Below are 139,550 nucleotides of genomic sequence, written 5' to 3'. Positions count from 1 at the left end.
GCCTGGACTGGCTGGCCAATCAGCTCAAAAACAAGAAGTGAGAGCCAGACAGCCCTATCCGACCACCCCACCTACCCCCACTGTCTCCCTGCCCCAGCCCTGCCCTTTCCTTCCTGTTGCCAGTGTGGCCAGGGCCCTGGGTATCATGTCCGCATGCCCAACAAGAGCCTTGCCTCCCCTTCCCTCCCCTCCCCCATCCATGACCAGTCCCCAGTTGCTGTCCTAATGATGAATCATTCCAATTTACCGGATTTAAAACAAAAACAAGGTTGTTATGGTTTCATGGGGTGCCCCCCCCCAAGCTCTGGGGTTGGGAGGTGAGATGGGGTATTCTCTCCAGTTTGCTTCGTTTGGCTCCGGTTGGTGTGCTCTTGGCATCTCTCTCCCCATAGGCCCCTCTCCTGCTCCCCGTCTTCCTTTCCTTTGCCGCTCTCCCCCTGTTCTACATGGAAATTGCACGGGCCTCTCTTCGTGTGCGTGCATGTGTGCGCGTGTATATACCTGTATAGAGAGATATATATGGGGGCCAAGGAGCGGGTGGAGGGTGGAGTGCAGCTCAGGGCTTGGAGCCAGGACACTGCCCACTCTCGCCTATCATCTTCCCCTCCCATGTTGGTGAGATAAAGGGAAGGAGGGGGAGGGAAGGCTGCCCCAGTCCTGCACTGGTTCCTCTCCTCTGCAGGTAGGTGTTTTCCTGGATGATAGGACAGATGATGGACTTTCTGCCACCATCTTCCTTTATCCCTCTCTCCACCCCACTTAGGGCAGGAGGGTGGCATTTATCTCTAGATGACTGTTCCCAAGGAGATGCCATTCTGCCCTGCCTTTTAGTGGGAAGGAGAGAGGAACCCACTCACTCTTACCAGCTCAGAGTGTTCAACTGATCCTCCCCCTCATCCTTAAATCTGTTCCTCAGGAGCTTTAGGTGGGAGGTGGGGATAGGTAGCAAGACCATGGGGTGTATTTGGGACCCAGGGCACTGGGGAGAGGGGCTCAGGTTTTCCATCTTCATCCTCTTTTGTTATTAGGAGAAGGTGATACACAGATCAATCCTATTCCTGCCTTCCTATCCCCCCATCTTCTGATCTTGGGGCTGGGTGGTTCACCTGTCCTTTGTCAGAAGCTTCCTCACCCTGGTAGTTCTGCTGGTCTGACCAGAGCTGGCTGGCTGGTTTAATGAGGAGTGGGGAGTGGGGGTGACACAGCAGACCTCAGTATCAATCCCCCTGTTCTCCAGTTCTCTCTAGCCCAGGATGTGCTGAAGGGTGAAAATTTTGTTTCCAGACCCTCAGACCATCCTGCGGTCCCCCCTCTCCATCCCAACAGCTTTTCCTGCCCTCTTCACCCACTTCCCATAAATGGGTCTGGGCGTTGGAATGGAGGGAATAGGACTCTGAAGTGGTTGTTGGTGCTGGTGGGATGCGGCGGTCTTCAGAGTCCTCCCTTCATTATTATGTAGTTGTTCAGAAGCTGCTGCTACTATGTCTCTGTCTACAGGAGGCGCTTGTCCCTGAGATCCTGGCCTGGGTCCTGACTTCCGCGGTTTCTGTGAAGCCGTGGCTTTTCTGTGGGCTCCTGTGTGTGCTGGCTGCGCCCTGAGCTCCAAGACAGCCGCCCGTAACCTTTCTGCTAACATCAGGGCCCAGGGCCTCCACAGCGTGGCTGGGGGACCCCTTCCCAGAAGGGCTGTCCCAAGCCCCACCCCATGGGACTAGGCTTCCTGTCACCTTTGTCTACAGCAGGAGGATCAATACCCCCCACCCCACCCCAGACTGAACTGTGAAAGAGAGGTTCCAGGGGTGTCTTCCTCAGTGCCAGCTCCTTCGCGATGTGTTACTTACCCAAGGTGCAGCGGGTGTATGCAGGTCTCTTGCTCTCTAGGCCTTTGTGTGTATGTGTGTATGCGAGTGTATGTGTGTTTGGTGGGGGGAGGGGGGTGCTGGAGCTTCTGTCTCCTTTTAACATGCGCTCATTCCCCTGACCCCACAGATGCTTCCCTCCACACTTTTTCTTTGCCTCTGTCTCTATTTTGTCAGATTTTTTTGCTCCTGCTCCTGTTGCCTCTCCCTCCCTGAACCCTCTCCTTTGCCTTCTCAACTTAGTCACTGCTGTCGCCTATTTGTCTCCCCTTTCCTTGGTTCTTTCCTACTCTGGATTCTTCGCTCTGTCCCTTTGTGGTTGGTGAGGACTTTGCCTCTTCTCCTGCCTCACGCCCTCTCTGACCCTGCCTAGGTAGATGCCAGTCCCAAATGGGTTTTTCTCATTTTAGACCCACCCCCACCTTGGTTTGGGGTGCTTCAGGGACTAGTGGGGCTGAGGGTGTTAGGAAGCAGCCTTAGAGGTTACGTAAGTGCTGCTTGAGGATCTGTCCAGCAGGGGGCAGTAAGTGATCTTGGTAGTATCCCAGGCTGCTAGGCCTTTCTTTGGCAGGGGTGGCCCTTTCTACGTTCCCATTCACCTAAAAGCCCTTTTGGGATTGGGTGTTTCATTCCATTTCTGCCCACTCCCTCCCCCACTCTCCTCCAGTAGGTTTAATTTTTTGCTTTCCTTTGTTCCAGCCTTTCTTCTCCCTGGGGATTTCCCCTAAATTTCCGCCCTAAAAGTTTGTGGTGTTACAGTGGTAACTGCAGTTCTGAACTGGTTTTTCTCTTCTTTTTTCCTCCTCTGGAATGTAGACTGTATATGTTTAATAACTCACCTTCTCTCTCCTTGCTCAAAATGTGGGATACGCGATGACTGTGACCCTGGTTGGAAATTAAACTTGTTTTATGCAGCTCTGGAGCAGACCTTCATCCTTGATGTGCAGCAGCCATGGGACAGTGTTTAATGGTGAGGGTAGTTCTGCTTCTGGTCCCGCTCTCCAGACTGCTCTTTCTCTCAGCAGCGGGATAAAGCGTACCCTTGACTGGGGAGAGTGAGGTTATAGAGGAACTTAGGTTCATCTCCACACTGCTTACTATTTCCTGTCATACCCCAAAAGGGAGCTTAAATGAATTGGGCCCCAGAGTGTGAGGGCTTCGTGACTTTGCCTTTCTAGTTGTAAAGGGTTTAACCCTGAACTTAGCCATATTTATCACCTTTTAGTAGACATTAGGGACTTCATTAGCTAGAGGGCCCTGAATTCGGAGTGCCCCACACTGCCTCCACTCTCAGATCTCCTCAGGCCTGCACATCAGGTGCTTCTAGTTGGAACAGGGTCCCCTCATCCGTAGATTGGAGTCTGCTCACCCGTCTAGTTCTGGATTTTGGCAGTGAGTAAGCGTGAAGGGTAGAGGTCTGGGTAGTGTAATGAACTTGATCCTCCTTACAGCCGATGGCCCTGCGTCACCTCTGCTTTAGGTGTGTGGTTCCCCATTGTCAGGAAGCCAAGCCTCATCCAGAGATAATGTTTTGAGGCAAAAGACAAGCCTCTATCCTCCCATCCCACTCCCACCACTACTGTGTTCCTCTCCTGCTATTACTCAGGCAAAGAAAGGGGTGGTGCTACCCTTTCTTGGGGTGGGGGGTTGAGGTCTGGATGAACCCGGCAGGCCTTCCCGACTCTTACCACTTTCTTAAGCTTTGAGGACAGGGGTCTTCCCAACCTGATGATATGGGAAAGGAATAGGATTTAGGCATATAATAGGTCTGAGAGCCCCAAGTACCAGTGTGAAGTATATCATTTGTATTCAGTTACCTCCCTGCTGCCTCCCCTGGTAATTCTCCTTTTCAGCCCCTCTCTTGCTATTAAAATAAGTCATCACCCTCAAGGACCAGTGCTTCTTCCCTTACGAAACCCTTCAACTGCTCCAACCAGACATCACTTTATTAACCTCTTAAGCTTTGAACAGTACCCACTTACCGCTCAAAATCAGATGATGCTTTCCTGCTTCTAGGCTCCTCAAAAGTCCTGCTTGGTGACTGAGGTGACTGATAAGTTAGGAGCACTTTCCCAAGCATGTTATTTGTATACTAATAAATGGATAACTTCTAGAGCTACAACCTCGCATAAGATAATGATAATGGAGATGACTTTAGCTGGATGGCAGGCCAGTGGGGGTCTTTTGACCCCTGACAACTTGGGGAAGAGGATGACCTAGTCCCTCCTGTCCCTCAGTAGGCGGTCTAGGATGCCAGGAAGGAGGTGGAGGGAGCTCTCTTGTGGCTTTTGCTTAAACCTTCCATCTTTTGGGGTTGGGGGGGACATGGGGAGATGAAAGGGGGACTTAACCTGGAAGGTAAATGTTTAGCATCCAGCTCTTAGGACAAACAGTGACCTTGTCTTCCCAGAAAACGAATAGCTCTTCATTCATGGCTTGGCAGAGGATCTGGGCCTAGGATCCACTTCAGGATAATCTGGGCAAGGGGGCTTCTAAAATGAGCCTGGAGATAGCCATTGGAAGTACTTGGATTGGTCCAGGTGGGATGGAGGCAGTGACAGGGAGAATGAGTGTGAGTATGTATGACTTTTTCAGACTAGAGGTATAAGGTCTGAAGGTTTCGGGGAGTCACCACATCATTTCCAGTTTCAAGTACCTAGACTGGTCAAAGCAGAAAACTGACAGGTATTTATTTTGTACCTTCTGTGTTTCCAGACATGTGCTAAGGATGGAGTCAAACCACAGTACTGAGGGAGAGACCAGGGAATCTATTTCTGAGATACTCTGGAATCCTTGGGATAAGCGTAGAGTACCATGTGGGTAGTGAGAGTCGGGGAGTAAGTGTGTAGGGGGGATATCCCCTTGCTGCTTGCAGCAGGGAGTGGTGTCTTTGTGCAGGCAGTTATACTACCGAGAATAGTCTCTTTCCCAGTTCAGGAGGGTGTGGAGGTACAAGGGTCAAAGTCCAGTTTTCTACTTTCTAGCCTGGTAACTGGAGGTTAGAGTATCAGGCTGGTCACTGGGGAGTCATAGGATCCAGGTGCCTTTTTGCCTCTGCAGGTTTTTCATTCAAATTAGGTTTCCTGGCCCTGATTACTGATTACTGGGATGGGTAAGGATGACCCTGAGTTCCTGAGCAAAGGGAAGAAAGGGTTAGGCCTGAGGAAATCTGAGCCTTGACTGTGGTAAAGGGCGCAATGCTGCTGAAGGCAGTGGTTGGGGGTCTGGAAGTGAGGAACCTGGGCCAAGACTGTTCACCATCAAGCCTTGAAGGTAAGTGTCTCCTTGTTTGTGTCATTATGGCCATGAGCTGCAGAAGAGAGTATCTGGGCTCTCTCTAGCTTAGGAGCAAAGCTGGCTTCTGAGCTGAATGTGGTGGAGTAGAGAGGGTGCCTCGCAAGCCAGAACTCTGGCTCTCTGTTCCCAGAGCTGACCAGTTCTGCCCATGCACCCTTCCTGCCCCGACCCTTCCTCCAAACCAGGTGCATTGAGAGCTGTCTCTGAGGAGGTCTGGACAGTGAGTCTGGGCCAGGCAGGAGGTTTGAGAATGAACTTGGCCACCTGGCACTCCCGCCCACGCCTTGTTGAGAGCTGTCCTAAGACAGACTCGAGTACAAGGCCTTTTAAGGGTTGGAGGGCTTAGCTTGGGGCAGTGAATCACAGGGATTTGGATGCTAGCTTTTTTCTGAGTTCTGAATATAGGAATACTGCCTTTAGGTAATAAACAGGAGATGGAGAATCTGTTCTTGCCTATGCCAGATCTTGCATTGATGGGATGAGACATCCCTGGCTAGAACAGCCAAAGGGCAGGGTGGGCGAGGGAGGTAATGCTTCACTCCTGGTTATGAGTGCATAACCATACCTAAAAAGAAAAGATCTAGTCAACCAGGGTATGTGCATGCTCCTGAAAATAATGCCGTTCGATTTTGAACCCAGATTTGTATATGCTGACTCACAAGCTTTTTATTTATTAACAATCTGTCAAACATATTAAAACCATTTAAAAAGCAGTGCCTTGCTTACTATCTGGCACATGATAGTCACTCAACCTTGATGAATGAATAAACGTCATTGCCCTTGATCAAGCTGGACATGATGGGTGCCCCATGAGTCTTGGAAGCCAGGGGTCTGTGGTAGTTTCTCCTACTTGCTGACAGATACCTTTGAGGGTGGAAACCTCTCCAGGAATGGCCCTTTGATTAACTTGGGCCTTGAGTCAGGGTTGGGCCCGCTCCCCTGCCTTTCCCAGGACCATCTCACTTTTCTCTGTCCTTCAGGTTCCTCCTAACTTGATCCAAGGAGAAAGCTCCTTCCTCCATGGTCCCTTCCAGGTCCAAGAGGGCTTTGCTGCCCTCTGTGGGTGACGTTGTCTTAGTTTTGCCCTTTTCTGCTACCTTCCTCTCTCACCCCTTCCCATTCAGATTACCTACCAAACAAAGCCTCAGAGCTGGACAAGACAGTAGCCGTCCACCTCAGTGGCACCATTCCAGTCAGCCGATGCCTCAGTGCAGTGTGTGTGGTCACCCCTTTGCTCAGAAACTTTCAGTGGGTTCCCACTGCCATTCAAGGCTCTCCACAACCAGCTCTCTCTTCTCTCTCCAATTACCTCTGTCTGGTCTTTTGGCTAAATCCCTTACTTTAGCCAAACTGGTCAGTTCATTTTCCCCAAATATCTGGCCCTCTGCCGTTATAGCCTTTCTCCCTTGTTTAGAAACACTACTTTCCTTTAAGGTATGCAAAGCTGCCATGGCCTCTCTAGTCACAAGGACGTTTTTCTCCTGGCCTGGCTCCTTTAGCTCCGCTAGCACAACTCCCTCAACACCTCCCACACATTGCCTTGGATTGCTGTGTATCATGTTCATTCATGCAATATCTTAATTTCAGAATTTATCTTTGTAACCAAAATAATTTTTATTGCAAAAGATCCAAACAGTACAGAAGTGTTCAGAGCAGCATGTAGGACTTGTTCCCCTCTGCTCACTCTGTCCTCAAAGGTTACCACCCTCAACTATTTGGTGTGCATCCTCTAGTTCCTTTTCTAAATATATGTATCTACACACATTTGGGGAGGGGTTAAAATATAAAGGGGCTCATCACATCTATTATTCTACCTTTTTGTTTTAAACTTAAAGGTATATATGTTTGTCTTAGAGGTTTTCTATATTAGTGTAGTTAGGTTTTCCTTTTTAATGGTTTCTCAGTACTGCATAGTATATAATATTTACTCAAAATGAAACATATTTGTCTGGAATCTGTTATATGGAGGGTATTGTGCAGCTAGCACCTAAGGGACTCCAGATACCTTGTCCTTGCCATCAGTGAGCTCGCTCTTTAGAGGAGAGGGGGAGGGAGGAGTGGGAATACACAAATAACCACAACACGAGGGAAAACACATTAAAGTCCCCAAGTGTGCCTGAAGTTCAGAAATAAGAGAAGTCATATCTAGCTAAGGGGATCAGGACTTAACAGCGGAGGTGATCTTCAAACTTGGCCTGGAAGGAGCTTGACAGGTGAAGGAACAGCATGAACTGCACACAGAGGTGAAAACACACAACGCAGGTTCATCTGATGCCCTGAGCATGAAGGGGATTTGATTCAACTTATAAACATTTATCAAGCATCAAATGTGTCAGACATCATACTAGGCAATGAGAGTACAGAAATGAGAAATGTGAGGTTCCTGTCTTTAAATGGCTTTCATTTTCACGGAATCAAAGCCAGGTTTGGAAAGGCAGGTTAAGACCAGATGATGCAAGCTTTCAATTGGCATATCAGGTAGTCTGAATTTAATTCACTGGGCAATGTGGAGCCATGCAGGCTTTTTAGTGGGTAGGTAGGTAACATGACTGAAGCTGAACAGATAGCAACAGTGAACAGAATGGGCTAGAGTAGGGAGAGGCTGAGGCTGAGGGGCTTATTACTCTTTTGTTGTTTCTTGTTTTAACAAGATAGAAGTTCATTTCTTTTTAATTTTCTGGCCACACCGTGCAGCCTGTGGGATCTTAGTTCCCCAACCAGGGGTCGAACCCATGCCCTCTGCAGTGGAAGCACGGAGTCTTAACCACTAGACTGCCAGGGAAGTCCCTAGAAGTTCATTTCTACCTCAGTTAAAAGGTGTCTGGTGGTAGGCAATCAGGACTGGTATGGTGGCTCTACAGTTATCAGTCTCTGATGACTTCTTTTTGTTCACTGTCCTACTTACATCTTCATGGTCGCCTCATGGTCTAATATGGCTGCTAGAGTGTAATTCATCTCATCTATATTCCAGGCAGCAGAAAGAAGGAAGGGAAGGAGACTGGGGGGGGAGGAGGTGGAGCACTGCGACACACTGCTTAAATTAACTTCCTTTAAGCAGCCTCCCTGGAAGTCCAGGACAATATTTCAAACACTTTGGTTTATGTCTTATAGGCCAGAACTTAGTCACGTGGCCTTATCCAACTTTAAGGGAGACGTGGAAATACAGTTCTGTTTGTGTTTGATTTTTTCCTTTTAAAAAAATTTGAGGAATAATTTGCATAAAGTGCAATGCACAGATCTTATACAGTTTGATAAGTTCTGACAGGCATACACCCATGTAACCCACATCCCTATCAAGATATAGAGCATTCCATCACCCCCAGAAATTTCCTCCTGCTGAGGGGGCTTTTTAAAAAAAAAGAAAACCCAAAAGAGAAATAATGAAGGTTTAATTAGGGTGGTAGCTGTGGGAATAGAAAGAAAGAGCCGGAGAAGCTGTGGAGGGAAAATCCAACAAAGCAGACTGGTTGGATGTGGGGGTGAGAGGAGAATCAAAGAGAGTGCTGATAGCAGAACCAGGAACAGAAACAGGAGGTTGGGAGTGAAGTCTAGATTGTTGCAGGTGGGATGGAAGGAGAAAGAGGAATGAGTATGGTATTGTGTGTGTTGATTTGAGGTGCTGGTCAAACATCCAGGTGGAGATCCCCAGTACACAGTGGTGTCTAGAGCTTGGGAGGGCAGTCAGAGCTCAATGGCATCATGGACCAGAGAGATGCTTAAGAGGACAAGGCCTAAGAAGTGATCCAAAATATGGTGACTGTGAGCTCACTGATGACTTTTGAGGGAGGAAAATCCAGAGATACCCAAGGCCTGAGTAGGCAGTGAGGGCTTAAATCATGCGGAAGGGGATTGGTAGGGTCACCTGAAATAACTTAAAAAGTCTTTTAAAAACTGAAGTCCTGGGACTTCCTTGGTGGCACAGTGGTTAAGAATCCACCTGTCAATGCAGGGGACACGGGTTCGAGCCCTGGCCCGGGAAGATCCCATATGCTGTGGAGCAACTAAGCCCACGCACCACAACTACTGAGCCTGCGTGCCACAGCTACTGAGCCCATGTGCCACAACTACTGAAGCCCACAAGAGAAGCCACCTCAATGAAGAGCAGCCCCTGCTGGGCGCAGCTAGAGAAAGTCCGTGCGCAGCAACGAAGACCCAATGCAGCCAAAAAAAAAAAAAAAAAAAAAAAAAATTTCTAAAAACAAACAAACGGAAGTCCTTGCACAAACATAAAATGGGTGTATGTAGCTGACCTTTTGACAAGTTTGTTGATGAAAGGAGAAAGGAAATGGTAATGTCAGAGGAAAAGATCAGGGATTCACCCCATCCTTACAGTGAAATAGCCTGTGCTCTTTTCAGTTACCTTAAGGACAGGGTGATGGGACAACACCCTTCCTCCTTTTGGGTATATGACCTCCAGAAAATCAAGCTGAAGGGCTGGATATGGGAGAGGGATGCGACCTTTGGCAGCTGCTGGGTTGTGGTGGGCCAGCCAGACACTGCCAGGATAGGTGTGGAGACACATCTTTTTTTTTGTGTGTGTGTGGTACGCGGGCCTCTCCCGTTGCTGAGCACAGTCTCCGGACGCGCAGGCTCAGCGGCCATGGCTCACGGGCCCAGCCGCTCCGCGGCATGTGAGATCTTCCCGGACCAGGGCACGAACCCGTGTCCCCTGCATCGGCAGGCGGACTCTCAACCACTGCACCACCAGGGAAGCCCGGACACATGCATCTTTAAGAGGAAAGACCAGAGCGCAAACTGGCTGGACTCAGGTAGTCCTGGGTTTGAATCTTGTCTCTGTCACCACCTAGCTAGATGACCTTGAGCAACTTACTTAACCTGAACACCCAGTTCCTCATCTGTAAAATGGAAACAATTATGCCTACCTTTCAAGGTGGTTTTGAGGATTACAGACAAGTGTCTGGAACACAGTAGGTAATCGTAAATGGGTGCCATTATGTGCCCAGCCCCTCGCTATGAGACCGAACGGCTAACGGACAGGTCAGAATCTCAAAGGGCAGGGAGAGCTCCCGCGGCCTCCTCCCTCCAGGAGGTGGGGACAAGGTGGAGGAAGGGCTGCGGGAGGAGGAGCTGGCGCGCGTCGCGACCCGCCCCGTCCCGTCCAGTCTGGCCTGGGCGCTGAAGGAACTGCGGTCCTAGCCGCTGCCGCCCAACAGCCTGTCCTGGGTGTCCCGTGCCCTGCCCCCATCCAGTCATGACCCTGCGCCCCTCACTTCTCCCGCTCCGTCTGCTGCTGCTGCTGCTGCTCAGTGGGGCGGTGTGCCGGGCTGAGGCTGGGCTCGAAACCGAAAGTCCCGTCCGGACCCTCCAAGTAGAGACCCTGGTGAGGAGGAGATAGTCCCGGGCGGGCTCTGTGGAGGTCGGGCCTCGTGAGGAGAATGCCGGGGTCTCAAGGAACCTGGGAGCGGGGAGGAGAGGCAGTGCGGGGACTGAATTGGGGGTGCTGAGTCTAAGGGCAAGAACGGGATCTTCGGAGGAGCCTCCGTGACTCCTGTAGCGCGATCATAGGTGGAGCCCCCGGAACCGTGTGATGAGCCTGCTGCCTTTGGAGACACGCTTCACATACACTACTCGGTGAGGGGCCTGGGGGGCCGGGGCGGGGCCTGGGTGGGCGGCGCCCTGCAGCAACACGTCAGCTTTAGCTCGGACACGTGGCAAGCGGTTCGCGAGTCACTCCGGCTCTGGGGGTCCTCCAGCACGTGGCCGGGGGAGGGGCGCTCCTCTTCCCTACCCTTTTTACCTCCCTGCTTTTCCGCCAGTTCCTCCCGGGCCCTGAGAAGTGAAGGGTGGAGGGATCTCCGAGAAGCGCCAGCCCTTTCTGCCCCGAGGGGAATGCTAGGCAGCAGTCGCAAGGGGGTTGCCGACCGAGGCCCAGGTGTGTGCGCGCCCTGCTGGGAGGCAGAGGTACTAGGTGTGTGCTCTAGAAGCTCTTTCCACACCCCCCACCCCCCAGGGCAGCTTGGTAGATGGACGCATCTTTGACACTTCTCTGACCAGAGATCCTCTGGTTATAGAACTTGGCCAAAAGCAGGTGATACCAGGTATGTGAGCCGTACCTCCCATTCCACTTCTTCCCAACCTAAGCCCTTGCTTAGCTTCTTCAACTCCTAAGCTACAGTGGAAATGTCCCCTGGAATAAGACCCCAGGGCTCTACCAGCCACCTCCTGAGGTTCAAGCCCCGCTTCTAGAACTCCTCTTGCCCCATACCACATTGGAAGCCAGAGATTCCAGCAGTGGGGAGCTCAACTGAGGGTCCATGGGGAGCCTTTGAGCCTCCTCTCCTGGGATTTGGGGAATGTAGGTAGTTTCCTATTCAGTTGTGTCTTCTTCCTCAAGGTCTGGAGCAGAGCCTTCTAGACATGTGTGTGGGGTGAGTATCTGGGCAGGTGGGCTTGGGTACCCCCTCTGCATGGCTCTGCTATCCCTGCTCCTAGAGGAGGCAGGAGAATGGGCCTTGGCTTCACACTGGGCAGGTCAAGGTCACTGGGCACTGAGGCTTTGGATGAAGTCTCAGGCTTTCTGGCTGTGGATTTTGTTGGTGGAGTTGAGACATGTGGGGGGATGGACGCCTTGGCTGGTCAACCTGTTTGGTGCTCAGGTGGGAAAGTTCACGTTTTGAGTGTGAATATCCAGAGGGTTTTGTTGGTGGGGCTTCAGATGGTCTGAGGTGGCTGGTCCACCTCTTCCCACCTCTGGCTATGACTAACATTCCTTCCCTCAGAGAGAAGCGAAGGGTAATCATTCCTTCTCACTTGGCCTATGGAAAACGGGGATTTCCGCCATCTATCCCAGGTAATCTGACTAGGCCTCTCTCTGTGGCTATCAAAATACCCAGGCCCGGGGACTTCCCTGGCAGTCCAGTGGTTAAGACTCTATGCTTCCAATGCAGGGGGCGCAGGTTGGATCCATGATTTGGGAACTAAGATCCCACATGCTGTACTGTGTAGCAAAAACAAACAAAAAAACCCAGTCTTTAAGAGCTACATACAAGGAGCTATGCACTTTGTCTGGAGATTGAGAAAGTCTAAATCCAGTTGGCTGAAAGGTACAGGAGTGGCTGAGGCTTCCTTCTGCAGGGCCACCTTCTTCCTCCTCAGATCACCAGCAGGGACTAGGAACGTATAACCTGTTAAAGCCACTGGCTTGTCCTCTGGCAGACAGCAACTTTTTAGGGAGGAGACACCTGCTTGAGCCACATGAGTCTGCTGCCTGTGCCACCTCTCCGAGAACTCTGGACTTCTTTCCTGCCCTTTTCCTACAACTCCAAACTGTTGGTTGTGCAGTTGGCATGGCTTCTCACCACATCTCCACCATTCTTTTCAGCCTCCACCAGGAAAGAGATAGTAAAAATGATCACAGTCAAGTAATTCAAAACAAAATAAAACAAAAAACAACTTTTAAAACCCAAGCCTGGGACTTCCCTGGTGGTGCAGTGGTTAAGAATCCTCTCTCCAATGCAGGGGACTCGGGTTTGATCCCTGGTCAGGGAACTAGATCCCACATGCATGCTGCAACTAAGACCTGGTGCAACCAAGATAAATTAAATAAATAAAAATTAAAAATAAATAAGTTAAAAAAAAAAAGCCAAACCTACCCCCTAACTTTAAAAGCCCTCACAGGTCACTGCTGATACCTATTTTTGAAGGCCTGAGACTGGACAGATTTCCCAAGATGCATATCTCTTGCTTTTGGTTATAAGAAATGTTCTATTAGCGAAAATGACTTGTACTTCAGAGTATTGGGATAAAAGTTCTTATCTGAGTTCCAGCTTAGACAGAGACCCATAGAGAGGGTCAGGGGACTAAAGAGAAATTATTTTACCCAAAGTTCTGTTACCTCCTCATTTCCAGTGCTGCTTGTTTGCATTTCTCCCCCAACTCATTCCTGTCCATTCCTCCACTCCGCGGGCCTCTCACTGTTGTGGCCTCTCCCGTTGCGGAGCACAGGCTCTGGACATGCAGGCTCAGCGGCCATGGCTCACGGGCCCAGCCGCTCCGCAGCATGTGGGATCTTCCCAGACCGGGGCACGAACCCGTGTCCCCTGCATCGGCAGGTGGACTCTCAACCACTGCGCCACCAGGGAAGCCCCACTCCTTACTTCTTAAACCACATCCTTCTTCCTCTCTAGCCCTTATGTTGAAACACCTATTTTTTTTTTTTTAACAATCACATTGAGGTGTGCTTATTGGTTGGTGAAATTTTAAAAAGTCTAGTTTAAATCCAATTAATTTCAGTCCTGCAAAGATATATGGCTGTTTAGAAATGGAATACAGTTAGTACAGAGGTCTCTAACTTACAAATGGACTTTACAAGTACTTTTCACAGAAAGTTTTCCTATCCTGGCAAAGACCTGTCAGTGAATACAAGCCACACTTGTATATTTGAGGTAAACGTGACTATAACTAGATAGCTCATAACCCTCCTCTGCTTCTGCCTTTGTAAGAGAACTCAGCCCCACATTTAAATCTTGCCAGCTTTACAGTTGGTGCTGTGGTTGTGGTCTGCCCTCCCCCCTTTCATTCAGATTTGAGTCCTGGGTAACGTGCACAGGGATTCTAACCTTCACCTCCTCTCTGCCTCCAGCGGATGCAGAGCTGCATTTTGACGTGGAGCTCATTGCACTGATCCGAGCCAACTACTGGCAAAAGCTGGTGAAGGGCATTTTGCCTCTGGTAGGCATGGCCATGGTGCCAACCCTCCTGGGCCTCATTGGGTATCACCTATACAAAAAGGCCAGCAGACCTAAAGTCTCCAAAAAGAAGCTCAAGGAAGAGAAACGAAACAAGAGCAAAAAGAAATAAACAATAATTTTTTTAAATCTTTGCATTTTTCACCCGATACTTTCTGCTGCTACCTTTGTAAGTGGGAAAAAGGTAAAGGGCTGGGGAGAAAGGGCATTCTTAGTTGGGTCTTGCCTGGCATGGGGGAGGTTGGAGGCTTTGGATCTCTTCTCCTGGCCCTCCTCTTCCTGTCCTAACTTACCCCAAGGACCATAGGATCTCTGGGTCCCGAAGGTATGTGTTTTGGCTCCCATGGTGTCCTGACTGAGGAGCAATCCATCACTGAGAAGTAAGCCTCTGGGTAGTTGCCTAGCTATTCTCTTTACCCCCTAGGGCCGCTGTATTCCTAGTGTCCTCCAAGTAGACTGTTCTATCCAACATGGCAAAGATACAAGGAGCTCATAAACTCCATGGAGATTTTTAATAGCAAAGTCCTCAGGTCTCTCAAAACATTCTCTGGGGGTTGAAAAGAGATTTTCTCCTTGTATCACAGGATGTGGGAGATCACATGGGCTGCTTCAATGACGTTGTAAGTGGCTGGAGGTTTTTGGTCACCTGGCTGGGCTGTAGGCGTGGATGGGGGCTGGGGTAAGTTGCTGCGATGATTGACGATGAAGCGTGGGCTGAGCTGGCTCAGCACTTCATCACTCACTGAGATGCCATCCAAGTACTGCTTGAGCATCTCCCGCAGCTTCTCATTGATTTCTAACAACTGGGCACGTCTGTGTTGAAGGCTCAGTTGCTCCAGTTTCACTTTGTTGTACCTTTTCCAGAAATTCTCCATCCCTATGTAGTCCATTATCACCTGGGAATTGAATTAAAGGGAGAAGGGGTGTGGTAGCACCCGTTAGCAAGTGCAGCCCCAGCCTTGGGCGGTGGCCTCCGGGCCGTAGGAAGCTTACCTTTCCAAGCTCCTCATTAAACCCCTCTGGGTCAATCTTCTCTATGTCCTCCTGCTCCTCAGGAGTCAATACCGACGAATAAAAAGGCAGCACTTTTTCTTCCTCTGTTTCAAATTTCCTACATATTTCAGCAAGTTTAAGGACCTTTTCACCCTATTGGAAGCAAGAAGAGACCTTTCATTAGGAAAGGGGGTGGGGAGGGGAAATAGTGGATTTGGTTCCCCTGCTTCAATCCAGGGGAGCTACTCATCCAAATGGGAGACAAAAGTAATAAATACATCCAACAGAGAGAGCTATGTGCCAAGCACTATTCCAAGGATTTTATACTCTTCTAAAATTCATTCATCATGAACTAATTTCACTTAAAATGTGAGAGGAGAGGGAACATGGAATACAATAGGCATTCCAAGTGTGCACTCAGGCAGGAAGCAGGGGGAAGCCCTCTATGTCTCCCCAGCCCCTTTCGCTTCGCAGGGAGCCGTGTTCCTTGGTTTTGTTCTGGCTGCCCTCTCCCCTTTGTTACCTTGTCGACAATCTTCCTCAGGGCCTTGAGGGTGGCATTACTTTCCAGGGTGAGTTTGACTAAGTTCTCCTGTGATATCCCCCGGGCCTGAGTCCTTTGGGCCTTAAGTTTTCGCAGTTGTACAAGGACCAACTCCTTGTCATCACGAATGTCCTGGTTCTGTTCTTCACTCTCGCGGCCGTGCACCACGATCTTGCCTTTTAAAATAATTATGGAATCCTAGAGGAACAGGGTAAGTCAGAGGAAACACTTGACTAGGTGAGGGTCTTCAGTGAGCAGGTAAAAGGACTGTCTGGGGACTGATACCAGAGCATACCATCTTTCCCCAGCCAGTGATGAGGCCCAGTAGAAACTGGGGAAAGAAGAACAGGGGATAATGGAACAGTTAAAGCAGTGAGTCTTTCAGTTGGGCTGCACTAACCTGTAGTCTCCGTATTTTTTTCATCTGTGCTTCAATCTCTTTGGAGCTCTTCTCGTCCTTTACCTTTAGAGTCTCGAAGGCGATCTTTCGATCCTCTGTGGCATCAGTGTAATTCTTGAGTGCATCCTGGAACCTTCTCCACAGATCTTCTACTATATGCTCATGTTGCAGTCTTAGAAAGTGCTTCTCTTCTAAATTCTGGGAAGTGGCCCCAAAATAGCCAGTGCTTGGAATTACCCTATTAGCACCCTTTCACTTCCACCAGCAACCTCCTCCTCTTGAACTGTTTGTAGCACAGCATGGTGCAGAGGTTGCCAGTGAAAATGCCTACAAACCAGGCAGATGATATAAATAAGCGCTGTGGGCTAGATGGGGCCTGTGGCGAACCAGAGAGGAAATGCTCCATTGATGTGTGTTTGGGGGGGTGGGAGCACAGCTGCTCAGCTTCACATGAATGTCTCCATTTGGAATGTGGCCCAGTGTTACCAAATCTTTACATTTTTCAAGGGAAGCTGAAAAATTTGATTTTTATGTGAAATCTTCCAATTTTTAAATGTAGAAAGCTTATAAAAATTTTTAATGAAACATTATGAAGCAAAATAAAAACAAAGCGGGGGCTTCCCTGGTGGTGCAGTGGTTAAGACTCCACCTGCCAATGCAGGGGACACGGGTTCGAGCCCTGGTCCGGGAGGATCCCACATGCCGTGGAGCAACTACGCCCGTGCGCCACAACTACTGAGCCTGCGCTCTAGAGCCCACAAGCCACAACTACTGAGCCCGCATGCCACAACTACTGAAGCCCGCATGCCTAGAGCCCATGCTCCACAACCAGAGAAGCCAACGTGATGAGAAGCCCACGCACCACAACGAAGAGTAGCCCCTGCTCACCGCAACTAGAGAAAGCCTGCGCACAGCAATGAAGACCCAACGCAGCCAAAAAGAAGCAAAGGGCCCCACCCCCCAAATCCAGGTCTGCAGGTTGGCTAAGTCTGCAGCCTCCAGGGTGGTGGAAGCTCTTGGGGCCAAGGGACAGGAGAACTAGACTCTCCCCCTGGCTCTACCACAGACCAGCAGCATGACTTTGGCAGGTCATTTCACTTCTTTGGGCCTTAATTTCTTCATCTACAAATCACAGGGGTGAAGCCAGAGGATCTCCTTGGTGTGCGTTAGCTCTAAAATGCACTTCCTTGACATTTCAGAATGGTTCTCCCTCCCCACCAATTTTCACAAAATTACAAAAAGCAGTAGGGGTACCTACAGCGGCAACAGGCATTTTATTGGCTATGTTGGTTAAAGGGATCTCTTCTAGCTCTAATAGCCTTGGGCGATTTTCTCTCACTTTCTCCCAGTTCCTGCCCTTCTGCTCTCCCTCTGTACCTTGTTTTTGAGATCGTCCCACATGCTCTGGAACTCCAGCTTGCTTTCGTACTCAGAATCTATGCAGTTCTGCTCCATGGCCATGAAGACATCTTGTAGGTAGTGAATCTCTTTTTCATGTTGGTCAATAATTGTCTTCCTATAGGAGATAAGATACTGTCTCTGCTCTGAGGCATAAAGCATAGGGATCAATAATGACAATGCAAAGCAGTATATAATACAACTATATGAATGGTACAAACTCTTAGGTACTGAAGAAGAACAGAGGGAAGGCGGGTTCTATTCTTTTCAGGGTCAGAAAGAATGAATAAAATTATTTTGATTTGTGAATAGGTAATACATTCATATGATACAAAAATCAAAAGGTACAAAAGGTTGCAGTGAAAAGTCTCCTTCCCATCCCTGTCCCCCAGAGAGGTAGATGGGTAGGATTTTGATAGTTGAAAGTGGGTGGCTGCTTACAGCCAGCATCTTGACATAGGCTCTGGATACTCCCCTAGGCTCAACCCCCCCATATCTCCTCTTAGGTCCCCATACCTTTCTGTCTCAAACTCCTTGGTTAGGGCCTCCAGCTCCACGTTGTAACTTTCCTCTAGGAGGCTGAGCCGGCATCTCTGCAGGGCCAAGAGCCGGTCGATGTTGTGCAAGTGGCTGCGCAGTGCGTGGGCGTACTGCTCCTCAGCTTCTGACAGGTCCTTCACTAACGACTGGGTAGGAAACACAGAGTTACCATTTTGGCTGAGTGGCATCTATGTGAGAAAATAAAAATGTATTCGGCTAGCTAGTTCCTATTTCCCCTAGTCCCTAAATCCACTTCTTTGGCTCTGGGAGCTCTGGCTCTGCCACTTCTGAATGTGAGAAGCCAGTGCTGGTGAAGGGGCCATGTGGAAGCATTCATTCCAGTCGACAGCCCAGCTGAGCTCCCAGCGGATAGTCAGAATCAACTGCCAGTCCTCTTACACATCCAGCTCGGTCAAGCCTTCAGATGACTGCAGCCCCAAATGACATCTGACTGAAAACCGTATGAGAGATGTCAGGCAAGAACCTACCTCCCTGGTAAGCTAAGTCAACCTGCAGAACCACGAGAGAGAGTGAAATAAATTGTTGTCGTAGTCGCTAATTTAGGGTGGTTTGTGATGTAGCAATAAAAAACGAGAACATGTCCACTAGAAAAAAAAGGGACCGTGTGAGCATCAGTATGGATAAGAACTGCAATGGATCAAAACATATCAAATATGTTTGATTATGAGCTTATCAGGATACTTAAAAAAAATCAGTTACCATTAGAGGATGCCAGACAACCGATTCTTTTTTTTTTTAAACTGGTTTATAAAGGGAAGAGAAAGAGCATTTCTTATATAAACTATAGTGTATATAAGCATCTCTTATATAAAGTATACCTCTGGGTAACTGAATGGTAAATGATAGTATCTCTTTATAGAAGTATTCAAACTAATAAATGAAAAAATAATACTATTAGAAAATCAGCATTTTGCAACCCCCAATGAATTAATGGATAATCAACAGCGGCTAACATCACAAATGTGCCTCCTAATAGAAGAACACAACACCTGCAAGCTTCTAGATCGAATTACCAAGACACAGGAAATACCGAGGACAAAGTAACATGTTAAACTACAATACAGTATACTATGCAGTTGTTAAAGAAAAATGAGAAGCTCTTTATGGGCTAATGTTGAATAATCCCCAGGATATATTATTAAGTGAAAAAGGCAAGGGGCAGAACACTATGTAATACTACCATTTGTGTAAAAAAAAAAGGTTTACTCATGAAACTAAAATTATTGGGAGGGGCATTGGGTGGCTGAAAGGCACCAGTGGGAGGGAACTTTTCTCTATATAACTTTTTTATCTTTTGAATTTTGTGAGTGAACTACCTATTCAAAAAAGTAAAACAAATTAAGTGAATAAAGCAAAAAAGCATTTACCAAATGCCCACATGATCCACTCACTGTAAACTACCACATTGCTAGCTTTTACCTTATATGTTTGGTATGAAAAAGATCTGAAATAGGTGCTGATAATGGAAGACTATTCAGTCACTCAAGAAATGTTTACTAAACCTGCTATGTACCAGCACTGTGCTGGATGCCGAAGATTCGGAGATGAAAAGACATTCTCACTGCCCCCAAAGGAGCTTGAAGTCTTGCAGTAGGAAAAGTTATATAAGTAGAAAATTACAATAAATTCTGAAAAAACAAACAAACAAAAAACAGGTATAAAGTTCAGATTAAATTCCGATTTCGTAAATTCTGAAAAGAAATTACAGCATGGAAAATGCTATGAGGTTGATGATTTCCCAGTGACAATGGGATATAAAGGACTTACTGCCTACATCTGACTAAGAGCACTGAGGAGGGCTTCGTAGCAGAGATGTCATTTGTATCACTCTTGAAGGAGGAGTGAGAGTTTGCCAGGAAAACTGGGGAGATAGGGAATGGCATGTGCAAAGGCACAGGAAAGAGGGCTGGCTATGTGAAAGGTACAGGTAGAGGCCAGATCATAAAGGGCTTTGATGTTTGATGTTCCTTCCAAGGAGTTTTGATTTTTTCTGTAGAAGAGGGGAGCCACTGAGGAGATTTACACAGTGGAGTAACAGGATCAGATATTTGCTTTAGAAAGATAATCCTGGTGAGGACTTCCCTGGTGGCGCAGTGGTTAGGAATACACCTGGCAGTGCAGGGGACACGGGTTTGAGCCCTGGTCCGGGAAGATCCCACATGCCGCGGAGCAACTAAGCCTGTGCGCCACACCTACTGAGCCTGCGCTCTAAAGCCTGTGAGCCACAACTACTGAGCCCGTGTGCTACAACTACCGAAGCCCTCGCGCTACAACTACCAAAGCCCTCGTGCCCAGAGTCCGTGCTGCGCAACAAGAGAAGCCACCACAGTGAGAAGCCCGCGCACCGCAACAAAGAGTAGCCCCCGCTCGCCACAACTAGAGAAAGCCCACACACAGCAATGAAGACCCAACACAGCCCCAAATAAATAAATAAAATTTAATTTAAGAATAAAAAGATGATTGCAGTAGATAATGCCCGTCTCACCTACAGCAGGACAGTGGGGAAGAAGAGCAGGGTGTGACTTTGAAAAATATTTAAGCAGAAGATTTATACAAGACTTAGTAACAGAAGTTAGGAATGGAAGCAAAAGCTGGGATGATTCCCAGATTCCTGGGTTGGGTGATCTGGTGAATGGTACCAGCCACCCAAATAGAGAGTATGAGGAAGATCAGATGGTGGAGGATGGGAAATGGGTCTGGCTAGAGAAGGAGGAGCTCATGAGTTCAGTTTTGAGGACAGTGACACAGCCAGGAACAGATATCGAGGGATCCTGAATAAGGGATTTGGAACTCAAGAGAAAAAATCCCTTAGAAGAAAAGATGGTATATACTCAACTCAAGAACTTCCCAAAAATATAAGGTTGGCTGATTGAATTGCTTAGAGACACAGAACTGCTCTTACTGATGGAGATCTTCTCAACCTCATCCAGGGCCACTGAAGTTGAATCAAAGAGGCCAAACAGAATTTGGTTGAATAAAGCACTGGAGTGGGGATCAAGAAATCCGTGTGTAGTCACAGCTCTCTCACTGACTAGCTGTGTGACCTTGAGCAAACTGGTTCCTGCCTCTGGAACTGAGTCTTCTTATATTGAAATGAAGGTATAGGACTAAGTTCAAGTCATTGGGTGATGTCTACTGTGCCTTACAACTCTAATATAGTACTGGTTTGAGGCAGTAGATGACCAAGGAGAATGGCTCCTCTAACAGAGGGAGAAGGATGACGGCTCAATATTCTAGTTTTCATTTCATGTGTCTTGGGAGGGCTTTAAGATTAATTACTTCACTAGGCCCATTCTATTAAGAGATCAAGACAGTCATATTCAAGTGTTTCTTTGGGAAGAGAGCTTGCCTTGATGACACTGTCCTTGCAGTCCACCACTCGTTCAAACGTTTGGCTGAGGATCTCAATGTCCTTATGAAGCTCTCTGGTCTTGACTTCCCGAAGGACCGTCCTCCACTGTGTGTTAATCTTATTAAGGTTCAGAGCACTGTTGTGCTCCTCCTTGGCCAGCTTGTCCTGTGTGAAGGAATAAATAACCACCCCCTCCCAGAGGTCAGGGTTCAAAGCCCTGATACAGTACAACAAACAAGATCACACTTTTTCTTTTCTGAGGGACCAAAGCTCCTGATGGCTAACATTCAGGAGTTCCTGTGCTTGTTTTGGGAGGGTCTGAAGTAAGACAGGAGCAGCCCAATGGCATTTTAGGGAGGGCTAGGGTGAATTTCCTTCTGGCTGGAAGCATCAGAGCAGGATATTGTTTGTAATGACCCACCTCGAGGGAGAATATCACAATTTCAGACAGCTCAGACAGCTGATAGCACCTACTGTCCCAGTTCTGGGGCTCAGGAGTGATTGTCAAGCTCTACACCACCTTCCTCCCTCCATGCTTCACAGAGAACTGCCCCTTCCCCCAGAAAATATTGCTTGAGATCTAAGTATATCTGGGTCTTAAGATTTCCAGAGGAGCGGAGGCTAGCATGAAAATGAGGCTACCACAATGACAGGGTCAAGGCAACAGGACAAATGCAGGGGGTGTGTGGGGTTGGGCAGAGAGTTAATGCAAAAATCCATCACCTGCAAGAACTGGTTCAGGAGCCTCTCTTTCTTCTTGGCCATCTCCTCCTCTGCCAGCAACTTCTGCTGAAACAGAAGCAGCTGCTCCTCATCGGACAGGGGCATCTTGGCCTTTTTCCCTTTCTTAGACATAGCTGGATCTGGGCGAGGATCCTCCGTCTGCCAGGGCCAGCGCTAGAGGGGGTAGGAGGAAAATGTCCCCAGAAAGGTGACTTCTGGAACTGCCCCTGGAGGGTAGTTGGACCTTAGATCTCAGACCTCAGGCAAGAGATAGCCTGGGATAGCGGTGAGGCAAGGCTCCCAAACCAAAAGACGCATCTCCGTCTCCTAGCAACGGGGATCTCGCTAAGATGGCGCTGTAACGGATAGGAGAAGAGGTCTTGGCTCGGAGCGCCCTCTGCCCGTTGGAGGACCGCAGTCAGTTTTTTTTTTTTGTTTGTTTGTTTCTTTTCTTTTTTTTTTTTTTTTGCGGTACGCGGGCCTCTCACTGTTGTGGCCTCTCCCGTTGCGGAGCACAGGCTCTGGACATGCAGGCTCAGCGGCCATGGCTCACGGGCCCAGCCGCTCCGCAGCACGTGGGATCTTCCCGGACCGGAGCACGAACCCGTGTCCCCTGCATCGGCAGGTAGACTCTCAACCACTGCACCACCAGGGAAACCCTGCAGTCAGTTTTTGAGAGAGGGTCTTTTACTTCTCAAAATCCCTAGCTTCCTCAATGACCATTTAAAACTCTTTTTTGGATTATTTTTCACATAATGCATATTTTAAAATACAAGTAATAACAAATTTTGGAGATATATGGAGAAACAGGAACCCTCATACACTGGTGGTGGGGATGCAAAATGGTACAGCCACTTTGGAAAACAGTTTGGCAGTTTCTTAAAATGTTAAACATAAATTTACAGTGTGAACCAGCAATTTCACTTTCAGACATCAATCTAAGAGAAATGAGAGTGTATCCACATAAAGACTTGCACAGGAATATTCTTAGCAGCATTATTCATAATAGCCCAATTGGAAACAACCGAAATGTCCCAAAACAAGTGAGTGGTAAACAAAATATGCTCTTTCCACACAGTGGAATACTATTCAACAATAAAAAAGGAACAGACTATGCATGCATGCTACAATGTGGATAAACTGCAGAAACATGCTCAAAGTAGGTGGATGCAAGAGGCCACATATTGTAAGTTTCCATTTATGTGAACTACCCAGAAAAGGCAAAGCTATAAAGATGCAAAGTAAACTACAAATTGCTTGGAGGGGGGGACGGAGATTAACATTAAATGCACATGAGAGATCATATTGGGTTGATGAAAATGTTCTGAAACTGATTTATTTTGGACAACTTGATGAATTTGGGTTAAAAAAATCATTGCATTATATACTTGAAAAGGGCAAATTATGATATGCAAAATGTGCCTCAATAAAGTTGTTTTATTTTTTTTTATTTTTATTTATTTATTTATGGCTGTGTTGGGTCTTCGTTTCTGTGTAAGGGCTTTCTCCAGTTGTGGCAAGTGGGGGCCACTCCTCATCGCGGTGCGTGGGCCTCTCACTATCGCGGCCTCCCTTTTTGCTGAGCGCAGGCTCCAGATGCACAGGCTCAGTAACTCACGGGGCCAGCTGCTCCCTGGCATGTGGGATCTTCCCAGACCAGGGCTTGAACCCATGTGTCCTGCATTGGCAGGCGGATTCTCAACCACTGCACCACCAGGGAAGCCCCAATAAAGTTGTTTTAAATGTGAGATATAATGCCTGTATCAGAGTCCTCCAGAGAAACAGAACCAATATTTTAAATATATAATATTTAAAATATAAATATCAAATATAAATAGTTACAACATAAAAATATATATTTCCATCCATCTGATGTTTCAGTCTGAGTCCAAAGGCTAGAAACGACCAATGTCCCAACTCAAGCAGTCAGGCAGGAGGAGTTCCATCTTACTCAGCCCTTTTATTCTGTTCAGGCCTTCAGCTGATTGGATAAGACCCACCCACATAAGGGAGAGCAATCTGCTTTACTCAGTCTACTGATTAAAATGCTAATCTCATCAAGAAATACCCTCACAGACATACCCAGAATAATGTTTGACCAAATATCTGGACATGCTGTGGCTCAGTCAAGCTGGCACATAAAATTTACCATCACAAGTCCACCGCTCATCAATACACATCTTCTTAAACCATACCTAATCTCCAAATAAAGACAATAACCAGGTCATAGTACTTAAATATTATAAAATAAAGTCAATACATTTTATGTTACATGATAAGGAATAAAGAGGGGAAAAACAAAGATATTTTACTTTTATACACACACAAACATATTCATAACAAGACAAGAAGGAAATATAACTATTACAGTCCTGTAATTACAGAAATTACATTTCTGTAACTGGTCATCTTGCTGTACTGGAAATTTATAACTACCTTCTTCTACTATTCATTCTGCATTCTTTTTGCCTTCAGCAAGCACCTCAGCTGGTCATGGTTCTTTACCTGGTGGGGTGACCCAAACTCTCATTCCTGAAAGGTCTGGGCCATTAGTAGTCCTGCCTGGATTGCCACTATTGCTGGTACTGTAACCAAGTCTTCAAAAGGCCATTCCACCATTCTATCAAACCAGCTGCTTCAGGATGGCAGAAAACATGGTAAGACCAGTGAATTCCATGAGCCTGGGCCCATTGCCACACTTCATTTGCTGAGAACTAATTTCCACGATCAGAAGCCATGCTCTGTGGAATACCATGATAGTGGATAAGGCATTCGTAAATCCACAGATGGTAATTTGGGCAGAAGACTTGCATTCAGAGAAGACAAATGTGTATCCAGAGTAAATATCTATTCCATTAAGAACAAGACATTGCCCTTTCCAGGATGGAAGTGGTCCAGTATAATCAACTTGTTCACCCAGGGGGATGGTACCATGCAGGGGGCCCAGTGTCGGTCTCTGCTGCTGCCAGATTGAGCCCTCAGTGATTGCCTTAGCCAGGTTGGCCTTGGTGAGTGAACGCTCACGTAGCTGAGTCCATGCATAACCTCTGTCCTGGCCAAATGGCTGCTTTGTTCATGGGCCCATTGTGCAATGACAAGGGTGGCTGGGAAAAAAGATTGACGGTATTCACATAACAGGTCATCCTATCCACTTGATTATTAAGATCCTCCTCTGCTGAGGTCACTCTTTGTGAGTTTTTTCTCGGAACACAAATATCTTCACGTTTTTTGCCCATTCAGAGAGTTTTATCACATACCTCTTCCCCAAATTTCCGTGTCACAAATTTTCCAATCATGTTCCTTCCAAATCCCTGACAATTCAGCCAAGCCATTGGCCACAGCCCAGGGGCTAATATATCAATATAATCACATGTCTGGTCATTTCTTCTTTCAAACAAAGTGAACAACCAGGTGCACTGCTCGATGTTCTGCCCCCTGGGACCATTCCCCTTCACAATGTCCTTCAGGATGTCCCCAAAAGGGTCAGTAGTATTGCAGCTGTTCCCTTGTGGGTGGTGCCTGTGTATTGTGCAGAACCAACTGCAAACCAGGCCTGAGTCTTCTCTTCTTCCATTACCTGATCATAGGGAACTTCCTCTGAGGCCATGGCTGCAGGCTGGAAGAGAAGTTTGTGGGAGGCCATGAGAATTTGAACCATTTCTTTATGTAACTTACTTGTGCCTTCAGGGACTAGTTAGGCCTGATCTCTTATATACCACTTTAATTTGATGATGGAGTGCAGCTTTGCACACCCAACTTTATGGCTTGACGGGCAGCTCAGGTCACATAGTAATTTGGTGGTCCATTCGGAGCATTCGGTCTCTGCTAAGACCCAGTAGCAGGCCAAGAGCTGTTTCTCAAAAGAGGAGTAGTTATCTGTGGAGGACTGCAGGACTTTGCTCCAAAGCCCTTAGGGCCTGTGCAGCGATTCACCTATTGGCGTTCCCAAAGGCTCCAAACAGCATCCCTGTATGCCACTGCCACTTCAAGCACCATTGGATCTACTGGATTGTGTGGCCCCCGCGGCAGAGCAGCTTGCACAGCAGCTTGACCTGTTGCAGAGCCTTCTTTTGTTCTGGCCCCCCTCAAAGTTGGCAGCTTTTCAGGTCATTTGGTGAATGGGCCAGAGTAACACACCCAAATGAGGAATATGTTGCCTCCAAAATCCAAAGAGGCCCGATAAGGTGTTGTGCCTCTCTTTTGGTTGTGGAAGGGGCCAGATGCCACAACTGATCCTTCACTATAGAAGGGATATCTTGATGTGCCCCACACCATTGGACCCTTGAAATTTCCCTGAGCTGGGAAGGCCTCGAACTTTAGCCAGATTTATTTCCCATCCTCTGACACACATGTGTTTCACCAATAAAAACCAATGTCTGCAGTAGTTGCTATTTCTTGCTCACTAGGTCCAATCTACATAATGTCACCAATGTAATGGGCAAGTTTGACATCTTGTGGATCAGAAGGGTGTCAAGCAGAACATCATATGTTGATGACCAGTGTCAGGGGAGGACTCCAACTACATGGAGGAAGAGCTAAGGTCATCAGAGTGCTGTCTGGCCACCAGGAATAGAAGTCTAAACACTTCTGCCCACTGCAGCTTGGTATCAGAGTTGCCAAGGAAAACAATGTAGTCAAGCACTGGATGGAAGAGTGCTTTACTCACATAGAGAAGAGACAGAGCAAGATCAACTTCAATAGTGGGTGTTGGTCCCTGAAGGCCAGTGGGTCCCTCCTGGAAGCAGATGCTGGGCGATTGGCCTACATGCACCCTCTCTGGTGCCAACTAAAAGGATCCCTCCCCCTCCCCCATAGAATATGAAATAGCTGGGGGCATGCCTGAGGACCACTGATGCATTTGCTCTATGCAATGTTCTATGCATTGCATAGAACAAAGGAGTACACATTGAGCATGAAAGAGAGAGAGAGATTCCCACACAATGGGCACAGGCTGTGTAGGCACTTTACCTCTTGGTAAGAAAGTGTTCCAACCCCAAGGTCCATTCTTATGTTGCTGAGTGGGGGATGAAATATTGTGAGCATGAGACTGGCTTTTTCAACAAAAGGTGATCGAGATCCCTGTGAACTAAATGATGACATAGGGCTGCAGAGGTGATATACCCCTGAGGTACAACCGTGAAGGTGCATTGCTGGCCTTGCCAGCTAAAAGCAAACTGCTTCTGGTGGTCCTTATTGGCAAGGATGGAGAAAAAGGCACTTCCCAGATCAATCGCTGCATATCAGGTAGCAAGGGGTGTGTTAATTTGGTCAAGCAATGAAACCACATCTGGCAATTGGAGTCACCACCTGGTTAAGCTTACGATAATCCACTCTCATCCTCCAAGATCCATCTGTCTTCTGCACAGGCCAGATGGGTGAGTTGAATTGTGATGTGGTGGAAATCATCACTGCTGCATCTTTCAAGAACTTAAGGATGGTAGTAATCTGTGTAATCCCTTAAGGAATGTGACATTGCTTTTGCTTTACTATCTTCCTAGGTAGAGGCAGTTCTAGTGGCTTCCACTTGGCCTTTCTCACCATAATAGCCCTCACTCCACAAGTCAGGGAACTAATGTCGGTATTCTGGCAGCTGCTGAGTATATTTCAATAATGCATTGCAGAACTGGGAAAATACCCCTCGGGTGGGTTCAGGGACTCACTAGCCCACTGTGAGATAGACCTGATTGATCATCTGATGATCTCCGGAAGCCCCTACTCTGATTGGTGGACCAGAGTGACATTTTGGGTCTCCTGGAATTAGTGTCAGTTCAGAGACAGTGTTCCTGAAAAGTCTGATTATTTCCTTTTCCCCAATGCACAGTAACCCTGGTAAAAGACCTTTTGGGGAAGGCTAGGATAAAGATTAACAGTGTCCTGGCAGTGTACTGGGGTCCTTCCTCAAGAAGACCCAATCTCTTCTTCATTCAAAGGGCTCTGGGTATGTAAAGTGACTCAAGTCTGGGAATTGACTGAGGGGTTAGGACTCTGTTTTTATGATTCTGGTTAGAATTTTGTTCCCTTGACCTAGAACTTTTCTGCTTATACGGATCAAGTAAGAATTTAGTAGGCTTCCTGTTTAGGTCACTTCTAGGAACACCATGACCAACGTCAATCACTGTTATAGGTCTTTGTGAGTCAGATGTTCTGATTTCTTAGTTTATTTTGTTTTATTTTATTTATTCATTTATTTATTTATGGCTGTGTTGGGTCTTCATTGCTATGCGCGGGCTTTCTCTACTTGAGGCAAGTGGGGACAACTCTTCATTGTGGTGTGCAGGCTTCTCATTGTGGTGGCTTCTCTTGTTGTGGAGCGTGGGCTCTAGGTGCACAGGCTTCAGTAGTTGTGGCATGTGGGCTCAGTAGTTGTGGCGCACAGGCTTAGTTGCTCCGCGGCATATGGGATCTTCCCAGACCAGGGCTCGAACCCGTGTCCCCTGCATTGGCAGGTGGATTCCTAACCACTGTGCCACCAGAGAAGTCCCGATATTCTGATTTCTGCTTTGAATCTGCTCTCCACTGAGGTAGCCACTCTCACCTGGCCTTTGGTGGTTGAGTGCTGCTACTTGGCCCTTGCAACCCTGGGATCTTATCACTCCCTTGCATTCATACCTTCCAGTTCAGTGGTTTACCTTTCCACTTTCTTTACTTTTTAAAAAAATTTAATTTATATACCATAATATTTTTCCTTTTTCTTTTCATCTCTTTAATTTTTGCTTGTTTTTAACCAACACAATATTTTAAAAATTTAACATAGTCAGGGGCTTCCCTGGTGGCACAGTGGTTAAGAATCCGCCTGCCAATGCAGGGGACACTGGTTCGAGCCCTGGTCCGGGAGGATCCTACATGCCGCGGAGCAACTAAGCCCGCACGCCACAACTACTGAGCCTGTGCTCTAGAGCCCATGAGCCACAACTACTGAAGCCCTCACGCCTAGAGCCCATGCTCTGCAACAAGAGAAGCCACCGCAGTAAGAAGCCCGTGCATCGCGACGAAGAGTAGCCCCTGCTCGCTGCAACTAGAGAAAGCCCGCATGCAGCAGTGAAGACCCAACACAACCAAAAATAAATAAATTAAAATAAATAAAGAAAAAAATTTTAGAACACTTTCAAAACTCCAAAAAGAAACCCCAAACCATGAGCAGTCACTCCCCTTTTGTGGCAATGTTTTTAATTATAGATTCAATTAAGGGTTTTATGCTTCCTTCATGGTCAAACCCAAGGCCCACACTTCAGGACTAGCTTTTCCTGGAGACTCCTGCTCCAGGATCAGTGTCAGCAAACAATGAGGCACTGACCATCTGTGTCACTGTGCTGGGATGCAGAAAGGATATGAGTGAACAGGGCAACGAACCCAGGCTCTATAGAACCCTGAGTTTTAGCACCAGGTTAGAGCTGAGCTTTTGAACAAGCTTAAATTCTGAATCTGCATGTTTGCCTACCAAGTGGGGAGAGTAATCTCTCTATTTTTCAGGATTGGGGTGGGACAAATGAGAGAAATGTGTGCAAAAGCACTTTAAAAATTGTGAATTATTCAAGTATTATTGAAGGGCTGGCAATTTAGCTAAGGAGACACAAATAATAACTATAGAGGGACTTCCCTGGTGGCTCAGTGGGTAAGACTCCATGCTCCCAATGCAAGGGGCCCGGGTTCGATCCCTGGTCAGGGAACTAGATCCCACATGCATGCTGCAACTAAGAGTTCACGTGCCACAACTAAGGAGCCCATGTACCACAACTAAGACCCGGTGCAACCAAATTATAAATAAATAAGTTATTTATTTATTTATTTATTTTTTGCGGTACGCGGGCCTCTCACCGTCGCGGCCCCTCCCGTTGGGGAGCACAGGCTCCGGACACTCAGGCTCAGCGGCCATGGCTCACGGGCCCCGCCTCTCCGCGGCATGTGGGATCCTCCCAGACGGGGGCACGAACCCGCGTCCCCTGCATCGGCAGGTGGACTCTCAACCACTGCGCCACCAGGGAAGCCCAATAAGTAAATATTTTTAAAAATATAGAATAGGGAGGGTGGGAGGGACACGCAAGAGGGAGGGGATATGGGGATATATGTATATGTATAGCTGATTCACTTTGTTATAAAGCAGAAACTAACACACCATTGTCAAGCAGTTATACTCCAATAAAGATGTTTAAAAATATATAAATATATAGAAACATAAGCATGTGCAACAATACATTTTTGAGCACTCACTGTGTGCTAAGCACTATATTAAGTGCTGTGTATGCATTACCTCATTGGATTCTTACAATAATCCTGTGAAGTAAGCACTGCTATTTATTTTTATTTTACAGATGAGAAAAGTGATGTTTAGAGGGTTTAAGGAACTCACTCAAGATTATACAGCTACAAAGGACAGCCTGTGGAGGGGTTGGTTAGTTTGAGCTGACCAGTAGCCCATGAGAGGACTGCCTTTATGGTCTGTCAAGGAAGCTGCTTCTCTTCACAGGGTACAAGTTATTCCAGTAACCCTTATAAAGCAGTCCCTCCACCACCCTGATGTCTCTCTCCCTCTCCCCACAATTTCTGTGAACGTTTTCTCTTTGCCCTTCCTATGCACCCCACCCTGAAATTCAGATTCTTCTCTTAGCTTCACAAATCAGTTCTGGGATGGATGCAGAGGCTCCTGTTTCCATGGTGATGTGGGGAGGCTGGTACACCACACGCCAAGTGTAGGCGATGCAGAGAATTGGCTCCAGAGCCCAAGGTGTCGGCAGTAGCCAGGCTCCAGGAAAAGAGATCGATGAGAAAGCCAAGTCTGAGTGACTGGACCTCCCTTTGAGCTCCAGAAGGACTTCCACCCCCACGGCAGCCCCTGCCCTCCCCAAGCTCCTAATTTGGGAGTAGACTGTAGGAGCCCTGAGAGGGGAAGTGGTGGGCGTTTCAAAGCAGAAGCTACCACCCCTGACTTGTTTGAAGACAGAGCCTAATATTGATGGGAGAGACTGCCCGGTTGGGGGGCCGCCCCCTCCCCTGGCCCCTCTGCCTCACCTCGCTCCCCTCTTCCCTGCTCTGACCTCATTCTTTGGAGCCCTGGCCGGGCGGCTGAAGGGGAGCAGGGCAGCCAGCAGGGGGCAGAGTCTCCCTCCGTCGAACCTTCTGTAGGACTCTGCTCCTGCCACCCCTGTTCTCACCAGGATTATTTTCAGCTGACAGGCTGCAAAGGCGCAGTAGGTGGATTTCAGGACAGGAGATGAGTTCTGGCAGGGGCTGTGAGCCTCTGAAGCTTTAGTCTTAGGCTGTGCGCCCGGGTAGGGAGAGGGGGTATTTAGGGCCACCGAGTCAGGGGCTGGAGCAAGGGCACTTGAACTTTTACTGGCAAAGGTTTCTTCTGAGGTTTTTCTTGATCCGTTGAAAACATTAAAAGCACCCTAACCCTGAAGAGGAGGCTTAATCATCCATTCAATAACTGTTTATTGAGTATCAATGATTATATTCACAGATGAACGCATCCAATCAAAAACAAGCCTTTATGGAATGCCTACACAGTGGTTCTTAACCTTTTGGGGGGTGAGAGGATGGCGTTATATATCCTTTGAGGTTATGATAAAAAATACAGACTCTCTCCCAGAAAGAATCCACTACAAATCTACAAAAACTGTTACATGATTTTGGGAGCCTCATGAACTCCTGGGAGCTCATCCATGGGCCCCAGGGCTTAAACTCCTGGCTTATTATGAGCCCTGCCCTGGGCACTAAGGGTACAGTACAAATTAGGTAAACATGATCCCCACCCTGCCTGAGCTTGACAGGCTAGTGGGAGACACAGATGACAAAAGAAATTTTCACATGTTGAGGTATGGGGAAGTCATTCTGGCTTATGCATGAGTTAACTTGAACTTGATGCTAACCAGAACAGTGTGTTTGTGGCCTATCAAACATACATTGTACATCTGCTCTAATTATTAAGGAAAAGGGCACATTGACCAGAAGTAAAGAATGTCCATGTTAAAAATAAAGATGAGGGCTTCCCTGGCGGCGCAGTGGTTGAGAGTCCGCCTGCCAATGCAGGGGACACGGGTTCGTGCCCCGGTCCGGGAAGATCCCACATGCCGTGGAGCGACTAGGCCCGTGAGCCATGGCCGCTGAGCCTGCGCGTCCGGAAACTGTGCTCCGCAGCGGGAGAGGCCGCAAGAGTGAGATGCCCACGTACAGCAAAAAAATAAATAAAAAAATAAAAATAAAAATAAAGATGGAATACCTCCCTTCCCAGAAAGCCAATGCTGGTACTCCTTCGATGATAAAGACTCCCTTCCCACGTGCCAAGGCCATACTGACTCACTGTGTATGTGCTGGTCTGGTTTTTTTTTTTGAAACCTTCAAGGAATGTATCCCTGACTTGTTTGATGTTCTTTGTTCTGTGTCGAAAACTGTGCTTTTCTAGAACAGTTCCCCAGAGTTACCTGAGAGGCTGTCTTCCTGGCTCTAGTCCTCAGTTTGGCTCAAGTAAAACTTTATTCCTATTATAGATTGTTTATTGATTATTTTCGTGGACACAGATAAGTAAGGAGATGCTTAAAATACAATGGGGAAATGCAGGAGCTGGGAGACCCACCAGGACCTAGACCAGGGCCCTGATGAAAAGCTTCCTGGAGAAAGTGACAGGTAAGCTGAGACCTGAAGAAGGAACAGGAGCTGGTCAAGAAAAGGCCTGAGAAAGAACATGTCAGGCAGGGAGAAAAGCAGATGGAAAGGCCCTGAGGAGAGAGAACAGCAAACCTGAGAAGCCAACAGCAGGCCTGTGTGGCTGGCTCAGAGATGCCAGGTGGAGAACTCATGAGAAATGGGGCTAGAGGATAAGTGCCATATGTAGCCCCTGGAATGCAACAGAAAACAGAAAACAGGGAGACAGCTGCCACCCTCAAGGACACCGGCAGGAAAGCCAGTGGTTATGCTGTAGAAGTGTAAGTTCAACCCTGAGAGTGAGCCTAGGGCAGTGTGGGAGCACGTGGGAGTAGTTTTATGCTCAGCCTTGGGGGTCAGGCCTAGGGCCCAGGACATGAGGCTCAGGGATACATTCGGTGTATCCACAATACCCTCAGCCTCTGAAAACAGCTGGAGGATGAACGCTGAGGGAGCAATCACGAGTGCACCTTGGTTTGACTGCAGCTTACCTCTAGGAACATCTTTTATTCTGGGGGTGAGAACAGCTGGGCTCGAGTGAGCTGAGCTTTGCCTAGTTTTTTTTTTTTCTTTTTCTTTTTTTTTGCGGTACGCGGGCCTCTCACTGCTGTGGCCTCTCCCGCTGCGGAGCACAGGCTCCGGACGCGCAGGCTCAGCGGCCATGGCTCACGGGACCAGACGCTCCGCGGCATGTGGGATCTTCCCAGACCGGGGCACGAACCCGCGTCCCCTGGATCGGCAGGCGGACTCTCAACCACTGCGCCACCAGGGAAGCCCAATGTCATCTCTTGCCATTGTCTCCTCACTCACGATGTTTTAGTCACACTGTTCTTTCCTTCCCCAGGCTACTTGCTGTGGTCTCTGCCGGGAACGACCCCACCACCTGCACACAGACACACACCCCCTCCCCCTTCCCCAGGCTGACCCCCACTCATCCTTCAGATCTCAGCCTCACTGTGGGTACTTCAGAGAGGCCCTCTTGGATCCCATCTCTGAATTAGATCCCTTCTGTTATTCTCTCATAGTAGTAACCGATTATTTCCCCCTTATAACCTATATTATAGGTTATAGATCCACTTGTGCTTAATGCTTGACTCTCCTATTAGACCACAAGCTCCCTGAGGGCAAGAGCCCCACCCTATTCTCACTATAAATCTTGCTCCTAGCATAGTGCTAGGCACATATAGACACTCCATAACATTTTGCTAAACGAGTATACGAATTTAGAGGCCTTTCAGAGACCTACTGGTCCAACGCTTCCTTCCCTCTACCATGTGCCGAGTAGGCAGTCATCTACTTTCTCCCTGAATATTCTTAGTGTCAGAGAACGCACCACTTCACCAAGATGCCCATTCCATTTGTGAAGAGATTTAATAGTTAGAAAGATCTTCCTTTTTAAAAAAAATCTGACTCCCTGTTACAACTTGGTCCTAGTTTGGCCCTCTGGAGCTATATGCAATCAGGACAGTCCTTTAAGCAGTTGTAGAAGCCATCCTGCTCGCCCCTCCACCCTCAAGCCTTCTCTGTGCCACTCCAACAGTTCTTTCAGCTTTGCGAGGCTTGGTTTCTTAACCCTCTCCACCCTGGGCCGTTTTCTCAAGAAACACCCACTTTGATCAGCACTCAGAATGTAGCCTGATTTATGAATTGTCACCCCCCAGCCTCAGCCACTCCATCAACTGGGATACAGGTACAGCAGGATGATGGAGAGGGTGGACAAAGTGAGAACAGAAAGCTGTTTCTTTCTCTCCAGTGAACTGGGGACGTGTTTCTCCAGGAAACAATAACATTTAACGATGGTTGGGGCCCCGGGCTAGTCCTGAACCAGATGTACTTGTCAGCTGCATTCTAGGTCAAGTGGCCTTTCTGGACCCATTTAATACCTTTTCTCTGGGAAAAAATATGTTTGGGTTCCAAACAACCAAGTTATATATAGACCCTTTAGATAACCAGCTTACAAATTGGGAATTGCTTCTGGAGAAGTATTTAGGTAACACCGAGTGGGAGAGTGAAGGGACGAGAACAGAGTGGGCTTGTTCAGAGAAGTTTCCAAGAGGTTTTTGAAGCAAAGGCGGGGCAAGTGGGAAGGCATACGGGCTTTAGAGCCAGACAAACCTGGGTTCAAGTCCCAGCTTTGCCACTTCCTGACTGCTGTGAGGCCTGCTTTACTTAACTTCCCCTCAGGTTCCTTTCTCTAGGAAAGGAAGACAGTCGTTGCAGAGCTGCTTGACACATAAGTGCCGATTAATGGTAGGTATTGTACTGTTTTCAGAATGGGGGTCTTTTCCCTTGACGTGTGGTAACAAGATCCACGACCCACTGAAGACCCTGACCCCAATATGCTGCTGCCCCACGTGCGGGAGGCCGGGCTGTTTACAGAGGGCTGTCCACTGCCTTCCCTATAGAGACGCTCCAAAGGCCGGGGGTGAAGAAAGGGCTCCAGAGGGGAGCTGGGGGAACAAAGGCATTGGGGGTCTGAGTGTCCCCAAAGATAGGTGCTTCAGTGCACACTGTTCCTGTAGAGGTGTGTGTCTGCACGGGTCCCGTGTGGCTCTAGTGACTGTGTATGTCCAGATGACAATATATGCCAATATATGCCGACGTTCTGCCTGTCAGTGGGACTCGGGAACTTCCCCTCTGTCTCTCAGGCTCCGTTACTCAGCCCAGCCTTATCGCTTAGCTGTCTGCCCTCTGGCCTCTTCCCTTTGTTTACCAACTTGGCTGGCCTTCTCCTCTGGGAACAAAGGAGGTGTTCAGTTCTGGGCAGTGCCTGGCTCCAGCTAGCTGCCCCCATTCTCTTCCCCTCTCCCGGAGCCATGCCCCACGCACCCCCGCCACTTCCTCCATCTCAGGCAGACCCCTCGGGTCAGAGAGGCCCCCTCCCACAGTTCCACGGAGAGGGGAGGCTGAACTCCTTGGCTGGCACCCCCTTTTTCTCACCCTCTGGCCCCCATTCCTGTCCCCGACAAGGTCCCTGAAGCTTCACTTGTCTAGGCTGGAGGCAGCTCCTCTCCCCATTGTCTGACCAGGATTTGGAAGCTCTGGTTTCCATAGCAACCCCTGGGCATTTAATTAAGGGAGGAGGCCTTCATCTCTTCTAGTCTGGGCAGTTCCAAATCTCTACCCGAAAAGGATACCCTGAGGGGGTGAGGGAAGAGCATTGTCCTCCAATATAGCACAATTCTGGCTTCTCCACAGAGCCCATTATAGCATTCCCAACCCCCCGGCCCTACCAGCCCTCTCCCCACCTCACACCAGAGCAGGCTGGGGAGACCTCTCAAAACAGCCAGGGCAAACCCCAGGTCCCAGAAGAGCAGGGGTTGGTGGGGGCAGGCAGTAGCTGTAAGCCACCCCTTCCCCTGGCTTTGTTTACTGGACTAGTGGATTGGAGATGGGATGGAGTGGAGCGGGAGCTGATTCAACACTGGCCCCTGTGACCCAACTGCTCTTCGAAGCCCCTGAAATGGAATATAAAATGTTGTATATAAGTTCATTATAGGCTTTTTCCCTGGGTACTGGGTACTTAGCTTTCCTCAGATCCACAAAAGAGATCTGTGATTTCCAACTCCCTAGATCTGCCATTTGCTAGCTGTGAGACCTTAGGCAAATTACTTAACCTCTCTGTGCCTCTGAGTCCTCACCTGTGAAGTAGGGATCATAATTCTTACTTCCTCTGCAAGACAGTTGATATCTGGTGAGCACTTGGTAAGGGGTTATTCTTGTCATAGTTATTATGACAATGAGAGGGGGCTAAATGGAGGACCCCACCCCTCATTCATTCCACACCCACAGCCCCTCAAAGTGACAGGTCTGCCCTCTCAGTAGGAGGCATTCACCTCCTCCCTCCTCCTTCCTTCTCTGCCCCGCCCCAGGCTGCTGGAAAGTGCTCCAGACTCTGATCGGAAGCTGGCAGCTTTCAAGAGCTTCATCATGAGGTGGAATTTCCAAGCTCAGGTCACCAAGTTATCCCAGTTCCTGAAATTCCTGACTTCGATTTCTCAGCTGTTGCCATGACCACTTTTTCCCGTTTCTGGTTAGGTTAGTCTGTGTGTGTGTGTTTCCTTTTCACTGTATTTTTAGACTTCGGAAAAAATAAACACAGTTCACACACTAGCACCTTCCTGATCTTTCGGTTCTTCACAGGCATGGGGGTTGGGGCACTTCTTTCCATGACCATTCTTCAACCCTGCCCCACCCCATCCATTCTTACCTTCTGTTGAAAATTTCCAGACTTATCCCACCCACCTTCCATCACTGCCTCTCCCATCCCCTCAGCACAGATAAATGTCGATTGTAACATGATTCTGAACTGTATGTGTCTCTGGGTCTTTCATCCTTTCTATACTTTTGTCTTGTTTCCCTCCTGGAAACTTCTCCCACTCTGGTGTTTTTTCCCTCCCTTCAGAAGAGGCAGCTCTATTTCTGCAGTTCTATTTCTGCAGTTCTTGGCTTGTCCCACTGTGACAGCACCCTGATTCAAAGGAGGAGCTGGGGAGCCAGATGAACCGAGGAACCTGCACCCCACCAATTAGGTTTAGGCTTCGTCATCAATAAAACAGCATTTACCTAATAGAGTTGTAGAGAACTTTAAGTGAAATAATGCAAGGGAAGTACTGAGCACAGTGTCTTGTAGGTGGCAAAGGCCTTGATAATGGAGCTGTCATTCAATGAACCTGAGGGTCCTCCAGGACGCGGGGCTATTTCTCAGCCCTCTTTCATTCAACTCCGTCCACATGTCAGTCAGAGTCCTGGAGCTGGACTTGGTGCCGCCAGTGTCTGAAGACACAGGTGATATCAAGAGGTGGCAGAGGAGAGGTGTGAGAAGGGCTGAGAATTAGATTTGCGAAGCAAGAGAAAAGGATTTGGATTATTCAGTCTGGAGAAAACCGGAAGGAGGAAGGCAAGGCTCTTAATAATAACGGACTTCAGGGCTCTCTGTGTCAAATTCTGTTTTCTCTCCCTCAGGGAAGAGGAAGTGTTGGGGTGGAGAGACTAAGGCTGGTGAGCAGAAGAATGTTGCAGCTGTGGATGAAACCCTGGCTCAGGAAATCCAAAATCCCTGCCAAGGAAACCAAGGCTCACAGAGGTTGCCTAAGGTCACAAGGTAGTAAATGCTTGAGGTCTTGGACACAGACCTCAGCCCACTGAACACAGAGCCAAGGCTTTCAACCGGCATGCTGTAGCCAGAGGCCAGGAGCCCCAGGGGGTCAGATGGGAGGCCAAGCCCAACAGAGACTCCTAGTTTTCTTAAGCTTCCCAATCTCCAGGAAGTGCTGGAAAGAATGGGAAGTAATGCAATTACTGGAGACATGAGAACTCTCAGTGAAAGACTGAGTAATTCACCCAGTTCACATAACTAGGAACTGCTGGGAACAGGATTCAAACCTGGGCCACGTGGCTTGAGCCTGGGATCTCCACCTGTGCTGCCTCTGGAAGCGTTGAGTCAGGTTTTGAATCTGGTGGGGCTGACTCCTGAGCGGAGGTGCTAATGAAGTCCTGTACCACCTCTTGGACCCTCAGAGGACTGAGGATTGAGTGAGACAATGCAGACAGGGCACAGCACACAGGAAGTACCAACATGCTTGTTCTCGTTATGTCTGGCTGGCTCCGGTTCTGCCTTTCCATTAGTTGCTCTGTGCCTGGGTTTATACCTTTGGCCTTCACTAACCTAGAAGCAAGTTTCTGTCCTTCTTCAGTATCTGTCCTCAACAAACAGGATTGTGGGCTAACAGGCCTGACCCTCTCCATCCCACCCACTGCCAGACTCTGGTTATCTGGAGCACATCCTTGGTGTGCCCTGGAAGACTGGACTGTAGGTAAGCCGGAAGGCATCCAGAGAGTAAGTCCAGCCTCGCATTTTGTAGATGAGGATGCTGGGGCCCAAAGAGAGAGAGAGTCTGGATCAGGGTCATTCCTTCGTTCTATTAACATTCACCGAGCACTGCTGTGCTCCAGGCACCATTCTAGACACTGGAGATATGGCAGGAAACAGTAGCGAAAAGACCCCACCAAGTCCACTTTATCAGAGTGGAGGAGAAAGACAATCAACAAAAAAATAGACAAAAACATAAGCCAGAAAAATATCATAGTGACAAGTGCCAGAGAACATGAAAGGGAATGGTCAAGTGGCTACTTCAGTTGAGTTGACCTCTCTGGGCAGATGACACTAAACCCAAGAACTAAGGGATAAAATGGTACCAGTGGGGATAATCAAAGAGCAGGGCACTCCAGGCAGAGGGAATGCAGCGAAAGGGCCCCAAGTACAAGTAGAGTACACTGTACCTGGTAAAGGTGAATGTTTTGGGGAACTTTAATTTCAGCATGAATGTGTGTGTATGTGCTGTAAATATGTATTTATATGTAAATGTATATGTACATAAATTGTGAGTGTGTATATGTTTTAGGCTGTGATGTAACATGTATTTCTGACTATGACTTGGGACAGAAAAGTCTGAGAGCCATGATTGGAGGAAGCAAAAGTTCAGCATGGCTGGAGCATAGTAGGAGAGGGGAAAGATGCCAGGGGGCAAGGCAGGTCATGTATGGCTCTAAGAGAAACTGGACTTTATTCAAAGTGAACCTGACCACATAGGAAGACTTAAGCAGAGGATGGACATGACCTGCGTAGTTTCTTGGTTTTGTTTTAATCTTGCCATTTAGAAATAGAGAAACTGAGTCTCCTTACTTACAGTCATTTTCCCACCAAAACAGGTTTGCCTTGCTTTTGCAGGCGAGAAATTTGAGGGCAGGCAGAGGAAAGTTATACTTCTGTCCATCTTTGCCTGATCAAGGACCTCCTGGAGGAGCCTGGGAGAGTGGACACACAAAGATTCCCAGGAAGGGACTTCCCTGGTGGCACAGTGGTTAAGAATCTGCCTACCAGCTCAGGGGACACAGGTTCGAGCCTTGGTCCGGGAAGATCCCACATGCCGTGGAGCAACTAAGTCCGTGCGCCACGACTACTGAGCCCACACGCTGCAACTGCTGAAGCCCGTGTGCTCTAGCGTCCGTGTGCCACAACTACTGAAGCCCGTGCAGCTAGAGCCTGTGCTCTGCAACAAGAGAAGCCACCGCAATGAGAAGCCTGTGCACCTCAAGGAAGAGTAGCCCACACTCGTCACAACTAGAGAAAGCCCGCGCGCAGCAATGAAGACCTAATGCAGCCAAAAACAAAAAAAAAGGAAAAAACAAAAACCCCAAAACAGAGGTCCCCAGGGAGGCTGTAAATGAAGGTGGAGCAGAAGGAACTGAGAGAGTGGAGGAGGGTGAGGGATTTGCCACACTGGAGGATGAGGAAGTGGCTGGACATGGGAAACTGGACAGGGAGTATGTCTGGCTCAGGGTTCACATCATTTCCCAGCTGACTCCCATGTTCCTAAGGTCCTCTCCCCCCATAGAATTCCCCCTAGCATGAGGGCTCCCTACCACTCACTCAGCAAGCAGCCACCTTGGTCCTGACCAAGCCCTGGTGGTGGCAAGAGAAGGCAGGAAGCCCTACGTGCTGTGGTCTCGCCACTGTCCTGTGCTCCGAGAGCCTATTCCATGTACGGCAGCTGCACTCACTTTGGCCACATTCTGCCCCTCTGTTCCCCACTCCCACCCCCCAACTCAGCCCAAACCAGACAGAACGAGGCTTCTTCAGGACCACTCTCTTTACCGCCTCCCCGTTTCCCCTCCTGCCCCATCCTCAGCCGTCGTTTTCCTGCTAATTCTTAGTCTAGTTCAGGTAGCTTTTTTTTTCTTTCTTTCTCCTCCTATATAAGCCTTTAAACACACACACACACACACACACACACACACACACACACACACACACACAACCACGCATGCATTCACTGGTCGTCTTCCTCCATTTCTTGCTTCCATGCCATCCCATTCCCCTAGAACATTGTCTATATCCTGGCCCACCCCTCAGCATTTTATTCTTGTTTTACATCATAGCTCAATGCTACTTCCTCCAGGAAGTTTTCCTAGAAAATTCTCTTTCCTTTTGTTCTTCCTTCTGATCTCTCACCAGATTCATATAACACCACCCAGCTCCCAGAAAGAGGAGCACAAGAGCACAAGAAAGAGAAAAGCCCCAGGAATAGGCCTGGCCTTCATAGCTAGACTTTGGCTTTCTCCTATAGAACATAACACTTTCACAGAATACCAACATCAAACGAGGCCAGCCAATGGCAGCTGCACTCACTTTGGCCACATTCCTCCTTCCAGAGGAAGACCTCTGGGCTTCCCTGGTGGCGCAGTGGTTGGGAGTCCGCCTGCCGACGCAGGGGGCGCGGGTTCGTGCCCCAGTCCGGGAGGATCCCACTTGCCGCAGAGCGGCTGGGCCCGTGAGCCATGGCCGCTGAGCCTGTGCGTCTGGCGCCTGTGCTCCGCGGCAGGAGAGGCCACAGCAGTGAGAGGCCCATGTACCCCCCCCCCAAAAAAAAAAAAAGAATAAGACCTCTTCATAGTCACATCCAAACACAGGCAAAAACAAGAACATTGTCCAAACCACAAAAATGAACAAACAGGGACTTCCCTGGTGGCGCAGTGGTTAAGAATCCGCCTGCCAATGCAGGGGGCATGGGTTCGAGCCCTGGTCCAGGAAGATCCCACATGCCGTGGAGCAACTAAGCCCATGCACCACAACTACCGAGCCTGCGCTCTAGAGCCCATGAGGCACAACTACTGAGCCCATGTGCCACAACTACTGAAGCCCGTGCACATAGAGCCTGCGCTTGCAATGAGAGAAGCCACTGCGAGAAGCCTGTGCACCACAACGAAGTGTAGCCCCCACTCGCCGCAACTAGAGAAAGCCCGCGTGCAGCAACGAAGACCCAATGCAGCCAAAAACAAACAAACAACCAAATAAATATTAAAAATAAAAAGAACAAACACCCCCCCTATCCTAGCTAATAGGAGTGGCTGCTGCTCCTTTACCAATCACAGTGTTAGCCCTGCTTCATTCTTTTTTTTTTTTTTTTTCTTTTTTTTTCAGCTGTGTTGGGTCTTCGTTGCTGCACACGGGCTTTCTCTAGTTGTGGTGAGCCGGGGCGATACTTCGTTGCAGTGTGTGGGCTCCTCATTGCAGTATCTTCTCTTGTTGCAGAGCATGGGCTCTAGGTGTGTGGGCTTCAGTAGTTGTGCCGCGCAGACTCAGCAGTTGTGGTTCACAGGCTCTAGAGCGCAGGCTCAGTAGTTGTGGCACACGGGCTTAGTTGCTCCGCGGCATGTGGGATCTTCCTGGACCAGGGCTCAAACTGGTGTCCCCTGCACTGGCAGGCGGATTCTTAACCACTGCGTCACCAGGGAAGTCCCCCTGCTTCATTCTTATTTAAGGTACCCAACTGTAGAATCCTCCATCTTCTTGACAGCCTCAAACCCAGAGCAACCTCGCTTCCCTGACCTCTCCCCAAATCAAAACATATAAATCCAAATCCTAAGCCCTTTTCCTGGATGCCCCATAGTTCCACCATGGTGTGAGTTGTTCTCCTTATTGAAATGAGTCCACAAACCCAATTTTGTTCAGCTACAAGTGTCTGCTGGTGGTCTTTGGCTGGAGGGCGTTGACAATCAAGAACAACATACAGGGACTTCCCTGGTGGCGCAGTGGTTGGGAATCCACCTGCCAGTGCAGGGGACATGGGTTGGAGCCCTGGTCCGGGAGGATCCCACATGCCACGGAGCAACTAAGCCCGTGTGCCACAACTACTGAGCCGTGTTCTAGAGCCCACAAGCTACAACTACTGAGCCCGCATGCCACGACTACTGAAGCCCGTGCACCTAGAGCCTGTGCTCTGCAATGGGAGAGGCCACCGCAATGAGAAGCCCGCGCACTGCAATGGAGAGTAGCCCCTGCTCGCCACGACTAGAGAGGGCCCGTGCGCAGCAACGAAGACACAACGCAGCCAAAATAAATAAATAAAATAAAATAAATTAATTAAAAAAAAGGAAAAACATACAGGTATACTTGTATTTTTTTTTTTTCTCGTAGGTGGGCCTCTCACTGCTGTGGCCTCTCCAGTTGCAGAGCACAGGCTCTGGACGCACAGGCTCAGTGGCCATGGCTCACGGGCCCAGCCGCTCCGCGGCATGTGGGATCTTCCCGGACCGGGGCATGAACTTGTGTCCCCTGCATCGGCAGGCGGACTCTCAACCACTGCGCCACCAGGGAAGCCCCTTGTGTGTATTTTTTAAAACTACAAACTCCTATATTTCAGATTTTAAGTGTATTTAATGATATTTTAGTACCAGATTTCCTTTCCTAATTATGTTCTCAGGCAAACTGCCCCACCCCCCTAAATCATCTGCTCTAGCTGGTTGCATTGATTATTCAGTCCTTGGGCACACTTAGCATTTTCCTGCATCTATCCTCTGCCCTCACCAATCTCGTATCAAAATTGAGGTCCAGGGACTTTCCTGGTGGTCCAGTGGCTAAGACTCTGTGCTCCCAATGCAGGGGGCCCGAGTTCGATCCCTGGTCAGGGAACTAGATCCCACATGTATGCCACAACTAAAGATGCTGCACGCAGCCAAAACAAACAAACAAACAAATAAATAAAATTGAGGCCCAGGTGAAACCACCCTCTTGGATAAGCCTTTCAGGATCACCTAACCAGATCTGACCCCTCCCTCCTCAGCACTCCCTACTGCACTTGGTTTCAATTACCCACCAGGCTTTTGCTTTATCTCCCTATCATTGCTGTAAACTCCGTGAAGACAGGGACTGAGTCTTAAAAACTTGGTTAGCACTGTAGTGGCTGCTCCAGCTAAAAAGCCCAAAGGGTCAGGTGTTCCCATGGCCAGGAGCCAGGGATCCCTGAGATCATGAGAAGTTATGGTTTAGGACTGAGAAGTGGAGCACCTGAGTCATACTAAGGAGGGGAGAATGGGCCTTGCCCTGCTAGACCCCTGGCAGGGTGGCAGGGTGCCTGGGAGTTCTTTGTAAGGATCCCTAGGGCAGAGAAAGTACTGGGTTTGTGTACGCTCTGGTAAGAGTCAGAGTGGATTTGAATTTGCTACCACACTGAGCACCTTGGTATATTATGCCACTGTCCCAGATAAGGACCTTATCACAGTAATCAGAGCCAAAAAAAGATAGGGCAGCCCTGAGCTTTGAATGTGTGGTACACACACACACACACACACACACACACTCACATTATCCAGGCTAGTGGTCTTTAAACTGTGTTCCCTGGAGTTTGTTCCTTAGAGGTACGCCAGGAGGGGAGAGAAGGCTGAGTGAGCCCCACTGCAAGTCCCTAATTCTGATTCAACCACTGCAGTTTTGTTTTTCATCTTTTTTCACGTTTTGGAATACTGAATAAGATTTAATTTGTAAAGTAGTTTACTATGAATACATGTTAACAACACAGTGGAGGTGCAATCAGCAAAATCCAGAATGTGGAAAACACTATAGAATAAACAACTTGGTTTCTTCATCAGATAAATTGAGAGAAAAAAAAAAGGAGATGGAACCTATGAAATAAAAGACACTTAAGAGCCATATCAATGAAATTCAACGAGTGGACCTTGTTCAGATTCCGATTTAACTAAACCAAGGTGTGACACAATTGGGGAAATTTTAGCACTGACTGGATATTTGGTGATATTAAGGAGTTATTTATTTTCAGTTGTGACAATGGTATTTTGATTATGTTAACGAAGAATCCTTTTCTTTTACAGATGAGTACTGAAATCTCTATGGATTAAATGATATGATGTCCAAAATTTGTTTTAAAATCATCCAGGACTTCCCTGGTGGTCCAGCGGTTAAGATTCCGTGCTTCCAGTGCAGGAGGCACGCACTGGGGGCGTGGGTTCGATCCCTGATCCAGGAACTATGATTCCACATGCTACACGGTGTGGCCCCCCAAAAAAATCCTTTGGAAAAGTAAATAAAAAATAAAATCATCCAGTAAGGAGGTGTAGTGGGCAGAAGTGGGTGGGGGGATAGATGAAGCAAGATTGTGTGGCTGATTATTGAAGCTGGGTGTTGGTTACCTATGGGTTCATTGTATTATTCTTTCTACTTTTTTAAATGTTTGAACATTTCCACACAAGTTTAAAAAAAAAAAGAAAAGTTAAAGGAGGGCTTCCCTGGTGGCGCAGTGGTTAAGAATCTGTCTGCCGATGCAGGGGACATGGGTTCAAGCCCTGGTCCAGGAAGATCCCGCATGCCGTGGAGCAACTAAGCCCGTGTGCCACAGCTACTGAGCCTGTGCTCTAGAGCCTGCGTGCTGCAATGAAGAGTAGCCCCCTTTAGTCGCAACTAGAGAAAGCCCACACGCAGCAATGAAGACCCAATGCAGCCAAAAATAAATAAATAAATAAATGAATTAAAAAACAACAACAACAAGTTAAGGAGATTTCATAAAGAAGATTTGGAATTATAAACTTATTTTTAAAAAAGTAACAGCTTTATCAAGATATAATTCACATACCATACAATTCACCAACTTAAACTGTACAATTCGGTGGTTTTAGTATATTCACAGAGTTGTACAACCATCACTACAATCAAATTTAGAAGTTTCATCACCCCAAAAAGAAACCCTGTACTCATTAGCAGTACTCTCCATTCCCCCAGCCCCTAGAGCCCCAGGCAATCACTCATCTACTTTCTGTTTCTTTGGATTTGTTCTGGACATTTCATACAAATGAAATCATATAATATGCAGCCTTTTGTGACTAGCTTCTTTCACCTTAGGATAACATTTTCAAGTATAACCTTGTTTAAAATTTTTCTGGTCTTGGTGGGAAAGAACAGTCTTATAAATTTATTACTCTGGCTTTGGATTTTCAAATAAAGACACTTGGAAGAGGTTTGAACAAACTTGGGGGATGGAGTCTAACTAACTGCAAAAAAAAAAAAAAAAAAGGCTAAAAAACCCTTCTTTAGTCCAAAGCCCTCACATTACCTTCAAGGAAACAGGGGCCCGAGAGAGAAGAGACTCCCAAACACACACAGCTTGTTAAGGGCAGAGCTGGTCCAACACCCAGACCAGCTGAATTTTGGCTCCATCCTTTTTTCATGTTGCCATGCTACCTTCTGAACACACACACACACACACACCACAACTCATAAACTTGTGACCCACAAAATACCTTTGGAGACACATCTTGAGAATCAGCCATGATGGGGGGCTGCTCCATCTCACGGCTCAGGCTTTCTGCTGCTCTCACCTGAAATGCAGCCACTCAGGGAAGAAGCAGTGTTAGCACCAGCTCCCAGAATTTCTATCTCAGTGGACCTTATGAATGACAATCTTATTAGAAGCCAGAGGAAGCTGTTTGCAGAGCAAGAACAGTTTTTACTTATTTGAATGTTTATTTGAAGTGGCTTGGGCGTGGGTATGTGTAGGCACAGGCTGGTAGAGAACATGGGGGAGAGAGAGGGCTAAAGCCTTTGGGGCTGCCATTGGAGGGAACCCAGTTGAGGGTTAAGAGGCTGTATGGGAACCCCACTGATGCCTCCAGAACTGAGTCCAGATGAGACTGAGGGAGGGAGACACCAGGAAAAAGGCTGAGGGAGGAGACTCTAGGCTGAGGCAGACTGTGATCTTACAGCTGTTCCTGGAACGCTCCCAAACCATATTTATGGGCAACTCAGAGAAGCTGTCAGGCTGCTGGAAAAGGGCAAGAAGAGGACAAATTCTATTGGCAGAACATTACCTGAGGGCTGAGGATGAGGCCTGGGGAATGGTAGGGGGAAGAAACTTCCAGAGAGCCTGCCTGGGAAAGGAGGGTAACCAGCCAGTGGTAGCACCTGGATAACTGTCCTTCTACCCTGGAGGTTCCCTGAGGTGATTCCTGATCCCTGGAAGGGGAGCCTTAGGAGATGGGCAGAGGACAGTGCAGGACTTAGCCTCAGAGCCCTTAGCCAAGCAACTTGGACTTGGATGCCATAGGCTTTGATGGGAGGCACACTGGCTAGGTTACATTCTCAAAATACTCTCCATTCTCCTGTCTATCGAGGGCATTGCAATCTTACCCTTAAAGATCTGTCCCTTTGGGTCCAGGGAAGATTTTTAAAATAATTAATTAATTTATGGCCACGTTGGGTCTTGCTTGCTGCGTGTGGGTTTTCTCTAGTTGCGGCTAGCGGGAGCTACTCTTCCAAGGTGTGTGGGTTTCTCATTGCGTTGGCTTCTCTTGTTGCAGAGCATGGGCTCTAGGCACGTGGGCTTCAGTAGTTGCAGCACGCAGGCTCAGTAGTTGCAGCATGTGAGCCCTAGAGCGCAGGCTCAGAAGTTGTGGCACAAGGCTTAGTTGCTCCATGGCATGTGGGATCTTCCCGGATCAGAGCTTGAACCCATGTCCCCTGCATTGGCAGGCAGATTCTTAACTACTGTGCCACCAGGGAAGTCCCCAGGGAAGACTTTTAAACATCCTTCGTAACAGGGAAAATACCCCTGGGTGGGGCAGCAATGATGGTGAATTAGAGTAAAGCTCAGGTGGAACAGGACCCCGGCCGTGCTCCAGAGGCACTGGGCTTGACGAGGTGAAGGGACCTAGAGAAGAAGTCTGGAGTGCTCTCACTTTTGTCCAAGGTCAGTCTTACTTCAGTCCCTTATCCCCAGAAGGCCTCATCTGGGCTGTCTTCGTTCCTGAATAATCAGTGGGTTATTCAGGCTGCGGACGTACATCCCATGGGTCTGTCTAGCAGAGAGTCAGTAAGATGAAGGGCCCTGAGGGCTGAGGGCTGGCAGGCAGTTACGTAGCTCATCTCAACCTCATCTTGCCCTCCAGCTTCCTAACCCCAAAGTCCCAGTCCCAGTCTTCCATTCTGGACTTTAACCAGGTGACACACGCAGTACATCAGCGTCAGTAGGTGTCAACCTGAAACTGGACCTGTGCCTGATTCATCCAGGAAGCTGAACCCAAGCAGCAGAACAAACACTCCTAAAGCAGCTCCTGCCAGGCCTGGAGTGAGAGGTTGTCTGGCTGAACAGACAGTGACTTTGTTTGTTTTGTACTCCTTGCTCCCATCCCCACTTGCCAGACTCCCTCATTCCTTTCTCTCTGCCCATCTGTGGGTCAGGAGCTCTGTGGGTTTTTTCCAGATGATGCAAGAAAGTTTTAAAACTTATTTATTTTTGGATGAAGGTGATTTCTGAGAAAGAGACAGGAGTTGAAGGGGGTCCAGCAGGAGCTGATAAAGGGGTCCAGCAGGAGCTTCTCTGGGAACTGGTTTGGGTGGGGATTAGATAGAACAAAGGGGTCAGAAATTTCTGGGACCACACCTTCCCCAAGGGGTGTCACCTGTCTACAATTTAGGCAAGTCCTGTTCTTCTCCAGGGACCACTCCAGTTTGACCTCACTATCCACATTCTTAGCTAGTTTGTTTTTGACACTAATTGGTGGCCACACAAGACCATTAAATTTTGCTTCATCCCCCCTCCTACCCTCAACCCCAATACAAATGCAAAACAACGTGGGAATCCCCTTTCAGAGGAAGCAAAGGTGCAGCTTTAAGAGAAAGGGAAGGGAAAAAGAGGGCTCTGACTCAGAACCTCCTGCCATTGGCTGCTGGAGGGGATCCCACCTCGGGGATTGGCTGTGGCAGAGTCCGCCCCCTCTTGTGATTGGCTCAGCCAGGGTGATATAAGGAGGCTGTGCCGGCCTCTTTTTCAGTTGGAGAGAGACAGGGAATCCGACTGGGTCCTGTGCTGAGACGCACCTGGCGCAACGTTCTCCTCTCTGAATCCGAGTCCAGGTCCCGCGGAGGCTGCAGCCATGAAGGAGAGACGGGCCCCCCAGCCAATCGTGGCCAGATGTAAGCTCGTTCTGGTGGGGGATGTGCAGTGTGGGAAGACAGCTATGTTACAGGTGTTGGCGAAAGACTGCTATCCCGAGGTGAGTTGCTCGCCCGACCGCTGGCCAGCTTTCCTCCTTGCCCGCATGCCTTCTGGGGGTAGATTCCCACCCACCCAGGGGAGCTGTCTCACCCCGCCCCACCCCTCCCCATCCTCAGCCGCTTTCTGGCTGGAGGACCGCCCTGCCTTAGCTTCCCCTGAGACCTGTTCCACTTCTGCCGCCCCGCAGGCTCCTCCTCACCTCTTCACCCATAGGTCCCCCCCCATCAAATCCCCTCCTACCTCCCTTCATCCTGGAGTCTGCTCTTGGGAGAGGGAACTGAAGGCATTTGAGAGTCTGGGGTTTTTTCTTGACGTAATACCTGTCCGTCCCTTCACCCATCCTCAAAGGTTCTATGCGCTTGTCCCCAGGCAGGCTTCTGCTGCCCTGCTGGTCCAAGGGGCTTGTGGGGAAAAGATAAAGCGCTAGAATTGGCTTGTGGCTGTGAAATTGGAAGACAGACAAATCTGGGGACAAGAGGATTCCTTGTGTGTGTGTGTCTCCCTGACCATCTAGGATATGGGGGGCTTGTCCCTGGCAGGCAGCCATTCACATTTCTTACTCTGAGATGGAGCAAAGTGTCTGTGCCTCTACACTCCCCCTCCTCTGTCCCATGTGGTCCCTCCTGCCCCAGGTATCCCCTCCTCTCCTTATGTCCTGACACTTTAGTGTCTCACTAGGATGAGCGGCTTCTTGTGTAGCCAGCACTAACTGGAGGGTTACAAGGGTAGGGACACCCAGGGTGTGAATAGTTCCTCTCTTTTCACAGACGTATGTGCCCACTGTGTTTGAGAATTACACAGCCTGCCTGGAGACAGAGGAACAGAGAGTGGAGCTCAGTCTCTGGGACACCTCGGGTAAGACTGCTGGCCCCAAGTCCCCCCCTTCCCCCCCGCACTGGTCTGCTGCAGCTGCTGTCTTTTAGAAATTGTTTCCCTCTTTGATGGGGAGAAGGAGTTTGGTGCTTGCCAGGAAACGGAAAGAAGGGGACCTGAAGATTCTTTGGTTGGGGTTGCGGGGAGGGTTTGACCAGCTCAGTTGGCTGGTCCAGGGGTGCAGAGTGGATAAACTCCAGAAGCTACTCACTTCTCTGGGTCTGGCTCCATCCTTCAGAGGGCTGAGATGGTGAGGTGGATGGACCCCGGAAGACTACTGGAGGAGACAGTTAGGGCTTCTCCATTTCCACTCCCTGCCGCCCAGCACACACACACACAGCCTTTACTGCCCCAGAGCAAAGCCAAAGAAGAGGCAGGAGGCAGTGCTGCTGGAGGCCGTTGTGCGTGAGGCAAGGAGACAAGCCTGCTTTGGGGGAAATATTGCTCCTGACTCAGTTTTCTCTCCTGCATTCCATCTCGGGCCACTGCTGCCTCCCTGCCTGCCGCAGCTCAGCCCCACTGTCATACCTCTGCGGCTAAGGATGAAGCGATGCATCGTCAGTGTTTTGGAGGGTGGGGGCTTAATATGGGGCATGGTCACGTTGTACGTAGTTGGGGGGGTGTTGGCTCTGACTGGGCTGAGGTAGAAGATGCTCTGTCTTTCTGGATCATAGAAAGCAATATGTTTCAAGCCTCTCATCCCTAAACCTGCAGTGCTAGTCTATCCTTTGCTTTGATTCTGACCCCTTCATTATCTCTTTAGCCCAGCCCTTTTTTAATAGACTGAGCTCAGATTCGCAATTAAGGACTAAAAGCCAGGAATAGGAGAAAGAAAATAAAATCCACTTCTCTCCAAAAAATGCATATTCAGGCTGAGTTTAAAGAGGAACTATAAATCACTAGGGGTTTCCTGTTACATATAAATATGCCATCCTACTCCTCCAAAGAGCTGTTATTCCCATCATCCAATTTTGAGGTCTCGAAAGATTGGAGGTAGGGGATGGGTAAACAGAAAATGAGACTTCCTTTTGCTCCCCACTCCCCAAAACAAAACAGAAATTCCTCAACCTCAACGGAGGTATGCTTTCCTCCGTTGCAGTTCCAGGGGCTGGGAGGCAGGATTCTGGTTATCCTGGACTGTGCTGTGCTGGCTGGATTGGACTGGTATGCAGCTTGGCTGCATGATGTATGGTTTTTCGTCTGCTGTACTCTGCCCACCTCTCAATCTTCCCAGAATCTTACTGCAGCTCATCTCTTTTCACTACCACCACCCCAAAGAGCCCCTCCTCCTCCTCCCACAGTCAGAATGCAGCCCTTGAATCCCAGTCCAGATAATGGAAAGTCAGCAAGGTGGTCTCTATTCCCTGTGTCGCATCCCCCCCACCCTTCCCCCCGAGTTCTGAAAGGATGCAGGCATCCTCAAACTCCCTCTTTCAAATGAGGTGCCCACAAGGAAGGAGAGGCAGGGGTGTGTGGGATGGGGCTTCCCAGCACTGGGGCCAGGGTTGAACCTGTTCCCATTATTCACTTGCTGGTCTTAGGGGAGGGGGGATCGCTTGGAGCCAGAATGGAGGCCTCCTCCCCTCCCCCTTCCCCAGTGCTGCAGTGCTCCCTTTGCTCAGTGATGCTGTGTTAAGACCCCACCTCAGAGAGGGATGGGGACCAATTGCTGAAGGAGCAAGCATCTATCCCAACTCCCCTTTACTCCTTTTTTTTTTTTTAATTTTAACAACTAACCCCCCCCCCGCCTCAGCTTGGATTCCCCCCAGTTTCCATGGCGATTGCGGTTCAGGGAGAGGGGCTGCTTACTATTCTGAGCACGGATTGTCTGGGTTCCAAATCTGCTACTCTTCCTTCCCCAGGGTGGAGGGAGGAAGGCTCAACCCCTAGCATTCTCCCATATTGGACCACCTGAGTCTGCACTGCCTACTCCCCTCCCAGTGAAGGACCCTTATTCGAGCCTCTAATTCCCAGCTATTGGCGCTGCTGTCTCTGAGAACGCCTCCCTGAGATCTTGGGATAGGGGCTACAGCTTTCCTTTTGCCCTTTACAGCGTAAGCTGATTTGGGTGGGAGGAGGAGGGGGACACTGAATTCTTGATGCTCTCCCTCCCCTGCCAGCCTCCTAGAGTTCTGACCCCACGGCGAAGAAGCAGGGCAGCCAGTTATGTAACATGCAGATTTGTTCCTTCACTGGGGAGACCCTAGAGCAGAGGTTGGGCAGCAGGCAGACTCTAGAAAAGAGACCTTAAACAAGGCCTCGTCTCTCTGTAGGGGTAGGAGCAGCTTTCCCTGGGACTCAGAAAACGGGTGGACCTGCAACTAAGCCCACTGTAGGAGATCCAGACAGCGCCAAATTATACCCCACCTCCCTTTTATTTTGCCCCCTTTCCCTTTTTTAGGACTAAGGAAGATGATATTCTTGTACCGCCTTCTGGCAGGCAGTCAGGTCCCAAGCTTCAGCACTGGAGCACATTCCCCTGGGAGATGGGTGGGGCCATCTCACCTAAGGGACCAAGCATGGGATTCCCAGGGCTCTTTTGGTTTAGGCCTGTAGGGAGGGAGAATGCCATGGCTCACCATCAGCTCTCTCTCCTCTCTACCAGGATCTCCCTACTATGACAATGTCCGTCCACTCTGCTATAGCGACTCAGATGCAGTATTACTATGCTTTGATATCAGCCGTCCAGAGACAGTGGACAGTGCACTCAAGAAGGTAAGGCTGGATAAACTCTGCTATCTCTAGCTCAGCCTGAGAACAAAAAGGAATCTTGGGGACCTTGTCATCTAATCCCCTCTTGTGTAACAGGAAGAAACTGAGGCCAGGGAAGGAAGAGATTTGCCTGAGGCCACATTAGCTACAGCTCCGGGACTAGAACCCAGATCTCCAGTCCCCTCTGCATCCTGCCTTTGCCTCTATCCTGCACTGCTCTGTCAGAGGCCCAGCAAGGGAGGGAAGTGTTGAGACTCAGGAAGTGAGGGATTGAGAGTAGAGGACCATATGGTGATATGGTTTGAGGGTCGGGGAAGGGGCCTTTTGGTGGCAGCTTTTATAGACCTTGATCCCAGGCCTCCTGGACTGGGCAAGCCAGGCAGGCCTGAGCTGAACTGCTGGTAGGAAATGCCTTGGTCCGAGTAGCAAGGTCTGCCCATACTGAGGAGTCCCAGGAAAGCTTGTGGAACTAGGCTAGTTTCCCAGAAGACTCTGGGATTATCTCCTTCCCTTGGAAAGAGACTGGTTGGCTTCTTCCTGGCTTTCTGGACTTGTGAAGCCCTTTGGGTTGAGGGGCAGACCCATGCCCCATATGCTTGGCAGAGAGTGGGAGATTTGCCTCTGTGCTCTCTCTGGTGACTGGGCTGTTGAATTTGGGGACAGACTCTTGGATCAGCATTCCTGTGGCCCCAAAGCCCTCACGGGCAGGAAGATGATGTAATTAGTGCAGTGGTGGTGCTGTGACTCAGAAGGAGGGCTGAGCTGGTGATATACTGGATGGTGTGTGTGATGTTGCCAACTGGGTTTCTCCGGGTGTCCGTCAGCCACTGACTCTCCTTCCTTCCTCCTTCCCATCTCCTTGCACGGCTCTTCAGTGGAGGACGGAAATCCTCGATTATTGTCCCAGCACCCGTGTCTTGCTTATCGGCTGTAAGACAGACCTGCGAACAGACCTGAGCACTCTGATGGAGCTGTCCCACCAGAAGCAGGCACCCATCTCTTACGAGCAGGTGTGTGTGTGTGGTGTGTGTGTGGGCCCTCGTGTGTGCTGGGGGCTGAGTTGGGGAAGGCTACAGGAGAGGGCTTGAAATATGGCCCCTGCTCACACTCACTCACTACAGCAAGAGAGAATTGGTATTCTGTGGGGCCATCTATAATCAGGAAACTAGTTACCTGGATAGAGGTGCTGGGTACCGGTTTACCCAGATTCATGCTATAGTTTGGCAGGTGAGCCATTCCTGTGTGTGCCAGTGTTTCTCAGCTGTTTTTTCTTTTTTTTTTTTTTTTTTTTTGAGGACCACCTGCATTAGAATCACGAGAGGTGCTTGTTAGAATTCCTGACTCCTTATCTATAGAGTCACTCTGGGAGAAAAGTACGGGAATTGCATTTTTAATTAAATCCCTGGATAACTTCTTATGCACATGGGACTGTAAGGATCATTTCTTTTAAACCAGTGTTTCACATTGCAATCATCTGGGCAGCTCTTAAAAATCCTAACGCCTCGGCGTACCCCCAGAAATTCCGATTTACTTGTTCTGGCATCAGTATGGTTTACAAAGTGTGCCAAGTGACTTAAGGTGCAGTCAGGCTTCACCTTCAGAAGATAATCAGCAGAGGGTGGTGGTGGGAGACTGGCAGTTGGGTCCATCGGAGCAGCCCTGGGGAGGACCACTAACCTTAGAAGGCAGTGTTTCAGAGCCATTTTGGATCACTGCATTGATGACCTCACTCCTCCCGCAGGGCTGTGCAATAGCCAAGCAGCTGGGTGCAGAAATCTACCTGGAAGGCTCGGCTTTCACCTCAGAAAAGAGTATCCATAGCATCTTCCGGACGGCGTCCATGGTGTGTCTGAACAAGCCCAGCCCAGTGCCCCCGAAGAGCCCTGTCCGAAGCCTCTCCAAGCGACTGCTCCACCTCCCCAGTCGTTCCGAACTCATCTCTTCCACCTTCAAGAAGGAAAAAGCCAAAAGCTGTTCCATTATGTGAAGTTGGGGTTGGAGAAGGGAGACAACCTCCCACTTCCTCCCTTGGGTTGCAGAGGCATGGGGAGAGGGAGGAGGAGACAATTTAGGACACTGGACGCGAGGTTTTCAGACAGCCACGGTGAGGGCTTGGAAGGAGACAGGAATGGGACAAGGAAAGAGCCAGGCCCGGCTTGAGGACCTGACACTGCGAAAGAACCATCACACCCCAAGCCAGGCACTAGGTGGTGGAGGGGCCGGCTGCCCCAGTGCCCTCCGCTCCAGAGGCAGGAAAGGTGTGGGGCTTTGGGGGGGCATGCTGGCCTCATGGCTTTGGTTGGGGGCCTACAGGAGCCTCACCTTCAGCATCATGCCTCTTCCACACAGCGTTTCCATGCAGGCCAGGGGATGGGAGGGGTCCCTGAGCCCTTCCCTTCCCCTCCGAGGAGGCCACAGAGGAATGGAGAGTGGGGAAGCCAAGAGGCAACTCCTCTGGGAGCTGAGCCCAGGTGCTTCGTAACTGGTAACTGAAATCAGAAGAGCAGGAGCTGGTCAGAGCCAATGAGAAGGAAACCTCATCTTTGCATAGCCCATGCCTCATGGAGAGGTGACATCATACATTCACATGCTTCTCACCTAAGTCCCCAGGGTCCAAGGGAGAAGCCCCAGACCCCCTTCTCTTGCAGCATGGGGGTGGTGGTGCTGCAGGATGCAGGGCTGGGTGGGGGTCACAAGACTTTTTCTGCCCTTAGGGCAGTATAGCTGGCATTTGTTTTATAGACTCTTGTCTTTGGAACCGGGGGGAGGGGGGAGTGTTTCAGTCTGTTATATGTTCTGTGTTTAAAGAAGAAAACCTATTTATTACTGAACAATATAGCACATATAAAGAAGTTGGCTCCGTATCCTTAGTTCCTGTCTCTGTTTCCTTTGGTCTTCGATAATGAGGAAAAGCTGTCTTGAGGTCCTTTCTGTGGGTTGCAGAGTGGCTGCCTCCACTGTTCCCTGGCACTTCCAACAAGGATCGCCTCCCTCTGACCCACCCCCTGCCTCATCCCCTTCCCCACCCAAGTCCTGCTAAGCCAATGAAGATCTCCTTAGCCCTAGAGCAGGGTTTCTCAACCTCAGAACAAATGACGTTTTGGACTAGATAATGCTTTGTTGTGGAGGCTGTCTTGTGCACTGGAGGATGTTTGACAGCATCCCTGGCCTCTACCTGCTAGGTGTCAGTAACACCCCTAAGTTGTCACAACCAAAAATGTCTCCAGATGTTGCTAAATGTCCCTCAGTGCAAAATCACTCGTGCTTGAGAACCTTTGCCCTGGAGAGTCTAGAGGAGAGAGACAAGGTCCAGTGGAATCATCAGAAGGAGATCCAAGCTGCTGAGATCCCAACCCCTGCAGAAGGTAGACAGACTGAAGCCAAGGCTGGGAGGTTCCAAGGGTTCTGGTCTCCTCTGAGTTCAAGGCGAGGTGATGCCTTCTGCTTTCTGGAACTTCCAAGTCCATGGCCTGTTGATGGCAGCGCAGGGGCCTTAACATCCCTTCTCTTCAGCTGCTTATGGCTCTTTTTTCCAACTTTCATACTGTACTGGAAATAGTTACTGTGTATTGAGTACTTACTATGTGCTCAGCATTGTGCTGAGTGCTTTACCTACATTATCACATTTAAAAAAATTTTTATTGAAGTATAGTTGATTTACAATGTTGTGTTAATTTCTACTGTACAGCAAAGTAATTTAGTTATACCTATACATATATATATATATTCTTTTTCATATTCTCGTCCTAAACTCCCATCCCAAACTCCCGATCCCCTCTACATTATCACATTTAACCACATAAATGAAAATAGTTAACATTTGTTAAATGTTTACTATGGGTCAGGGCTGCTTATAAGTTCTTTATATGTTACTTATTCCTGTGATAACGCTATGGGGTACTACTGACGTCATTCTACAGAGAGGGAAACTGAGGTTCAGAGAGATTAATGTGCCTCAGGTCACACAGCTAGAAAGTGATAGAACCTGGATACAAATCCAGGCAACCTGGCTCCAGAACATGCACTTTTTTTTTTAAAGTTTAACCATTTAATTTTTTTTTCACTTTTTAAAAATTGAATGAGTCTTCAAGTTCTATAGTGCTTTACAATTTTCAAAAGTTTCACACACATGATTTCATATAATCCCATAATAACTCTTTTTGCCCCCTACCCCTATATTGCCCCTTCCCTCTCCCCACTGGTAACCACTAGTTTGTTCTCTACAGAACATGCACTTTTTACTGCTCTGCTATCCTATCCTGTGTGGCAAATGGTATTATTATCCCTCTTTTATGAAAGAAGAAATAGAAAAGCCAGAGATTCCACATAACTTGTACAAGATCATACTCTGGTTAAGTAGTAGAGTCAGGATTCAAACCCAGTCTCAATGTTAACTGTAATTCCATGGGCCCCTTACTGCTAGCCATGTGGTACCTAAATAGGAGACTGTCTCCCTATGGTCCTTACTAAAATGTAGTCCCTCTGTCTCCATCTCCAAAGATGCATATTTGTGAAAGAACTAGCAGGGTAGGACAAACCATGCAAGTATCCTTTAAGCTCAATGTCTTACATGTGCCGTGAGAGAGGTGTGCACCAGTACTAGGGGAACTCTGCCACTCTGAACTTGGACAAGCTTCATCAACTTTCTGGGTCTCTATTTACTGATCTTTAAAGATGATTGAGAATGGTAGCCTGGAAATGGGGAAAGAGTATCTACTCTGAAATTAAATGAACTTGGAGTTGAATACTGGCTCCATTCTTTTAACTATGTGGACTTAGAATCTTTCTGGCCCACAATCTCCTTATCAGTAAAATGGAGATAATGCCCATCTTATACTGTTAGAAGAACAAGTTAAGTTAGGGCTTCCCAGGTGAGGCAGTGGTTAAGAATCCGCCTGCCAATGCAGGGGACATGGGTTCGAGCCCTGGTCCAGGAAGATCCCACATGCCGTGGAGCAACTAAGCCCATGCGCCACAGCTACTGAAGCCCATGAGCCTAGAGCCCGTGAGCCACAACTACTGAGCCCGCGTGCCACAACTACTGAAGCCCGTGTGCCTAGAGCCTGGGCTCCACAACAAGAGAAGCCACCGCAGTAAGAAGCCCGCGCACCGCAACGAAGAGTAGCCCCCACTTGCCACAACTAGAGAGAAGCCCGCGTGCAGCAACGAAGACCCAACGCAGCCAAAAATAGAAATAAATAAATAAATAATTTATTTTTAAAAAAAGGTAATGTAAGTTAAGTGTCCAGCACAGAGTTGGGTACTAGGAGGTATCAATACTTAGTAAATAGCAACTGCAGCTCTACACCTTTGGTCTGATTGTTAGCTCCATTCCGTGAGTGGATAGCCCTCCGGTGTTCACTGGGTGAATTACACCCAACAGACCTCAGACAACTTTTCCATTCTCTCTGTGTGATCCAAGCGGGCAGCTCAAAGGCTGCAGAGTTCTAAGAGCAGAAATGTGCCTATCCCAGGGTTCCTTTGGGCCTTTATGCCTGAGGCTCAGAGCTTTAGGATTATTTGGGCCTATGCCAGGCTCTGCTTCAGTAGAACTGAACACATTCAGAGAGAAAAACCAGAACTAAAGCTATGTGAGATTGAAACCAAAAAGCTGGTGATGGGAAAAAGGGAAGGAAAGAGGCATTAGTTACTTCCTGGTATCTATCTAAACCGTCCTAGAAGTTGCCAGAGTTTTTGTTTTTGTTTGGGAGGAAGGGGGGTAGAATTATGAACCATATGACCAAAGAGAAACAAAGTGAAAGTACAATTTTGGGGAAAAAATTCTCATTGGAGGACTGAACAGAGGGAACTAGGAGAAAGAAAGAACAAAAAAGTATTAAGATAACCCAAACAACTGGCCAGATTCCAAAGAGCAAGAGAGTGAAGAACGCAAGTCCTATCTGGAATGTTGAGAAAACCAGGTGCCACAGCCCAGGAGATACCATCCTTCCAGGAGGCCTTTGGAATCCATTGTGTGGGCTCATTTTGAGTTGTCACAGTAACCAGGGTGTTACCGCTGGGCCAGGGTTGCTAAAATGTCCTCCTAAACGTGGGATAGTCTCACACCGTGAATTGTCCCACCCTCATTGGGAAATACTAGGCTGCTCCTGTAACTTAACTTTTAGTTTGTCCACCCGTAAAATGGGGCTAATAATCTATCTCAAAGATTTTTTGTAAAAACGCTTTTCCATAAACGGTATTTATAGTTGTTACTGTAGTTGCTAGTTATAATTACGTGCTATTGCTATCTAAGGAAGGCCTTAAATTTCTCCGTTGTAAGCCACAGGCCATGATGTCATTAACTACAGTTTCTAGGAAAACCAGCATATTCCAGGAGGACTGCGTCCGCGCAGAGAAAAACCTTTTGAGAAAGGCCGGCCCACGAAAAACTCTTCCTCCCGCAGACTCAAATGTTTGGCGAACCACATTGCCCAGCGGCCCTCGCGGCCAGGGGCGGACGCTCTCACCGTGCATTCTGGGATTGGTAGTTTTCAGGCCCTCGCTGTCGGCCTGCGCTGCCCGGTACCAGGAACTCGCCTTCCCAGCTTGCCGCGCGGCCGGGGGAGCAGCCCGGCGACCAGGAAACGGGAAAGATGGCGACTGCTCGGCGACGTTGAGGCCGCGTTGGGCGGTTCGGACTCAAGAGTGGTGAGTCTCGGGCGATGGAAGCGTTTTCCAGGAGCTTGCAGAGAAGGCGAGAGTGAGGGCACAGCGGTGGCTCCTGTCTCCGGGATAAGACGGGAAGAACGCCTCAGGGAAGGGGCACGAGCTTGGAAAGCTCTGGCGGGCAGGAGCGAAAGGGCGCGGGCCCCAGCGGGAGTGTTGGCTCCTGGGGGCACAGAGCAGGTCCCTGGACGATGTTCCAGGTCAGACCTTTTCCCACGCGCACAGCACCTGTGATACCCTCAGTTCGACTTTATTCCTTCATGTTTCGAGTAGCCCTTGCTCCAGCCAAACTGAAACTCTGGCTTTTCTCCCAGAACCAGTCATGCTTTCCCGCCTCTGCTCCTCCTGTATTATTTCTTTTTCCGGGAATGACTTCTTCCTGGCACCTTCAGTTATACATCTTCAAATTCTACCTATATTTCAGTGCTCAAGAGCTACTTCCTCTACAGTCTTTCCAAATTCCCTTTTACAAGTGAAAGTAAACTTCTTCTTTGAACTCCTGCAATAATTCATCTGAGCCTGCATCTTGCTATGTGTCTCATAACCCTCTGTTGTTTTGTAAGCTTCCTGTGGACAGGATCTTCCTGATTTCCTTTTGTAACTCACATGGTGCCTTGCATATAATGGATGCTTGATAAGTACATAGTTCATTGAATGAAAAAAAGACTGCCCCTGCCCTACAAGAACTGAGGAACTCAAAGATGCGGAGGTTTGTGATAAGCGGAACCTATAAGTTTCCTACGTTTACTTTCTTCTTATTTGCACTTCTCATTCTCTTCTAAGCTCACTCCACTCAGCCTTCTACCCCCTCCATGCCACTGAAACAGTTCTTGTCAAAGGTCACCAAGCCATCTCTGCTTTTACAAATGCAAGGGTCACTCCTTTATCTTCTAGTCTTTCACCACTTGACACAGGTAACCCCTCCCTCCTTGAAACACATTTTTGACCTCTGTGATGCCGTACTTTACTATTTTTTCTTCTTTCTCACTGGCTGTTGTTTCTTTCCAGTTTTTTCCTCTGGCTCCTCCTGTGCCTGACTTCTAAATGTTACAGTGTTCCAGAGGTCAATCCTGGGTCCTCTTCTAATTTCTTCTTTACCTAGAATGCCTACTTAGGTAATATCATTTAGCGTCCCATGGCTTTAAAAGCAATCTATATATTGATAACTCAAGTTACTGTCTCCAGACTCTCTCTTGAGTTGCAGAATTACACTTTCAACTGCCTTTCTGGAATCTCCACTTGGTTTTCTTATTGACATCTTACACTCAATATGGTCAAAATGAAACTTTTGATTTCTTCTAAGTCTTTTCCTTCCCCAGTCTCCTCTGGTCGCTAATGGCACCGTGAACCATTTAACCAGTTGGTCAGACCATAAATTTAGGAGTTATGTTTGTCTGTCCTCTTTGTTTCCTCCCTTCATCAGTAAGTCCTATCAGCTCTGCCTGCAGAATGTACCCTGAAGCCCTCTACTTCTTTTCATCTCCATTGCCACTTTCCTAGAACAAGCCACTGTCATCTCTTGTGTAGACTACTATAATAGCATTCTCAGTGGTTCTGTGTCCACTGTTGCCTCCCTACCATATATTTTCTTGCAAGTCACCAAAGTAATTCTTTGAAAATGTAAAATAAGACCACATCACTTCCTGTTTAACACCTTTCTAAGGTTCCCACTGCAGTTAGATTAAAACCCAAGTTCCTTTACCCTGGCCTGAAACACATTTCCATGATCTAACCCCTGCCTACCTCCCTGAACTCATCTCAAATCAGTCTTCCACCTCGGTCACTGCCACTGAGCCACATGAGTCTATTTGTTTTGGCCGTGCCGTGTAGCCTGCGGGATCTTAGTTCCCTGACCAGGGATCAAACCCCGCCCTAGCAGTGAAAGCGTTGAATCCTAACCACTGGACCGCCAAGGAATTCCTCACATGAGTCTATTTTTTTTTTTTTTTAACTTATTTTTATTTTTGGCTGCGGTGGGTCTTTGTTGTGGCATGCAGGATCTTCGTTGCGGCGCATGGGCTTCTCTCTAGTTGTGGCACATGGGCTTAGTTGCCCCGCAGCATGTGGGATCTTAGTTCCCCGATCAGGGATCGAACCCTCGTCCCCTGCATTGCAGGGTGGATTCTTTACCACTGGACCACCAGGGAAGTCCCACACGAGTCTTTTCTTTTTTTTTTTTTTTTTTCGGTACGTGGGCCTCTCACTGCTGTGGCCTCTCCCGTTGCGGAGAACAGGCTCCAGATGCGCAGGCTCAGCGGCCATGGCTCATGGGCCCAGCCGGTCCACGGCATGTGGGATCTTCCTGGACCGGGGCACGAACCCGTGTCCACTGCATTGGTAGGCGGACTCTCAACCACTGCGCCACCAGGGAAGCCCATGAGTCTATTTTCAATTGGCAAACATGCTAAGCTAGTTCTTGCCCCAGTGCCTTACTGTCCCTTCTGCCCAATAAATTCTTTTCCCTGATTTTTGCAGACTCTATTTCCCATCATTCAAGTCTCAGCTTACATGTCATCTAAAAAATTCTTTCCAGAGCCTTCTATCTCTTGTTCATAATGCTCCCCATCACGTCACCCGTTTTACTCTCTTCATTAGCACTCATTACTGTTTGAAATTCTCTTATCTTTCTGCCTAACTGTTGTCTGCTTCACTGGAGTTTAAGCATTATGAGATCAGAGACTTTGTTTTGTTTACTGCTGTATCTCTAGTACTTAGAATAGTTTCTGGCACCAACCAGGTACTCAGTGAATATTTGTCGAAAGAATGCTGATGTCCAGGATGATTTATAGAGAAGATGGCCTTTCCTCTGGATTGTTTTCTTTTTTTCTTTAATAGAAGAGGGCTATTTTATTTTATTTATTTATTTTTATTTTTGGCTGCGTTGGGTCTTCGTTGCGGTGCGCGGGCTTCTCGTTGCGGTGAAGCATGGGCTAGAGCACGGGCTCTAGGCTTATGGGCTTCAGTAGCTGTGGCTTGCGGTCTCTAGAGCGCAGGCTCAGTAGTTGTGGCGCATGGGCTTAGTTGCTCTGCAGCATGTGGGATCTTCCCAGACCAGGGATTGACCAGTATCCCCTGCATTGGCAGGTGGATTCTTAACCGCTGTGCCACCAGGGAAGTCCCTGGATTGTTTTCTTAGGGCTATAAGTGGACGAGACATAAGTATAATTTCCATGTGATATGCATGATGTACTGGCAATTTTGAGGTAAAATGGGTTGTCTCTGCCTTTTGAAAGTGCTACTTGTTCATTTTTTTCTCTTCTTTACATACTCTCCCTTCTTAAAAATATATGGCAGGAATTACTTGGGAAAGGGGGATCGTAAGCTAAAGCTTAGGGAACTGTTATTTCGTTGGAACCATTTGGGGTTAAAGTAAGTTCTGAAAAGTATATCCTGAGGCTTAGGGATGGTGGTGGTGATGGTGGAATAGAGGCAGATTCAGACTTGCTGTCTGAATTTAACACCTGGTTGAAGTAGATTTTGTAGTCTGAAGGACAGTTGACAGTGTGGCATGGTGTTCAATGTCCCCTAGGCAGTATGGGGACAGAACAGATTGCTGCTCAAACTTTTCATGGGACTGGATCACAATCAAGGTTGTGAAAATCTGAGTAGGGAACATGAGTCAGAACGTCTGTGATCTCTAGTTTCTGGTACACTTCTTCCCTCCCTCTTTCCCTCCTTCCCTCTCTCCATTCCTCCCTCCCTTATTTTAAATTCTAAAATAATTGTAGATTCACAGGAAGTTGTAAAACCAAAGTGTATGGAGTCCTATGTACCCTTCACAAAGTTCTTGCCATTGCATAACTAGAAATACATTTCTTTTAATCTGAGTAAAAGTGAGTTTCTCTATTTGAATTTAGATTTCCTTGAGGTGCTGATCATAATCCCAAATCTCTAAGTTAAACTCCTTTTTTCTCTTTTGAGCTTTCTTTTTGAGCTCAAGAGAACTTATCTCCCTTAGATGTATATATGTTGACTGATCCTGGTGGGCTGGCAGACACAGTAGACTCCTAAGATAAACAAAACAAGATGTTTCTAGAGATAGCTAGTATACTATTCATTAACTAACATTTCTTTTAATACTCTTGCAGTCTAATTATAAAAATAAGGTATATTCATTGTATACTTTTGGAAATGAATATATACAAAAAGGAATCCCAGAGAAATAACATAGCATTAATGAATAAGAATGGGCCTCTGGAGCCAGACTGCCTAAAACTCTGACACTCAACACCCGTGTGTCCTGAGGCAAGTTACTTTATATATCTGAGCTTCAGCTTCTTCATCCATAAAGCATGCGTACCAATATATCTACCTCAGAGGGTTGTTTTGAGATTAAGTAAATTATTTGTAAAAAGTTTAGAGCAGTACCTAGTACATAATAAATACTCCTCTTACCCATGACAGATGGCAGGAGAGCTGGCTGATAAGAAGGACCGTGAGGCATCACCTTCCAAGGAGGAAAGGAAACGATCTCGGACTCCTGACAGAGAACGGGATAGAGACCGAGACCGGAAGTCTTCCCCATCTAAAGACAGGAAACGGCATCGTTCAAGGGAAAGGCGTCGAGGAGGCAGCCGTTCTCGTTCCCGTTCCCGTTCGAAGTCTGCAGAAAGGTAAAGTAATTTTCTGTTTGTTACATGGAAAGGGAGTGTACATTTCAAACTCCTTTATTCTTGGTTCCTCTGATGCCTCCATATTAGGGCATTAGTCTTTCATACATTTCTCTTAGTTCTTAAAGGTTAAGAGGGAACTTGTAAGATGAAGGTCCGGATGATCGAGGAAGATAGTCCATCTGTTCACATAATCCATGGCCTATCATTGCCACTGATACTTAGCAGTACAGCTCTGAGCTCTAAGACCTTCTTAGAATTCCCTCATAACTTCTTGGGAAACACATTTTCCAATTTGTAAAATATTACTTCGGGGAGAAAAGAGCATGGGAACCTTCTTAGGGCTGCAGTGAAGCAGGATACTCAGGAAGTGTCATGTACTTTCTTAAATGTGCTGTCTTCAGAGAACGCCGGCACAAAGAACGGGAGCGAGATAAGGAGCGTGATCGGAATAAGAAGGACCGAGACCGGGATAAGGATGGGCACAGACGGGACCGCAAGCGATCCAGGTACCTGAGAGGGTGGGAGTAGTGGGCTTTAGGGCAACGCTCTGGTCGCTTCCTCTCTGCACCTCAGCTGGCTCAGCTTCGGGGGAAAGTAAATTTTCCATAGTGAATCCTATTGGCAGTTATTGTAGAACTGTCTTTTTTAGAAGGCACACACCTTCTTTAGAAAGTATAACCAGTTAGTGAAGTCACCACTTCTTGAGGGTCAGCTTGTTCTTAGAATTTAGAAATTAGTTTGAAAAGGTTACCAGCCAACAAAACAGCTCCATCGGACCATTCAGTTTTCTAACCAGAATGTACAACATATATTTGTTGGGATAGCTTAATACACCAGTATCTTGATCTCTTTGTTCTGGAAACTTACTTTTTAAAATTTATTTTATTTTTTTCTTATTTATATTTTGGTGCGTTGGGTCTTCGTTGCTGTGTGTGGGCTTTCTCTAGTTGCGGCGAGTGGGGGCCACTCTTTGTTATGGTGCGCCGGCTTCTCATTGCGGTGGCGTCTCTTGTTGCAGAGCACGGGCTCTAGGCGTGTGGGCTTCAGTAGTCGTGGCACGCGGGCTCAGTAGCTGTGGCTCGCGGGCTCTAGAGCGCAGGCTCAGTAGTTGTGGCACATGAGCTTAGTTGTTCCGTGGCATGTGAGATCTTCCCGGACCAGGGCTCAAACCCATGTCCCCTGCATTGGCAGGCGGATTTTTAACCACTGCACCACCAGGGAAGCCCTGGAAACTTTCTGTACAAAGTTTTTATTAGGCCCTGAATCTGTAGATTAGAATTCAGGGCAAAGAAGAGAATTCTTGCAACAAACGCAGTGGGGTTGAGATCTCTTGCATACTAAGCTTATAGCAGGTGTGGGGAAAAGATTGCTGGGGCTGGTAGGAAGCAGAGATGAGGAAAGGACATATATAGCAGTATCTGGGAAGGGTGTATGTGGGTGGCCATGTCGGCTAAATTTATTGTGTATTCTAAAGTAATGCAGGATTTTTTTTTTCTACTGACATGCATATACTGTTTGGAGGAAAATTTTTTTTAATCAAAATATAGTTGATTTACAATACTGTGTTAGTTTCAGGTGTATAGCAAAGTGATCCAGTTTCGTGTATATATATATATGTGTGTGTATATATATATATATATGCACACAGACACACACACACGTGTGTGTGTATATATTCTGCTTCTTTTCCATTATAGGTTATTATAAGATATTGAATGTAGTTCCCTGTGCTATACAGTAAATTCTTTTTTTTAAGAAATTTTTTAATTGTACGTTTTTAATTTTTTTTAAAGTTTTATTTATTTATTTTTGGCTGCGTTGGGTCTTCGTTGCTGTGCGCGGGCTTTCTCTAATTGCGGCGAGCGGGGTCTACTCTCTGTTGTGGTACGCAGGCTTCTCATTGCCGTGGCTTCTCTTGTTGCGCAGCACGGGCGCTAGGCACACGGGCTTCAGTAATTGTGGCATGCAGGCTCAGTAGTTGTGGCTTGCGGGTTCTAGAGCACAGGCTCAGTAGTTGTGGCTCGTGGGCTCTAGAGCACAGGCTCAGTAGTTGTAGTGCATAGGCTTAGTTGCTCTGCGGCATGTGACATCTTCCCGGATCAGAGCTCGAACCCATGTCCCCTGCATTGGCAGGCAGATTCTTAACCACTGTGCCACCAGTAAATTCTTGTTGTTTATTTTATATTTAGTCATGTGTATTTGTTAATCCCATACTCCTAATTTAACCTTCCCCGCCCCCCTTCCCCTTTGGTAACCATAAGTTTTGTTTTCTGTGTCTGTGAGTTTGTTTCTGTTTTGTAAATAATTCATTTGTATTATTTTTTAGATTCCACGTATAAGTGATACCATATATTTGTCTTTCTCTGTCTGGCTTCACTCAGTGTGATAATCTCTAGGTTCATCCATGTTGCTGCAAATGGTAATATTTCCTTCTTTTTTATGGCTGAGTAATATTTGGAGGAAATATTTTTGATATCAGTAGTGAAGATCCACTTCCCAGAAGAGAATAGTCTCAGAAAAGGAGATTCAGGTAGAATGGGGCCAAGACAGGGCCATCGTTAGGTTTCAGAGCAGGCAGAGTGACCAGGCCTGCAAAAGGAGCTTCAGGACATGTTGGATGACCGTGGGCCAGTCTTGCTAAGTCATGGGAAAACTTCCATCCTCTTTCGGCGAGCTCAGTCTGAGCCTCATCCAGGGGCTAGGCTAAGAGTGATATGGACTTTTCCTGTTCCTTTGCCTTTAAGTTTATCTCCTGGCCGAGGAAAAGATTTTAAATCTCGGAAAGACAGAGACTCTAGGAAGGATGAAGAGGATGAACATGGTGATAAGAAGCCTAAGGTAAAAAGAGGAAGGATTTTTTTCCTCATCTTCCTCTTCAGTTCAAGCCCAACTTTGTTCTTCACAGGGAGAGAGCCTCTATGGACTGAAGTCCTGTGTTTTATCTTCAGGCCCAGCCATTATCCCTGGAGGAACTTCTGGCCAAGAAAAAGGCTGAGGAAGAAGCTGAGGCTAAGGTAAGAGCTTGAAGGTCTGTATTAGTTGGCTAGGGCTGCCATGACAGAACACAAGGACTGAGTGACTTAAACAACAGAAATTTATTTTCTCACAGTTCTGGAGGCTAGAAGCCTGAGATCAGATGGGGTTGTTTCTTCTGAGGCTTCTCTCCTTGGCTTGTAGATGGATGTCTTTTCCATATTCACATGCTCTTCCCTCTGTGTCTGTATGCTCCTGGTATCTCTGTGTGTCCAAATTTTCTCTTTTTATAAGGACACAGTCAGATTGGTTTAGGGCCCAGCCTTGGAGCCTCAGGTTACCTTAATCCCCTCTTTAAAGGCTCTGTCTCCAAATGCAGTCACATTCTGAGGTACTGGAGAGTAGGGCTTCAACATGGGAATTTTGAGGGAGACACAGTTTAGCCCGTAACAGGGTCCTGGGCCTATTTATGTTTTCCTTAACATGTTTAATGCCTGAGCAAATATTTTTGGGCCCCTGCCATCTTGTCATCAGTGATGTGATTATACCCTGTTCCCAGATCCTTTGTTTACAGTTGTAATCTGTTCTGTAGCCCAAGTTCCTCTCCAAAGCAGAACGAGAGGCTGAAGCCCTAAAGCGACGGCAGCAGGAGGTGGAGGAGCGGCAGAGGATGCTTGAGGAAGAGAGGAAGAAAAGGAAACAGTTCCAAGACTTGGGCAGGAAAATGTTGGGTTCGTTTTCTTACCCTGTAGCCCCTAGACAGGGTAGGGAAGGGTGGGATGGGATTGTGGTGTAACTCAGGAGAGCTAGAAACCTATTTGCTCTGAGTTTGGAAGAAGGAAGGATGGGGCAAATTTCTGAGAAAAATATCTTTCTGTTAGGTCTCCATTTCCCTTGTATCATAAATCTTCCCCCCTTTTTTTACTCTTTTGGTGTCTGTTGTCTGGATCTCCTCCATGCCCTCTTTTTTCTTCCACTGAGTTCTTCTGCACCTTTGCTTTCTTTGGTCTACAGAAGACCCTCAGGAACGGGAACGTCGGGAACGCAGGGAGAGGATGGAGCGGGAGACCAACGGAAATGAGGATGAGGAAGGGCGGCAGAAGATCCGGGAGGAGAAGGATAAGAGCAAGGAACTGCATGCCATTAAGGTGCAGGCCTCAGCTCTGTCTTGGTGGCCCCACGCTCCTCACACACTAAGGAGGTTTGGTTGTTTGGCCATTCTGATCTCTGTATATGAGATTTGGGCCTCCCGTTTGATGGGCTTTGTGTTCTGTGCCCGGGCAGGAGCGTTACCTGGGTGGCATCAAGAAGCGGCGCCGGACGAGGCATCTCAATGACCGCAAGTTTGTCTTTGAGTGGGATGCATCTGAGGACACTTCCATTGACTACAACCCCCTGTGAGTGTCTTCAGGCCTCAGTGCTAGGTCTTATAAACTAGGCAGTTGCTAGAGAGAACCAGTGACTACAGAGATAGAAGTAAGATAGGCTGGGATGAGGAGATGGGTAAAATAGTAGTTAGCCAGCCCTCTGGGCGATGAAGGACCCTGGCTGGAAGGGGAACTGGTACATGTTGGTAGTCTGCACCTCCATCCTTGTGCTTAGCAGCTCCTTCTCTTTTCCTCTTCCTCTGTCTCAATCCCAGGTACAAAGAACGGCACCAGGTGCAGTTGCTGGGGCGAGGCTTCATTGCGGGCATTGACCTAAAGCAGCAGAAACGAGAGCAGTCACGTTTCTATGGAGACCTAATGGAGAAGAGGCGGACGCTGGAAGAAAAGGAGCAGGAGGAGTGAGTGGGCAGGGCTGCGGGTGGTTGGGCAGAGCCGAGTCTACAGGAAGGAGATGGAGGATACGAGCCCCTTCGTTCCCCATGTCCTGCTCCAGGGCAAGACTCCGCAAACTTCGTAAGAAGGAAGCCAAGCAACGCTGGGATGATCGGCATTGGTCCCAGAAGAAGTTGGATGAGATGACAGACAGGGACTGGCGGATCTTTCGTGAGGACTACAGCATCACCACCAAAGGTGGCAAGATCCCCAATCCCATCCGATCCTGGAAGGACTCTTCTCTGCCTCCACACATCTTGGAGGTCATCGATAAGTGTGGCTACAAGGTATGAAGGAGCAGATTGGCCCAGAAGGCCTTACGCGTTCCCAGATTCTAGGGGGTACGGATTTAATCTGAGAACAGAGAACTTTGTTCCTAGACTGTTCGGTGCCTTCTCTGCCAGTGGGCACCAAGGTGATGTCTCTCAGTTTCTGGTGGAAGTATTGTTTGTTGATTGTGTTTCTTCTCGGGTCCGATTCCTGTTCCCTGTGCTTGGTGTCCTCCCATTGTGCTAGCATATGTGCCCACTCTGTCAGCAGCAGCCCAGGTAGTATAATTTTGCCTGTACACATTACTGTCTCTGGGTCACTACAGGAGCCGACACCTATCCAGCGTCAGGCAATTCCCATTGGGCTACAGAATCGTGACATCATTGGAGTGGCTGAGACTGGCAGCGGCAAGACAGCAGCCTTCCTCATCCCGTTGCTGGTCTGGATTACCACTCTCCCCAAAATTGACAGGTGACATCAGCTGACACCAGGTGGAGTGGGTTTGACTGAGCAGGAGAGGTGAAAATGGCAAATGAGCATTTGGTTTTCTTTTTAAGTCTATAATCAGAAGCCTTTAGTCTGGGTCAGATATTAGGGAATAATTGGATCATGATATCAAAGAAGTGTATGATTTTATTGCTGGCAAGGACCACTCCCTGGAGAGCTTGGCTATCCCAGAGTCTGATTTTTTTTTTTTTTTTTTTTTGGTGGTACGCGGGCCTCTCACTGTTGTGGCCTCTCCCGTTGCGGAGCACAGGCTCCGGACACGCAGGCTCAGCGGCCATGGCTCACGGGCCCAGCCGCTCCGCGGCATGTGGGATCTTCCCGGACCGGGGCACGAACCCGTGTCCCCTGCATCGGCAGGCGGACTCTCAACTACTGCGCCACCAGTGAAGCCCCCGGAGTCTGATTTTTAAGAGCGATTGTTACATTCTTTTCCCACCACCCTCCTCATTCCCTTTAGTTGCCCTTAAGAGTGACTTTGTCTTGCTCCTGTTTGTGGTTGGATGAGAACCAAAGCTCATGAAACTGTGGAATGCCCCATTTACTACAGGATCGAAGAGTCAGACCAGGGCCCTTACGCCATCATCCTGGCCCCCACTCGTGAGCTGGCTCAGCAGATTGAGGAAGAGACCATCAAGTTTGGGAAGCCGCTAGGCATCCGCACTGTGGCTGTCATTGGCGGCATCTCCAGAGAAGACCAGGGCTTCAGGCTGCGCATGGGTTGTGAGGTTTGTTCACCTAGCCAGCAGCCAGCCCGCCATTTGGGAGGGCTCTCTGGGGACTCTGTTTCTAGTTTCTGCCATAGATGTACAGTAAATGAAGAAAGGGGCTGGTTTGTATATATGTGCTGTTATTTATGGAGGACTTACGCACCAGGGATTGTACTCTGTATATCATTAATTCTCACAGCCACCTTAAAGAGAATAGATAACGGTATTTCCATTTTACAGGTGAAGCTGAGAATCAGGTTAATAACTTGCCCAGAGTCACAGCTGGTGATAGGCAGAGCTGAGATTCATATGTGAAGGCTGTGCTCTTAATCGCTCTGAAAGACCATGTCATTGATTTTGTGTTGCCGCCTTCTTAGTAGGGTAGGGGAGGAGAGCTTTTTACAAGAAGTCTGCTGTAAGAATCAAGTCTTCTGCAGGCTTCTTAGTGTAATCCCTTTATCCAACCCCCTCCATAGTGTCGCTTAGTCTCTCTTCCGTCTAAGAAAGTTCTGTTGATGTTGCTTCTTTTGTCTAAACCCTGGACCTTACTCAGAGACCCCATTCATTCCTGAAAAAAATCCAAGGTAGCAACAAGTGATTTCATGCCACTTCTCAGGAACTTTCACTACCAAACATAACTGGAGGTTCGGGTCAAAGTTCCTTAGCATTGGGGATCTGTTGCCCAAGTGGGTGGATGGTTCACAGAAGAGAGAAGAAAGGGGTAGCTGCTGGGGCCACACATGATTCCACTGTACCCCCCAGATAGTGATTGCTACTCCAGGACGTCTGATTGATGTGCTGGAGAACCGCTACCTGGTGCTGAGCCGCTGTACCTATGTGGTTCTGGATGAGGCAGACAGGATGATTGATATGGGCTTTGAGCCAGACGTCCAGAAGATCCTGGAGCACATGCCTGTCACCAACCAGAAGCCGGACACGGATGAGGCCGAGGACCCTGAGAAGATGTTGGCCAACTTCGAGTCAGGAAAACATAAGTACCGCCAAGTAAGGCTGCTTCCCTAGGCTGGGAAAAGTTGGGCAAGTTGCCAAACTGCTCCAGGGCCCTTCTTGCCCTAGGCAAGTGCATGTTTCCAGAATGGTGAGGCATGGCTCACCATGTACAGTCCTCTCACAGTCCTAGCAGTGTAGCCTCTTAGCCCTGGAAAAGTGATTCCAAAGAGTCATGCTACTGCCTGCCACAGGTGCTGGCAAATGCTATCAGCCCTCCCTGTTATCATAAGATGTAAAGTACTCTGCTGAACAGGCACTGAGGAGAGAAGTGGGAAGGCAAAGGACAGTTCTCTCTCTGTCCGGCACTACTTCTGTCAAAACTCACACCATGGCTCATGTTCTCTTCCGCAGCTTGGGCTGCGCTGCCTGTGCTGATGGTGGGATGTGTGATGTGTCTGCCTGGGCCCAGGGCTGAACCTCTTGTTTTCATAGACAGTCATGTTCACGGCCACCATGCCCCCAGCGGTGGAGCGTCTGGCCCGGAGCTATCTTCGGCGACCTGCTGTGGTGTACATTGGCTCTGCCGGCAAGCCCCACGAACGTGTGGAACAGAAGGTCTTCCTCATGTCAGAGTCTGAAAAGAGGTATGGGGGCAGCTGAGCCAGGGGAAGCAGAATGGAGAAGAGGCTTTTTTTAGTGCGAGTGGTGGCTGGAGGGCGACTGTTCTGCCATGTTGAAGAGCTGGGCATTGGAGATCCTGGAATTGGTGTTTGTAGATCAGCGTTGGGCATTTCACTTGGAGTGGAGGGTAGTATGCAGCTCATTTTTCTCTTCCTCTTCTCTCCAGGAAAAAGCTGCTGGCAATCTTGGAGCAAGGCTTTGATCCCCCCATCATCATTTTTGTCAACCAGAAGAAGGGCTGTGATGTTTTGGCCAAATCCCTGGAGAAGATGGGGGTGTGTCTGGGAGGGGAGAGCAATGCCTGGTCTCTTTGGTGCTGCTTTCTGAAACTAGACGGGCCCCCTAGGCTTCTGCTTTCAGTGCTTACCTATTCTTGAACCTCTCCAGTATTTAACAAGCCAGGGTCAGAGGGAAAACGGTGGTTGATGGGGATAAAGAGGACTTGGTCAATTGCTGTGACTCCCTGTCCATTCCAGCAGTGCCAGCCACAGCTGCCTTGTGTCTTCCTCCAAGTGTGCTGGGGCCAGGGAGAGGTTATGAGACACATCCTGGCAGGATCTGAGGCTATGGAGTAGAGTGGGTCGAAGTGTTTCGCGTTTGTTTATGTTTGGGAGAGAGGATGCTGTAGTCAGGAGGGAGAGATGTTAGTGATCAGTGTCCTTTACTCCTGATACTGGTGTTGGAGGGGAAGGGTGTGTCCTCTCCACTCAGGCTTAAACTTCCTTAAATTTCTTGGTCCCTGCTTTCCACCCTCATCTCTTACCCTCATTCTCTCTTTCACTACTTCTCATCTGTCTGGCTCCACATCTCACCCCTGATTGCTTTACCTTTGACCTTGCCCTGTGTGTCTCCCCACCCCCCGCCCCATCTCTCCTATCCCTTTCTTCAGCTCATCTGTTCTCTCCTTACTTCAGTTGCCCTTGTTCTCTTCTGCCTCCTTCCCCTTTCCATCTCCCCTGCTGCTCTCTGCAACCCTCCCTCCTCCCGGTCCACCCACTCCTTACTTCTGTCTTTCCACGATCCCATTGCTCTTTCTTCACCTCACCATTCTTCCAACAGTACAATGCTTGTACGCTGCATGGTGGAAAAGGCCAGGAGCAGCGAGAGTTTGCACTATCCAACCTCAAGGCTGGGGCCAAGGATATTTTGGTGGCTACAGATGTGGCGGGTCGTGGTATCGACATCCAAGATGTGTCTATGGTTGTCAACTATGATATGGCCAAAAACATTGAAGGTAAGTGCAGGGGAAAGCAGCTTCAATCCAGGTAAAGGGAGATTCCTTGCCCATTTCTCCTCGAATAGCTCCACTGAGGAGGCTATTGCTGCCAACTCTCACAGCTCTGAGCCTAGGGTTGCTTGTCCCAGTGAGAAGAGCTCCTGCCCTGTGTCTCTCTTGGGTGTCTTGTCCCAGCTCCTGGGATTGCACTCTTGTCTTCTGGGTGTGGAGAAGAACGGAGCTGGGCCACTCCGTCTTAATGTGGTAGGATGACCACCATCAGCAGTGCTAGTGGGGAGAGCACTGTGGGCGCTGCAGATCAGGCAGCACGAGCTGTGTTTACTGCCCTCAGAAGCGTGGTGGGGAGGATGAAACCTTTAGAAGTGGAGGCTTCAGACACTGCTCACCAGGGCATCTGGCCTGGTGCCCTGAGTGACATTCCTCCCCCTCCCCAGATTATATCCACCGCATTGGCCGCACAGGACGAGCAGGCAAGAGTGGTGTGGCCATCACCTTCCTCACCAAAGAGGACTCTGCTGTGTTCTATGAGCTGAAGCAAGCCATCCTGGAGAGCCCGGTGTCCTCCTGCCCCCCAGAGCTAGCCAACCACCCCGATGCCCAGCACAAGCCAGGCACCATCCTCACCAAGAAGCGCCGGGAAGAGACCATCTTTGCCTGACACAGCGCTCTCCCTGCGGTTCAAGGCTGTGCCCTGGAGCCTGTTCTTCAGGACCCTCACATCTCTTCCCAGGTCTGCACTCTTATGGGGGCTTAGGAAACAATCAGACTCCCTGGCCCAGACCCTCAGGTCTGAAGGCCTGAGTGTGGGGCTGTAAGAGGAGAGGAAGCTAGGAGGCAAGGAGAACAAATTACCCTAGGTTTTGGCCCAGCCCTGCCCCTCCAGCGGGCTTTGGGATTGCATTGGGCCATCAGCTCTTGCCAGGTATGGGGGCAGCCAATTGGCACTGCCCTCCTAGACTGAACAAAACTTGGCTGCCGGGCTGGGACTTCTTCGGCACAGACGTGACTGCGTAAGCTGCAGCACCATCATTGCCCTAGATGACCCAGGGGATCTGGCACTGAGGAGTATGGATCTTGGACTCTTATTGTCATTTTGACAGCTGTTTGCCCTTTCGGATTATAAAACAAGTGGAGAGCCTTGTTTAGAGTTGTGCACGGCCCCTGTGCCAAGGGGTACTGTGCACTCTAGGCATCCCTCACCCAGGGAATTTTTTAGCAGGTGTGGGGATGGGGAGCTGGCTGAGTCCTTCTTGAAGTCAGAGTGAACTTTCTGTTTTCTATTCTCTGAGAAGAGTTTGTATGTTCTGAGAATAAATACACGAATATTAAGGCTGTGTCTTAGTTCTAGCTAAACTCATCTCCCAGGTCCTCCCTGGTACCACAGAAGACCAGGAGGACAGCATTGGGCACAGTGGATTCACTTGGGAGATGAAAGAAAATCAACATCCAAAGAAGAGCCTAGGGTCTGAGCTGATAGTTTTAAGTCTATAGGAGGTGCCTGAGGGGAGATGGAAAAGGCATTGACAGCAGGACTGTGATGCATCTTCCCTCCCCCGCTCTGGCTTCACAGAACTTGTAGCTCTGGCCTGGACACCCTCCAGGGAGCTTTGCACAAGGGTGAGAAAGGAAAGCAGTTGTGAAACTTTGGCAGGTGAAGCACAGTCAGAACCACTCTCCCTGTTGCAGTGTGCTTGACACCAAGTCTTCAGGACCTTTGCTTGTGGCTCCCTAACTGCTGAGCCTACTGCTCATGGGAGGTTGTGGAGGCAGGCACCAGAGGCACCACGGAGAGGTGAGCTGGGCCCGGCTGAGTTTAGGTTGTGGGGAGAGGGCTAGAGGGCTGCACGGCCTGGGTCCTCCCCCAGTACTCATATCACATGCTCTTCCGTACCCATCAAAGAGCTGGGCAAGTACCTGGAGTTCAAGTTGCAACTACTTCAGGACCTTTTTGGCCTGAGGTAGGGACCGTGTAAGGTGACTAAGCCTCTTCTCCACCTCCCCAAACGAGTCCCTTCTGTGCTGCTGAAAGTTTCCGTCCTGGGCCTGGGCATGAAGGGGTGCCTGGGAGTATAGTGCCTCCCCCAGCTCTGTCCTTTTCCCTTCCCACTTAATGGGTTCTTTGTGTGAGAGAGGCGGCCAGGATACTTCTTTACCTCCTCCAGACTTGGGCCATGCAGTGAGGAACTTGGCTACTTGAGCCAGCAGACATACACCAGGAGCCCGAGGGACGGTGCATGGTGTTTATTAGTGATGACGGTGAGATGGGGCAGGGTCCTGTGGAGCATGCTCTGTAGGTCACACACTAGAGCCGTAAGGTGGGTACATAGGGCCTCTGGGGGCTGTCCACTGGGTCCTATCTCTCCCCCTCTAACCCTAACTTAACAAGCAGCTGCTATGAATCAGGGAATAAAGTCTGAGGCCCATGTCCCCCAGGAGGCATGGAGGCCAAGAACAGAGATGACAGGATGCAAGAGCAAAAGAATGAGTGGGGCAAGGAGGCCCCTGAAGCTGTCCATACGTTCTCCGCTACACACGACCTCCCTTCCCAAAGCCCCAGTCCAGGTTGGCTCCCGTCTGCCATTGGGCCTGACCATGTTCCTGGTCCCTGGTCCCTGGTCCTTCAGATGTTAGGAAGCTTCCTGGCAGGTGAGGAGAGCCCTTCCCTTCAAGGGCTTCAGCTGTGAGGCCTTTGGCCTTAGCCCAGCCTGCCTGGGCTCCAGCCTCGTGTGTGGATGCCCCACCCCAGCTGATGGATGGGAGTGCCACCCTGTTGGGCTTTGATTGTCTCATTTCTAATGTGTGGCAGTGAGGCGAGTGGAGGCTCTCAGACCCCAAAGCACAACCCCTGAGTCCCTTGGATTAGGATAGTAGCTGCTCAGGGACCTTGTTCCTTCCTCATGTCATGCTGCCCACCCCACCTTCTTGTCACTTTGAGGGGGCATCCCTTCCCTGAGTCTGGTGGGAAGGCCCCTGCTAAGGGGATCCTGGCCTGAGGGCACTGCCTAGTGGGGCAGCTTCTTGTGCAGGAGGAGAGGAAGGTGCCAGGGGTGCAGCACACACAGCTAGTACCTGGAATGGGAGCCTAGGGGGGTCACTGTGCCCAGGAGGTGAGGGGGCCCCGTGCTTCTCCCAGAACCTCGGGACTGCAGGCAGCCCTGGAGCTGGGGCTGGGCAGGGGGTTTTGGGGCTGAGCCTAGTGCCAGCCTAATGCCAGTCTAACTCCAACCTGCCTGGAGCGGATGCCCCAGCTAGCTGTGCCTGTGCCTGCCAGGGTCGGGCAGCAGGAGGCTGTCAGTAGCTATCCTTGGGCCAGGGCCGGTTGCGCTGCCAGTTCCGGTCATTGTGGTTGTGCTCCGAGTCCTGCGCCAGGAGCCGGTCTTGGGGGTCGTGCCCGTTAGCACTAGGCAGCCCCGAGGTGTGTTGGCGGTGAGGCTGGTACAGGTCCTGATAGGCATCTGCATAGTCCTCCTCCAGGTGGCGGGAGCTGCGCTGCGAAGATCCTGTCCAGGCTTGGCGGGAGCTCTCGCTGGCCTCATCTGAGGGCATCAAGCTGTCCCGCTCGAGGGGTGAGTGCTCCTCGCCACGCTCCCCTAGCAGCTGCTGGTTCTGGGGGCAAGACAGAAGCTCTAAGTGAGGCCATGCGGACCTCGCCTTGGCCTCCCTCCCACCTCTAGCAGGGTGGGGATTTCTTCCCCCTCAACTCTCAGTCCCTGGGTACACGAAATAGTGCAAGGAAGGAGAAGCATACTCCTTCCGTGTCTGAAGTAGAGCGTTCTTCCACTTCAGACACGGAAAACTGGAGCTTTTGACTCCCACAAAATTCAGGCTCTGCTTTCAAGACAGACTAAGGAGAAGGGTTTGGAAGGTGTGTTTCTTTGGAGTCCTAAAAAAGTAGCCTTTGATCACGCATCTCATTGCTTTATTCCCTCTCATCAGGAAGTGCCTTTGCCCATATGCCCTAGCTCTGCTCTCTGATCCTTTGGCCTTCAAACTGGAGGCCAAGGGTGATCCTCTGGGCAGGGAGGGGGCATTGTTTTGGCTGGCTTAGCCTGAGCATCTGTGCCCTTGGAAATGGTTACCTGAAGTCCAGGTATGGTACTGGGAGGGCCCAGAAGTCCAGGGCCGGGGGCTGGGTGGTGGGTGGCCCTCCAGTAAACCTCCAGGTACTCAGCCAGGTGCTCACAGGCATCCTCCAGCTGGTTCTCATCCAGAATCACATCAAATGACTCCTAGAGGGAAGGAAAAGGGGGAATATTGGTTTCTTCTCAGCAGGAGCCCTCCACCCATCTCCATCACTCCCCCAGCCCTGGAAAAGCAAGAGCGGGCACAGGAGTAGCACTCACTGGTGGGCACTGAACCAGCTTATCATACGCCATCATCTGTACAGTCAGGTGCTTCATCTGTGACTTCCCCCGGGAGCGGATGAGACGCTGGAGTACCTGAGGGAAAAGGGCAGAGCTGGGCCTAGAAAGAACTGGGCATGTCCCCGACCTGTGACACTGCATGAGGAGCAGGCGAGGATGACTTAGAATTGTGTTAAGGGGCAGCAGGAAAAGGGGATTCGGGAGCCCTTGGGCAGGGACCAAGCAGAGTTGTACCACATTCTAGGAGGGCAGCCCTGTGGGCCTTCTCCATCACCACTGCTGACTTACCTTCGGTGAGGATACTTTGACAAAGACAATGATGGGGGCCAGTGAGGTCTTGGCCAGCTGTGCAGGGTGGTTGATGGTGTCAGCATCCAACACTACTAGCTGCAGGGACTTGGCCAGCTCGAATATGCGCTCGATCTCACTCTGCACTTCAGCTATGGAGGGAGGGAGGGAGGGAGGGAGCCGCAATGCTCACCAGTGGCTCCACCCCATCTGACTCCAGCAGGGCTTTGGGGGCTCCCAAATGGTGGATGGGAAGGAACTGGAGGGAGAGCATGTTCATCAGAGCCTGGGCAGGCAGAGGAACAGAGAATTGAGACTGGGTTCAGTTCTTGCCAATCCTGGGGCAGGTGGAGAAGAGGTTGGGCAGGAATGCAAGTTGTCGGGGAAGAGAAGCGTAGGAGGAAGGTTCTCACTAACGCTTGAGTGGGCAGAGAAGCAGGAATGGGGACTTCTCACCAATGCTGGAGCGGGCAGAGGAACGCTCAATGATGGTCCTTTTGCCGGGATTGTTGAGCACAGATCGCTTTGCCAGTGAGAGGTCCGCTGTGACTCGGGTGATGGAGATCCTGGGGTGGGCATGGAGAAGCACAGCCCACCTTTAACTTTCAAGCCTAGGCCCCTCCCTACCCAGGTCGTACCAATTTTCACTTTAGAGAAGCCCTTGCGACAGGCATCTGGAAGGAGACAGTGATTTCTCCCTGGTTCTCATGCCTCCGCAGGCCAGGGCAGCTTACCTGCCATCAAACCTATGTTTGAGGAAGTCGAAGAGAGCCTTCTGCATCATGTCTGTGACCTGGGTGCGAGGGGTGAGGGGAAAGGCATGGAACTCACTGGGGGCCGTCTTGGAAGGGGACAGCGTCCCCAGGTGCGGCCATTGAGCCCAGCCCCTCCACACCCAGACCTTGGGGGATGCGGAGGGGGGAAACATCCCCCTCCCACTGTCCCTGGGCCCTTCCTATGGTAGGTTTGGTAGAGGCAACTCTGGGGTCAGGGACCTCTTCTCACCTCATAACCTTTCAGAGAGGGTCCCACCAGCACCACAGGCCGCATGGAGGGCACCACATCATAGGGGGGAATATGTTCCGCCTGCAGAATTGACCTGAGTTCAGGCAAAGCCATGGCTGTGTGGCCTGCCCTTCACCTGACTGGGGTGGGGCAGATTCAGAAGTTCTGGGCCCCCTCCCCTCTGTGTTCTCTTGCCCCTCCAACAATGTCTGCCCAGAAACCTGTCCCCACAGCCAGAAGCCATGAGCCCCCCAAGCCCCCGTCCCTTCCTTGACTCACCTGCTTTTGCTTCTGCTTGGCTTTTTGGAAAAGGAAATAAAAGATTAAATTTGGTGAAGCGGGGAAAGGCCCTGGGGGCACGGTATTCCCGTCCCCAGGGGAGACCCTGGGCTTCTCCCAGCTCCAACCCCTTCCCACACTGTTCACCTGGGAGACTCTCCCTTCCCCCTGTGTCTGAGTTACCCACCTACCCAAGACAGGTGGGTTGAGGGGAGGCTACCTAGAGATGGAGGAGGGGAGCGTCGGTTGCCAATGTCACTCAGGCTGGATGGGTTCCCAGATCTCCTAAGAGCAGAAAGGGAGGTCAATAAGCGTCTTTGTCTGTTCTAGACAGTATTTAGTCGTTGTATACATCTTACATTTTAGCTAGTGAGGGAAGTGCATGTGACGGGAGCATTTGTGTGTGTGAGCTTTGATGTGTGCGCATTTGTGAATGCATATGCTAGGTGTGAATGTGCATATTTGTGGGGGGGATACGTGTGCATGTGTGGTGATGTGGACTGTGGGTAAAGTGCACACGTCTGGGGTGTATGTTTATTGAGTCACAGCCCTGCTCTCACCTGGCCTTCTGCTCCTGCTTGAGCCGGATGCTCTCGAGGCGCTGGGGGCTGGGGATGAAGGCGATGTCCCCACCCTCTTTCACTAGCCGCCCGATCCACCAGTCATTGCTGTACTTCTGGGGGTGGGGTGGAGCGGAAGGGGCGGTGAGAGGAGGTGACCCAGGCCTCAGTCCTGGCTCTTCAACGTGAAGGAGCCAGGGAGGCATTGGGAGAGCGGGTCTGAGGAAGGCAGTGTAAGGGGAGGGGGGCAGGAGAAGGTGCCGGAGGGAAGGGCAGCCAGGCTTGAGACCCCCAGGACTTCAGCGTGAGGCATCACAGCTGTCACAGGGAACCTAAGATGCAACTAATCTAATGGCTTACTTTTACGGATATGGAGACTGAGGCCCAAGCCAGGCCTTAGGAGGATGGAGACCCTGAAGATCAGGTCTTGGATATGAGGGTTTTACGGGGGTGTGTTGAGCATAAGAGTTGAGGAGCTTGGGGAACTTGTTTATAAATGAGGACCAAAGCAAGAGGAATGGGAACTGGGGCAAAAACAGAGAAATTAAGTGGCTTCTATTTGGAGGGGGGTGGTCACCTCTTTAATGTGCAGGAAATCTTTGGCCTCAAAGTTGACTCCAGAGCCCTGGACTGGGCATTCCTCATCCAGCACACCACAGTAGCTGACATTGGTCCTCACAGCAAACGCCACAGGTTTGTGCTGGAGAATTTGACCATTGGTGCAAATGAGGGAAGCCTCAGAGCACCCCGTCCAGTTTCAGTGCCCCATCAGCAGAGGGCGGAGGCCCCATCAATCCACCCATCCACACACACACCCTTTCACACTCACACACATCCTGCCCATTGACCCCTCAAGACTTAGGACCTAGCACAAGTTTCCACCCAGTCTGGCCTGTCCTGCCCTCAGCCGGCAAGATGATACCTTGGCCCTTTCAAGCTGCTGCTGAGCCTGGCTCTCCACTTCACGCCGGGCACTCTCCCGGTCCTCCTCCAGGGATACGTCCGAGTCCAGAGATGGGCGGCTGGTATAGGAGCCAGCTGAACCCTGGCATGGGGGAGAGGCTGTGACCCGTGGGCTCAGGTGTGAAGGGCACTAGAGAGGCACCTCCGAACCCTACAGTGGTGCCTCCGCTAACCTCAGCCTCTCCAGCTCCACGGGGGTGGCTGGGCCCGCCAGTCCCTCCTGTCTCCCCAAGAAGGGCCCCAGTGCCTCTGGGGCTGCAGAAAAGCCGGCCCAACCCATATGTGCTATGATCTGGGCCCCTCCCCCCAAGCCTATTAATACTGCAGCCTCGAATAGAGCTTTCCCTTCTCTCCTTCCTCCCTTTTCTCCCCTTGACCATGTCCTGTGAGGCAGAGGGAAGTGAGATGTACTGAAGATGATATATTGGAGATGATTTGGAATCTTCGGAATCCAAAGACCCAGCCCTCTTGTTCACATCAACCTGCAAAGCAGCTTGGAAATTATTTCCTTAAAATGCCTGGGAGGAGTACAGCCAGCCAGGAACAGTCAGGAGACACTGGTTGGCAAGGCACTGGTCCTGAGTGTCAGGATATAGCCGCCCACCCCCTTAGATCCCATCTCCTCCAGTCCCTACTCTTCCAGGGTGAAGAGGAGACCACAGGGCTCCCAACTCCAGAAAGTTACTCCCTCTCTACTCTCCCCACCCCCACTTTCTTTCCTCTCACACCTGCTGGGACAACTGGCCAGGTGTGGGCAGCAAACAAGACAGACTGAGCAAGCGACACAAAGCTATCTCCCTAAGCCCAGGTGAGGCGGGGCCACACCTACCACCTGGCCTACATCTCCCCACCCCTTGCCCAAGGGGTATCAGCCCTGGAGGAAGGCTGAGTTGGTGCCAGGCAACCCAGCCAGGAGCAACACTGGGGATGCAGGGAGAGGGTCTTTGGTAACCCGAGCCAGGAGAGTGTCAGAGTCCTGCCCATTGGAAGGGCCTTTGGGCAATGAAGGTGCATTTGGAGGGTTGCCGAGCTCACCTTCAAGGCCCTGAGGGAGATGCACAACTGAACAAGGGAAGCTGGACCTTAGGGCAGGAGGACAGAAGTCAGGATGGCTGGGTTTCCCCCTCAGTCTAGGGAAAAGGGAGTCTTTTGTTTCCTGCTTCAGTTTCCCCTCTTTATGGGCAGAAGTCTGAAAGTGATACTTCCATCAATTCTGAGGGGCAGGTGGCAGAGATAAGGCAGAAGCCTAAAGGGTCCGTGTGGGAATGTGTATGTGTGTGTGTGTTTAGTAGAATGTTCTCAGGCTGAGGAACATTCCTTCAAGCCTACTGTGCATGAAGGCAGCGTAGGCCAGATTCTTGGTGTGGAAGACAAACTCACACACCTGCCCCAGCCCCACCATGGGCAAGAGGACTGGTCAGACTGATGTCAGCCCAGGTCCTAGAGCGTAAGCTAAAGACAATGTCTGTGGTAGACCCAAGGCATGAAGATAGCACGAGGAGGGAAAGTCCTGCATATTACAGAGAGTGTTCCCCATCTCTCTTGAGAACCAAATAAGGCTGGCTTGGCAGCAGGATAAAGAGCAGCTGAGCCCCAGGAAGAACCTTTGCACTGTCAGTCGAGTGGGGGACCTCCTTCCAGGGGCCTGGGGCACAGGAGACACCTCTGTGGGAAATGGCTGGCTGAAGTAAATAGGGGCCAACAGGCTAGGAGGCAGGAGGCAAGGCAGGATGACCACTCACTTTGATAAGTATACATCAGATGCTTCCTAGTTGCCCAGACCTGTGCTGGGAGAGGAGTCTGAATTTTACCCTCTGTACTCCAGGATCTCAGCCTAATTTAGTCATCTTTGTGTCCCTGCCTGGGGCACCTGGGTTACCTGGCCTCTGACCCTAAGACGGGAATGACAGGATCTCTCCCTAAATGTTTAGAGTCATGCTCAGACTGAAATCCCCTCTCCATTATCCCCAAGTCCTCAGAGCTCACCCATCACTTGGGGAACAGGGCTGCCCTGCCAAGCATACTCTGGGGTCTTGCCTCCTCCAGCCCTGTTATGCCCAAACAGCCAGAGGCTCAATACTTGGGAGCTGCCAGGAGTTGGCACAGTGCCCTGGTGGTGCCCCCCTTGCCTGGTGAGTGTGTGGGCAGGCTGCAGCTCCACTCTTGCCTGGCACGGGGGAAGGAGAGGAGGGAGATGAGCCGTTGGATTTATTTAGAGCCTGATTTCCCTCCTACTGCTTCAGAGGGGGCCCTGGGGAGAGCAAGGAGCCAGGCAAGAGAAAGGGAAGTGGGGGAGGGTAATCCAGGAACCAGAGAAGGGTGGGGAGCGAGCAATGGGTTAGCAGGCTGCCCCCAACACCATCCACACGTCAGGCTTCACCTTGCAACAGTCCTAGCCTTCTCAACCAGGGACAGGAAGAACCTTCTACGGCCCTCCAGCCCCACAGAGAGGTTCATTCTCAAGCTCACCTTGGCACCCTGGGCCGTGCCAGCTGTCCCTTCAACTGTCAGAGAGAGGTGTTCACCACAGCCTTGAAAATCATCTGCTCTAGCCGCAATGTAATTAGCCCCAGAGGCCCAATCAATGGGGAATTGGGCCCCAGCAGGAGCCCAGTCCCAGGAAAGGACTGACAGCTGCCTATTCTGAGCCCTAGGACTCATCTACCCTGGACTTGGCAGCAAGAGATGGGAGAAGCCTCCAACACTCCCCTTCTGACTCCGGAGTGCTCTACCCTCCATACCTGTCAGGGACTCCTCCTAAGCCATCTAGTTGCTCTCCTAAGGAGGTCTTCTTGTACGATATTTGAGAGAAGGGACTGAGCTGCTGCTGCCCATCCTTGCCCCATCTTTCCAGGCACTCTCCCTGCACTCTGAGCTCCGGGAATCACTGCCTAATGAGCTGATTTGTCTCAGTGGGTCAGGAGATAAAAGCAAAGAGGAGAATTAAATATTTATCAGCTGCCTGGTTCTCTGAGCGAAGAGCTTCCTCTCCATCCCCAGGCCCTCCATGCTGAGCAGGAGCTCAGGATGCCCGCTGCTCTGAGGATGCCTCAGCAGGAGGAGTGGAATGGATGGGGCTCAGTCAGCTGGCTCATCCATGTGCTGGGTGCCCAGTTTTCAGCCTGGGAGAGAAGCTGGGCTGGAAGCAGGGTGAGGAGATAAGGCAATGCTCAGGGATGGACAGCAGAAGGGGATAATGGAGGTCCTCAAGTTTTATGATCCCTCTGTCTGAAGAGGCTGGTATCGGATTCTCTGCTGTTCTCCAGGCTCCCTAATTCGTCCTTTACTTGAGGCACAGGAGGCCTGGTTTGTCCCCCTCTGCAAGGGCCCCGGCTTCTCCTGTAGCTGTTGTGTTCAGACCCCATAAATCCTCCCTTGGGAACTCCAGACGTTGCGTGAGGCCTCTCTAAAGCCTCTGTGCCCTCAGCCTCCAGCCCCTCCTCCCTCCACCCTTCTGTCCTGGGCTGTGGAGCCACCTGCTCTGAGCCTTTCCCCCACGCGGGCCCCTCTTGGCACACACCCGATGCCCCTTGCTCTAGGACGGGGGCACTGGGGAGTCTCTGGCATGAAAACCCATCTCCCCACTTTCCTGGAGCGCCCTCCTACACGCCCTGCCCCGCCGCAGAGGCGTCTTTCAAAGTCCTGAACTGGGGTAAGGGTCCAAGGGAGATGAGGTGTCACCCCAACTTCCCCACCCCCAACCCTCCCCGTGGGCACTCACCGCCTCCGAGTCCTCAAACCCGGGCACGTAGGAGTCGTCATACATGGGGGAGTCCGGGTGGGGGGAAGCGAGCGGCGCCAGGGGCGGGGGCGGCCCGGAGGCAGGGGCGAGGACAGCGGGCCGCGCCCGGGAGATGCCACCGAGCCCCGCAGCCCTGCGGGCGGCGGCGGAGAGCGAGAGCGCGAAGGAGGGAGCGAGCCGCGAAGACCAGCTGCTCCGAGCTCAAATCACCGCTCCCCCCACCTTACCCCCCCCAAACCCTGCCGGTCCCACCCCGAGCGCGGCTGAGGAATCTGGCGCCGGCTCCGACAACAATAGTGCCCGCCCACCTGCCCCCCCTCCCGGGGAGCGGGCGCGGGGGGCGGCTGGGGGCGCCGGCCACCCGCGGAGCCCCAGACCCAGCCGGGAGAGGTGGCCGACGGGAGCCGGGTAGAAGGTGGGTCCCCAAGCACCTATGGGGCAGAGGGGCGGCGGGGAGGAAGGGGAGGAGAGACTGCGGGCGGGGCGGATCCTGGCTTGGAGGAGGCGGGGCGAGGAGAGATGCGGAGACAGAGACATACGGCAACCCAGGAAATACTCCGCCGGGAAACAAAGGGCTGGAGCGGGGGAGGGGACGCGGAGACTGCTTGGGAGACGAGACCCCACCGAGAAAGAAGAGGGCGCAGGTTAAGGAGAGACAGGAGAGAGAGAGAAAGAAAGGAGGTACAGAGGCAGAGGGAGGAAGAGGGGAGGCAGGAAAGTGGGAGACTGGGGGAGACAGAAGAGGCGGGGCGGGGGCGGGGGAGGGGCGGCAGGTGAGAGGGCGGCGTGTCTGGGCCCTGGCGGCACGCGAGACCCCAAACGCAAACCGCGCAATGGTACTGGGGAGGAATGGATTTAGCGACCCCAGGCCAATGCCGAGAAAGTAGCCCCTGCCCTCCTTCCGTCCCCCGCCCCCAGGCGCTTGGTCCCCTCAGTGCTGGGACTCTTGCAGCAAAGGACCTTGTTGCGCAACCCGTGCGAAGGGGGAGGATTGGGGCCCGGCCACCCTACACCTGTTGCGCGGGCAGATTTCATCCTAGTCTGGCCAGGATGGGGGTTCCCTTCCTCACTTCCTTGCCAAGGACTGTGCCAGGCATTGCCAAGGCATCGTGGGAACTGCCGTAGGGAGGGGCTGTTTTAGGCGAGCCTAAAGGGGAGAGGAAAGAAAGCAGAGAGCCGAGGTCGAGGGATGGTCGTGGCTGGGACAGAAGGTGAGAGAGCCTGGCCACGCGGGGGTTGGGAGGGGGAAGGGCAAGTGTCCCCAGAGTCACTAGTGTAAGGCCAGATCCCCTCCTTAGCAAAAGGATGGGGCTGGGCTGGGGTGGCCAGTATCTGGGTTGGAGCCATATGTACCGCTCTACCAGTCAGTCTCCTTCAAAAGGGGCACCCAGATTTGACGTTGGAGACTGAACAGCAGCCCTTATCTTGAGGAAACTTCCTCAAAGATCCACCCATTTGAGCTCTAGAGCAAAATTATTCCTTTGAATTTTGATGGCCTACCTACCCCTTCATCCCCTCCCTCCCCGTCCCCTGGGGGTGGGGGTGGATGTGAGGTAGACAGAGGGTTACACTTGGAGAGCTTCAGAGCTCAGTCCTTCTCCACTCCCAGTGTCTCACACCCACGAGGGTGAATCCGCAATTTGCTCATCCCTTTTCTTCCTGGCTACAGGGGAATTAGTAAACCAAAACTCTGACAGTGCTGGGTGAGATCTACGATAGGAAGCACTGTACGTGCGAGAGAGAGGAAGACCACCCAAACCAACTGGGTTCCCACTTATGTCACTGGTTCATGTTCCCTTAGCAAGAAAAAGAGAAGGGGCCTCATCTTAAGACTATCTTTAGTCTGCCTTTAGTCTGTCACCATCCTGTGAGTGGTGCATTCCAGCCCTGCCCAGCATCTCCCTCCTGCTGGATTTGGTGAACAACTTTGTTGGAGCCCCTATGGCTCACTATTGGGGGAAGCAGTCTGCTTTCACGGTTCCCTCTCCTGAGGCCAGCACCATTTGGGGTTTGGTTATATGTTGGATTCTTCTGTATTGGAAGTTCCCAGACACTGTCTTCTCACTTTGTGCCCTCTCCCAGTTCCTCAGTTTTCATTATATCCTCTTTTATTCTCTGTCTCTTCAATTCCTTCTGTCCTTCCAGAGGGGCAGAAAGGAGGCATGAAATGTGAAACAATAAGACCCTCAAGGTGCTCTCTCCTGGGAGATGATTCTAATGAAGAAGACAGCTACTGGGGCTTCTGATTCTCTCCCCATCCCTGAATTTACTCTCCTGGCCTCTCCTTTAGGGACTCTCCCCACCACCAGGGTGTCCATGGGATTGTAGGTAACAGTGGATCTGCCATCAACCTCACGCCTTCCTTACACACCTTGTTGTCTTCATCCCCATCTGGGACAGTGGTGTCTAAGTCTGCTCACAAAGCATGAATTGCCATGCTAACCCCCCTGGGAGATGTATTCAGGTTCCTCATACCTGGCCCATCCCCTGGGTCCTGCAGGAGCTTCGGAGCCTCTTCCTGGTTCCCTTCTCTCTGAGTTGCTACTCACTGCCGCCTTCCATTTCTCACCTTACCCACACCTGCCTGCTCTAGTACTCATGCCTGTCCTGTAACAAGACATGTGCCTGTCAGTATCCATGTGGTCCCTAACCCCTTTTCTTTTCCCTGGCTGAGCATAAGAAGAGAAAGCTGGCGGGGGGGAGGGGAGAAAGGATTCAAGGAGAGGATTCCTCCTGCCTTCCTCTTTCTAGGAGAGAGTCATTAAGAGTGGTAGCTGGCAGGTACTCAAGGCATGGAAGCAGGACATGGGGGTCTTGGTGGTGGTGGGGAGCCTGAATAACCATGTTTGGGAGTTGGAATTCTTGGGTGCCTCCAGAATGCATTCTGGCTTCTCCTATAAGTGCACCAGGAAGCGGGACAGATCCCAATCCCTGAGTGTTGAATGGGGAAGCCGAGGCAGGAGCTAGGACCTCTAGGAAGTCCTTCTCCCCAGCAGTATTTAAGATCTGGACAAAGCCAAAGCCCCTAGCGTTTAGCTGCTGGGCTGCCCCCAGGGAACCCAGGGAGGGCGCCGGGTTGGGGGTGGGGGCGCTTGGCAGAGTCCTCCTCTCTCAGTCCTCACATCTAGCCCCTTTCCTGGCTCCCCAGACAGTCCTCCCTCCCCCCGCCCCCACCCCATCCCAGTCCCAGTGCTTAGAAGCTGCCAGCACTGGCCGCTCCCTCCTTTTCTACCTGCCACCTCTACCCTTAGCCTCACCTACTCGGCCTCCCTCCCTCCCCATCGCTGCAGTGTCCCCCCAAATGCGGGCCCTCTTCCTAGCTCGGAGTGGGGCTCTCCTCCCACCCACTGGGGAGGGGACCCTCGCGTTTACCTCATTCAGCAGGAAGGTTGCACTGGAGTCAGAAAAAGACATAGACCGGGCTGGCGGCCTCTCCCCCTCCCCCGGGCCAGGGGCTCCGAGGCAGGAGCAGGACCGGGCCGCTGCTCTGCACACTGGCTCCCGCCTGCACGCCTGGCCTCGCCCCACGACCGCCAGGCTCCGACGGCTGCTCCCTTCCCTCTCTCCGGGTTCCCTCCCCCTTTCCTCCTCCCTCCTTCCCTCCCTCCCTTCTCTCTTCCTTTCTCTCCGCCTCTGTCACTCTCTCCCTCCCCTGTCGCCTTTCAGTCCTGCTCTCTCTATTTCCGTCTCTTGCTCCTCTCTACGGTCCATGTTCTCTTCATCTGGGCGCCTGCCACTGTCCTTCCATCCCTATATCTCGCCTCCCTTCTCCGACCCCCCCCTCCCCCATCTTCTTCCTCAAACGCCTCCCCAGAAAAGATAGGGACTCCGGAGCTCCCACCGCCACAGGCAGAAGGGCGGCAGTAGCTGGAGGGCTGCCTGGACTCCGGAGCTTTAGGCCCCTGCTCTGTGCGCCCGGCGCCCATCCTCCAGCGCCCGAGGAAGAAAGGCGCCGCGTTCCCAGCGACGGCTTCGACCTGTCCTCAGCAGAGGAAAGGATCGAAAAGGAAGAATGCTTGTGTACGGCTCGCTAGCTCCAGCGTCAAGCGCCCCCTCTGGGTTCCGGGGAAGCTGTCCCGTCACTGCTCTCTCCTGGGTTCCGGGGCCGCGGGACTCAGCCCGCAAAGGCGAAGAGCGAGGCGAAGCGGCTCCTCTCCGACCGGCTGCAGCGCCCCCTGGGCTCATTCGCCCGGAGGACGCACACGCCCTCCAGGTGGTGGCACCCGTCCGGGGTCCCGTCTGTCGGCCGGCAGGGTCCGGCCCTGCCAGCAGGGGGCGCTGCCCTGGCCAGAGCAGAGGCGGCGCAACTCGGAGCCAGACCCCCTCCGAAGCCTAGGACGAGCCCCTCACCCGTTCTTCTTTCCAGGAACTGCGGTCCCACCTCCAGACCCCTAGTATGGGACTCCAGGCTGCACCCTATCCCCACCCCCGTGGGGCTCCTTTGAGATCTTTGGCTCTTCTGGGGCCCTGGCCGCTCCTACCTCCATCCTGGTCTCCAGGGGCGCCCCCTCTGAGCCCGGCAGCGTCCGGGCTGGGCCTGGGTAGCAGGGAGTACGGAGTCGCGGGACCGGTATCCCCTCCCGCCCTGTTCGGCGGGCACGTCAAATAGGACAAGCCCAAGTTCTGGCGGGGGAAGGGGGGAGCGGATCAGCTTCTCATTGGTCCCTCCAAACCCCCAATACCCCCAGGCTGGACACTCCTCCATACCAAAAACGGCGGCTGGAGGGAGGCGGCGGCCGACTCCGTTGCCGAGACAGATTCATCCTGAAGCGGAGTGACCCGGGGTCCTCAACATCTCTCTCGGCATCAATTAGAACTCTTCCCTTTCAGATCGAGGGCGTTCCACTCCCCTCCTTGGCTCTTCTTTTAAGTCCTTTCCCCTGGGGGTTTCCGACCCTCCCCCCCCCATCCTTCCACCCTCTGGGGGTCTTGGAAGACTTTCCTCCCTCTCTGTTCAGCTGACCCTGCCCTTGCCCCCATTCCAGAGGGAGGTACATTGGGGGAGAATCAATTCTCCTCTTTCCACCCCCAGCTCCTCCTCAGGGTTAACCTGAAAAGTTCTTTGGGAGGGCATCTCCTCCTCTCCCTCTCTGGTCTAGTCCATGGATCCCCTACCGCCCACCTACCCCCAAGTTACTCAGCTTCAACTATTCAGAGGAGATAAAGAGGTTGTGTGTGTGTTTTTAAAATGTGCATGGAGGGTTTTTGTTTTGTTTTGTTTTGGCTCTAATAGAGGGAGCAGAAGCTTTGCCTGTCATTTGGCAGTAAGACCCGGAGGGAGAGAGGCCCCTCCCTACACCCCCGCTGACCAGAGCTAATGGACTAGCTCCTCTGGGCCTTGGGGCAGCTTAAGTTTCCATAGGAGAAGTGGGGGAGGGAGGTGCTGGCCAAGGCAAGCAATTGTCCCTGGCTTCCCCCTCCCTCCCTCCTCTGCAAGAACTTACAGCCTAGAACACCATCGCCCTCCACCCCTTACTTTAAAATAGAAATATCAGTGACTTCTCCCTGAGCCTATCAGAGGGAACCTAAGTGCATAGGGGCAGCTCTGCACCCTTCACTTTTTCTCATTTCCATTCCAGCTGCCGGAGCACACACCCCTCTCTCTTCTGCCACTGAGAGAAGGTAGGAACCTCAGAGCTAGAGCCGGGAGCCCAGCCCCCATGTCCCCAGAACAGTCCTCTCCCAGCCCCTTCCATGTGAGATGACTGGCAGGAGTATCCCTCTTTGGGCCCTGTCCAGGACCCACACAGTCTTCCTCCCCACTTTACCTCCCTCAGTACCCCCATTTCTGGCCCTGACCTCACAGTATCTGGCAGTCTGTTCAGAGGGGCCTCTAGCCTGGAGGCACTCCTGTGAGCCATACCTTAGCTTGGCCCCTTCGGGTCCTCAGCTGCAGGCCCCCAGGGCTTCCCAGGCAGCCTTCATCTCTTCTCCCTAGGGTCAGCTCCCCCTCTTCTCTAACCTCCGAAGTTGTCAGGACCTTAGGATATTTGACAGGGCCTCTGCTAGCCCTTTTGACTAGGGTTTGTGCAGACGCAACTCTGCATAGGTGGTTGCCCTACTGATCTGGAGTTGGATTTCAATCTCCACTTGCCTCGTCAGCAAGGCAGAACTCGCACAGCTGTACTTAGTGGCCCCAGCATTTGAAAACCTGTGTACCACAAAGGACAGAGAACAAAGATCACCGTGTCCAAAAAAAAAAAAAAAAAAAAAGATCACCATGTCCATCCCTTTGTATCTACTCTACCGTGAGCTTCTAAGGAGGCTCTGTGGAAGTAGTTTCCACATGGAATCCCCATTGCCAACTCCAGATATTACTCTGGGGAAGTTCCTCTAACATCAAACCTCAATCCCTCCTGCTGCAATCTGTCTTCTTTTTCTGGGCTCTGCCTCTGGGCCCATGGTGATATTTGATGCTTCTAGGCACTTTCAGGCTCCATCCCCTGATGCAGCATTTGCTATAAATAAGTCTGAAGAGTTTATTGCTGACAGTGCCCAGCAAGACTGCAGCTTCCTTCCCACACCAGGCCTCTCTAGAGGGACTGGGCTCTCAGCTATGGCTCCAAGGCCCACCTCTTGCCTGCTCTGGGGCAAGCGGTGTGACTGCTCTGTGGATTCGGGGGTTCCTTTTCATACCTGGGAAGGAGGGAAGGCGAGAGGGCTGAGATGCTTAGTCCTCATTCTCTTTCTGCCCAGAGTCTGGTTCAGCCTGGCACATAGTAGGTGCTTGACATATGTTTATTTTAGTCTTAGATCTCAGTTTCCATTGCATGTGATTGGTGATTCCAATTCCACAAAATGCACTGGAGAGAGGAACAAGGCTGGGACAGGAGCAGTACTCTAGGGCTGCCCCAGGTGGAGGAAGGGGTATGAGAGGCAGGATCCCCAGGGTGGCCTTGGGAAGGGAGGCTGGCCTAGACTTTACCTCCTTCTCTCCTTTGCTCTTGCCAAACTCTTAACACTTTAGGACCCTGAATCACAGCACGGCCCAAGGGGCCAGTTCAAGTCCTTCCTCCACTCCCACGTATTTACAGGCTTTGTAAACATCAGAGGTTAGGCAGGGAAGTTGGGGTTGAAAAGAGATGGGATGGGGGTGGGGAATCCCTGGGAGGGGTGCTGAGAGTCGGATTACTGAGGCCTAAGTGGGGGCAGAGTTCCCCAAGTGGGGGCGGTGGAAGCATCCCAGGGCTTCCAAAAGCTGGGACAGAGGGGACTTGGGCATCCTTTAGGAAGGTGGCGCTGCTGATAAGAGGCTGAGTGTGGCTTCAAGAAGGCTCAGAGCAATGGGGATAAGGCTGACCCTGATGTATAGCTGGAGTGAGTGGGATGAGGCCCTGAGTTTGGATCCTTCCTCTCTGCCCCTCTGGCTTGCTGCAGTTTCTAAGCTCCTTTATCTATCATGGGACCACTGACCTCTGTTTGGATCAGGCCTCTCTCTAACAAGAAGTAGGGGGAGAGGTGCCTGTGGTGGGGCTGGAGACTGGGTGCCCTTCTACTTGCTTGCCCTAGCCTTCCAGCCCTCCTGATTCCCACCACTCTCATTTTAAGGATCTGAGCTGTGGTAGCCATCTCCAGCTCAGAATGAGGGCATGGTGCCCGTAGCCTCCCCGGGGATGAATTATTGAAGGGAACGTTGTGCTAGCTGCTTGGGGCGGCTGCCCCTTGGGCTCACCATTGCATCTTATTCTGCTTCTCACTGCTCCTTCACCAGCTGCGAGGGGGATGAGGTCTGGGTACCTGGGAAGGGAGAGGCCTTAGGAACTGGAGGTATTAAGCAGAGGCTGGAACTGGATAGGGATGGGGAAGTGCTGACTCAGGCCCTGCAGACAAGCCTCCTAGGGAAGAGGGAAGAGGACTTCACTGAAAAGTGAAGAGTTGTGGCCCCTCATCATGGATCAGGAGGGCAGAGGGGGCTGGCGGCCACCCTGGAGCCAGGTTGGGAAATGAGCCTGGAAGACCCTTGACTGGAGGAGCTGCCCAGCGTTGGAGGTGTGAACTCCTGCATGCCTCTGGAGTAACACAGAGCCAAAAGGAGTCTGGATCCTTCTTTGAGTCAACACTAGGTCATTCAGGGGAGCTCTGTGCAGAGCCCTCTGTCCCTCCCTGGGAAATAAGGCCCTGCCAAGAATGCAGGAGAACCACAGAGCTGTTGGGAGCGGGTGTTGGCAGATGGGAAGGGTGAGAGGTGGGTATAGTTAAGTGTCAGGGTCCTAGGTAAGTCACTGGTGGAAAGAATGCAGGATTTGGAGTCCAAAAACGGTCAGGCAAGTCCTAATTCTATCACTCACTAGTTCAGGCAAGTCACTTAGAAACAGTTTTCTTACCTTTAAAAAGGGGAAAGGGGCTTCCCTGGTGGCGCAGTGGTTGAGAGTCTGCCTGCCGATGCAGGGGACACGGGTTCGTGCACCGGTCCGGGAAGATCCCACATGCTGTGGAGCGGCTGGGCCCTTGAGCCATGGCCGCTGAGCCTGCGCGTCCGGAGCCTGTGCTCTGCAACGGGAGAGGCCACAACAGTGAGAGGCCTGCGTACCGCAAAAAAAAAAAGCGGGGTGGTGGGGGCGGAGAACAGTGCTTGCTCAAGAGGTTCTGTGAGAATTCAACAGGAATATTTGTGTTTCATAAAATGTAAATTCCTATGTAAAAGTTAGTTGTTATTATAAACAGGGAAGCAGCACACAGTGGAGAGAACTGTCCACTGTCCACATATCCGGAGTCCGTGCCCTGTGGCTAACCCATAGTCCTTCCGCTTCTGCAGTTAAATGACTTTTCAAAGACCACAGTCAATGGTTGGATCTGGATTCAGACCCAGATCTTCAGATTCTCTCTCCTGGGTTCTTTCCATTCTACCATGTGGGCCGGATACTCTGGTCCACCCTGACCTTTCACCCCGCGCTCAGCACAGGGGACTTCCGCTGAAAAGTCCTCCACACCCGGATGCCACAGCGATTAGTACTTCATTCCTCTGTCTTTTATGCTTGGCCACACCCCTGTCTCCTTCAGGAATAACACAGCAAGTACATTTGTTGACTTTCCCCTGAGGCAGCATAAATGATATTGTTGAGTATTTGGAATGTAGTTTAAAAATAGCTTTTTATTATTGCAGAAGCAGTGGTTATGTATTGGAGAAAATTAGAAAATACAGACAAACAACAAGACAAAACAAATCAAAACATATTAGTATTCTCACCACCCAGACATTACCGCCATTAATGCTTTTGGTGTAATCCTTCTGGATATCTTTTTTCTTAAAAAAATTTTTTTTAATTGTATAAAGTGTATAAAGTTGTATAAAGTGCACAGATGTTAAATGTACAATTCCGTAATTTTGGGGCACATATATCTATATATCGATATCTGTGTAATCACATCCAAATCAAGGTCTATGACACCCTCACTCAGAAGTTTTCCTTATGTCCCTTCATGGTCACTATCCAGCCTCTTGTGGTGATGGCTGTTTAGGCTCTTATCACCATAGATTACATTTGCCTGTTCTTGAAACTCATATAAAAAGGATCGTACAGTGTGTACTCTCTTGTATCTGGCAGCTTTCCCACAATATTATATTTTTAAGATTCATCTTTGTGGCACTTATCAGCATTTTGCTCTTTTAAAAAAAATTGCTGTGTGGTATTCCATTGTTAGAATACACCATAATTTATTTATCCATTCTCCTGTTGATGAACACAGGTTGTTTCCAATTTTGTCTATAATGAATAAAATTACTATGAACATTCTTGAACATGTGTCTTTTTGTAGACAAATGAACACATTTCTCTTGGATATATATACCAAGAGATGGAATTGCTGAGTTATAGGGTAGTCTGTATCTTTTTTTTTAATGCACACCCACACATACACACAAATGAATGCTCTTTTTAAAAAATTTTAATTAATTAATTAATTTTTGGCTGCATTGGGTCTTCGTTGCTGCACGCGGGCTTTCTCTAGTTGCGGTGAGGGGGGTGCTGCTCTTTGTTCCGGTGCGTGGGCTTCTCACTGCGGTAGCTTCTCTTGTTGTGGACCACGGGCTCTAGGCGCGGGCTTCAGTAGTTGTGGCTCGTGGGCTCTAGAGTGCAGGCTCAGTAGTTGTGGCGCACAGGCTTAGTTGCTCTGCGGCATGTGGGATCTTCCCGGACCAGGACTACGAACCCGTGTCCCCTGCACTGGCAGGCGGATTCTTAACCACTGCTCCATCAGGGGAGCCCCCTCATTAATTTTCTTTTTTTCTCATCCCAGTCAATGTTCAAATCTCCCCAGCTGGACCCAAAATGTCTACTATAGCTGATGTGCTCTAATCAGTATCCAATCAAGGATCACACATTGCATCTGGTGTTGCATCCTGTAAGACCTCACCTTAGGTCCTTGCTGGCTGGTGGCTGGATACATCAGTTCTTTGTCACGTGGACCTCTACATAGGGCTACACACAACATGGCAGCTTCTGAGAGAGAGAGAGAGAATAGAAGCTGCATTTTCTTTTGTAACCTAATTTTGGGAGTGACTTTTCATCATTCTTGCTGCATTTTATTCCTTAAAATCAAGTCACTAGATCCAGCTCACACTCAGAGGGTGGGGATTACACAAGGACTTGAATACCAGAAAGTAGGGATCATTGGGAGCCGTTTCAGAGCTGCCTACCAATATGTTATAGATGGGAAGATATATAGTAATTTAAAGGGCACTTTCACATATATATACGAAGGCAAATACTTCTACCTCCATTTTATGGATGAGAAAACAGCCTCAGAGAGAGCTTCCTTTTTCATCCTATCTAAAGTATGTCACCCCAGTTACCTTTTATTACATGTTAATTTCCTACAACACACTTAAAAAAACAGACTATTTTTAGAGCAGTTTTAAGTTCACAGCAAAACTGAGTGGAAGGTAGATTTCCCATATACATGCTGGCTCTACACATACACAGCCTCCCCCAGTAACATCCCCCACCAGAGTAGTACATTTGTTACAATCAATAGAGTCTGATTTTGACGCATCATTGTCCCCCGAAGTCCATAGCTTACATTAGGGTTCACTCTGAGTGTTGTACATTCTATGTACAACAATTGAACTCATTCCACGTACAATAATTCTATGGGTTTTGACAAATGTATAATGGCATATACCCACCCTTACAGCATCCTACTAGAAGAGTTTCACTGCCCTCAAAACCCTCTGTGCTCTGCCTGTTCATTCCTCTCTCCCCTGCAACCCTTGGCAACCACTGATCTTTTTACTGTCTCCATAGTTTTTTTTCCCAGAATGTCTTATGGTATATTCATACAATATGTAGCTAGATTCTGCAGTACACTTTCCATGATATATAATTTTCTTATTCATTTGCCTGTTTGTTTATTATCTGCCTCCCTGGACTTGAATGCAAGTTGCACGAGGGCAGGAACCTTGTCTGTCTTTTTTACTTACCATTGTATCCCAGTACCTAGAATTGTGCCTGCTACCTAGTAGGCATTAATGAATATTTGCTGAATATGTTTTGAGGTTTCTCCATGTCACATTCTGATTGGAATCCAGGTCCCCCTGACTTCACAGCTGGATCTGTTCATTACACTGCACTGGGAAGGGAAAAAGATGATGGGACAGGGAAGGGGAAGGGCAGGAGGAGTGAAGGCAAGAAAGGAGGAGGGTAGGGGGCAAATAGCTTTTCTTCAAACACACTTAGTTAAGGGGGCAGCTCTGGAAGGCTATCCTTTCCCCTGAGAGCCCTGCCCCAGCAAGAATCCTTGTTCCGGTTCTTCTCGACATGGTTGACAGAGGCTCACGTTTATTTTTTGTTTGGATGTTTGTATTTTAATTTTATTTACATTTCTAGAACTGTTTAAAATACAGAAAAACACAAAGGATAAAACAATAAGTACCTATATCCCTATCATCCAGAATTAAAACTTTTTTTGAATTTTATTTATTTTTTATACAGCAGATTCTTATTAGTTATCTATTTTATACATATTAGTGTATACATGTCAATCCCAATTGCCCTGTTCATCCCACCCCCCAACCCCCGCTGCCACTTTCCCCCCTTGGTGTCCATACGTTTGTTCTCTACATCTGTGTCTCTATTTCTGTCCAGCAAACCTGTTCATCTGTACCATTTTTCTAGGTTCCACATATATGCATTAATATACGATATTTGTTTTTCTCTTTCTGACTTACTTCACTCTGTATGACAGCCTCTAGATCCATCCACATCTCTACAAATGATCCAATTTTGTTCCTTTTTATGGCTGAGTAATATTCCATTATATATGTACCACATCTTCTTTATCCATTCATCTGTCGATGGGCATTTAAGTTGCTTCCATAACCTGGCTATTGTAAATAGTGTTGCAGTGAACATTAGGGTGCATGTGTCTTTTTGAATTATGGTTCTCTCTGGGTAAATGCCCAGTAGTGGGATTGCTGGATCATATGGTAATACTATTTTTAGTATTTTAAGGAACCTCCATACTGTTCTCCATAGTGGCTGTATCAATTTACATTCCCACCAACAGTGCAAGAGGGTTCCCTTTTCTCCACACCCTCTCCAGCATGTGTTGTTTGTAGATTTTCTGATGATGCCCATTCTAACTGGTGTGAGGTGATACCTCGTTGTAGTTTTGATTTGCATTTCTCTAATAATTAGTGATGTTGAGCAGCTTTTCATGTGCCACGTTTGTTTTAAGCAAACAAAAAACTTTACCTAATATTAGGGAAGAACAAAAAGAAAACAAACATTGAAACTGCATGAACTGTAAAACAATCCAGGAGAGACTGAAGTAGAAAGTTTCCATTCTCACTACAGCTGGCTTTTTCTTTGGACTCTCAGGCTTGGGCCCTTTGTGGATCTTGCTCCCCAGATAACTGCTACCCAATTTCAGAGGGTTTTTTTTTTTTTTTTTTTTTTTTTAATGATTTTGCAATTCCCTTGTATGCCTTCTGGGTTTCCCTGCCTCCCAGCTCCCAGCCTGTTTGCACTGGTGGGAGTGAGGACACAGTAGGATGCCCTAAGCATTAAAAAGATTATGATGATCCCTGTGCAGTGAAAAACAATTCAATCCAAAAACAATTCAACTGCAAACAAATTTAAGAAGTTTAAAAACATTCTGAACATTTCCATGACAAATTTGATGTTTAGGGGAAAAATGTCAAATATCAAATAAATAAATATTTTTCAGTGCCCTGTTTTGCTGGCACCTAGCACTCAGCATGCCTATTGAGTAAACAGTCACTGTTAACCCCCCGAGACCCCACCTCAGGGGCGAAATGTGAAACTTAGGGGAATCACAGTATATTGCCACTTTCCTCATTTGGAGTATTTTCCTGAATTGGCATTTCCCTAAATGTTTATCTTGAAAAATTTTAAACCTTTCTGTTGGTTTAAAATTGAAAGAATAGGGCTTCCCTGGTGGCGCAGTGGTTGAGAGTCCGCCTGCCGATGAGGGGACACGGGTTCATGCCCTGGTCCGGGAAGATCCCACGAGCCACAGAGCGGCTGGGCCCGTGAGCCATGGCCGCTGAGCCTGCGCGTCCGGAGCCTGTGCTCCACAACGGGAGAGGCCACAACAGTGAGAGGCCCGCGTACCACACACACAAAAAAAAAATTGCAAGAATAATACAACTGTATATACCTTTCACCTAGATTCAGTGGTTGTTACAGTTTCCCCATATTTGTTATGTAGACACGTGTTTTCGCTGAACCATTTGAGTCAGTTTCAGACAGCAACTTCATTCCTAAATAATTCATCACGTATTTACCAAGGACAGAGACATTTCTACATAACCGCAAAACATTGTCACACTCGGGAAATTTAACATTGTTACAATATTATCTAATATATAGTCTGTTGAAAATTTCCCTAATTGTCCCAACAATGTCCTCATGACTAAAACAAACAAGCAAACAAATAAACAAACAAACAGACTTCCCTGGTGGCGCAGTGGTTAAGAACCCGCCTGCCACTGCAGGGAACACAGGTTTGATCCCTGATCCGGGAAGATCCCACATGCTGCAGAGCAACTAAGCCCGTGTGCCACAACTACCGAGCCTGTGCTCTAGAGCCGGCGAGCCACAACTACTGAGGCCACGTGCCACAACTACTGAAGCCCGCGTGCCTAGAGCCTCTGCTCCACAACAAGAGAAGCCACCGCAATGAGAAGCCCGCGCACCGCAACGAAGAGTGGCCCCCTCTCGATGCAACTAGAGAAAGCCCGCGTGCAGCGACAAAGACCCAACGTAGCCAAAAATAAAATAAAGAAAGAAAATTAAAAAAACAAACAAACAAGCAAACAAAAAACCCCCAAAACCCCTGGGACCCAATCAAGCATCATGCATTATATTTAGTTATGTCTCTCTAGTTTCCTTAAAACTGTAACATTTTCTCAGCTGCACATTTCTTTTTCTGGCATAACATTGATATTTTTGAATAGTGCAGGCCAATTGTTTTAGAAATGTACCTCAATTTGTCTCCTTGGGATCAGATTCAGTTTCAACCTTTTTGGTAGGAATACGACAGGTGACATAGTGTCCTTAGTGCATCCCGTGGGGGACGAATGATGTCAGTTTGTCCCATTTTTGGTGGTCACCTGGCTAAGGTGGCATTCATGGCATTTTTCTTAATCAGGGAGGATGTTACCTTAGAGAGGAGGAGAGGAATGAGGAGAGCTGGAGGGAAGAGTGAGGAGACCAAAGAGAAGAGGCCCAGAAAGGAAAGGCCATGATTGGTCATCATTTTTCCTGGGGCCAAGACTGCACAAAGTGACTAGGTGCTTCCTGCTCTCTGCCGTGGAGCCTTGGAGCCAGCCTGAGCTAAGCCAGAAGTGACTGAAGTGACTTTCTCCCCTCCCTTCTCTTCCCTTAAGCCCAAGTCCGGAGCTAAGGGCTGAGATTCACCTGGGTCAAAACCAAGTTAAAAGAGAATCCTTGTCTTGAGTATCTGCCCCCCACCACATGTGTATGACGGTGCTGGCAATGAGCAGAGCAATAACTGATTCCTGGGAGTTGGTTCTCCATCCTGGGCTTTCTCTAGGATCGTTTCTTTTGATCTTGATCTGATCTGAAGGATCAAGCACAATACAGAAGGGGAAATGCCATATGCTAAACACCACCTTTTTTTTTATTGATGACAATATCTATAAGTCAATGACAACCACCTCTACCCCACATCCTTCTGTTCAGGGTTGATGGAAGAATTTGAATGAATTTATATATATCTATGTACATATATTTACAGCCTTAAAATGGGAGCCCCCTGAGGCTTATGAGATGAGGAAGTTTGATATTTATTAAGCATTGTTCCTTTTAGTCCGTCTTACCTCTATACACATATATTGGATTGGCCAAAAAGTTCATTCAGGGTTTTCCATATGATGTTACGGAAAAACCCAAATGAGATTTTTGACCAACCTAATATAAAACTGACTTCCTGGACCATTTTTGGCAAGAGCAAAAGCAACTTTTTCCATAGTAACTACTTAGCCAGGGATTTTGGGAAAAAATGGGAGAATGGCCTGTGACTCTCTCCTTACTACTCTAGATGATTTTAAAGAAAAGTGTGGGCATAATGATATTCTACCACTAAAAATTTCAGTAGTATTTGTCAAAAAGAACATTTTCTTATTTTATAACACCAAAATAAATTATCCTCCCAACACAACTAAAACGATTCCATGTAATATGCAGTGCATCAAGCTTCCTCATTTGTAAGAAAGGTTGATTTTGAAGAGTTTGGGTTGAGGAAGGACTTGAAAAGCCCCCAAGAAGGAATTGGGATTCTGGGACTTCCCTGGCAGTCCAGTGGTTAGGACTCTGCACTTTCACTGCCGTGGGCCTGCGTTCAATACCTGGTCGGGAAACTAAGATCCCACAAGGCGTGTGGTGCAACCCACTGCCCCCCACCCCCCACCCCCAAAAATAAGGAAGGGAGATTCTGAACAAGGACTGGAATTATACCTAATACCTATCTCATTATGGCAGGCCAACTCCAAGCTGACCCCAAATGATCCCCGTCTTCTGGTATTCATGCCCTTGGGTAATCCACTCCTCTGGTATATGGGCTGACCTAGTCACTTGCTTCTAGTTCACAGAACACAGCAAAAGTAATGAGATGGCACTTCTGTGATTAGGCTACTGGAGCCTGTGACTTCCATCTTGCTAGCAGACTCTCTCCCTCAGGCTTTGATGAAGTAAGCTGCCATGTTGGAGAGATCCATGTGGTAAGGAGCTGAGACCTTCAGTCCAACAACCTGCAGGAACTGAGTTCTGTCAATAACCACCTGAACTTGGAATTAGAGTCTTCTTCATTCAAGCCTCAGATGAGACTGCAGCCCTGGCTGACACCTTGATTGCAGCTCAGAAGCACACAGCAAAGCCATGCCCAGAGTTCTGATCTACAGAAACTATGAAATAATAAACATGTGCTGTTTAAGATGTTAAATGTGTGGTAGTTTGTTTTGCAGCAATAGATAACTAATACACTTATTTAGTAAAACAGCCTTGCATATGAAATTCATTATCATCCCTTTTTACCAAGGAGGAAACTAAGTCTGAGAGAGGCTTGATCAATTGTCCAGTGTACCTGTCATCTTCTTGGTTGCAAAAGCAGAAACAGACTCCAACTACTGTGAACAGCAGAAGCATTTATTGGAAGGGTAGGGAATTACTTGCTCATAGAAGTGGTGGAAAGGCCAGAGTACCAGGCTTAAAAAACAGGCAGGAACAAAGGGAAATTAGGCAGTAGGAACCATGGAAGACTCTGGTTCGAGGGGTCCTGCCACTGTCACTGGCTGCACTGCCACCGACAGCAGAATGAATTCTCGAGTGTTCTCGCTTCTTCACATCACCAGCTCCAGACTCAAAGCCCTTGGTGGGAGTGCCTGATCATCTGAGCTTGGGTCAGCTTTGCACATGTTGGTGGCTGGATAAGCTCACAGTAGATGTTCAAAAATAGTGTATTCAACTCATAAACAGATGAATCTGGCAATAGATGGAGGGCTCCTCATGTCTCTGAGTCTCAGAAACTGACGTGGCCCTTTGCCTTAATGCAATGACATTCCCAGCCCTTCCCAGAATTTTAAAATTTCCCATACTGGCCCCTGCCCCGCCCCCAGCTTGGGTTGTAGATTGTAAAGTGACAAGCTGGGGAGATTAACTATGGGCTGCAGTATCAGAAACATGACACCAGAGGGCACAAGAGACTCAGAAATCTAAGGAAGACTGAGGGTACTGGAGCAGCAGAACCAGGTGGTAGAGAAGATTGAGAAGTCTGGCTTGATGGGGGCTCTGGTAGGTTGGGCTCTGGGAACTCTGAGAATGACGAGCAGTGGTGTGGGCACCAACAGGTTTCTCTTGTCTTCATGGCTCTGGCTGCACCCTCTCCCCACTGTTGGAGATTTGGGCTCTCCTAGTCTTTGCTCTGAGATCTTGGGAGGACTTTGGACTCTCTTTTATATGGCATCAATTGTCCACCTGTAAACACTCCCCCCCCATCAACTCCAGCTCAGCATTGGAATAGAGTGCAGGGGTGGGGTGAGGGGTGTGCCTATGGCCCTGAAAATGGGGCAGGATTAGAGATGGGCAGTAGCTTCCCCAACCTAGAGCTGGCTATGGCAGTAGGGCAGGAGAAGGTGGGTTTGTCTTCTCCTCTGGAGGATAACTTCCAGGCACAGTGCCTGGCATGTAGTAGCTGCTCAATACATATTTGTCAGTTTTGGATTATTATTTGTTACAGATAAACCATGGAGAAGGAACCAAGGCAGGTCATTAGGGTACTCCAACTCCAAAACATTTTCTGGGTCCTTCAACTTCTCAGTAGCCCACTATTACCATCCTTGTCTAAGGCATGGATCTTTTCCACCTGAACCACTATAATAGCTTCCTAAGTGGTTTCTCTTGCGTCTCTTGATCCCTTGATTTATTCTCCATCCAGCAGCCAACATGATCTTTTAAAACCATAAATCAGATCATGCCGCTTCCGAGCATAACATCTTCCAAAGGTGCTCATTACACTTTGAATGAAATCCAAACTCCTCACCCTGGCTTACGAGATTCTACACCAGCTAGGGCATACCTCCCTCTCTGACCTCATCTTTACGCTCTTCCTCCAACACACTGGGCTTCAGCCTCCCTGACTTGCTTTCTGTTTCTTGAACACAGTGAGCTTGCTTTTGCCTTAGGACTTTTGCATTCGTTGTCCCCTCTGCCTGGATGCTCTTTACTCATATATTTTGCATGGATGATTCCTTGTCATTCAGGTCTCTATGTAAACATCACTTCCTCAGAGAGGAAGGTACTTCCTATCTGTCCCCTTTTCTAATTGTCATCATCGCACCTATCATCATCAACTATCTTCTCATCTATTCATTTGTTTTTTGTCTCCTCCCACTAGAAGGAAAGCTCCATGGGAATAGGGATCCAGTCTGCTGTGACTGTATCCCCAGCACCTACCAATAGAACAGTAACTGGCCCTAGTAGGCACTTGCTAAATATTTGTGGAAAGAAAGAAAGAATGAATGAATGATGGGGAGCTAAGGGGCTTCCTTGGTGGCACAGTAGTTAAGAATCCGCCTCCCAGTGCAGGAGACACGGGTTCCAGCCCTGGTCCGGGAAGATCCCACATGCTGCGGAGCAACTAAACCCCTGTGCCACAACTACTGAGCCTGCTCTCTAGAGCCCTCGAGCCACAACTACTGAGCCCACATGCCACAACTACTGAATCCTGCATGCCTAGAGCCCTCGCATTGCAATGAAGAGTAGCCCCCGCTCGCTGAAACTAGAGAAAGCCCGTGCACAGCAACGAAGATCCAGTGCAGCCAAAAATAAAATAAAAAAAATAAAAAAATAAAATGGTTAATTAAAAAAAAAGATGGGGAGCTAAGGAATGAGGAAGTTTGTATCCATCTGGAGTTTAGAGTCAATCATTTCATTCCCATGGGTGGTAGTGGTTCTGGGACCCGTGGTGGCCAAGGCCTCCTCCAACCTGGGACCTAGAGGAAGCCAAGAGTCTCTGGGGTAGTGGTGGTATCAGCAGCCATGTTAGGGGTGGTGAAGTGGACAGGGGATATACAAATGTGGGTTGTCTTTACACATTTTTCTTATTTTCCAAAAATGAAATGCACAGAAATCTGATCTTTAAGACAGAAAAGTCAGGGAATGATTATTTGCGCTGTAAAAAGAATCTTTACCTTGTAAAATGGAGTAGGCAGAGGCTTGCTTAGCTGTTTCCCGAACGACCCAGGGAAGGCTCAGGGGACTCAAGCCCATCCATTAGTTATATTCCAGGATGTTTCAAGCATTGTCCAGATACACTTATGGGTGTATAGAACTTGCATTTACATATAATGCATTCTTCTCCTAGGAATTTCCTCTTTCTGAAAAATGAGAGGTTGATAATTCCTGTGACTGTGACTGTGGTCTGTATTAGAAAAACCACAGTCATTGAGATCAAGCTAGACTTGGAGCAATAGAAACAGTTCGTGCCAGCTGCCTCCCTCTCTCTCTTTTTTTCTTCTCTTTGTCTGGTTTAAAACCTTCCAGCTGATCCCTGACTTGTTGTTTATTGTCCACCTCGGGGTAGGAGGTCCTTTCTGAATACTTCACTTATTGTAGTGGTTCTCAAACCAGGTTCGGCAGGGCTGGTGTTCCCCCAGCTGGATCAAGGTGTTCTGCCATGAAAATTGAGTAATAGCCATCTTGTTGTGGTTCAAAGAAAAAAAATAAATTTTTCTCAACTTTAAAGTTTTCTCAATATTTTTTTCTAAAACGTTGGTGCCTATGATTCTAGAGTCTGTTAGATCTGGCATAGTACAACACTATGTTTTTTTTTTTTTTTTTTTTGCGGTACACGGGTCTCTCACTATTGTGGCCTCTCCCATTGCAGAGCACAGGCTCTGGACGTGCAGGCTCAGCGGCCATGACTCACAGGCCCAGCCACTCCATGGCATGTGGGATCCTCCCGAACCAGGGCATGAACCCGTGTCCCCTGCATCGGCAGGTGGACTCTCAACCACTGCACCACCAGGGAAGCCCCCAACACTATGTATTTTAATATATTAATATTTCACCATGTTCTGCTAAGAGTACCATTTCTTCTAGGGGCTCAGGGTAAGTGTGAGAACCACTGTCTCCAAGATTCCATGTTTCCTACCAAGCTGCTCACCCACAAGCTCTTTTAAACAGCCTTGGTGCATTTCAGAGGGACATGATCTGACTGAAAAATGTACCACACGTGCAATCTTCTCTCACGAAGGTGCTGGTGGAAGGCCCAGACTCCAACCCATGGTCTAACCTGGAGTCCCTGGCCCTCTACAGTTGGTCACTAGAGGCAGGTCTCACTCTTTTTGGGTCAGAAGCTACAGATCAAGGGCCCACCGTCCCCATCCTTCAATGCACTCCCCACAGCCAAAGGCGAGAAGAATGTTGCCACCTGTCAGCAAAAGAATGTCTGCTTCTGAGGGAATATCAGGGAAGGACAGGCACAACTCACGTCTGTGATACATATAGACAGAACCATAGTGAAGCTGAGTGGAAAGAGAAACAAATTGGGTTTCTGATCCACCTTCCATCACCAATCCGCTGCATGATCGTGGGCAAGTCAATTCCCATCTCAGGGGCTTGGTTTTCCATAGTGAGTAGAGCACAGTGGTGACACACACAGACTCTGAAGCCAGACAGCACGTGTTCAGAATCTGGACCTACCACTTTCTGACCTTGGAATTATTGACCTCCTCTGTGTCTCATTTTTCATGGGAAAAGTGAGGTACATCCTCACTCCAAGGTGAGGACGATAATAATAGCATCATGGAGTTATGAGGATTAAATGAATTATTTTATGTCAAGGGCTTAGATGACTGACTACTCAGCACAGAGTAAATGATATATAAGTGCTTGCTTTTTTAAAATAAATAAATAAATAAATAAATAAATAAATTCTGGCTGCGTTGTCTTTGCTGCTGTGCGCGGGCTTTCTCTAGTTGCCTCGAGTGGGGGCTACTCTTCGTTGCGGTGCGCGGGCTTCTCATTGCGGTGGCTCCTCTTGTTGCGGAACACGGGCTCTAGGCGCATGGGCTTCAGTAATTGTGGCCCTCGGGCTCAGTAGTTGTGGAACGCGGGCTCTAGAGCGCAGGCTCAGTGGTTGTGGCATATGGGCTTAGTTGCTCTGCGGCATGTGGGATCTTCCTGGACCAGGGCTCGAACCCCTGTGCCCTGCACTGGCAGGCAGATTCTTAACCACTGCGCCACCAGGGAAGTCCCAGTGCTTGCTATTTTGATGACTAAAAGTATAGCAGCTGAATTAGATAATCTTTCTGACTTCTTCCTACTCTAATATCCTATAGATTAAATTTTAATAATTGAATATTCCCCATGTGCCTAGCAGTAGGTCATGTTTCCTATCTGTAAAATAAAGGGCTGGAATCATTTTTAAGGCCTCAATAGTGCTAGAAACAGACCCTCAGTGTAAGGTGCTGATGGTGGGGATCAAAGAAAGGTGCTGATGGCAGCCCTGCCCTCCAGGAACCAGAAATGGAATTCAGGAGACCAGACTAACACACCAGCCATACACTAGGGTAAAGGAGGCCAGTGTGACTTAAAGCACCCAGAGATGGATCCCTAGCATATTTCTTTGGCTTACTTGGTTGGTGTCCAAATTTTTTTTTTTTCATTCCAAAATAAAATGAAGGACAAAGGCTTCCATTCCAAAATATAAAATTTCATAACACACCCATTTCTTTTCCTCAATTGTCTTTTGTATTTTCCCCTTACAGCCCATAAACATATTATTCTAAGAGATAAATGGTACATACTGGTTTCAGACTGGAAAGGAAATTTTGCCTGGCTACTTGAAGGGAGAAGTCTGGCAAAAAGGCCCCAAAGTTCAAATTACAGGCCAGGCCTGCACAACTGAGACTCATACATGGCAGAATAAACTAACCATTTTTCATTTTCATTTCCCATTTTCAAACATTTTAACCAACATTTTTCTAGCGCATCCTGAAAATCCTGTAAGAAAGACAAGACAGATAGTTTTATCCCTATTTTATAGATGAGGCTCCAAGGGAGTGAGTGATGATTTAGCCAAGGTGGATAGTTTGCAATCATATATGCCTGATAAGGGATTGAAATGGATTTTCTTAATTCTTCCCCTCTCTTCCCTGCCTCAAGCTCTGGCCTGGGCTTAGGAATCCCAGTAGGGGCTTGGCGTGGACCAGAGTTGGGCCTTGAAGGACTAGAATACCGGGAAGGCTGGGTTTGAGGGAGCAGCTTCAGCTATCTAGGCTGTGGGACCTTGGGTGGGGAAGGGGCTGCCAAAGGCAGGAGGAGCTACAGGTCTGCATGAGGCAACAGGGAGCCCGCCTCCAAGGGAAGCCAGATAAGCTGCCCTCTTTCCAGCTCTGAAGGACTGGCATCCCCTCTAAAGTCAGAATCACTTGCATCCCGGGTGAGTTTATTAACCTTCTTCTCCTTTCTGGCTACACCATCTTTCTAACCCTCAAAGGGTTAAAGCAGCTTCCACGAGATTTTCCCATCACCCAGGTAACTGGGGCCGCAGCTCCGTGCTTGAAAACGTGGGAAGTAAAAGCCCCGAACAAATTTCTCAGTACCCTAGCAATGCACCCTCTCTCCACCCTCCACACTCCTCAGGGAAGCACAACCCTTTGGGTAAAAGGTGCGGGGGTGGGGGGGTAGACAGGGAGGGACTCTCCACGTGGGCAGGTGCTGGAGGAGCTCCCCAGAGAGAGAGGGGCCGGTGGGCAGCGTGGAGAGTGCCCCTTCTCTCAGGCCCCCTTCTGGGCTCAGGGTGTAGGAGGTTTGCTTGGGGCCAGCGCCCCGGAGGGTTGGGGGAGGAGGGAAAAAGCGGTGTGTGGGGAAGCAGGCCGCACACACCTGACGCCTTGTGGAATGAAATCTTAATTAATTATTAAACTGAGTTCCCTGGGGGTGGGGGAGCAGGGCCGTGGCAGGCGGGGCGGGAATGGCAGGGTGGGGGCTGGGGGAGGGAGGAGGGGAGATGGGGGTGAGGAGTGGGTGCTGGGCACCGGTTCAGCTTAGGGGACCCCGCCAGGAAGGAAGCCGACCCTCGGTGTGCTGGGCGGGAGGGGGGTTGGTAATCGCTGCTAGAGGGTGGGTTTGCCCGGCGCCTTTGGGGACCCCTGGGGTGAGGGTGGGAAGAGAATGCTGGAGGACGCAGCCCGGGGGTGGAGGGAAGAGGGAGCGGGCTGGACGGCCCGCTCCTTCCCGGGGTCTTGATCCCAGAACAGTAGCCGCTTGTTTTCCCAAGACTGGGGGAGGGAGCGGCCGGAGGAGAGGAGGGGGCGCGCGGAGGGAGGGGTTCCATTCTTCGGTCTCCCCCACCCCTACCCCGTTCCTTCGAAGGGGAACCGGCTACCCTGCCCGGCGTCCGGGGAGGGGGAGGGGGTGTCCAGACAAAAGGAGCTTGTGCCTTTAAGGCGGGTAGTCCGGGAGCCCGCGGGGAGGGGACTTCTGGATCCGGGGTAGAGGGCGGCTGCGCTGGACAACAAGGGAGGGGGCGAGGGCCCGGCGGACTGCGGACGGCGGGAGGGGCGGCCGGGACGCGCGGGCACGGAGCAGGACCGCGGGACGGCCGGCCGGCCGGCCGGAGCCCGCGGCGGCGGCGGGGCGGAGGCCCCGGGGAGGCGCCGACCCCAGCCGGCAGGTGAGACCGCGCGGAGGAGCGTCTGGGGAGGCGGCGGCGCCCGGCGCTCGGCGCTCGGGTCTCCGTGCGGCTGGCAGACTCCCGTGCGGCTCCCGGGAGCTTTGTGGTCCGGGCGGGGAAGCCGGCGCGGGGGGAGCCCGAGGCCGTCGAGGCTGGCGGGGGGAAGTCCGGGAGGAGATGGGGGATCGAGGAGTCCTGGGTCCGGGGCTCAAGGCTCCCACCCTCACTCCCTTCCCTGTGCTTCCCTTCCTCCACCCGGGGCGAGTTCCCGGCTTGCTGGGAAGAGGGGGAGAGGCATGTACTGGGGGAGGGGCTGTCCTGAGGTTTTTGCAGCAGGGCTGTGGGTGAGCCTCCGAGTTTGAGGTAGAGTGTGATTGTGCTTCGGGGAAGGGGAGGCAGCCTGGGCGGAGGGAGGGATGCCCTCTGTCTGCAGGAGTCCCCCTCCCCTCACCCCAGACCTTGGGAATGAAAGGGCTGGTGTCCAGGCCCGCTGCAGGGTGGGCAGACCTTATTCAGAACAGGCTCTGGGGCCTGACTGAAAAGCTAGAGGTGGAATCAGGCGGTGGACTGTTTTCCTATACCCTCTGCTTACTGGAGTACCCCTGTGACTGGAGGACCCTGGTGGAGTTTGTATGGTTGGGTGGAGGTGGGACCTCAGTGCAGTCTTTAGGGAGACCAAGGGCTGGGGAAGGGAGGAGAAGGGTTGCTGGACCTCCAGATACAGGCCCTGGGGAGGTTTCTCTACATCTGGACAGGCCTGGAATTGAGGCCCACATCCCAGCCTGGTGGGCGGTGCTGGCACTGAAGTGCCCTGCCTGGGCAGTGCCTTCTTCCATGAACTTTCTGAAGTCCTTTTAAATCCCCTGGAGCCTCCTTTTGCCACCTCCTGGGAACAGGAGGTGACCAGGAAGAGGGTTTGGGCGAAGCAGCGTGCAGAGCCATCCTTGGGGTTGGGCCCTGGCCTGCTTCAGACTCTGGGTCTCAGGCTGGAGGATCCAGGTTCGGGAGGGACCTGGGGTCTAGGAGACACTGGGCCTCAGTCTGCCAGGCTGAATGGACATGGCTCCATCCTTGGGAGCCGGTGGTGCCTGGAGTAGCAGATCTGTGAGAGAGAGCAAAGAAACCAGGACCCAGGGAAGGAGGGGGTCGGAGGCACAAGCTCAGGAGCCTATCTCTGGGGAGGAAGGAGGTGGTCTGTGGCTCATAGTGATGGGTTCCTGGACAAGGAGGGTTGGGGCCCCATATAGGGAAGTTTTGTGGCTTTGAACAGTGCCCTGCCCTGTTCCCTGCCGTACCAGCCCGGCGTGGGGTGCCAGGAGTAAGTTCTCCAAGATGGGCAGTGCCTGGAATGGAGCCCAGGGTGGGATGGTTGCAGTTGGTTGGACAATTACAGATCTCTGAAGCTATCCACTTGTGGGGTCAGAGTGTTCTTGGGAGGGTCATGCATTCCCCTGGACAGTGTACGTGCCTTCCTCTGTGGGTACAAGCCACATGCTAGGCTGTGCTTCCAGGGGGATGGGAGCATGGCCAGAAACAGGTACTTTGGGAACAGAGGTCTGGCCAGTGGGGTGGGGGGGGTGAGGACAGGTCAGGGGACTGGCGAGGGGCAGGAGGCTGAAGCAGAATGTCATGGGGGGCAGTGGGAAACCTGCTTACTCTGGGCTCTGTCTCACGCAGCTCTCGGGACTGACAGCCGAGGACACAGGGACTGATAGGGCCAGGCGTCTGACTGGCTGGGGAGGTGTGGGTTTTTGCTCACAATTTTCCTGTCTTTCCATCTCTTGGACGCTGGCAGGGTTTTGGGTTCAAAGTGGTGTAGGGTGAGGAGAAGAGCTAATGTTTATTGAGTGTGTACTATATGCCTGACGGGTGCTGTTACATTCTTTCCTCGCAACTCTTATTGTTCCCATTTTACAGGTGAAGAAAGTGACATAGAGAGGTGAAGTAACTTGTCCAAGGCTGCGAGGCTAGCAAAGAATCACAATAAGGTTTGAAACGTGGTCTCACTCCAAAGATCTTGTTTCTAATGAAGTGTTTCGAAGAGCCAGACTTTCTTTGGTGACCTTTGCCAAATGTCAGCCTGACCAAAAGTCTTGGATTTTTGATCTGTCCCTCCAGATGGTGCCATTGGTGATGTTAAGGGGCTGAAGGGCCTGCTGCTCCGTGGGATATAGGAGAAGGGATGCCAAGAGAACTTGGTGGAGGGTGTACCAGAGATGGGGGTTTCCCATGTGCAGAGAGGTCCCCAGTCCGCCTTCTGCTTTGTGGGCCCCTGGGTGTCTGCTTGGAGCACTGCTTCTGTGGCTTGAGCGTCTGGTCCTGTGGCCACCTGGGGCAAGCTCTGGATATTCTCCGCCTTGTCCCCTAGTGAGTACAAACGTCAGTGCTGCTAGCTCTGCAGGTTTAAGTACGAGGAGCCCCTCAGGGTGCCCTGTGGGCATGGAGGAGGGTGGCCCTGGTGGGGACACAGGCATCCATGGGTGGCAGTGCTCTCACCCTCACCTCCTCCTGAGCTGGGCTCAGCTGGGAGACACATTGAGGGTGTTGTCATGGAGTCCTCCCCTTCCCCCAGGTCAAGACACTTCCCTCCTGGAGACGTGAGATTTGGGGCTGACTTGATTACTTGTGATCTCTAGAACTTGGGCCAGCTGTAGAAAACTACCGTGGACCTCAGTTCTTCTTTTTTTTTTTTTTTGGCTGTCAAATCTGTCCTGTGCCCCAGATGGCCACAGGACCAGCCTCACAGGGTTTTGGTGAAGATCAGATGGACTTAGGTATGTGAAAGGACCTCGAAAAGTTTCAAGCAGAGGGAGAGTGCATGGGAGTGTTATCCATCCATCCACCCACCTACCCGCCTATCTACTCAACGAACATTTATTTAGACCCCACCAGGTGTTGCAGATGTAGCAGTGAGCAAAGCAGGCCCAAATCCTTGCCCTCGTGAAGTTGACATTCCAGTTAGGAGAGACAGACAATGAACAAATAAGAAAAATATATAGAATGGCAGCTGCTGATAAGAGCTGTGGAGAAAAATAAAGCATAAAGCTCGGAAGAGAGATAGGGAGCTCCAGGAAAGGGGGTTGCTATTTTAATAGAGTGGTCAGGGAAAGCTCGCTGATAAGGGGACATTTGAGCTGTGACCTGGAGGAGCTCTTATTCTAGGCAGAGGGAACAGCAAGCACCAAGGTCCCAGGCTGTCCTGTGCACGGTGTGTTGGGGAACAGCAAAGAGGTTAAGAGGACTGGAGTGCAGTGAGAAAGATGAAGAATCATATCGTTATTATTATTTCACGTTAGCTTCTCTATACCAATGCTCTTGAGCTTGGTTTCTTTCTCTCTTTTCAACTTATAAATTGGTTGAGTTCCTACTATGAGCCAGGCTCAGTATTTGGGGTACCTGGGGTGGGGATAAAGTGCTGAGCAAAATAGATATCATCCCTTCCCTCCTCACATTTATAGTCAGAGGGGCAGAGTCACACATTAAACAAGGGATTATTTACTGATAATGGTGATCAGTACCATGGAGGAAATGTATGGACAGTGAACAGGGGGCCAAACTTAGTCTGGGTGGGGGAGCTGGGACATCTTCCTGAGGAAGTTTTGTTGAAGCTGTAACCGGAGGGAGGAGTTGAATTTAACTCTGTGAAGTGTGCACAGTGTGTGAGTGTGATGGGGACGGATGTGGAAAGAGATTCCCTGTGGTACAGAGGTCACCGATTGGCAGCTCACAGGCTGAATTCATTCCGTAGATGTGATTTATTTGGCTTGCAGTGTTGAAAAATGTGAATTACTTGCCAACGTTTAAAAGTCACGAGATGTCATGCTAAAGCCTCCATTTTAAAAAAATCAGCTTCTGTTGAAAAATCAGAGGATCAGGTTCCACTGGGACACCAGTGGCAACAGTCTGCCGGTGCGGGGTGGTGCTTGCCCCTGCTTGGGCTGTGCCCTCTCTCTCCTGAACTGGGAGGCTTTTCTCATTGACAGGCACTCGAGTGGGTCTGTAACCACCAAGAAATCAGTGCCTTTTAGGGAAGAGGTGAATGTTTAAATGAATTGCTTTGGAGTCAGACAGATCTGGGTTAGAATTTTGGTTCTCACACTTGTGTGGCTGCTTGATCTCGGGCAAGTGACTTCACCTCCCTCTGTCTCAGTTTCCTCACCTGGTGGCTGGGGATACCCTGGTCTTCCTCAGAGTCATTTCAGGAGGAGGATATGTCTGAGTTGCTCAGCTTGGTAACGGGAAGCGCTCGGTTAATGAAAGCTGCTGGTGGCGGCAGTAACGGTGGTATTAACACCACGTCATTCCTTTCCTCCCAGCAGGATGTCATGGTTTAGTGGCCTCCTGGTCCCCAAAGTGGATGAACGGAAAACAGCCTGGGGAGAGCGCAATGGGCAGAAGCGTCCACGCCGCGGGACTCGCTCCAGCGGCTTCTGCACACCCCGTTATATGAGCTGCTTTCAGGGTGCACAGCCACCCAGCCCGACCCCCACAGCCGCACCTCAGTGCCCCTGGCAGGATGAGGCCTTCATCCGGAGGGGTGGCCCAGGCAAGGGCCCGGAGCTGGGGCTGCGGGCCGTGGCCCTGGGCTTCGAGGACCCTGAGGCGACCGTGGCAGTCGGGGCCGCTGAAGGGGCCCCCGACGCGGCTGCCAGGAGCAGGCGATCTTGCTGGCGCCGGCTGGTGCAGGTGTTCCAGTCGAAGCAGTTCCGCTCGGCCAAGCTGGAGCGCTTGTACCAGAGGTACTTTTTCCAGATGAACCAGAGCAGCCTGACACTGCTGATGGCTGTGCTCGTGCTGCTCACGGCCGTGCTGCTGGCCTTCCACGCGGCGCCTGCCCACCCTCAGCCTGCCTACATGGCCCTGCTGGCCTGCGCCGCCGTCCTCTTCGTGGCGCTCATGGTGGTGTGCAACCGACACAGCTTCCGCCAGGACTCCATGTGGCTGGTGAGCTACGTGGTGCTGGGCATCCTGGCAGCCGTGCAGGTTGGCGGTGCCCTGGCAGCCAGCCCCCGCAGCCCTTCTGTAGGCCTCTGGTGCCCCGTGTTCTTCGTCTACATCACCTACACGCTTCTCCCCATCCGCATGCGGGCCGCTGTCTTCAGTGGCCTGGGCCTCTCCACCCTGCACTTGATCTTGGCCTGGCAACTCAACCGTGGTGATGCCTTCCTCTGGAAGCAGGTGGGTGGTCGGGGAGGTAGGCATGGGGGCACCAGTCCGGGAATGAGAAGGGGTCTGCTAATCGAGGGTGGGAGAGTCACGGGTGGACACGGGAGACAGACGTCTGGCTGCATCTGGGAGGAGGAGTGGGTCTCCATTTGGGATCTGGGGCAGAAGGCACTGCTAAGGGAAGGGAAGGCTCCAGAACCTAAAGCCTGTGCTCCGTCCCTGTGGGCCACAGTCTACAGCCCTTTAGCCTGAGGCCCTTGCAATAGCATAATCTGTAGAGACCCAACGTGAGGCTGGAGGTGGGCAGGCGACGTTCAGCCCCAGGGTTGGGGCAGGGCTGAGAGGGCTGGGTGGGCGACATCCAGACTTTGGCATCTCCGGCCCCAAGTTGACACTTGAGACTCAGGGCCTGGTGCCTTCCCTGCAGGGCAGCTCTAGGTGGCGATCTGGAGTGATCGAGTAGGTTTTGGATGCAGTTAGCAAGGGAGGAGTTGCCTCTCTCCTGGACTGAGGCCAGCTCCGGAAGGACAGGGAAGGTGATGAGTGGGTCAGTTCTGTCCTGGACCGGGAGTAGTTTGGGGCTGGACTGTTGACAAGAGGGGCTTTAGGCTCTGACCGCACCCCGCCCTCTTCCCACTGGGCACCAGGGCTCTGGCAGCCTGCCTTGAGGCTCTCTGCCCCTGTGGGCTCCCACTTCTGGCTTCAGAGTGCTGTGTGAGGTGAGGCTGTCGCAGAGGCTTGGCTGCAGGCAGCCCCGGTTGTCCAGTGGGCTGCATTCTTCTCTGTGAGATCGTAGACAGCTAACCTTGCCTCTCCCAGCCTTCGTTTCCCAGTCTGTAAAACTGGGATAAAAATAGTATCTACCTCATGATGTTGCTCTCAGGGCCCCACCCTCTCTGTGGAGTAAAACCGGACAGGGTAGCGCTCTCACCTGGAGGCAGGGAGCTGCGGGGATGCTGCAGGGGATGGCTCCCAGTGAAGGGACTTCCGGATGTCCCTTGCAGAGAGATGTGAGCCGGTGGTGTTGGCTGTCTCGTGTCATCCCCCGGACCAGGGACAGGGGCTCTTGCCCAGCTGATCCTTTAGGGGCGGCTGTAGGCACAGCCCCCCAGCCAGCACACCTCGAGAGCCCTCCACTGGCACCCTGATTTAGATGGTGCTGTCCTCGGTCTCGCTCAAGGTTTGAGGGAGCCAGCCTCTGCCTTGCCCAGGCCTTGTGGCCTGTAGCCCACCCTAGCCCCACCTACAAAGAGGAAGTTGCCTGGGGCTCCCAGGGTGCGAAGCTGGGTGCTCTGGCATGATGCCCTTCCCTGCCCAGCCTGTGGAACAGAATGTACCTTTTTAAGAGTAACCTTATAGCCAGTTTGTTTGTGGAGCACATACCCGCAGGGCACTGTCAGATCTCTTAAAGGGCCAGGATCCTTCTGCCACTGCTAGCCCCCAGTTTCCCTCCAGGGTAGCTGTCACACTGGGCTTTGGAGCTGGACTGCCCTCTTGGGGAATGAGGAGCTTGGGGGTGGTGCCTCCCTTCCCCCATCCTCTCTGGCTGGCTGGGGTAGGTGGGTGTCTCTTCCCTGCTCTCAGCTGGCATGGTGCCCAGAGCCAAGCCCAGGGCCTGACTGGGGACGCGCAGTCCCAGGGAGGCCAGGGCTATACCGGTCTCCTGCCTCTCCGGGGCACCCTGCTGCAGCCTCACCCAGTGGGCGAGTGAAGAAAGCTGCCCCTGCCCTGTGTCAGTCCTTGGGGCCAGGGCGGCCCATACCACTTCTCTGAGCTGAGAACATGCCTAGATTCTACATGCAGTTGGCGTACAGGTTCCCTGCACCCAGCTGGCTTACAGGTTTCTGGGTAGGGTGGGGCTGTGGCCTCCTTTCTAGGCTCCTTGGTTAGCCCCTTCCTGGATCCAGCCCCTTCATCCTCCTATGACCTGCTCACTCAGACGCACTGAGCAGTTTCACCCAGTGCCCCAGCCCAGCCTGGAGCCTCCTATAGTGCCCCGTATCCATTTTTTCTCACAGTTGGATAGGGGTCTGAGTACAGATCTATTTCGGTCTCTTGTCCCCCTTCCCCTTCCCTCCACCGTGACTCACATTTTCCTCTTGGGCTCCTGGGGCCAGGAAGGGAAGTTGCCTGGTTTGCCCCTCTTTCCTTCTCCCCCACTGGGGGCTATTCTTAGAAACCCCCGGGGGAGATAGTGTGCCCCCCTCTTCACCCCTGCTGCTGGGAGGGGGGGCCCTTGTGAGCTGGACTGAGAAGGGAAGCTGGGAGGCCAATCCTAGAGGACGGGAGCTGGAGATGGCTGGGGGTTTGCTGGACCCCTCCATCTTACCCAAGGAAAATGAAACCAAGGTCCCAGAGATTGAGTGACATGCCCAAGTTTGCAGGACTAGTTCTGGTTCCGGGCAGAGCCCAGAACTCCTGGCTTCCAGTTGGTGCTCTTGCCCTCCCTTCTCCCCAAACCAGAGCCCTGCCCCAGCCAACTCTGGGGTGGAGCCACAAGTTCCAGGTTAACCCCTGAACTTCCAGAAACACTGAGGTCGGCTTCCCTTAGATTTGCTCTGCAGCCAGTGCTGCTGCTGATGGCTGAGGGTGGAACATCCTAGGATCGGGGTCCTAGGGCATGGGGCCTGGCTGGGCCGAGTGTTGGGGGTGGCCAGGCATGGTGGCACCCCATCCCAGTTCTGAAGGGTTCTTTGTGTCAGTAGAATTGATGATTCCCAAGCCTGAGTTCTGAGGCTGGGCCTCAAGAGCTTAGGTGAGTGGAGTGAGTAGGAATCCTGGGAACCTGGAATGTAGTTTACAGTAGGGTTAGGACACAGCTTTGGAGTCTGACTCTCCTGGACTCAAGTCCCACACTGGCTACTACCAGCTGTGTGATCTTGGGCAAGTTACATAGCTTCTCTGTGCCTGAGTCCCTCACCTTTCAAATGAGATAGTGCTACTGATTTCATAGACTTGTAAGAAGTACATTCGTTAACATACGGAGGACACCTATAGAATCTAGGCACGTTTGTAGGCAGCCAACAAATTAGCTCCAGTAATGATAATAATAGAATTATTATTATATTAATTTATGTGAGGGCAGGGAGGGACCTTGGAGATCTTATTCTCCCTCTCCAGGTTCTAGATGAGCAGACAGGCCCCTAGAGATGAGGTGACTTGTCCTGGGCACTCACAGGAAGATGTGGAGCTCAGATCTCCTGGGTGTCGTCCTGTAAGGAGAACCACATGCAGGAGGAGCTCATTTGTCCTTTTTTTTTTTCATCATTTTGTCAGCACACACTGTGGTGTGCTGGGCCCAGGCCCTGTGACCTACCTGGCCCTGGTTGGTGCTTCTGTCTTTTTTTTTTTTTCATTTGTCAGCACACACTGTGGTGTGCTGGGCCCAGGCCCTGTGACCTACCTGGCCCTGGTTGGTGCTTCTGTCTTTTTTTTTTTTTTCAATTTGTCAGCACACACTGTGGTGTGCTGGGCCCAGGCCCTGTGACCTACCTGGCCCTGGTTGGTGCTTCTGCTCCCAGGAGCTGTGAGAAGACCACATTTCTAGCCATGGAGTGATCCAGGCAGGGAGCTGGAGTCCTGTGGGGATGGGGAGGTATTGCAGGGGTGGGGACAGCTTGGGCAAGACAGGGCGCAGGATCCTGGCTTCCTCCCCAAAGCAGTGCATCTACAGAGAGCCTAGCTAGTTGCACCTGTGTGTGTTGGGGGTGGTCACCATTTGCCTCTGCCACCCCTCTGCAGCTCGGTGCCAACATGCTGCTGTTCCTCTGCACCAATGTCATTGGCATCTGCACACACTACCCGGCTGAGGTGTCTCAGCGCCAGGCCTTTCAGGAGACCCGTGGTTACATCCAGGCCCGGCTGCACCTGCAGCATGAGAATCGGCAGCAGGTGGGGCTGCCCCCCCTGATCACGGCCTTCCCACATCTCACCTGCAAATAGCTTGCAGATTGGATCCACCACCTCATGCAACTCCATGGAATAGTGTGAATGGTTCCCCCTGATTGTGCATCACAGAGGCCCTTTGACACTGGGTTCCTGTCCTGTCTGAGGGTGGGAGGGAGTAGATGGAGTGCATCTGAGGGGTTGAGTGGGGTGTAGTCAGAGAAGGCTGGGATGTATGTCTGCTGAGGACTCTAATGGGGGAGGGTCAGGCCGCGGTCCAGAAGGGAAGCTCAGGTCTCCAGAGAGGTCTGGGAGGGTTTTGGGGATGTGGAGGGACCAGGAAGGATTAAAATGTGAGGCCAAGAAGATAGTGGTCCTCTGTTGAAACCACTGGTCTAGGAGCGGCTGCTGCTGTCCGTGTTGCCCCAGCATGTTGCCATGGAGATGAAAGAAGACATCAACACAAAGAAAGAAGACATGATGTTTCACAGGATCTACATCCAGAAGCATGACAATGTCAGGTAGGGTGGGGGTGGGGAGGATGCCGGGAGAGGTGCGGGATCTGGGAGTCTTTGAGGGCCACATCGCCCTTCCCATCTTCTGCCGTCGTCCTCAGCATCCTGTTTGCGGACATTGAAGGCTTCACCAGCCTGGCATCCCAGTGCACGGCGCAGGAGCTGGTCATGACCCTGAATGAGCTCTTTGCCCGGTTTGACAAGCTGGCTGCGGTGAGGGTGCTAGGGCTTGGGGGTGGGGCCGATGGGGTGAGGGCAAGCCTCATTGGCAGCGGCCTTGGGGGATGGGGGCCGAGGGAATCTGCAGTGAGGGTAGTGGGCCAGGCAGGCTGGGCCAGAGTAAAGGTGACTCTCCTCCCACTCTTTCTCCTTTAGGAAAATCACTGCCTGAGGATCAAGATCTTAGGGGACTGTTACTATTGTGTGTCAGGGCTGCCGGAGGCCCGGGCAGACCATGCCCACTGCTGCGTGGAGATGGGGGTGGACATGATCGAGGCCATCTCGTGAGCACCGTCCCCTCCCAGGCTTTCTGGAACTGAGGGTGCCCCAACCTGCTCCTACCCTTTGATGTGTCCTCGGGACTTTTTCTCAGTCTTGGCTGTCTCCGTGTCTTGGAGATCCATCACTGGGGAGGGGAAAGGATCTTTCTTCAGCCTGTGTGGAGACCCATGTGCACCTTAGACTCCAGCCAGCTGGGATGGGGTAGGGGGAGCCAGGGGGAGGGGGAATTGGGCTGGAGAAGATACCAGCTGAGTAGGCCCAAAGGGAGGGGAGTGATTCCTCCTCTCCTAGCTCAGTCCCATCAGATGCTGCCAGGCCCCTGCTGGTGAACAGGGCTCCCAAGCATTTGTCCTTGGGCCCCATGCAGCCTGTTGCCCGTGTCCTGCTGAGGGTGTGCCGTGTGCCCTGCGACTGGGTCTGTCCTTGCCCACGTGGCTCCAAGGCGAGCACAGGGCCTGGGCTCTGGGCTGGGAGTGGGGAGGACTGTGCCGGGAGCTAAGCCAGGCTGCCTCCTCCCAGGCTGGTGCGCGAGGTGACAGGTGTGAACGTGAACATGCGCGTGGGCATCCACAGCGGGCGCGTGCACTGCGGCGTCCTTGGCCTGCGGAAATGGCAGTTCGATGTGTGGTCCAATGACGTGACTCTGGCCAATCACATGGAGGCCGGGGGCCGGGCCGGGTGAGCATGCGTCCAGGGGGCGAGGGACGGGAGTCCCTGGCAGAGCAGGGGTCTCACCCTCCTGTTCCGCGCAGCCGCATCCACATCACTCGGGCCACGCTGCAGTACCTGAACGGGGACTACGAGGTGGAGCCGGGCCGTGGCGGGGAGCGCAACGCCTACCTCAAGGAGCAGCACATTGAGACCTTCCTCATCCTGGGAGCCAGCCAGAAACGGGTCAGGGCCGGGGTGGGGCGGGGGTGGGCAGACGGGGAGAGGGGCAGATGGGGGCAGCTGGCAGAGGCCTTCTCCGGGCCACTCTTCCCAGCCTGTGCCCACGCTGCCCACACAGAAAGAGGAGAAGGCCATGCTGGCCAAGCTGCAGCGGGCGCGGGCCAACTCCATGGAGGGGCTGATGCCACGCTGGGTGCCCGACCGCACCTTCTCCCGGACCAAGGACTCCAAGGCTTTCCGGCAGATGGTGAGGGGCCCACGGCGCTGGGACCTGGGGCCTCGCTTTCCTGTCTCCCTCAGCACTCTGTGTCCTCTTGCCTCTTCTGCCTTCCTCGTCATGGCCGCCGTCTCCGTAGTTTCTGGAATTGGGGATAGGAGGGATGATTTCACCCCAGGGGTCCCAATCCCCCCGGGGTCTATGGGGAGAGCCGTCAGCGCGGTGCTGAGGGTGGGGAAGGGCTTGTAGACGTGCAGGTGGCCTGCCCTTCACCTCACTCGCACACTCTCCCTTTCTCCAGGGCATTGATGATTCCAGCAAAGACAAGTAAGTCAGGTTGTGGAGTAGGGAAGAAGGGCTGGGCGAAGGCACTTGCACCCTGGGGCGGGGCTGCGGGGAGCCAAGATCCCCCTCTTCCTTGGACCTTAGATGTGTCTTACGGGAGCAGGTGCCACCTACCCCGCTCACACTCCTTCTTTGAGTGCTTCCTGTGCCCCTCCCTTCTCATCGCCTGTCACATGGCAGTGCTCAGGCACCTGGTGAAGCCATGTCCCCTGCCCTCAGCCGGGGTGCCCAGGACGCCCTGAACCCTGAGGATGAGGTAGACGAGTTCCTGGGCCGTGCCATCGATGCCCGCAGCATCGATCAGCTGCGCAAGGACCACGTGCGCCGGTTCCTGCTCACCTTCCAGAGAGAGGATCTTGAAAAGAAGGTTTGGGGGATGCAAGGGCAGGAGGAGGGCGGGGGGAGGAGGGGAGGTCCCGGCAGGGAAGTCTGAGCACAGGTGAGGTTTCTGGGGAGTGGGGAGGTGACCACAGGGCACAGTGGGGGTTCCTATCAACTGGGCCAACTGGTAGTGCCCTACCTTCCCCAGGGCGGAGCCAGCGCCCAGCTCAGTCTCCTCTCCCTCAGTACTCGCGCAAGGTGGACCCCCGCTTCGGAGCCTACGTGGCCTGTGCCCTGTTGGTCTTCTGCTTCATCTGCTTCATCCAGCTCCTCGTCTTCCCACCGTGAGAGCCCTGTCCCTCCTTGCTTGGCTTCTCTTCCCGCTCCCACTTCCCACAACCTTCCTAAGCATCCTCGCAAGCACACAGTCCCTGGGGCCCACATCCTGCCTTCCCAGGGAGTGGGACGAGGATGTCCAGATCTCCCAGAGTAACATTTTCCCTGGCCCTCTTCCGCCCCAGCTCAGCCCTGATGCTTGGGATCTATGCCAGTATCTTCCTGCTGTTGCTGGTCACCGTGCTGACCTGCGCCGTGTACTCCTGTGGCTCCGTACGTGGGGGGCCTTCCAGGGCTGGTGGGGGAGGCCAGGCCAAGGGCGGGGAGGGAGGAGAAGGCCGAGCCTCTGCCATTGGGCCCCATCCCTGGGTGACCTTACCCGTTGGCTGACGTGGCCTCCGTCTCTCTGTCTCCCGCCTCCCGGCAGCTGTTCCCTCAGGCCCTGCGACGTCTGTCTCGCAGCATCGTCCGCTCGCGGGCACATAGCACTGCGGTTGGCATCTTTTCCGTCCTGCTTGTGTTCATCTCTGCCGTCGCCAACATGGTAAAGTTCCAGTGGGAGTTTTTCTGCCCCTGCTCTTCTCCAAGCACTCTGGGTGCTGGGGGTACAGAGAGGAATGAGACACATATCCTGCCCAAAGCAAGGGTGAGGTTAACCCCTGTCCTCTCTCCTTGCTCCCCCTACCTCTTGTCATCCCTCAGTGAGAAGTTGGGCCCCTGGGGTGTAGGGCCCCTGGGTTATAAGGCATGGCCCTCGTAACCCCTCCCCTCCCCGGTTACCCTGATATACCTCCCCCGACTTCTGCAGTTCACCTGTAACCACACCCCCATACGGACTTGCGCAGCCCGGATGCTGAATTTAACACCTGCTGACATCACCGCCTGCCACCTGCAGCAGCTCAATTACTCACTGGGCCTGGATGCTCCCCTGTGTGAGGGCACCGCACCCACCTGCAGCTTCCCTGAGGTGTCCAAGTGGTGCTCGGAAGGGGTGGGGGGTGGTTCCTGATCAGTTCCGGTTATCGACTCTTCTGTGCCAGGCCTGGTGATGGGCCCTGGGGACCCAGGGTCTCACCAGAGTCTCCAACTCCAGGAGCAGCCCGGGGCCCTGGTGTGCTTTAGGGGTGTGTGGAGGGTGAAGGAGGTTTGGGTTTGAGGTTGCGGAGGGGAGCTGGGGTCAACTGGGGGCGTGCAGTGTTCTCCCTGCACGGGAGCGCCATGGCCTCTGCCTTCACCCAACACTGCCTCTGCCATTGCTCCCCAGTACTTCGTCGGGAACATGTTGCTAAGTCTCTTGGCCAGCTCTGTCTTCCTGCACATCAGTAGCATCGGGAAGTTGGCCATGATCTTTGTCCTGGGGCTCATCTATTTGGTGCTGCTTCTGCTGGGTCCCCCGGCCACCGTCTTTGACAACTATGACCTACTGCTTGGCGTCCATGGCTTGTGAGTTCATCCGCAGCCCCTTGAGTCCCCCAGGAGCCTCTTGACCCTGCTGGGTCACCGTGAGCCCCCTGTGCCCTTGGAATGCTACCACTCACCCATCACATGTGGGGGGAAAGGAGGCAGCACGTGACCCCCAACAGTCACCTCAGGGAAACCCCAGTCCTGGGAAGTCCCTTGGTCTTTAGGCTAGACATTAAAAAAAAATTCCCTCTTGCATTTGCATGTTGCTTTCATATCCACTCTTAACTACCTGTAGGTCACACAGCTGCTTGGTGGTAGAGCCCTGGCTAGGAAAGGAACCAAAACTGACTCCCGCTTGAGGGCTTTGCCTGGGACAACACACTGGGTTTTCCTCTGCAAAACCTCACCCCTCGGCGTATGTGGTAGAAATACATGGTGCGGTAGAAAAAGCCTATGGAGTCTGCTGTTTGAATCCCTACTCTGCCACTTATTAGCTGTGTGTCTTTGAATCGTTGAATTAACTTCTCTGAGCCTCAATTTCCTCACCTGTAAAACGGCAATGCCATCTATATCACAAGGTAGTTGTAAAGATTATTATAAGTAACACTTATCGAAGGCTTGCTGATGCCAAGCACTCTGCTAAGCCTTTTGCGTGCATTATTTAGATCTGATCCCTCGTTGATTGATGAGGAAGCCGAGGCTTAGGAAGTTAAGCAACTTGTTCCAGGTCACACAGCTGGTGAGTAGAGGAGCCAGGAGTGGAACCTCTGCTCTTAATGAGTTAATAGGAGCAAAAGCCTCGGCCTAGCGCCTGCTTTATGGTGCTCAGTAAATGCAGTTTCTGTCTCCCCTTCCATGTGCCCCAACCCGGCAACCCAGGAAGAACCGATGACTTTGTCTCTTGTGTCTTCCTGCCAGGGCTTCTTCCAACGAGACCTTCAGTGGGCTGGACTGGTGAGTGAGGGCTCCAGGGCAGCAAAGGGTGGGGCTGCCAGATGCCTCCTTCAGACACTGAGCTTGCCTCTGCTTCCCTCAGCTCAGCCGCAGGGAGGGTGGCACTCAAATATATGACCCCTGTGATCCTGCTGGTGTTTGCACTGGCGCTGTATCTGCATGCCCAGCAGGTGGAATCAACTGCCCGCCTGGACTTCCTCTGGAAACTGCAGGTGACTGGGTGGGCCTCTGGGGTGGGGGAAGATCCTAGGGGCAGAGCCTGGGCCATGCCAGGCATCTCTTAGGCTGGCCAGGCCTCAGGCTGCCCCGAGCCCACCCTGGCTCCATGCCTCCTCTGTGCCCGTCCCCTATTCCCCGCCTCATCCTGTCCCTGCCCCCTCTACTTCTTTGCTTGTTCTTTAGGCCTGTCCATGCCTTTCTTCTTCCACGTGGTTCCCTCTGATGCCCATCTCCGGGTGTTGGCCGCTGCACCCACGCCTTGTGAATGTTGGGCAGTGGGTGATGAGTGTGGTGTCCACAGGCAACAGGGGAGAAGGAGGAGATGGAGGAGCTCCAGGCATACAACCGGCGGCTGCTACATAACATTCTGCCCAAGGACGTGGCCGCCCACTTCCTTGCCCGGGAGCGCCGGAACGATGAGCTCTACTATCAGTCATGTGAGTGCGTGGCCGTCATGTTTGCCTCCATTGCCAACTTCTCTGAGTTCTACGTGGAGCTGGAGGCAAACAATGAGGGTGTCGAGTGCCTGCGGCTGCTTAACGAGATCATCGCTGACTTCGATGAGGTACTTGTCCAGTCGGCTGGTGCTGGCAGAGGGTGGGGGGACTTGGGGACTGGAGGAGTGGGGAGAACTTTGGATAAGAAGGCCAGGATTGGAGGGCACGGTTGGTACTGGGAGGAGGAAGGGAGATCTGATGGGACCCAGAGATGTCAGGGGTAGGAGTAAAGGGTAGGTACAGTGGAGTCAGGGACAGGTGCTCACGAAGGTGTCACAGGCAGCAAGCTCAGCCCCCGCGGGGCAGGGTCATCATTGTTGGGGAGCAGAGGAGGACGTGAGGATCTGTGGGGGGGCCAGGATAGGTAGCAGGTGGGGGTCATTGAAGAAGAAGCCGGTAATCCGTAGACGATGGCCCCATGGGGCCAAGTAAGCAAGATGATCCCCTGAATAGAGAAAATGGAAGCAAAAAATGAAGAAGTGACCTGAACATCCAGGTCAGGAATGGGTTGTTCCCTATTCCGGAGGGAAGGCACTTCCTCAGCCTGGGACTCAGTTTCTCCAAAGGTGAGGGTTGGAATCACTGATGCCTGGTATCCCTCCTGTGGTTCTGGGTTCTGTAGCAAGCTGTCGAAGTTGACCCGGAGCTGTGTGCTCACGTCCCGGCTTGGGTTTTGACGGCTGCCCGGCGAGGGAGGCTGTTTTCCCGGCTCCTTAGTCCTGCACTGAGAGCAGCGGCTGGCAGCGGGGCTCACTTACCGAAAGGAGGGGAGTGTGGAGCCAGGGGAGTGGAGAAGGGGGCCAGGGCACGGCAAGGCTTGAGGCTTGAGGCAGGGCTGGGTTTGGCCTGTCTGCCTTGACAGCCAGCTCCCCCGGTGCTGTCCAGATCATCAGCGAAGAACGGTTCCGGCAGCTGGAGAAGATCAAGACGATCGGTAGCACCTACATGGCTGCCTCCGGGCTGAATGCCAGCACCTACGATCAGGTGGGCCGCTCCCACATCACTGCCCTTGCCGACTACGCCATGCGGCTCATGGAGCAGATGAAGCACATCAATGAGCACTCCTTCAACAATTTCCAGATGAAGATCGGTGAGAGGGCCCGGCTGATGGCAGGTTTTCCCGGGGCCGTTTCTGGGTGAAGCTGAGGCAGCAGGCTGGGGATGGCGTCTCATATTCCCCGTCAGGCGTCCTGTGGGGCTTTCCTTTTCTCCCACCTCCTATATTGTCTGATCGTAAGAACAGAGACCGTTTATTGAAGGCCTGCTCTGTGCTAAGCACTGTCCCAGGCTTTTTTTTTTTTTTTAAAACACATCTCAATCCTCACATTATTATCCCCTTTTACAGATAAAGAGATGGACTCTCAGAGTAAATAACTCAGCCAAGGTCATACAACTAGTAAATGGCTGAACTGGGATTCAAGACCAGGTTTAGCTACACTCCAGTACCCGTGTCCTTTTCTGTGGCCAGTCTGATAAGAGGCACTTCCTCTCAGATGACCTGGTGGATGGGAATGGTTAATAGCATGGGTTCTGGAGTCAGACTGTCTGCTTTGAATTCTGGCTGTTCCACTTAACTGGGCTTATTTAGCAAGTTGTCTAACTTCTCTAAACTTCAGGTATCTTTTCTGTAAAGCGGGAATGATGATACCTACCTTTCGGGGCTGTTGAGAGGATGAGATGGTGTAAAACGCTTACAGAGTGGTTGGCGCAGAGCGCGCATCGGTAGATTAGCTGCTGTTCTAGCACAGCCGTCTTGACTCGGGGGAGCTCCTCAGCTGATATGCCCGCATCTTCCATTCTTTACGACTAGGAGGCTTGTCCCTTTTCCAGTTTCTTCTCTGGGTCCTTCTAAAGGTGCCAGGAGCTGGGTGCCTCCCTGGGCTGACTGTGGAACAGCCACTGCTCTCGATTTCTTACTGCTGTCCCCACCTACCCCAGGGCTGAACATGGGCCCAGTTGTGGCAGGCGTCATTGGGGCTCGGAAGCCGCAGTATGACATCTGGGGCAACACGGTGAATGTCTCTAGCCGCATGGACAGCACGGGGGTCCCGGACCGAATCCAGGTGAGGGGGATGTGAGCAGAGGCTGGGAGGGGTGTGGGTCCAGAGGGCTTCCGCAGGACCCTCTCTGCAGTCAGCTAGGACAGGGGAGGGGTGGCGCTGTTCTCTGGTTGGTGGAGTCGGGGTTCGGGGAGGGGAGCTAGCATGAGCAGAGAACCCCTGGACTCCTGCAAATGCAGCAGGAAGGATCCTGGGCTAAGCAGGTTCCCCTCCCACCCCACCCCCCAGGTGACCACGGACCTGTACCAGGTTCTAGCGGCCAAGGGCTACCAGCTGGAGTGTCGAGGGGTGGTCAAGGTGAAGGGCAAGGGGGAGATGACCACCTACTTCCTCAATGGGGGCCCCAGCAGTTAGCAGGGCCCAGCTACAAATTCGGCCGAAAGGACCAAGGTGGGCATTTGAGTGGACTCTGTGCTCGCTGGGGGAGGCTGTGACAGGGGGTGCTGAGCCTCCAGACCCTGCTGACCACAAAAGGGAACACCCCAGCAGGCTGTACTTGGACCATGCTCGTCTGCCCTCAGGCTGGTGAATGAGGGGATACCAAGAGGATTATGCACGTGGCTTTCTTTCTTAACTGGGGTAGGGCTGTTTTCTCTCCTTTTTTCCAGCTTTTGGGAGCAGGGGAGGGGGCAGCAGCAGAGGCAGGGGGACGGCTCCTGCCTGAGAGATTAAAACGGCAGCTTGCCACACCCGCCCTTTCCCTGTCTATCTGGGCACTAGGCTCAGGGCTGGGCCCTTCCTTTCCCTCTTTTTCCTGGGAATATTTTTATAAAGACTGGGGCAGGCTTGAAGAGTGCCTATTCCATCCTTGCCTGCCTTTGCTATGCCTGCATCCCCAGCATGGGTCCTGGGCACTCCCTACCCCAGCCAGGTCTCCCTCACAGACACAGGGCACAGGAGGGAGATGTTCTGGGGACCCAGCTCTGTCCATATTTCAGGGGAATGTTTCCATTTGCCAAATCCTAGTCCCATGATCTGTCCCCAAAGGGGAACAAAGGGACGTCTGCCAGCTCAGATTAGCCCCGTTTCCTGCACAGCTCCAGGGAAAGGGGCATCTGGTCTCATTGGTACTGTGAAAATGCCCAGCCGGAGAGCAAGCGTGTGCGTGGGGATGTCAGAAGATCAGGAGCTGGATGTTCGCCTGCAGGTGCCAAAGAGAGCAGGCCAGCCAGGGACAGGGGTGGTGCCAGACTCTGATCCGAAGGGCAGGATCAGGCCACTCTGCCCCAGCGCTCTCTTGCTGTCTGCTGCAAGGGGGCATGGAGCATCTCTACCCCTTCTGTTGCCAAATAGAAAAGGGCCAGGGCATGGAGGAAGATGGCCCTGATCCCAAACCTGTCCTCCCACGCCTCTGGCACTGAGGAGGGCCTGTGTGTGTGTGTAACCATGCCTGCATGGTGGTCTGCGCGTGTGTGTAACCGTGCGTGCATGGTGGTCTGCGCGTGTGTGTAACCGTGCGTGCATGGTGGTCTGCGTGTCTGTGTAACCGTGCGTGCATGGTGGTCTGCGTGTGTGTGTAACCGTGCGTGCATTGTGGTCTGTGCGTGTGTGTAACCGTGCGTGCATGGTGTCTGCGCGTGTGTGTAACCGTGCGTGCATGGTGGTCTGCGCGTGTGTGTAACCGTGTGTGCATGGTGGTCTGTGTGTGTCTGTTTTCCCGGTCTGTGTGTCTCTGTGGTCCTGCTCCTTGGCTCTCCACCCTGGGTTGCCTCTTTCCTGTGGGCCTCTGTCTTCTGGGAATAAGGCAGGATTTCTGATTTCAAGGGATGGAGAGAGATGCCCCTGTTGCACAGGAGTGGGATGGGGTGTGGTAGCAAGAGGGTGGCCCTGGGGAGAGGAGTCCTTTTTGTGCCAAATCCCTAAGTGCCATTTGGGGGCCACGTGTGCAGCACGACTGTCTCCCTGCCTGGGGCAGGGACCCAAGCGCCTGCTTGAGGCCCACAGTGCTCCTTGCACTTGAACTGTCTGGGGTTTGGTGGGCAGAGGCTCAGGAGTTTCCTGGGCTCCCCAGCTGGTGTCCTGGGATGTGGTATGCTTTGGGGCTGGGGTCGCATGGGATCCCTCTGAGGACCCAGATTCTGGTACTAAGGGCTAGGGGAGGGAACCTGGACCTCAGCCTTCCCCAGCCTTCAGCTTGAGCCTAGCGTGCTCCGGGCTCCCCAGTCCTCACGAAGCCTGCAAGAGCTGGCAGGAGGGTTAGGAGGGCTGGAGCCTAGATTCCCTTCCTATCCCTGCCTGCCTTTTACCCTCTTCCCTGCAACCTCCTTGCCTCTGGACTGAATTAGTTGGTGCCTTGGTTTCTCTGTCTGTACCTATTTAAGCCAGAGGCATTAGCCAGGATTTTGATTGAAGATGGCTTTGTCTTTGAGGCGTTAGGCAGAGGAGAGAGGGTCCCAGAGTTGCTGGGTTTGGGGATTGGAAGGGGCAGGTGGTAGTCTTGCCCTTTCTCATGTCCCTTCTGACTCTAGCTCCTTGCAGAAGCCTGGTTTCTGGCTCGTACTGCCTGCTTTGGGGGATCTTCATGCATCAGCCAAATGGGCCATCAGTCACTTCATTAGCCAAGGCAGGAGAAGGGGAAAAGACTAGTTGGTCCAGACAGAAAGTCAACTCCCCTTCCCTCAGCCACATCCCTGGACAGGAAGGTTCTGCGTGGGGTCCTGGGTTGGGGATGAGGCTGTAAGGAGACCAGAGTGGGAAGACTGCAGTCTTGGGTGACTTGTCTCTGCTTCTTGCCAGGTGGGAGGGGCCTGTCCACACCCTGGCTCCCTGTACCGCAGTGCCAGCCGTGTGCTTCCCCCGGGCTGACGTTGCCCCCTTCCTCGCCAGTTGGGGTGGGGGAGTCAGTGGATGGGAGGCCCATGGACTTTGGTTTTATAATGTAACCAGTGTGTGTGTGTAGGGGGGGAGGGTGTGTATACCATGTATTTCAGTGAAATATTTAATATATTTAAATATCAATAAAAATCAAACTCTTTGTAAAATTCCCTGTTCTCTGCAGCTGTTCTGGGCCCTGGGTTGGGTCAGAAGTGGCAGAGCCTGGGGTAGGAGGCAGGCCCCAGTCTGGGGGCTCTGTGGACCTCTCTCGTCTGTGGTCAGAGGGCTTCCTCTGGTTTTCTCCTTGCCGAGGTGAAACTGCAGCGTCTTCACAGAGCATGACTACTCCAAGGCCTGTCAGCATCATGAGGGGCAGGGTGTCTTCCGAGATTTGTTACTCTGACCCCTGCCATGCATGAGCTCAGGAACCCCTGTGGTGGTCTTTCCAGTGCCCTGGCCCCTCCCAAGCCAAACACCAAGTTCTGGCTCCTTCAGGAATCTCTCACAATCCTGATCTCCCAGGAATTTGGGTATTGGAATAATTTCCCTCCCCCTCACTTCCAGTGCACACAAGTGACTTCTAGTCCGATCTGTTTATTCCATGTTCTCAATCCCCTCCTCCCATTAGGCAGCCATTGGAACCAGGACACCTCCCTCTTTCCCTCTTTGCCCTCCATCCAGAGTTGATCTTGTCCTTCTGCAAACACATCCTGCTCAATACAGACTGGAGTTTCTGTCATTGAGAATAGAGTGATCCATAAACCTGGAAAAGAGAGATAGGGTCTCAGATTCAGCCAGGTTAGGCTGGATGGGGGCGGGGGGTGCTTAAACCTAGAATAGGCAGAGATAGTGATGAAGAAGTGGGGCTACTGCCAATGGATGGTGGTTAGAGGGGTGCGAGGTGGCAATGAAGGGAGCTGACACCCCAGGCCTCCCACAGGAGTGCTGTAGATACTTGAGTCTATTCAGAAGTCATATCCATAAGGCAAAACGCAAAGACACAGACCAATCTTTAGTTCCTTTGAATGCCACCACTGCCCAGATTCTGGGGCCGGTTGTCCCTGGTAAGACCAAAACTTCCTATTCCATTTCCCAACTCTTGACTAGAAATGAAAGAGGCTCCCAAGGATTTCAGTGAGGGGAAGGAGTAATACTTTCCTTGATCTCCCCACCCTCACCCTTCCAGCCTAACCTGGTCATTGGGCTTTTGATGAGGCAGTGGCAGGGGCTCCGGATCCATGGCATGGTTTCCTCTGGGCGCACTCCTGGACTGTGGGACCGCCAGAATCTGAAGTTCTGAGCATCAGTCAGGGGGACTCTGAAGACCTGATTGGGAACTGAATGGTTGGGGGAAGGGCAGGTTATCCAGTTTCTTAGAGTTGTCTGCTCCCTTCTGTGCCTCAGGGCATCACTAGCCTAGCCTAGCAACTGGGCCTGACCAGGTGCTGAGAAGTCCTGGAAATGTGGTCACCACACTGAGTTCCACTTCTGGATTCCAGCATCTCTCCAGCGTCTCGCACCCTTCATGGTCAGTGGAATCAGTCTTGGTTCTTCCTGCTTCTACTATAAGCCCATCTCCAAGAGAGCTTTCCCCAAGTGCTAAGGTGGTAGAAAAACAAGCGGTCAACCCACTTGGTTTGTTTTCTTTCTTTCTTTGGCCGTGCTACACGGCTTGTGGGATCTTAGTTCCCCGACCAGGGATTGAACCCAGGCCCTCGGCAGTGAGAGCACAGAGTTCTAACCAGCCCAACACACTTGGAAAATGTGCAAGGTGAGTCTGCTGGTTCTTTTTTTTTCCCTCTTTGCTCATTTCAGGTAATTCTCTGAAATTTAGCAGTGATACTACCTCATGTTTGGATATTACTAATAGATATAATTTATCAAGTACCTGTTATATTCTAAATGTTGTATTAGGTATTAAGTGTTTTTAAAATTTTGAAATATACCAGACTTACCTAGATTTTCTTTTTTGGGGATTTTCACTCTTTATTTATTTGAATAAATCTAATTATACCAGTGTATAAAATTTGTGTGTATACATATATATATATATATATATATATATTTTTTTTTTTTGTATGCGGGCCTCTCACTGTTGTGGCCTCTCCCATTGCGGAGCACAGGCTCCGGACGCACAGGCTCAGCAGCCATGGCTCACGGGCCCAGCTGCTCCGCGGCATGTGTGATCTTCCCGGGCCGGGGCACGAACCCGTGTCCGTTGCATCGGCAGGCGGACTCTCAACCACTGTACCACCAGGGAAGCCCATAAAATTTGTATGTTTTTAAAACATAAAATTATAGCCTAGTATTCTGGCTGTATAGTCTTTATAATCATTATTTTTTTAAAAATCTCTAATATACTATTGAGTAGATGTTATATTTTTTACTTAGTTGTTTTCCTATTAATTGATAAAAAGCTTTTTAAAAGTTTTGCTAGTAGAAATAACAGATATTCCTTTTCATGCGAATCTTTTTTAATTTCTGAAAGTGTTTTTTTAAATTAAACTTTAATTTTGAGATAATGATATATTCACATACAGTTGTAAGAAGTGAAAGACAGAGATCTTGTGTACCCTTTAGCCATGTCCTCCCAGCCCCCACCGAGGTAACATCTTGTAAAATTATAGCACTTTATTACAACCAGGGTATTAACATATTGATACAGAACGGTTCTACCACCACAGAATCCTGGAGTTGCCCTTTTATAACCACATCCTCCTCCCTCCACCCGTTGGTAATCAATAATGTGCTCTTCAGTTCTATAATTTTGTCATTTTAAGAATGTTATATAAATGGCATTATACAGTATGGGATCTTTTTTGGGATTGGCTTTCTTTACATAGCAGAATTCCCTGGAGATTCCTCAGTATTTGCATGTATCAGTAGGTTGTCCTAGGTGCTTTGCTTTTTTTTTTTTTTTTTTTTGCGGTACGCAGACCTCTCACTGTTGTGGCCTCTCCCGTTGTGGAGCACAGGCTCCGGACACGCAGGCTCAGCGGCCATGGCTCATGGGCCCAGCCACTCCGCGGCATGTGGGATCTTCCCGGGCTGGGGCACGAACCCGTGTCCCCTGCATCGGCAGGCGGACTCTCAACCACTGCGCCACCAGGGAAGCCCCTAGGTGCTTTTTTAACTGTACATTTTCTCTAACTTTCACAAAAAATGCTACAGTATAATTCCGATTTTCAGATGATCCAGAGAGATTAAGTGGTTGAAGGAATTTGCCCAAGGTCACACGGCTTGTTTGGAGTTTAAACTCTGGTTCAAATTCCAAAGCTTTGATCCTCACAACAATTCTGTAAGATTGGTAGAGTAGACATTTTCTGTTTTTTTTGTTTTGTTTTTTTAAATAAACGAGGAAGCAGGTTACAAAAGGATAAGTGATTGCCCAAGGTGAGACACTTAAAAGAGACAGAAATAGTACTCGCACCTGGATCTTCCGCTTCCAGGTCTGATTCAGTTTTTATTTTATCTTGCTTACCCCACCATTCAAGTCTACTTTCTCCTTCTCAGTCTCTTCTTGGCTCTTTTTGCCCCCATCCCCTGCTCTATAACAATGCCCCACCACATCCCAGCCATTCTTTAGGAACCCAGACACATCTTTTCTGCCCCTAGCATGCGACAAATCCAAGATACTTACGTGTCTTTAACAACACCTTCAGTACAGCTTCCTGGTACCTTGTGTGGCTATTCTGGTGCACGGAATGATTCGCATCTTCTGAGATAATAGGGGGTAGCCTAGTGGGCTCTGGTTCTTTCTGGTCTGAAATGAGAGCAGACTTGCTCTGAGTACTTAGCAAATGGGGTTATTTGACTTTCTGAGTCACTGGTCTCCATGCCAACCAGGCACAGGGCAGGGATCTCTCCAAGCCACATTCGATTCTCAGGATCTCAGGAGTCAAATCAAAATGCCTGTGACAGAGGGGAGGGAGGGAGAACAGTGATCAGACCTTCCTCACTACTCTCTTGCTCCTCCCTGACTCCTGGGTTTTGAGTGGCCTCCTGCTAGAATCAGGATATTGACAAATACTTAAGGTTAGTGTAGGTGTAAAAGGCCCCTTGTCTGGATGGATATTCCTTTCCTGAGATTGGCATATTTGCAGAGCGTCAGTTGGTCTAAGAGGGGAAATTATGTTTAAGCTAAGTGTTGGAGGATAAGAAGGGATTCATGGGACATAGTAGTATCAGGAAGAGCATTTCGGGCAGCAAGATATCAAGTGCGTTAGAAGTGCTAGAGAGGTCTCAGCTTGCTGTTGACTTAGAGCCGGACTAATGCTGGGTAAAGTGGAGAGGGACAGGGCCGGCAGCTGGAAAGGCAGTGTAGAGTAGGGTAGTGTAGACTTAGCATTCTTATGGGGGTTTAGGAATCTCCTCTGAGGCAAAATCTGTATCTTACAGTGACTGAAAAAACCAGACCTTCCTTACCCAGTGCTATGGTCTGAATGTTCCCATCCCCCCTAAATTCACATGTTGAAAACTTAATGCCCAAGGTAATGGTATTTGGAGGTGGGGCCTTTGGGATGTGATTCATGAGGGCAGAGCCCTCATGAATGGAATTAGTGCCCTTGTAAAAGAGACCTGAGAGAGCTTCCTTGCCCCTTCTGCCATGTGAGGAAACAATAAGAAGTCTGCAACCTGGAAGAGGGCCCTCACCTGGCATCCTGATCCTGGACTTCCAGCCTCCAGAAATGTGAGAAATAAATTTCTGTTGTTTATAAGCCACCCAGTCTATGGTATTTTGTTATAGCAGCCTGAATGGACTAAGATACGCAGCCTCTTGTGTAGAGAGGCCATGGGCAAAGAGTTTTGCTAGGCCAATCAACACATCTTCAGATTTTGAATCAAAGATTGGGGTTGCAAAGAAGCTGGGACCATGTAAAGTCTTTTTCTATTGATGGAAGTTGGGGCAGTGAAGCTGCATCTTGTTTTGAGCAGCAGTAACCGGGGCCCAGTGTCCTTGGTGCCAGCAGTGCCCACCACAGCATCAAATGCAGTGGTGTCTGTGCCCAGCCAGGTCTGCAGCATGATTCTGAACATTGTTTCTGGTTACCCTCTGCCAAGCTTTGTTCTCTGTTCCTTCTACAATTTTTATGTGTTTTCCAATATTCCTTTTTTTAATAAACTACTTCATTGTATAACAGACATAGAAAAAGTTGTATATATTTAATATATACAACTTATTGAGTTTGGAGATAAGTATACACCTGTGAAACCATCACCACAATCTATGCCACAAACATATACATCCCCTCCAAAAATCTCCTCCCACCTTCTTTGTTTATTGTTGTCATTATTTTTTTGTCAAGAACATCTAACATAAGCTCTAACCTCTTAGCGAAGTTTTAAGTATATAACACAGTATTAACTATAGACTCTGTGCTGTACAGTAGATCTCTAGGACTTATTCATCTTGCATAACTGAAATTTTGTACCCTTTGATTACTACCTCCCTGTTTCTTCCTCCCCCCAGCCTCTGGCAACCACCATTTTATTCTCTGCTTCTATGAGTTTGATTATTTTAGATTCCTCAAACAAGTGGTATCATGTAGTATTTGTCCTGTGTCTGGCTTATTTCACTTAGCATAATGTCTTCCAGATTCATCCATGTTGTTGCAAATGGCAGGATTTCCTTTTTTTTTTTAAGGCTGAATAATATTCCATTATATGCATATACCATATTTAAAAAATTCAGGGACTTCCCTGATGGTCCAGTGGTTAAGATTCCACCCTCCCAATGCAGGGGGCCAGGGTTCAATTATCTGGTCAGGGAACTAGATCCCTCACGCTGCAACTAAGAGCCTACGTGCCACAACTAAAAATGATCCCGCATGCTGCAACGAGGATCTCGCATATAGCAATGAAGACCCCGCATGCCGCAACTAAGACCTGGCGCAGCCAAATAAACAAATAAATATTTTAAAAAATAATAAAAAACCCATTCATGCGTTGATGGACATTTATGTTGCTTCCATATCTGGGCTGTTGTGAATAATGCTGCAACGAATATGAGAGTGCAGATATCTCTTTGAGATCGTGGTTTCAATTCCTTTCAGGATATATATATCAGAAGTGGGATTGCTGGATCATATGGTAGTTCTATTAATTTCTTGAGAAATCACCTTACTGTTTTCTATACTGGCTGCACCCATTTGCATTCCCACCGCAGTGCACGTGGGTTCCCTTTTTCCCTCACCAATGCTGGTTATCTTTTGTGGGGTTTTTTGATCATAGCCACTTTAACAGGTGTGGGGTGACACTGCGGTTTTAATTTGCATTTCCCTCATGATTAGATGTTGAGCATCTTTTCATATACCTGTTGGCCATTTGTGTGTCTTCTTTGGAGAAATGTCTTTTCAGATCCTCTGCCCACTTTTTAGTTGGATTTTCTTTTTTTTTTTTTTTTTTTGCTATTGAGTTATAGGAATTCCTTATATATTTTGGATATTAACTCTTTATCAAATATATGGCTTGCAAGTATTTTCCCCCATACTATAGGTTGCCTTTTCATTTTGCTGATTGTTTCCTTTGCTGTGCAGAAGCTTTTTAGTTTGATGTAATTCCACCAATATTCTTTTAATAAATTCATGTTCTGCTTAAATAGGCTAGATTTGGCTTGCATCTCAGAATCCTGGGCTTGTCAGGAACTGGGTCAAAATTTGCCATTCTCTCTTGAAATTGTTAAGATAGCTGACTCATCTCTGGTGGATGGTGGGGATGCCCCCTCTGTTTTAATTAATTAATTAATTAATTAATTAATTAATTTTTGGCTGCGTTGGGTCTTCGTTGCAGTGCGCGGGCTTCTCATTGCAGTGGCTTCTCTTGTTGCGGAGCAGAGGCTCTAGGCACGCGGGCTTCAGTAGTTGTGGTTCCTGGGCTCAGTAGTTGTGGCTCGTGGGCTCAGTAGTTGTGGCTCGCAGGCTCTAGAGCGCAGGCTCAGTAGGTGTGGCGCACGGGCTTAGTTGCCCTGCGGCATGTGGGATCTTCCCGGACCAGGGCTCAAACCCATGTCCCCTGCATTGGCAGGCAGATTCTTAACCGCTGTGCCACCAGGGAAGCCCCCCCCACGTCTGTTTTATAGTCCTTCCCCAGCTCCTGCTTTTCCCCTTCATCCTGCTTGGCCCCGCACATTCATCATCATTTGTCCCTCCACACTCCCTTTTGCACTCCAGTGGAAATCTCCTTTAACATTCTCTGAGACAATGACATTACCAGAGTGGGACACTGTTTGAATCCCCTCCCTTGACAGTTGAGGGCTTGGGCAGGTGGAAGCCTGGACTGAACCAGGGGCTGAATTTACTTCATCACAGGTCATAGCAATGAGGGGCCATTTCCTAGAAGCAGTGTCATTTGAGTTTGGTCGTTTGACTTTGGGGTCGTTTGACTTTGGGCTAAGTGAGGGTGTCAGAATGTCTATGGCCAAGTAAGTGTAGACTGAGGAGAAAGAGCAAGAGCATACTCCTAGTAGGCAATGGGACCTGGACTACAAGTAATTATTGGTCTGGGTGCAGGTGACAGTGGGAACTCTTTATCGGGTCCCGAGGCCTCAGACTGTTCTTTAGGGTACAGCCAGATGATGCTCTCTATTATCTCAGTTTCCAAGTAGTAGTCTTCCAGCTTCCTGTATGGGTTACTGTGTGCTTGGAGGTGTATTGGACAGTATCACCCACTTGGATGCCTTCCTCTTGAATCAAGCACCGGTTGGCATATTCCTCAGATCAGTATTTGGCAAGCTGGAAGATATTTTTGGTAACCCATAGCTTCTGCAAGCTGCCAAGTTTTGGAAGCCACCTGAGGTGAAGGGTGGTGAGGGGTAGATGAGAATCATGCCACAGCTACTTGTGAAAGGGCATGTTCTGGGTAGAGGGATGCAATGAACTCTTTATAGCTCCACCATGGCAAGGTAGATGAATCCATCATTTTGTTGGTAGATGGTATAACACAGGTTCTTCACTCACCCAGTTAATACTATACTCCATATGTTTTTTTGTGATAAATAGATATGAAGGGCCCTGACACTTTCTTCTAGAACCAGGCCATAAATTAGGAGTTGCCATAAGACCAGATTTAATGCTTTGAATGGACCATGAAGGACATACGGGGTAGTGCAAAAGTACTTGGGTGGATCTTCTACTTTTCCAAATTTATGTTGCAGATTTCTCAATAGTATAAGCTTAAGCTTCCCAGGGCCACTGGGATGGTCACAAAATCTTAGTTTTCCACTGCTTTGCCTATTGCCTCTGTTAGCTGGAACTGGGGCTGATTGGCCACAATGTTTTCAGGCTGAAGAATTTTTAGAATGGGTCTACCTCAGTGGCTCCCAGAATTCTGACTTTCAGGTTAGGGTATTTGCCTGTCTGTTCCAGATTCTGAGTACATAGTGGTGATAATATCTAACAGACATTACTTGCAGTTGTCTTGAAGTTGGTGTCACTGCAAGCAGAGTAATACCACCCTGACCAGAAATTTATACAAGATCAGTTTATACGAGAGAAAATGTTGTGGTGCTGTACGTAAAATATGACTCCTGTCTAAGAGGTCGTATCAGCTGTGGGGCATTAATCCCTCAAAGTTGAGTGGCGCATTAACATGGATTGAAATTGGCTAAAGTATGTTTTGAAGGCTATCTTGCACTTATTGTCTTTCCTGAGATAAGGAAATAGTCAGTGCTTTGGGAGGAAGTGGACAAGAGCATAAACCCAGGGAACCAGACCAATTCCCAGGGCACATTTTACATATGGGGACAGTTCCTTTGCCTCCAAAAATATCTTCCTCAAAGTGGTGCACTTGTTCAGGATTCTGAACACAGGGGAGGTGGAGGGGGCATGAGATAACAGAGAGGCTTAGTGCTGGTTGCAGACTGCTGATGTAAAATGGACTACATGGGTATTCTAGAGATAACAACAATAAAAAGGGGTAATAATTAGTGAATGTGCTCAGCACAACTATAAAAGGTAGGTACTGTTACTATCTTATTTTGTAAATGGAGAAACAGAGGCCCAGAGAAGTTCAGTGATTTGCCCAAGGTCACATAACTAGCATATGGCAGAGACATGAGTTTAACCCAAGCAGTTTGGCTCCAGAGCCCATGCTCTTAACCACCGCATTAAACTGGCTCTTGAAATCATCTCATCAGGCCTTCCAGAAAAGACCAAGGACTAGGGAAAAACATGAACTGATAGAACTAGCCTCTTAATGGGCTCCCCTGTGTACAGCTCAATGGGGGCCCTGTCAAGGGTGTCTGCTCAACTTGGAGAAGCCTTGAGTTGGGAGAGAGACATGATATTACCTTGTTCTAGAGGCAGATCCCTGCCTCCCTGAGAGTCACTGAATTGTGGAATATCATTTCCTATGGCCAGCATCGAGGGAGCAGAGAGGACTGGAACCTGGTGGGCCAGTCTTCAGTGGATTAGATCAGTCCCAGTGAGGAAAACCAGTGGGGAAATGCCAAGCCCCTGTGGAAAAAGTGGTCTATCTGCTGCAATACAGACACAGTCATCCACCTTGGAGGTGCCCACTCCCTAGGCTTTGGCAGATTGTAGCTGTGAGTAGCTTGACTACCTTCTCCCTTCTGGTTTCAGGTGGATGGGGATGATGGTCTATAGCAGCTATGAGACATATGAGTGTTTCCAAAATACATTTCTGTAACTTCAGTATGTTTATTCATTTAGAAAGGCAGAGGGGCTCAGAGGTTTTGGCCAGTTCACTCTTGGCTGAATTGTGCCATTCATGCTCCTGTTTGAAAAGCCAGAACTACGGTGCCCTCTGCTGGAGTCTAAGTGGCATCTCCAGCTGTCTCCTAATAGCGGGTCACCAAACAGGCAGCTAGGAGAGGTCAGGAGAACTAGGAGACTGAGCAGAGGACATTCCAATCAGGGTGGGGAAAACCACCTATGGGATCCCTTTGACACGATCCAGAAAATGAGAATACAAGTGATAATATGCTCAGCTTTTACCAAAGATGTGAGATTTACTTTTTCTTTGAAGAGATTCATTTGGAAGTAAGAGCAACTTGGAGGACTCAGTGAATTCCTCTGGGAGAAGGAATGGTAAAGGCAGCAGTGGAGGAAGATGGAGTGAGGCCCTTTGGATGTGTGGAGCTTGGAGGTCATCGTGTCTGTGGCTGGAGGGCAGTCACTAGAGAGTCTGGCAGGGAGAGGTCATTTGTTTCAAGCCAAGAATAAGGATAAGCACTCTTAACCACCCACCCCCATCGATTTGCCTCTGAGACACCTGTCAGTGGGCAATGCCCTGAGTGTAGATTTGTGTTAGGATGATGCCTAGCTTGACCACGGGTTTTCATATAACGAGGCAAGGGAGTTGTCTCAGCAAAGGGCCAGAAAAAAGGGAATTTTTCTGAAATTCTGACACTCCTGGACCAAGAGGAGTGTCCAGGTATGACGCTAAGAGTAGGTGGGAGAACAGGGTTCAAAGCAGGTGGTGAAATAGATTCAGCAAAGAAAAGGACAGATATATGGCCATGCTCCCCTGGGCAGGACAGAGAAGGGAAAGCTTAGGCACTCAAGGTGAATGAACACAGGAAGCTGGGCTGAACCTGCAGAGGCAACTAGTAGTAGTATCAGGAAGAGTGAGTCTGGGAGGGGCAGGAATCTACTGATTAGTAAACAAGAGAGTTCTGGTCACTGCTCAGGGATGCTCTTCTGTGGGCGGCTGCAATTGACCAGGCTCTTTCAGGTTCTGGATGAGCTATCCTTTGAAGCCAGCTAGCATTTGTTGCTTCTCAAGGCATCTTATGGTTAAAAATATTGCTTTCCATGGGAATTCCCTGGCGATACAGTGGTTAGGATCGGCACTTTCACTGCCAAGGGCCCAGGTTCAACTCCAGGTTGGGGAACTAAGATCCCACAAGCTGTGCGGCCAAAAAAAAATGTACGTATATATGTGTGTGTGTGTATGTGTGTGTGTGTGTGTATTGCTTTTCAGGTACCCTATCCTGGCAAGTATGTCTTGAGTAGTAGGACAAAGATATTCCAGTCAGAGGAAAGGTATATATTCCATATGTAAATAATAACTTACTTATTATGGTTTATAACTTTTCTTCCAATCATCTGTTGTACAGTTTTATGTGCTAGGTCTTAGCTGTATTACATACATTATATAATTTAATCTCCACAACAAATCTATAAGGAAGGCATTATTTACAAGTGAGGAAACAGGCACTCTGAATTTGCTTAGCGAGTTAGCTCCATGAATCTGAACAACTTTGAGTACCTGATAAACATGAGTTTCTGAAGTCAAGGATAAACCAAAGTATGCTCTCCACACCCAGTTTTCCTCTTTGGTTTTTCTATTTTGGTTCTTTATCAGGAGGAAAGAAAGGAAGGAGGCAGAGACTGGCAGAATATTTAGTTACCTGTGTTGACTCATGTCTATGAGTTTTCATTATGACTATAATAAGGAAAGCTTGAGTGGGCCCTCACATCTACTAGAAGGGAAAAAAAACTTTCTTCAAAGAAAAATTGTGAATGACTTAAAAATATCATTATAGGGCTTCCCTGGTGGCGCAGTGGTTAAGAGTCCGCCTGCCGATGCAGGGGACGCGGGTTCGTGCCCCGGTCCGGGAGGATCCCACATGCCGCGGAGTGGCTGGGCCCGTGAGCCATGGCCGCTGAGGCTATGCGTCCGGAGCCTGTGCTCCGCAACGGGAGAGGCCACAACAGTGAGAGGCCCGCGTAACGCAAAAAAAAAAAAAAAAAAAAAAAAACATTATAGTATATGTTAAGAATGAGAAGTGTTAATAAGTTCATTTTAATGGTTGCTGTTAAAGCCCTCACTGAAGGGCCAAGTAAGAGTGTGGTTGATTTGAGCATGGAGAACAGGTTGAAGTGCTAGTACAGGGGGACAGAAAAAGGTCAAGCCACTTGAGTGAATGTATTAACAAGGTGAATCAGCCAGAAAGAGAGCAGGGCCAGAGAATCATTCTGAAGACAAGTGTGAATGACAAATTAGAGTCCTGTAAGATCACATGGAACTAAGGGTGAGCACAGTCAGGAACTGTGTGTTCCTTGAATTAATGAATGTAGAAATTGGGATTAGAAAGACTTGGGTAAGCAAGGTGGATGGATGTTGTTTTCTAAGAGCCAGACAGAATGCTGTATTTTCTCCATACATACTTTCCCAAACCAGTTCTGAAGTAATAGAAAGGTATGAGCCAAGTTCCCTGTTACGGTGGTCCACATTCCCAAATCTCTGCCAGCTGACATATTGCAAGCAACCT

The 139,550-nt window shown here is 50.3% G+C and overlaps 8 protein-coding genes across 17 annotated transcripts in view; 5 read left to right on the top strand and 3 right to left on the bottom strand.

Annotated features, from left to right (window-relative positions):
* Positions 1–41, top strand: part of ARF3 (ARF GTPase 3) — a gene marked incomplete at both ends in the record, with an annotated part of 2,149 nt that extends 2,108 nt beyond the window's left edge. For both annotated transcript variants that reach the window (XM_079714111.1, XM_079714110.1), the window contains one exon: positions 1–41. This exon is cut by the window's left edge and continues 121 nt beyond it. In XM_079714111.1, the coding sequence (XP_079570237.1) occupies positions 1–41 (41 nt within the window).
* Positions 42–10,368: 10,327 nt separating this feature from the next.
* FKBP11 (FKBP prolyl isomerase 11) lies at positions 10,369–13,997 on the top strand (the record flags this gene model as incomplete). The annotated part of the gene is made up of 6 exons (XM_079714109.1): positions 10,369–10,497; positions 10,683–10,748; positions 11,128–11,215; positions 11,512–11,545; positions 11,897–11,967; positions 13,759–13,997. The coding sequence occupies 6 exons, from the start codon at positions 10,369–10,371 to the stop codon at positions 13,974–13,976; spliced, it is 606 nt and encodes a 201-aa protein (XP_079570235.1). The 3' UTR covers positions 13,977–13,997.
* A 406-nt stretch (positions 13,998–14,403) lies between these two features.
* Positions 14,404–21,967, bottom strand: DRC2 (dynein regulatory complex subunit 2; the record flags this gene model as incomplete). The annotated part of the gene is made up of 8 exons (XM_079714096.1): positions 14,404–14,760; positions 14,858–15,010; positions 15,381–15,599; positions 15,802–15,999; positions 17,179–17,317; positions 17,716–17,885; positions 21,110–21,277; positions 21,836–21,967. 8 exons carry the CDS (start codon positions 21,965–21,967, stop codon positions 14,443–14,445), a joined length of 1,497 nt encoding a protein of 498 aa, XP_079570222.1. The 3' UTR covers positions 14,404–14,442.
* Positions 21,968–48,196: 26,229 nt separating this feature from the next.
* RND1 (Rho family GTPase 1) lies at positions 48,197–53,890 on the top strand (the record flags this gene model as incomplete). Its single annotated transcript, XM_079714108.1, has 5 exons — positions 48,197–48,316; positions 49,086–49,173; positions 51,797–51,906; positions 52,779–52,913; positions 53,645–53,890. The coding sequence occupies 5 exons, from the start codon at positions 48,197–48,199 to the stop codon at positions 53,888–53,890; spliced, it is 699 nt and encodes a 232-aa protein (XP_079570234.1).
* A 4,611-nt stretch (positions 53,891–58,501) lies between these two features.
* DDX23 (DEAD-box helicase 23) lies at positions 58,502–73,657 on the top strand. The gene is made up of 17 exons (XM_079714094.1): positions 58,502–58,551; positions 62,974–63,182; positions 63,584–63,688; positions 65,927–66,020; positions 66,131–66,196; positions 66,748–66,886; positions 67,170–67,303; positions 67,440–67,552; positions 67,798–67,941; positions 68,037–68,262; positions 68,571–68,716; positions 69,300–69,477; positions 70,222–70,464; positions 70,903–71,054; positions 71,258–71,366; positions 72,151–72,325; positions 72,763–73,657. The coding sequence occupies exons 2-17, from the start codon at positions 62,974–62,976 to the stop codon at positions 72,984–72,986; spliced, it is 2,457 nt and encodes an 818-aa protein (XP_079570220.1). The 5' UTR covers positions 58,502–58,551; the 3' UTR covers positions 72,987–73,657.
* Positions 73,658–75,619: 1,962 nt separating this feature from the next.
* Positions 75,620–86,943, bottom strand: CACNB3 (calcium voltage-gated channel auxiliary subunit beta 3; the record flags this gene model as incomplete). Of its 8 annotated transcripts, none has more annotated exons than XM_079714098.1 (13): positions 75,620–75,952; positions 76,408–76,557; positions 76,672–76,767; positions 76,981–77,132; positions 77,437–77,546; positions 77,715–77,773; positions 77,986–78,066; positions 78,265–78,284; positions 78,485–78,549; positions 78,825–78,940; positions 79,402–79,524; positions 79,747–79,869; positions 86,902–86,943. In XM_079714098.1, the coding sequence occupies 13 exons, from the start codon at positions 86,941–86,943 to the stop codon at positions 75,620–75,622; spliced, it is 1,470 nt and encodes a 489-aa protein (XP_079570224.1). The 8 variants fall into 8 exon arrangements, with proteins under 8 accessions (XP_079570224.1, XP_079570227.1, XP_079570225.1 ...); XM_079714101.1 differs by having other exon boundaries at positions 75,620–75,934; XM_079714099.1 differs by having other exon boundaries at positions 78,485–78,546.
* Positions 86,944–111,510: 24,567 nt separating this feature from the next.
* ADCY6 (adenylate cyclase 6) lies at positions 111,511–124,855 on the top strand (the record flags this gene model as incomplete). Of its 2 annotated transcripts, XM_079714092.1 has the most annotated exons (21): positions 111,511–112,368; positions 116,098–116,247; positions 116,641–116,762; positions 116,858–116,969; positions 117,132–117,259; positions 117,777–117,935; positions 118,010–118,151; positions 118,267–118,395; positions 118,667–118,692; positions 118,930–119,077; positions 119,278–119,375; positions 119,553–119,640; positions 119,795–119,911; positions 120,176–120,334; positions 120,632–120,810; positions 121,690–121,725; positions 121,808–121,937; positions 122,246–122,509; positions 123,327–123,531; positions 124,380–124,504; positions 124,730–124,855. In XM_079714092.1, the coding sequence occupies 21 exons, from the start codon at positions 111,511–111,513 to the stop codon at positions 124,853–124,855; spliced, it is 3,501 nt and encodes a 1,166-aa protein (XP_079570218.1). The 2 variants fall into 2 exon arrangements, with proteins under 2 accessions (XP_079570218.1, XP_079570219.1); XM_079714093.1 differs by lacking the exon at positions 120,176–120,334.
* Positions 124,856–128,029: 3,174 nt separating this feature from the next.
* Positions 128,030–139,550, bottom strand: part of SPMIP11 (sperm microtubule inner protein 11) — a gene marked incomplete at both ends in the record, with an annotated part of 25,594 nt that continues 14,073 nt past the window's right edge. The window contains 3 exons of the mRNA XM_079714112.1: positions 128,030–128,078; positions 128,508–128,652; positions 130,956–131,078. Of these exons, the coding sequence (XP_079570238.1) occupies positions 128,030–128,078; positions 128,508–128,652; positions 130,956–131,078 (317 nt within the window). The remainder of the gene's footprint in view (positions 128,079–128,507; positions 128,653–130,955; positions 131,079–139,550) is intronic.

This window comes from Hyperoodon ampullatus, assembly GCF_949752795.1.
Source record: "Hyperoodon ampullatus genome assembly, chromosome: 11".
Lineage (NCBI taxonomy): Eukaryota > Metazoa > Chordata > Mammalia > Artiodactyla > Ziphiidae > Hyperoodon > Hyperoodon ampullatus.
Note: the sequence above shows the minus strand (reverse complement) of the source record. Positions and strands in the feature narration are given on the sequence as shown.

Coding starts and splice junctions, on each gene's coding strand:
- DDX23 (XM_079714094.1), top strand. CDS start 62,974: ATGGCAGGAGAGCTGGCTGATAAGAAGGACCGTGAGGCATCACCTTCC. Junction 70,465..70,902: donor GAAAACATAAGTACCGCCAA/GTAAGGCTGCTT, acceptor TTGTTTTCATAG/ACAGTCATGTTCACGGCCAC. Junction 71,055..71,257: donor ATGTCAGAGTCTGAAAAGAG/GTATGGGGGCAG, acceptor TCTTCTCTCCAG/GAAAAAGCTGCTGGCAATCT.